Source organism: Anas acuta, chromosome 3 (assembly GCF_963932015.1).
Source record: "Anas acuta chromosome 3, bAnaAcu1.1, whole genome shotgun sequence".
NCBI lineage: Eukaryota > Metazoa > Chordata > Aves > Anseriformes > Anatidae > Anas > Anas acuta.
Genome location: NC_088981.1, coordinates 51,093,446 through 51,236,963, shown reverse-complemented (window position 1 = coordinate 51,236,963; position 143,518 = coordinate 51,093,446). Strand labels below are relative to the sequence as shown.

Here is a 143,518-nt window from a genome sequence, read left to right as displayed (position 1 = left end):
AAAATTAGATATGGATGTTTTGATTTTGTTCTTCCTGTTCAATAATTATGCACTTCCCTCTCTGTTTTCGCTTTCCTCCTATTCCTCTGTGATTCATGTTCGGCATCACAAAAACGATCCTTGCAATTACTGAAAAGGCGGTTCGGGGCTACAGTTTCCTGAGATCAAAAATAAAAAACCAGGAGTAACCCGCAGAGACATGGAAGTCCGATTTTCACATTCTGGCAGGCAAGGCAACATGCGGAGTCAAACATATAGTTAGGGGACGGCGAAGATGGTAAGCCACAGCCTTCAGAGGACTCAGACAGCCCAGCACAGCCCAGGCAGGGATGGCTCCCGAGGTGGCCGCAGGGATGCTGCTGAGCTGCTGAGGGGAGGAAACGCCACGCCACGTCCTTCCCCACCGGGGCTGTTTTACAGGGATGGGCCCTGCTCCCCAATTTTCTCCATTCCTGGTGTGGCTTCCTCCCTCTGCAGCTATTTGGGGACCCCTCTACTAGCCGCAGGATGTGCCCACCAACCCCTTGCTCAGGCACAGCCTGGCCTCTGATGCCTGGGCAGCCACGGATGTTAGAAAAGGCTTCTGCACTCCTCTGCCCGCCTGGGGTTAAACACGGATCCTGAGCTGCGGGCAGGCTGCCCAGAAAGGGAGGCAGGCTTGGAAAGGCAGGCTAAGGCTTTGTTTTTCACACTTCCCAAGGAAAAAAAAAAAAAAATCTTTTCTTTGGAGCAAATAATAGACGTGATAAATTTGCAGGAAAGATTGGGAAAGGCAGTTTTACTGCAAGAAAAACTCAGTGAGATAAAGCACTAAACTCTGCCTCTTCCTCTTCTCTCCAAACATCCTTTCAGGCTACACTCATTTATTTTATCCTAAAGCCCACACACTGTGTTTTTTCATTTGTTTGTTTGTTTACCTCAGGAGCCTTTATTGCTGGGAAGTAACTCAGGGTGTCAAAGACAGCAGTTTTAAGCCAAAAAAAAAAAAAAGACAAGTCCTGTGTTGGGCTGGATGTTGTTCGTTCTGAACTCTTTTATCACAGATTACTCATGTTTTCTATTAACCTAGAACCAAAAAGCACTCCTCTGGAGTAGGTGGTGTAGAGCTGCTGTGGATATAAGTCGGGATATGGGAAGAAGTAGCATGTAGCCAGGAACATCCCAGGACAAGAGCAGCAGGAAGATGCTGAAGGACAGCTGGGGACTCCCGTTGGTCACAGCTTCTCAGTGCCAGGGAAAAGCCTGGGAATGGGGAAAGAGATTAAACTTCTCCACTTGCGATAGCACAGGGGAGAGCACTGGTGGATCAAGGCAATTAAAGGAGAGGACAAAGATAAAGCCTTCCCAGGGAACGCTGCATGTGTTTTTACATGGCGTATGTTACGTGACACTTGCGCAGACTTTTGAGGGTTAACTCCACACCCTGAAATTCCCTAATAATAGCATTAAGTATCATAGGCAGATAAAATCTGTTATGCTACATCATTCTTTCCATCTGCCTGGGAGGAGAGCAGAGAAGCTGTCGGGGCTGGCATCCACGCCGTCCGAAGGCTCACTCCCCCTTCTGCATCCCCAGGCTCACCGCGCACACACCTTCCTAATGGACTACAATTGGCTTAATTTGATTTTTACAAAAGAAAATTAAGTAAGCGCAAAAAACACTGAAGGTATTGTAGAGAACGTCTCTCTGAATCACATTTAGCTTCGTGTCGTGCCAGGAGATAATGTGCAGTTAAATCCAGCCTCATCTGGAAGGAAAAATGGAGCTAATTCAGCTCAGTGTATTTTAGATATCAGTGGCACAATTGCTACTACTACCAGCCATACTTTTTAAACTCCTCCTTTTCTGGGCCATTTTAGGAAGCTAATCTGGATGATGACCCTCAAAACTTCACCTTCCATGTGCAGTTGACTCATTAAATTAAAAAATAAAATAAAATTCAGAGGTCTCTCACCTACCACAGGTTTAGACTGTCTAAACATGGCTATCTTGGGCTCAGTTTTATGGCTGTTGCAGAACAGCTGTATATAGGGACATTCAACTGAGAGCAGTTGTGATTACTTTGTGATTAAAATGAATTCACATAGTTGTGATTAAGCTGAGATTAAAATAAATTCATACTCAGCTGTCAGATCAAATCCTGTGTAAGTGTAAAATCATTTTGACCTTTTTGTTGAATTCATTGAATTCCTGCCCATTTCCACCAGCTGAGGCTCTGACTGGAGCCGGACTCTTCTGAATAATCTCTCTGTAACCAACAAGTGAGCTTGCCCAAGCACCTTGCAGTTTTTCTGTCCATGCATTTACGCAGAGGTCCTCTCCGATGCTTTTCATGGATTGAACATGAAGCAGGGATCCTGCACCAATTCTTGCTGAATCAGGGCTCAGTGCATATACTACCAATCACTTTTCTCACAAGGGTGCTTAAAATAGCAGCTTCAGCTCATCCTAGCGCACTGGGGAATCTGTCAGCGAATTTCGTGTTTCTATTATTACAAGAGCAATTTTAGAACCAGAAAAAAATATATATATAAAAAAAAATCCTAGTAGCAATAAAGCTCCAGAGCGTCTTAAAAGAATCCAGGTGGAGATGGGTCAGCACTGCAAATACTTGCACAACCAAGTGCCAGAATTTCAGGATGAAATTCGCTCTAACATGTTCATATCATCTTGAAATTGAATTCCACTAACATTTGTGCAATTAAAATGTTGATTGACAGCAGTGTTTACACTTCATTTCTTATGCAGCTGCATATGGAGGTAATTCATGGTAAATGAGTTTTGCATTAGCAATAGCTGTCACTCCTGCTAGGAACACTTGCACATGTCTGAGTTTAGGAGAGCACGAAGGTGTCCACCAAGACCCATCCTTACTCTGGACAGTATTGCAACATGTGCTTATCTCCCAAAGACTTCCTTCAGGCCTGTTTCTAAATTCATCTATTGACATGCAGGCGCCAGAACTGAAGCTGCAAGGAGATTGGGGAGGTGGGGACTGGGTACGGTATGACTTACCAACTAGTAACCTTAAATAGCTGACACCCTGCTGGTTACCCAGAGACTTCAAAATAAGCACGAGTGGTTGAAAAATTTCTAATAATACATCTTGATAGAACTCACAAACGCTTGAAGTTGTCCTATAATTAAGGAGCATCAATTAGTTCGTCATTTCTGAAGAACATCACTTTAAAATCAGACCAGCCTAGCACTTGTGGTTTTGTGTCGTTCTTTTTTCATGAGATCAAGCCCTTATAGACCAGACTGCAGGAACCCTGGTTAAGACCAGAAGATAAAGGAGTTCTGACCTGTTCTTAAAAGAGAAAAGTGGAGAAAATTCCTCAACATCCATAAGCCTTACGTAATAGTATAAAGCTGGGTAACTCCTAATGCCTCGGTTAGTTATTGAAGGGAAAATATGACTTAAATGCATATTCTTGTCTCCTGGGACACACTTCTGTGCTCTCTAGTCCTATTCCAACCATACATGTATTCTGGAGGGTGTCTGGGTCCCTCCCAGCGCAGCACAATGCTGAGCTGGGCACGGTGCTGTTGCTGAGCAGGAAAACAGCCAGCGTCTGTAGCAATGTAAAATAATGTGGAGAAGTGGCTGATTCCACTTGGGAACTGAAGCAAAAATAGAATTAAACTCCAATAACTTGTCATCTCTGTGAACTTTGAAGGCTGAGCCATGCCTCTCAGATATGCCATAGGAAATATGATTCATGGTTCTTCATGGATGTGTCCCTCGGGGTCCAAACGCAGCGCTACATGGGTTGTTTCACATTTGGTTGACTTTGAGCAAACCCATAAAATCTATTACTGATGCCATAGTCAGCGTAAGCAATATAGATCATGAAGGATGTATAAAATTCCTTATTATTGCCCTCTTTTTTTTAGGCTATCAAGGAGGAAGATGATAAAGAGCAGGGTGATTTACATTTACAGGCACGTGTTTGGTGCCATTTTGAGTTCCTATCCTAAAGACAGGCACCAGGACACAGATTTACACATCTTAATTTTGGAGTACTGATAATAAAGTATGCATAAATTATTTTTAAAACGCAACAGTGATTAAAAACCTGAACACTGCATGATTTTAGAAAACAAACAGCCTGTCCTCGGCCATAAAAAGTTCTCTTACCCATATGCTTGTTCAAAGAAAATGGAATTTATAGTCCCTGGGTATTGCTTTGAAAAAATTATGTCAGCAGAGGAGTAAGACCTGAAGATAGGAAGGATTCAGGAGAACAGAAAAAAAAAAAAAAAGCAGAACAACAAACAACCTAAGGATTTTGGCTGCAATCTGAATGTTCTGCAAGTAATCAAAGGCACTGCGAGCTGGTGCTGCTGACTTGTGCTGTTCCTGCTGCATCTGCCACCATATTACTACTATTTTGCCTCAAGCATCGCTGTGGAGCTCACTTTAGCTAATGATCATGCAACTAACAGTCTGTCAGCCTTAATATCTGTGGGAAACAAAATGGAATTTGTCCTTACACTATTAGCCATGCTTTCTAAACACACCTCCTTTGGCCATATGTATCGAACATTACATTTAATGGCTGCTGTGCTACACGTCTACTGGATGCGTGCAATAAAGAACAATATTATAGGGCAGTAAATAGAAGCCTGCACACTTTGCTTTGGCATAAACTTAAAACACAACCTCGCTTAGATCATTGTTCAGTTTGGGGAGTGTGTGCAAGAGATTGGAAGCAGCGAGTCAGCAGCCCAGCGGCCAGTAGCTGTGCCAATTTCGTGTAGGACCCCACTTGTGCCTGGGGCCATGTACTTACACGTGTGGCAACCACAAGGAGATATAACACAAGGACAATTAACACTTCCACCCTGAGGAGGTGAAAAGGTCTACTCACTCAAATGTGACTCAAAGGGGAGTACAGCCGGGTTGGGGATGGGGAAATCAGACACAGTTCCCGAACTGTGAGACATTTAAATGCAGGGAGGGATTAATCTCTTCAGCAACAGCCACCCTAACCATCTCTGTCCCCAAAGCCATGGGTGCCAAGCCATGCTGGGTGAAAAGCCAGATGCTTGTTGGTACCCAGAGTGTACTCAGATGCCTGGGTCCTCTCTGATCTGGTGTGTACGCTACCGTGCTGCGGGGCTGACCCATTTCTCATGGCAGTGAGCTGTGAACTGTCAGGAAAGTGTGAGTGATGGGAGCGGGGGAAAGCAAGCAGCGGATTCCTTTCAGTCAAACTATCGCTGCGGCAGAGTTGATCCCCGTAGACTGTGCTTCCCAGTCCCACAGATAGGTTTGCTTTAAAGAAATCAGGGAAAGCAAAATGACTACATCTTGCTTTTAACGCTATTCTTCCCTCTCTGAGTGCACTCATCACTTTCCTTCTCTAGTCATGTCTTTCATTCCTCAAATTTCACTCCCTTGGCTAGGAAGAGAAGTGCCTGTGATTTACTGGTTCCTTTCAAGTGTTCAGGGACAGAAACAGGAATCTGCCCTCCTGGCTTGGACTCGGGAAAGCTTGACTGTTGGACCTCTCAGCATGCATCCAAATGAAGTGCAAGGAAGCATTTCATCCTCTTTTTCTAAATCAAGGAGCCAAGGAGTACGTACTTGCTGCAAGGCAATGTAAGACTTGCCAAGTTCTCTGCACTTGAACTTGGCTATTTTCCAGAAACCAAGGTGGTGCTCCTGTGTCTTTAGGTATTCCTGCTTTGAGGAAGGGACTGAAAACACAACCAATGCACTAATATCTGGCTTAGTTTTGTTCAGAATTGGAGTAAAGGTTTGATTTCTTCACGCTGTAGAGTGTAATCACCAGAAGTGCTCTGAAAGGGTACAGCACTAAATAGGTAGGTATATTAATTCTCAAAGTCCTTTAATTATTTTCCTTTCAGCTTCCACATCAAATTCTAGTTCCTAAATGCTTTTTAACTCTTCCCACACACTGCCACCTTTTGCTCTCTACCAAAGCCTGTTTGTAGCTCTCACCTTTTCTGTACATCTCATCCATTCCCATACGTCTCATCAGTTCCTGACATTTTTGTTTAGCTGAGAGATCTCAGTTGTGTATCTACACTCCCTTAAGAAAATCACCTAAAAAAATAAAAGTTACTTTACCACCTGCATATTTTGTTTTATATTCTATATTATGCCATGTAGTTATGTATTTTAATGATGATTCAGCTTCAGATCTGAGCATCTCAGACATAAAGACAGTCTGATAGAGGCAGAGGTAGTGTATAAAAGCACTCCAGCTGAGTACTGTATGCAGCATTGGTTATCACACACTTCAGGAAAGATGCAGTAAGTCTAGGGGAAGAGGTGGAGTTATAAGAAAAATGAGAAAACGGAGTTGGTTAGACTAGAAAGAAGGATGTGAGAAGCCTTTCAATGTGTAAAAAAGTTATTGCAAAATTATCTGAATGAATTCATTTCCGTGTGACTGAGGATGGGGAGCAGGAGTGGGAATAATGGGTTTGTACCGCAGCAGGAGAGATTTAAGATGCCCTTTAGGAAAACCTTTCTAATGGTTAATGGTAGTTAAACACTGCAGCATCCACTGGGGAGGGAGTGGAGTACTTAACTGATGTAATAGGGGATAGATCCATTGCTTTTGCAGTGGTCTTGACATAAGATTATTGCAGGTTTAAATGTGTTTCTCCAAAACATCCATCTCTTGCCACTCAAAAAGGCAACTGGCTGCAGATAGCAACTTCCAAGGGAGAAGCAGAAGAATATCTTCAGCACGGCAAAGTGTTGCTGCTACAGCCTGCTTTGCTGCAACTCACGGGGCTTTCTTGTCATGTACTGGTTGCTGATAAATTCTGTGCAACAAGACCATGGACCCCTTGCACTTTCCCTTCAGTGGAAAAACAATCATTGCAGTACTGAGGTGGCAAGTAACTTGTTCAGCTGGTTAGCAAACACTGCTAATTATGGTGTGGTTTTGAAGTCTTGAAACCATAAAATTGCACTGCTATGCCTGAGACACCACAACAGAGACTTGAGGAAATTAAAACAAAAATGAAAAGCATGATTCTGCTTTATAAATCACACACAAAAATCATCAGAGCCTTCAGAAGTTCTTTAGGTTTTTCATAGAAGTTATCTCAAGCTAGATCTTCATCTTCAAGTGTTTCATAAAAATTGAAATGAGAAAAAAAGTCTAATGTGATGAGGGAGCTGGCAGAGCACCATGATGTACCTACCCAAGAGCTACACTACCTATACTCTCTCCTTGGTCCCAAACCACCTGTGTCAACTTGACAGGTGCATGAAGTCTGATACTCCATGGCCTGTTATTCTTTGAGAAGCTCCTTTAGTTTAAGCAAGGCCTTAGGTTACACATGTTACCTAGATGTAAAAACATCCAGCTTTTCCATGTGAGAAATCTCAGAATAGCAAATGGCACAGGCCCCAGCCCTGCCGCAGTGGGAATCAGTGGGAACGTTTTCAGTCAAGGTCCCTGAAAAAGCCTAATTGTGTACAAGCTTTATGAAGGATGGAAGATACTCATTTTAAACAGTAAATGGCAAACCAGAAGCAAAATTAAATATAAGACCTCATAAATAGCTACATTTGCAACATTTTATTTAAAACACAGTATAAAATTATCGCTAAATTATGTCCATTTCTGTTACTATGCGGATTTCAGTGAGGAATTTAATATCCTCCTGGGTGGTTAGGCTCCTACACACACACATCTTCTAGCAAGAATTGTTGTTTTTGTTTCCAGCAATTGATAGGATTATAAATGTCCGTGCTTGTTGCATTCTTTTCTCCACAAAATTAGCTGGAAGTGGCAGACATACCCATTCTGACACTGAATAAAATCTGCTTAAGCTTAGCAAGGCATCCCCATTGTACAGGAAACAATAATTATTTATGTAGGACTAATGTGGAAAATTCTATTTGCATTTTATAACAACAGTGTGTTTTGTTTAGGAAAAAGGGGAATTCTGAGTGTGCCCAATATTTTTGGTTTTATGGTAACTGCGCTGTATGGGTAGTTCTTCCAAACACAAAACAAATTGGGCTTGTATTGGAACTTAGATCATGGAAGAGCATTAGAATCTCGTCCTCTATTTCAGATTTAAAAAATAAGGTATAAAGCAAAGAGTTCCGAAATGAAGTTTCAAAGTTAAGGCAAAATGCGCTTAAGAGTTAACTGTGGGTTACCTCTTAACCCTTGTGTTTGTACAAGGGCATTGACTAATATTGCAAATGAAACAGTTAAATCTTTTCCTGCTCAGACATAAGTAGGTGCATTCTCTCTGACATCCTCCAGCCATCTCACTGGTCTCTGCTATGCTCTGACTTATAATCAGTGTAGTTTATGAAGCAATCAATATTGCCATTTTTATGACAAAATGACATTTTGTGTCCAAATGAGAGATCTTGAAGCATCTGCATTAGCATGGCAGTAATCAAATTGCTTGGTTGCTCTATATCACCCAGTAGAGGACACACTGCAGAATAAAAGAGGGACAGTAGCTCACACAGACATAGTCTACTAGCCAGGGAACAGCCATAGTAACAAGCCTGTACGAAATATGTACTGTTCAATTTTCATCTGCCAGGGACCCAGTTAGTTTAGTATACTTAGATACTCAGCATCTCCACTTGTCAGTCAAGCTACCATCTGCTCTCACTGCCTGTAACCCCTTCCAGGTTGCCTATGTACTACAACATATCTTCAAATCCCTTCTACTTCAAAGAATTTGAGACAACCTCTGATCCTCTCCCTCCTGCTTTCAGCGTGCCCCAGCTCCATGTCACGCAGGCTGAGAAGTGCTGGCCTATTACATGGCTAAGCCTACATCTTATTTCGAAGGCAGATGCAAGTTTGCTTCACGCTGGTAGGAAGCGAGCCAGTTGGGATGCAGGAGACACGTGACTGCATTATCAGCACAACGCTGAGCTTGATGCAATAAGCCTGACAGAGAAGCAGAATACATTAGCTGAGCTTCAGTCAGCGCAGAGCATGGGCAAAGCGAGCTTACATCTGTCTGCAATCTGTCAGGCAGCTCCATATTGTGCCTGAATAGCACAATTCCCCCTCGAGTCTTATTAGCCCACACACAGACTGAGGACGGCAGGGATGGAAAGCTATTCTGTTTGCTTTCTACAGACAAATTTGCTGTACTGGACTTCTATCAGGGGCAGCATACCTGTGTGGATGCAGTTTAGCTCTGCTCTGCCGTACTGCCATTTCTAGCAGAGGTACTGCATTTCCTAGAAACCCTTTATATTCCGCTTCCACATTTACATTTGTTCAGTTTACCAAGAAGAGATAATTTTCTGCACTGCTACCTTCTTCTACCCACTGAGAGCCAGCTTGCATATCCCTGACACTTTTATTTAATTAAAAAAAAAAAAAGTAATGCAATTCTCTTTTCATTTTTGGTCCATCCAAAAGAACAAGAGTGCTGATAATGCAAGACTTGCAAAAGACAGCCTTGCTTTCTCTGGGGTTCATGGTATAGCATCATTTAGGATGAAACCCACAGTTAGTCATTTTGAAGCATGTAAACATTATTGGGCAATAAACAGGCTGGATTAATTCTTGGGAATTAATCCATAGTAAACCATACACCCCTGGGAGTTTTTACATGCAAACTTTCTTCCCAAGGCCTATTTTCAGTGCTACATCTACTGAACGTAAGGGTAGCGTATCCCATATACACTATTTTTATGGGGCCAGTTGCCAGATGCCCTGGCCATTAAGGGCCTTTCTTTCATAAAACTTTGAGGACCCTTGGCTTGGAGTTCTCTGTCCACAGGAATTCTCCCCCCCAAGTGATCCCTGATACACAAACGTGTTTTTCTCAAGGAGACACAGACTAAAGCACTGATCAGCTCCCTGCAGCAGCTGCCTAATGCCTAATGCTCAGGTTGCAACACTGAGCACAACACAGCCTTGACCCCTTCTTGCATGCAGTTCTCCAACAAAATTCCTCTCTCAAATTGCACAGTTCACGCTAGAGAGATATTCACCACCCATGCTGCTTTCTTCTCCAGGAAGAGAAGGTGTTGCTCCAGGTGCCCTAGCAGCTGCTTCACAACACCCTGCCCGGCCCCATAGGGCTGCCTGTAGGTCCATCAGGGAAGGGCCCAGCAGCCCAATCTGTCCCACCGCCCCATTACAAGTACTGGGGGCACTGGGGCAGCCCCAGCACCCTGATCCCTGGGTTTGGGCTGAAGCCAGGCAGGGACGTGGGCCTGTGGTGGGGCCGGGCTGTGGGGAGCTGAAGCCCGGACCTGCTGTGGCCTCGCTGGGGCTGGGGCTGGTGGCCCTGGGGGCAAGCAGGGACAGGCAGGGCTGGCGGTGTCCCCGGGGCCCTGGTGACAATTTTCTCTTTGCATATTTTGTTACCTTATTTCAAAGCTGTCCTGTCCTGCCTCGGGAGGTGCCGTGTAGCAGTCAGAGGGTGCGCTGAGTCACGCCCACCTTCAGTTACTCACAGGGATTCGCTGCCCCTCCCCACCTGGGTTTCCAGGCTTCCTCTGACTAAATCCCCCGTCACCACAGCTTCCCTGAACCAAAAATCCCCTTTCCCTGGGCTCAGCAGGAGTCATGTCCCTGTCTCCTAAAGCTGAACCCATGGGGCTATTTCCATGTTCACCCCCACAGTCTCAGCTCTGGTTGCTCCCGTGCTGGCCCCAGCACTGTCAGTGTCCCCGCTCGAGGCTGCACCCTCCAGCAGCCCAGCTTTATGCACAGCTTCCTACCAGAGGTGAACAGGGCTCTTTGCCAGCCACCCACCACTGGCGAGCAATGGGTTAGACTCCCCTGACATACTCGCTGATTCATACCCCAGGTCAGAGAGTTCAGTCCTGTTGTGCTCCGGTGACATTTCATTTTAATTGTGTCGATAATTTGAGCAAACCTGGACCTAGCGGCCAACTTTAAGATAAGTGAAAGAGGGCTGGAACTAAGGTTTTTGGCTGCAAAAAGGCAAGCTTTGGTGAACCAAGGTAGCGGGGAGGTGAAGTCAGTGGAACCGAGCACCTCAGAGAACTGAATGCTCACAACGCTCCATGGCTTTTCAAGTAGAAGATGAAAACTTGTCTAGAACTGTTTTGGTTTCTGATGTTTTTGTTTTTTTTTTTTTCAAGAAAAGGAAAAAAGCAGCAGGAAAGGGATACAGACTTGACCAAATGAACAGCTGTATCAAAAAGGATATAGTGAACAGGCAGGGAGACGCCGGGGTCAGGAAGGAGCGATCACTAGAGAAAGTCATTTCTCCCCGTCAGTAGCAGAGCTGTAACGACAGACCTGTCACCGGGCAAGCTCATTTAGTCACACTGCCTCTGAGCTCTGATGAAGCCGTCGTCCCAGCAATCACTTATAGCAATGAGTCCTGGGTGACAGTTACATGCTTACCCTTTGGTTTCACAATCCAGTGTTTTAAAATATCTTCTGTTGATATTAGTTTGACCGCCCCAACATTAAATCACTGCTTCTCTGACGTTCAGCACAGAGCTGCCTTGTGCTTTGTCTCACTCGGTAATTGCCTCCACTGCCCTTCCTTCCCAGGGCAGCTGTTAGTGTTTTTCTCTCAGGTTCGCCAGTGGCACGCACAGTTGTCTCCCAGCCTCACATTGAGGTGACCTCCCCTCTACAGGCCACAGTCTTTCTCACTCAACATCAACTCAGATCAATAAATCCAGTCCCCAAAGCACAGCTAATTACACTCCTCCGCTCTCAGGTAGCTCCAGCATGTCCCAGTGACTCCCAAATTAAATGTGGAGTACACCTAGCTCTCTGCACACAGTTCCACTCTTCACTGCTGTAGGTGTCTGTGTGCATCTTCAGCATGAGAATGGACATCCCTGGGGCATGCTTGCACAACTGCAGTTAGTCTCAGGCATCCTGTCTTGTTCACTGGGAGAGAAAGCATTTTTTGAATTATAACAAAAAGGATTTAGTTTCTTCACAAAGTCATGCCCAGGACTACATCTCACTCACAACAGATGGACTACCAGTGCTTTTTTTTTTTCAGCAACAATCTCTGTTGGGTCCTATCTCCATAGCATTCTGCTCAGTTGCTTGCATGTGCAGACACTGACAAAGTCCTCAAGCTGCGTTTTCAGTGGGCTGAAGCCAAACTGATGCTAAAGAAGCTAAGCTGCGATGGCATAAAAAGAAGACGCTCCCATGGAGAAATAAAAGGTTTAAAGATAGGACACAAAGGATAAAAGTCCATTTGCTCACCGGAGGAAGATCACCAGTGGAGCCCCACAGGAATACATACTGATTGATCTTGTCCTAAGTGACCTGGAAAACAGGACAAGATGAAGTAACAAAGTTTGCTGACAATATTGTTATTCAAAGAAGTACACTTGAAGCCAACTGCTAAGAGCTGCAGAAGGATGTCATAATACTGAATGACTTGCAAATAAAAAGGCAGCTGAATTCAATATTGATAAATGTAAAGTCATGCACAAAAAAAAAAGCCCAATGCACAGGGGAGAAAAAAGTCCAACTATGCCTATGCAGTGATAGTCTCCAAAATATCTGCAACCTCTGTGGAAAGCAATCTTGAGGTTATTACAGATAGGTCTATGAAAATGTCAGCACAGTGCTCAGTAGCATTTAAAAAAGCAAATCAAACGTTAGGAAAGAAATGGAGACCAAAACAGAAAATATCATGATGCCACTGTAAAGATTCATAGCGTGACTGCATCTGAATACTGTATGCTATTCTGTCCCCATGCTCCCAGCTCAAAAATGTGGGTAAGAAAAGAAGATGCTGAAAAGTCTGAAACTGTTTCAATGTGAGATATGATTAACCAGGGCAGGAGCCTTTGTGAGAACAGAATACCAGAGAGAGGACACAATAAAAGTCTGGACAGTCTTAGGTGGCTGGAAGGATGCAAACAGCTAATACCTACTCACCACCTTCCGATACAGGAATATAAGATGAAATCAATAGTGAGAGGTTCAAAGAAAGCAAAGTGAGGTAATTCATCAATCAACTACAGTTCAGCTTGCCACAAGAGGCTGAGGGCACAAAAAGTCTTTGTGAGCTTAGAAGGTTGATGGAAAATGGACCCATTTGAAAGTTACTGGATAGAAAGACTCAGTTTCCCAAAAATGCAGATCTCAGACCTGTGGGAGATGCCCTTGCTCCCTTCCTACATCCTATTCACCGTGTTTCCCACTGGGCATCCACTATTGCCCATTTCTGATGAGCTGCAGTGGACCCACTACAACAATTCCAGTGATGATCAGAGCCAACCCCAAAGCTTACCCTTTCCTCTCAGAAGCAAGGCAAACTTAGCTCTGATGTCTATTTTATGCTGGAATAAAATATAGTTTGGTCTAAGTCAGAAGGGAGGTGTAAGCTGTGTGACTTGGATTAATTTGGCATTCAGTGGGTGTGCGAAAGATGACATACCCATCAATGGAACAGATGGTCTGGGCAGCAGAAAAAATAACTAGATAGCTACAAAAGAAAGAAAGCTCTCCCCAGGCAAGTTCTGTTCTTCGCTTCACCGGGATAAACCTGAAGCAATTTCGTTGAAGGGACTGAGCTGTTTACCTGTTTCACCTGAGGTGTAACGTAGGTCTCTGCCTGATTTGGCTTCTTGCTGGAATGTACTTGCTGGAAATTCATCTCCTTCCTCCAGACTGAATTTGGCTCCTTATGATATTAACTCTGTCTTGCCAAATCCTTCATACAGCGTCTATGGAGCAACATTTAGACTGATCTACAGGAAGGTGAAGTCAATCCCACACACAGCTCTCCTCGGCCCTGCACATCCTTGGGAGGCAGCTGGGGTGCAGAGGTCCTGAGGCAGACAGGTAGCACGGCAGCACAGCAGGAGAGATACACCCATCCTTGCAGGCTGCTCGCCATTGCTCAGCACCATGGGCACACAAAAACCTCCCGAAATCTCTTTCACTTGGGCTAAAAGACAGCTTTGAAAGCTGTATCAACCCTTAAATAAAATCACAGCCCCAGACTGCAGTAGACATACATCCCTAACAGATGCATTAACCATCTCTCGCCCTTCCCACCCATCCCAGGTAGATTTTTGTGCTGTGGCCACCTTGATGTCAGGGACCTGACCCTCCTGCAGGACAGTAACATGGAGCCTGCAGGTATCTCCCACTGTTACACAAGGAAAGTACCAGGAAGCCCCCAAGCAAAAAGCCTTCTACATGCCCTAAAGTGACATCGGGATAACTGATGACAATGTGCGAAATGAAAGCACTCAGATTTTAAACATAACATTAAATGGAGAGCTCAGTGACTGAGCTTCATCCTAGCATAATGTTTTCTACATTGCAGAACGCAGTTTTCTCTATTTTTCTGTAATCTGTTAAACACAGTTTCTGTTATCCTAAGCATGAATGTTTGTCAATACCAACTTCAAATAATAAGAGGCTGATTTGGTTTAGGAAAAGAAAGAATGACTCATCTGGCTGCACATAAAACACTGAATTCTTGTAAATGTATCCTGTGTATTCTGTGTACTTAAACAAGTCTATGATATGAGGACGCAATATTGTTTCCACGTAGAAACAGTACCCAGATCTCCGTGTGGGTGGATAGGCAGTGGGTGGATATAATAAAAAACCTCTATGATGTATTGTACATATCCCTCTGTTGTTTTCAAATATAGTTCTGAATTATTAATACCTAAAAATGGAATTGTCCGGTTCTGCTCCTATGAATCATTGTTTACTTCAATAAACCTAAATTTAGCAGGAAATACTGAATATTTAATTGTGCAGCATAAGTAAAGAAGACTCCCAACCATTTTGTAAAAAAACCCTGTTTGAGAGATGGCTTAAAGTGCTTAATTTTTATTTTTTGTTGCTGTATAATCTGCTGCTGAAGTCTGATGATATATGACTCAGCCACTTGATATTCTGTGATAAACTCCTCACTTTCACAAACCAGGGGGAGAAAACTGAGGGGCCTCTGACTTCATCCTGCACATCCTGGGCATCACTTACCAAGCAGATGTGAGCTCATACCCATCTACTTCAGGCATCTTAATTTAACTTTGGCTTAACTCTTCCTTTGGGACCCACTAGTGGAAGATGCTGACTCTTCTGCTGTTTCCTCTGGTGGTTTTTGCAAACTCCCATCCCACGTATCCCTCGCCTTTACCCCATGTGCAGGCTCTGCTCCCAGCTGGGGGGCAGGTGGGGCCTCTCCCCACAGCACTTGGTGCCTCTTGTCCCCCTGAGAGCCAGCCACGAAGTGCCTGAGGTGGTTTGCACAGCAGAATCTGCCCATCTCCTGGTGGTAGATGCAACACAAGGCACACTGACAGATGTGGGGTTGATCTACTTCAGGTTTTGTCTATAATTCCTTTGCAGGTTTTATTCCAGTTTAGTTTTGGTGCTGGCACATGCAGCAGCACTGCCACCCCCTAATGGCAAGCTCTCTGCTTCTCTTCTGAGCGTGTTGGAGGCTCAAAGCCCATAAACTCCTTGTGCTCCCCCCATGGCCACAGCACACCCCAAGGCAGCCCCTCTTGCAGCAGGTGCAGAGATGGCTGCACAGCCCCTGCCTGTCCCCACAAACATCCCCAAAAACATCGGGATCCCTTGCCACCTGCACACAGCCAGACACCCCTCTGCACACCACGGACCGCTCCCCCTTCACAGACCCATGGCCAGAGTGACAGTGACACCCAGTCCCACACAACCACAGCCACACATTTAAATCCAACACAGGAGGTTCCCTCTGAGCATCAGGAAGCACTCCTTTGCTGTGTGGGTGGTGGAGCACAGGTTGCCCAGAAAGGCTGTGGGGTCTCACACCTTGGAGATCTTCAGAAGCTGTCTGGACATGGTGTGGGCAGCCTCTGGGTGTCCCTGCTTGAGCAGGGGGTAGGACCCTCCAGAGGTCCCTGCCAACTTCACCCAGCCTGTTGTTCTGTGATACAAGAGGAAGCTGAAATCATCCCAAGACCCCAGCCTAGAATACTAAACAAAGTCTGAATGTTGGGGGCCTAAAGAGACTCATCCGTCTGCGTTGAAAGGCTTCAGAGCTCATCTGCTCCCTAATCTGTACAAAACTTCACCTGGCTCCTTGGCTTTATCCCTTCTTTATTCACTACCACACAGCAATGTATAGATAGAGCCAAAGAAAGCTGCACACTGAATAGATTTTTACAAAATGACTGCTGTGGCATTTTAAGAGTTAGCTGGCAGGCTCTGGCTGCAGCCTCCCCTGCCTCGAGCTCACCAGAAAGGGATGAGCACACGTTTTGGCAAAACATTCGTGCGGAGCTTGTGAGTACAGCTGGGGGGTTCAGGGAGGTAGTTTCGAGAAAAGGCTTCCACAGAAGGATAAATAATGAGGCAAAGGCACGCTGTGTGCTTCTTACACACCAGATTGTGTCTTAGTTCCTATCGAGGCTGAGTATCTAGGCAATGGTAAGACTTCACCAAGTTAGCAGAGCTTTCTGCGTATCATTTCTCTCCAGAACCTCAGAGATGTAGACACTGCCATTTAATATTCATTTACTTGTCCAAAACATGGTATACACAGTAGATTACCTAAAAGTATATTTCTAAAATACAATTCCTAAATATAAAGGAAAACCCCCTACTGGTGATTGCTGATTATTCTTATGCCCACTTTATATGTTCCTCCAGCATAACACAGATTAGGAATCCTGCAATTTCATGCTTCCATTTGCAGATAATGATAAGCAATTTCAACATTATGGTTTGTGCACACAGTCTGGGTCAGATCTTCATCCCCATCTCCAGTGAAGATGAAGTGCCACCTGTACATATCTGCATCACAGAACCATACGCACACAGTGTAACTCCCAGAGGGAAAGGATGGAAAGCTGTGCCCACGCCAGGAGTTGTGAAAAGGTCTGAGTGTGATTGTAAAGCTAGAGCCTGACAGAGAGAAATTGGGAATAAATAGGGCACATAAACAATGCTGCAGAAATGGGGCCTACTATACATTTTGGAAGGTGCTTTCTAGGACCTGTGCAGTCTTTTCACACAAGACAGGAGCAGGGAGCACTTGTTAACCTGGTAACAAGGCAGATTACTGCCCTGAAGAAGTGTGAAGCAACAGTAAAGGAAACTGGACCGAATTATGCTTTCTGAGCCCACTGAGGAATGAGCAGTCACAAAGGCAATAGAGGGCATGGCAAAGATAGTTTAAAGCAGCACATAACAGTTACTGACCTCGCAACCATTGTTTAAAAGGAAGGGCTTTAAAGTCTGCACTTGGAAATGCTGCACCAGGTGCTGTACGGCTGCTTGCTAAATAGATAGGTCCACAAATAGGTTGGATGCTTTCCACTCAGTTATGGACATCGCTCTGGCTTCATACAGGTTAATTACAATGTCTGTGGGCAGGCAGGAAACAATCCTAAAACACTGCAGCAACCTTTCCTTGCTATCAGGTAGCTTATACCTCATATAAAAACCTGCTCTATTTTTTTTTTTAATTATTTTTTAGGAACTCAACCAATGCTGAAATCAAAAGTCAGCCTAGCAATGGAGCTAGCTGATAACTTTTTGACCACTGCCAGCACCCAGATGATGATGGTTATCAAGGGCCCAGACTTTTTAACACAAACTTCAATTATTTTGTCATTCTTTAACATCAGTGGGGAGGGTTACCATAGTTTCTCATGCATTTGTACGTGACACAAAGACTGTGGTTAACAGTGCTATTCCTGAGACAAGGTGACAACTTCCACTGCAAGGATAAAGCCCACCGGCTTATGTACTTTTCAGGGCAGAGCCTGAGGCTAAAGGATGAACTCTCACAGCCACCACGAATCACCTTTAACAGTACCATCCTCCAAGACATTCATTTTGAGCCTTGCCTTCTCTGAAAAAAAATGTAAGTGTATGTTTATTTTATATAAATATAAAACAAAACCAAGAGAGACTATTAAAGGAAAAACAAAACCCTATTAAAACAAAGCATTACTCCAAATACATAATATCTCCCAAGAGAGTGATGAGGATGAGCTGCTAATGGCAAACAGCAGATCCATCGCTTCCTATACTTGGCTTGGGCTTGGATATGACTGCAAAGCAAGTAAAATGAAAAGCCACATTGAGCATAATGGAGCATGCTCCATGTGCCAGAACTACCGGCTGTGGGAGAGGACACCCTTGTACGAAGGACAAGGCTGGCAAAGCTGGCGATGAGACTTGCAGGCTGCCTGCAGGCAAGAGGCAACCATGCTCTGGAGTAACAATTATGAGGTGCTTGACCCTCTCCCAAAACACCTTTCCCCCATCCACCCTCTTCCATCTGAGCAGCACAGAGGAACAGGGAATGGGGGCTGCGGTCAGTCCCTGATGATCTGCTCCATGTGGGACCCCTGGGCTGCAGGGGGACAGCCTGCTCCACCAGGGGCCTCTCCACAGCCCGCAGGGGAACTGCTGCTGCCTGCCTGGAGCACCTCCTGCCCTCCTGCTGCACTCACCTGGGGGGCTGCTTCTCACTCCTCATTCTCCCAGCTGCTGTTGAGCAGTAGGTTTTCTTTCCCTTTCTTAAATCTGCTCTCACAGAGGTACAAACAACATCACTTACTGGCTCAGCTCTGGGCAACAGCGGGTCCCTTTGGAGCTGGCAGAAACTGGACCTTATCTGACACGGGGCAGCTGCTGGACTCTTCTCACAGAGGCCACCCCTGCAGTCCCCCTCTACCAAAACCTTGCCACACAAACCCAATACAAGGTGAACATAAGGCACTTTTATAGGGGACTGGTTTGTGTAAGCCAAGGGGCAGAGCTGGAGTTGCCTGTGTGGTGTAAATGGGCTGGTGAAAAAAAAAAAAAAAAGTAAATGTAGAGCACAAGGGGGAGATTCAAGACCTGTATGGCTGCTTCAGCTTCTTATCGCAGTTTTTTAATGTAATTAAAGTTCAGAAAGACATAGGAACTTGCCTTAGCTAACAAGAAATAGTGCAAATCTCCTGGGACCTTGGAGGGAAATGAAGCTAAGAACAGCCTTTTCATGACTTTGGTGAGTATGAAGAGGCACTCCCCTACCTAGCACTGCACTGTGTATAATAAAGGCTTTACATTCAGAAAGTCTCTCTCCTCTCTTTGCATAACCAGAAGAAATTGGTGAAGTTTTTGTTTTTCTTTTAAATTGGAGTTAAACCCAGACGACGTGTCTGGGAGAAAGGTACGGGCTTGAAAGTGTGTGCAGAGGCATACAAGCACGATGGTCTGCTTGGGAGACGTGGTGCAAATGTACAGGGGAAGGTAGAGGAAAAGGAGTGCAGGGGCTCTGTCCTATCTGGGAGAGCTGGGTCATGCTGTGGGGGAGAGCAGAAAGAAGGGCAGGATGAAAAGGGAATAAAATGGTTGTATCCTGCTTGGGAGAGGTGAGGTGTGATGTTGCGTGGGGCAGGGAAGGAGAGAAGATGCAGAAGGGCTGTGTTCTGTTTAAGAGGGACAGGGTGTGCAGCTAGGGAGGGGTAGGAGAGCACAAGGATTGTGCAACGTGTGGATTTGGGGCAGGAGGATTGCGAATTTATTTCTAGCACAAATTAAAAGCCACATTTCAAAGTGCAGGGCCAGATTCTTACAACTGACCAGGCTCCTGATCTGGAACCGGGATGTCCTAGGAGAATATTGCAGCAACTGTGCTGAGGATGTGCCTCAAGATTTGTGAGGCAGCCAGGAATTCACTTAGAGAAAAAGTCATGCCAATGCACTGCTGAACGTGGAACTCAGTTAAGCAGATGTTTCCTTTATGTTTGCTGCCTAATACATGCAAAACCCTGTAGCTGCAGAGAAAAATAAATCGGATAGATAAACAACAACAAAAAAATCGCTATTTCTCAAATTCTGAAGTGAAAGGGTTGGTCAGTTCATGGTGTCTTGTGGTTTGGAAAGGCAACCTGGATTAGTGTGGCTGCATGGATGTTGAAAGGCCATAAGTGAGCTGGGGCCCTACAGGGTGATAGTTGGGCAACCTATTGCAAGGATTTGGTGGCTTTGTTACAGGAGAGAATTATACTGGATCTATCATGCAGGCTCTTGCTGAGCTGTTCAGAGCAACACAGAGATTAATAAATAACTGAAATTAGCTTAAAGGAAAATGAAACTAAATTCGCTGAAACCAAGAAATGAATGATGCATGGTATGGCAGGATCCCAAACTCCACTAAGAATAGGGGTGTAACTAAGTGGTAACCTGACCAAATGCAATGCCAGCCTGTGAATGGGTGTGTTATTTTCACTGAGCAGCTTACAGATGTTTAAGCAATACTTAAACTTATGATACATCTGCCATTCCTTACGTGACAGACCACAGGAGAGACAAAGGGCAACTACCTAAAAGTTCACAGAAGACTGTGGAAGACCCAAATATCACGGAAACAAATACAGGATTTTAAAGTCTTTACCTTGAGACAATATTCCACCTCAGGTGATACTGAATAGCAAATACTACCAGCCAAATGATCCCCAGACTTGAAATTTCAGCAACAGCTCATGAAGAGTGAAGAAGCAAAGCTGAAATGCCCTATTAATACCACAGCTAACAAAACAACAGCAACGTCTTTCCCTCTTTGTCATTTCTAAGGTGTAGTCGGGGCATATGCATGCTCTAACTAACATATGAAATCCTTAATAGAACGGTTCTTGAAAAAACATTAATATCGATTTTTTTCAGGATGATATCCACTCATTAAGATGGAATTTCCACTAAGGGGAGAACGCTTTGGCTACAGGAACTGAGAGGATTTTTTGCCAAATACGGAAACTACCTCAAAGCATTGTGCAGATTTTCTTCCTGATAATAGGAACTGAGTAACAGTTGTATAAATAAAATGTTTTTATAATATATATAAAATATGTATTCATATCAGCTTTATATTACGTGATTCTCATGCCCCTTTTCCTGGAAAACAAACAAACAAACAGAGGAAAGACACATTCTTTCCTCCTCTGGATTAAAAAAGTTACTGGCAGAAACAAAACATCTGAGGACTGAGAGAACAGACTTTCTTAATTTTAAACAAGGCACATTGGCTTTACTGAGAGCTACTCAAAGACACCAGAAAACCCAACAGTACATAGCATTATCACTTTAATCTACCTCTCAACTGCCAATCCCACACACTATCCAAACTTTCCATACCATCTGGCAGGAAGTTCACACAGAAACTGAGAAAATTCCTCTGATTCCAGCCTGGATGCGCATAACAGTATCGACTCATGAGGTCGATCTAATTAAGCAATACATTTAGACTTTTGTCCCAAGCATAGCTAAATCTCTTGACCCTCAAAGAAGACATTCAGTTTTTATTGAGAGAATGAAGGTGGAAAGAAAATAAAATTAAAAAGAAAAGAAAAGCATGCATCCAAGTACTTACTTAAGTATAGAGAACCTGAACTTGTACACTGCACATCGACAGAGAGCAAGAGGTTGAAGTCTGGCCCTGCTCAAAGAGATCCAGCAAGACCTCTTCTACATGATCTGATTAGATTAGAAGAACAAATTCAGTAGTTTCATCAAAATGAGCTATGAAGTGATCAGCCATACACATTTTACTCAGATTATTGCACCGGTGATATGGTTTTGGGATTAGTCCTTTGGTTTTTCTGTAGCTGCTGGAGATAACTTTTAGCTCCAGAGTGGCCAAGCGTGCGGTACTACACTCTATCTTGATCAGGCAGGGAAAGTCTTTTAAAAGACTTTTAAAAGCACTACTTCGAGTCACAGTTTCCAAATTTCGCAGATAAATTACTTCCATGCAATAGTAACAACAAGAAAACCTCCTGAATTAGAAGTAGATTGCATAATGCATATAAACTGCATTCATTCACAATCTATGTACTGACTGAAGCACAGCCTGGTTAAGTGGGAATATAGTATCCTGATCAAACATATACAAAAGGTCAATGTCACTCAGATCCAAGTATTTCCTTTTTCTCTCTCTCAAGTAATGCAAGAAGGGACAAGCTGTTCTATGAAAATATGATCTTGCTGTAATCTTCACCTCTTTTGAGGACCGAGCTTCAGTTTATTCTGAGGATCTGAAATAATGTATTTTTCACTGCTGGCTTCCAGATAAGCCCAGGGAAGAAGTGCAGAAACACCAGGAAAATGGTCATTATCACAGTATTTCTTGGACACAGTTGAAGAAAAAAAAAAGAAAAAGAAAAAAAAAAAAAAAGAAAAAGGAAAAAAAAAAAAAGCAGTAATTCTCTTCTAAAAAGAATTCTTCAAAAATATTACCAGCCAATTCTGAAAATTCAGAATAGGCACATAGCACAGATGTGTGTTCAAGCTCTGGGTGCTTACTAAATGGTAACACAACCCAGAGTGTTGGGAAAAGTTGGAAAATTACACTCTGTGTCTGTATCATATTTAGGACCTCTTTTTGGTCAATGCGACCAGTGCATCTTCATTGCACAGTTGCCCTGGGTAATCTGTATCGGAGTCTAACCAAAATTCAGGTATCTCCCACAGTGTACACTCTGTGCCAGTATTTAAAATTGTAGGTGACTGAGACACAATGGCTGTTTTTATTTTTTTCATGCTGACACCCTCTATGGTGTTTTTTTTTTTTAGCCAAGTTAGTCACCTGTAATGAAACATATGCATTCCCCCAGGACACATGGGAGAACATTGGGAAGAACACTGGAGGATTATCTGCATTCAAGTCATTTTGCCTCTTGCTTCACTACAAAATGTGTGATTTGCAGCCCAATTTAAAGAAAATCCCACTCTCTCATCCATCGAAGTTAATTTAACAGCCCTCCTGCTTTGAAGTCCAGGAAGACTCTTTTAATGAGGACAGAAGTGAAATGCTTGGGATAAAACTCATATAAAAGCTCCAATTAGCAAGCCAGTTACAACACAACTAAAATCCATTTCTCCACCATTACCAAAGCAGGAACATTACTCAGTGATGCCACTGACTTCACCTGGAGAGATTTGTGTGTGTGACCTACAATGCAAAGTGAATAGTGACAGCAGTTCTAACATGACAGCGGTCAGAAATACAAGGGAACTGCTAGAATCATAGTCAGAAAGCTTGGGGGAAAAAAAAAAATAAAGCCAAACACAAATATAGTAATAGAGGGTAAACACAGTCAGCTCAATATTCAGAAGAACTGGATTCTACTGAGTAAAAAAAACCAGAAATGAATATTTTTTAATTGTATCCTTTAGTTATTCAATTGCAATGGCCTCAAAGCATGTTATTAACAGGAATTAGTTTTTCGACTGCAGCTCTTCTTTCGTAGATACTTATTAATATTTCTAATTTGTAAATAAGAGATGCAGATTATGAATCTGGCCTGGAGCCTACTGAAGTCAGCAGAAGTCTGCTCAGAGCTGGGAGGGCAAGCTGTGTGATCTGCCTTGCAACAGAGAGAGAAGATCTCCTGACTTCAGACTAAGAAAAACATGTTGTCCTTCCAGCTTTCATGAGCTCACATTTTATGCCCGTAACAGAAAAATACAGGCCTATTTCTTTAACAAAATAATGGCCAGGCAAATAGATGTGGCAAGGCCACAAGCTATCACTTTTATTATTAAAAATCAGAAGACCTAAGAAGGGTCTTTGGCTATTTGTGAATATTAAGGTTCAAAATTAAAACAATCCTTTACCTGAATTTGATTGTCTTACCATCTAATCATGGCTGCACTCCCTTAAGACAGTAGGATAACATGAAAGCAGCAACTCAGGCTGTGGAACCGAACTGTTTACATTTTTGCCATGCTAGATAACTTATTAAATCCTAGCTGATGCATTCTCAGCACTAAGAGAATAAGCTTTTCCAAGAAATTGCTTGAGAAAAATTACTGGGAAAGCTATCAGCTGCAACACAGTGGGTTAAAATTATAAATAATGGTTGCTACACTCGTTTCTATTGTTTAACATCCACAGGGGGAAAAAAAAAAAAAAAAAAAAAAAGTGTCTGGGAAGAAAAGTGAAGCAGATTGGGATTTAAAAATGGGGATTGTATTTTGTGATGGAGGTTAAAAGGAAGCCTTAATGGAGCAAAAAACACTGCCCTGTTCCACAAATAGATCAAGCTGTCCAGTCAGCTTAGTACTTCTACTGCTGCTAGTAAGTTAAATACTATTGTAACTATATTTCTGGCTTTCTGTAGTATCAATAAAGATGTGAAGGGTCTACTGATCTTACAAACAGCCCTGAAGCCCTTTATTTTCTGAAGAGCTTGGAAACGGCCAAAAATAAACAAGAAGGGCTAAGTTTAAAACTGTTCGCTGTTCTACGCGACTTTGCTGAGGCTGCAGAGTACTGTGACCAGTTCTGGGCTTCCCAGTACAAGAGAGAGATGGACATACCGGGGAGAGTCCAATGGAGGGCTACTAAGATGATTAGGGGACTGGGGCACCTCTCTGAGCACTGGCACAGGTTGCCCAGAGTGAAGATCTCCCTCCTTGGAGATCTTCAAAAGCCACCTGGACATGAAGGTGGGCAACCTGCTCGGGGTGTCCCTGCTTAAACCAGGTGACCTCCAGAGGTCCCTTCCAACCTCAACCACTCTGTGGTTCTATGATTCTCTGAAGACAGCATGCTAAATTCAGAGTATAAATGAAAAACTCTTTATAAATCTGTCAACATAGACCAACTAATTGGCTTCTTTTTTCCCATTGTGTGAAAAATTACAGGCGGTAACAAGCAGAAAGAGGGGTGTTGGTGGTCATGTCCAGTTTATTTGCTATTTCAGCAACATCTGCAGAGCCTGCTATTGTTTTGTAAATGGTTAGAAAATCTTGTCATTATTGATCAACGTCAGAGCTGCCACCAGCTTCCATTGACTCACTATTCATGAGCTTATTACCCAATTGATTTTTATCAACATACCATCCTGCACAGGAACGCATGGCTGAAATAGCAATGAGTCAATTTTTCAGCTAGGCATTTTCCTTCTGGGAAGTGATCCTTTGTAGTTTTGTGCACAATATCAAAGCTTCATATATTTCAAAAAAATCCGTGCATAAAGGATGTAGGCTGTCAGTTCTGTATGTTCAGCCAGTATATTAAAAAGTTTCCATGTTTTCAGTGAGCACTGGGAAATTTTGCATTGACTGTTGGACACATACAAATCTGTGCTTAGCTAACAGCTAGGAGCACAAGTTGTTTTGCTTCAGCACAAATATAGGCAGTCTGTGTCTTCAGAGGTTAAAATACGCTGACTGTAAAAATGCATAGTATTTGACCCATCTTCATTCGTTCAGCCATTCCCATATTGATGGTGCTGTTTACAAGCAAAATGACTTTTTCTACTCACAGCTTACCTGGGCTCGGGATGTTAAATTAGGTTTTTACTGTTTGTAAATCAGTGGTAACTTATCTCTGCAGAAGTAGCTGAAATTCCAGCTACAGACCTACTGCTCACATCTCACCTTTACCACAGAAATATTTCAAACATTTTTTTTTTAATAGAATCACAACTGTCTTTCACCTCTCAGACTACAATTTTAAAGCCTTCTTGCCCAAAGAAGCAGTTGTCAGTACCATTGCACTGACCATAAGGTTTCTAAATGAATATTTGGCATATTCCAAGTTGGAAAGAAATATTGCATTTTTTCCAAGATCCAACCAAAAAATGTGGTAAAAGCAGTTCCCAGTTGACTAGAAGCTTGCAAATGTTGTCCCAGTTTCTGAGAAGGGCATGAAAGTAGACCCTGGTAATTACAGACCTGTCAGTCTCACTTCAGTGCCTGGTGATATTATGGAGAAGATTATTCTGGGAGTTACTGAAAAATACCTGAAAGACAATGCAGTCCTAGGTCGCAGCCAACACAGGTTCACAAGGGGAAAGTCCTGTTTAATGAACTTAATTCCCTTTTACGATAAGGTCACCCCCCTAGTTGACCAAGGAAAGCCAGCTAATGTAATCTTTTTGGATTTCAGCAAAGCTTTTGATACCGTTTCTCACAATATCCTTCTGGACAAAATGTCCAGCATACAGCTAGATAAATACTTAACACTGTAAGTGAACAATTGGCTGAAGGGTTGGGCACAAAGGATTATAGTAAATGGGTTATATCAGGCTGGTGGGCAGACACTAGTGGGGTCTCCAAGGGCTCCACTTCAGGGCTAGTTCTCTTTAATGTTTTCATGAATGACTTGGATGCAGGACTAGAAGATACACTAAGAAAGTTTGCAGGTGATACTAAATTAGGAGATGTCGACTCCCTCAAGGGTAGAGAAGCCTTGCCAATAGATCTTGACAAGTTAAAGGGTTGGGCAATGACCAGCAATATGAATCTTAACAAGAGCAAGTGCTGGATTCTGCATGTGGGACAAGGCAACCCTGGATGTATGTACAGAGTGGGGAACAAGAGGTCCCCTATGGAAAGGGATCTGATGGTTTTTGTTAATGGTAAGTTGAACATGAGCCAGTAGTGTGTCCTAGCAGCCAAAAGGGCCAACCATGTCCTGGGGTGCATCAGACAGGGCATTCCTAGCTGGTTGAGGGAAGTGACTGCCCTGCCCTGCTCTGCGCTGGCGTGGCCTCACCTCCAAGTACTGTGTGCAGTTTTGGGCACCACAATACAAGAAGGACATTAAACTATTAGAGAGAGTCCAAAGGAGGGCTACAAAGACGGTGAAGGGTCTGGAAAGAAGACATATGAGGAGCAGCCAAGGTCACCTTGTTCAGCCCAGAGCAGAGCAGGCTGAGGGGAGGCCTCATGGCGGCCTGCAGCTCCCTCAGGAGGGGAGCGGAGGGGCAGGCGCTGAGCTCTGCTCTCTGGGGACAGCGACAGGACCCGAGGGAACGGCATGGAGCTGGGACAGGGGAGGGTCAGGCTGGGGGTTAGGGAAAGGCTCTGCACCCAGAGGGTGGTCGGGTACTGGGACAGGTTCCCCAGGGCAGTGGTCACAGCACCGAGCCTGACAGAGTTCAAGAAGCATTAGGACAATGCCCTCAGATATACAGCCTGATTTTTGGGTGATCCTGTGTGGAGCCAGGAGTTGGATTCAATGATCCTGGTGGGTCCCTTCCAGCTCAGGATATCCTATGATTCTATGGTGCTATTCTATCAGCAATATCAGGATTTTCTTTCTGGGCTTTACTCTGCCCCTTTTTTTACTCCTCACCTCCATGCTTGATTTTGTTGAAACAGTCCTTTAACCCCAGTAGTGCCCATACCTCAACAGTGATGAGAATGATCTTTACGTGACCTCTCCTCCCACAGTGAATTTCACCTTAAAACAGGTAATAAATACAGTTAATAAATTCACTTTACAGAATGGTTCTCCTTTCTCCCCCTCCCCCCCCCCTTCCCCCCCCCCTTTCTTTACAAGGAAGTGTTTTTTTTATATTAAAAAAAAAAAAAAAAAAAAAAAAAAGATCAATTTCAGTACCAGAGCCCTGGTGCTTTTTCGTCAGAGTATGTGTTCTTATACCACGTGGTGCCTGGCTAATGCCGTGCAGTCAATTATGCAGTATCTGGGCAGAGAAGCAAGCACAGCACACAAGAATGTAATGTTAAACAAATCACCTGATGTCTCTTTCTTAGCCTAATCCTTACCACTGCTGCTACTGGGAAAGGTTCTCTAAAATAAGTCTCGAGCCTTTTTTCTTTCTCTGTCTCCTTCCTTGTTTTAGCAAAATACTTGCTTTATGTTAGGTACAATTACAGTCAGGCATACAGAAAAGAGAGGTTTTTGCTAGTGCTACTCCACTTTATCAACTAGTACAGCTCTCACTTTTTGTGCACTGATATTTAACATAGCAGTAAAAGGACAATCAAAATTATAGACACTCACACACACGGCCAGGATTGGGGTGGGTACTTTTCGGTTCTTAAAGAAGGTAAAGAAGATTATTTACCATACCCAGACTAAAATCAGCTTAGCTGTAACTGGACTTGTCTTTTTAACTTGCATCATCATGGGATATACATATAATCAATACAGTATGAAAGATTTTCATGATTACATTAATTTTTCAATTTAGGAGTTTGAAAAATGATTCCTCCTACTGTTTTCATAACACCAGTACTCAGCGTTACATGATTTTGCTTGTGAGGAATGGGAAAGATTAAAAATGACAAAACACAGAAGATGAGTTATATACCTGTAATTCCACTGCTCCCACTGCTAACATTTACCACCCTACCCTCTGTAATTTCTGCTGAACGCCTCAGCTCTCACTCACACAGTCAGAAACCTGAACCTCCACACTGCAAAGAAAAGGTTATCACTTCAATTCATTCGTGGGCAAATTGTTCAAATTCAGCTGTCAGTCAGCAGTCCACTCCAGCATCCAAGCAGATTTGTATCTATCATGGATGTTTACCTGACAGATTCTCACAAGCAAGCTGAAATAGAGAAAATGTGTTTAATGGCAGCATCATGCTGATGACACATTTTCTGCAGATAATATTTGCATTAAGTGTTTATTGTTTATGGTGCATCTGGAAGACATCACATAGAAATGAAGACATATTTTTCTTTTTTTTTGGGGCACATATTCCAACAAAAAGGAAACCGCCAGTCCATACAAAAGCAATTCAGATGGGGAAGCCTAGATGAAATTTTGCCTTTTCTTTTTGCACCCTCTCTACTTTCCCCATTTCTTTCTATCCTACTCCATTACCTTTCTGTCCCCTGACTTTTCTTCCTCCCTGTTCTTCTCTTACTTTGGAAAAAATACATCTAAAGGAAGAAAAAGAGAGATGCACTCATATCTTACTCACATATTCCCAGTGATTTATGAATTCTGAATATGAATAGAGATTAAAACTAATCAACAGATGGTTTGGAAACATGAATATTAATGAATTCTGAAATCCTGTATTACTCTATCAGGTATTGTTCAGATGTAAATAATATACGTGCGGTCTAATCACCACTTTTGGAAAACAAAGCTAGCATTCGCTTTAATTATCCCGTGTTCTTATTATGTGCATGGACAATAAACTGTGGTTCAGATATGTATCCTTTGAAAAGGGAAAAAGAAATAAAACCCAACAAACATCCCCATAAACGTCTAATGCCCTCTGCTTGAAAACCAAACCACCCCAAAATTTCACTTCTGTGGTAGGCAGGAATAAAATACCTTAAGTACTACTAAATACACTAAAAAATTTAGATTTGCAACCCCACAGCCTAGTGAAAATCTAAGGCACTCACAACAATGAACCAGTATAGAAATATGAAATTAAATGTATTTATTTATTTACACTTAGGCAGACATTAAGGTCTAGAAGCAAACTGGTTTATATAAGTAATAAGCTGCTGCCACCTTCTGAAAAAAGCACGGAATAACTATGAATGTCATCTTTCTCACAAGGCAAAAAAAAAGTAGTAGATACAAAAAGTAGATACAAAAGTAGTATCAGCCACACATTCTGATCCAAGAAAATCAGGCAACAAAACAAGTTCTGTTGTAACATACCTACGGAAAACCTGCTGCATTTGCACGTGCTTGTTCAAGGTTCTACTCGGAGGTTGGCCTCAACACTTCTAAGTACAAATTTGAGCATGTCATCCTTAACCCAGCTACTAGAAGAGTCCACTTGCTCCTTACAGACACCTTCCAACCACAGCTTCCTCGTTATGAAGTGATAAAAGCCAACATTTCCCTCAGTGCCTTCTGCAAGAAGGGAGCTCTGACCCCTCTGCAGAAGACAACCAGCCACTCCAGAAGTGACAGCTGGAAACTATCTTTTTGGCACAACTGGATGTGCTAAAGGTGGTGGCATGAGCCGCCCTCTATGCCCTGTAAACAGGTCCCTGCTAATCAGCACCAGCTGTGTGCCAGCTGAGAGCCAGAAGCTTCTGCTCCAACAGAGGAGCCCTTGGGTGACTATGAGGATGGGACAAGCAATTACAACCTTGCGCATTTGGTTATTTCTGCCAACTACAGGCACCATATTAGTTGTGGGAGCTTTAATTAAGCTTTACGCTCTGGCAGCACAAGTAGTATCGGAGAGTATAAGGACAGAGCAGTCGGCAAACAGTGCCACAGATGGCAAACCGGTGTGTCACAGTCAGTATCTCTGCTGTGAACAGATTAATCACCTCTCCAGAATTTTCCCATGAAAAAATAAATAAATAAATAAATAAATAAATAAATAAATAAATAAATCATAATATTTTAGCTTGATTTTCAGATGAAATGATTATGTTATCGTTATGTTGTCAGATGTTATGGATTATGTTATCTTGTTGTCTAGCTGCTCCATCCTCCTTCCCTTATAACTTTTGGATGCATTGACCAAGTAAATTAAGTAAATTAGATAGGAAATCAAGGAAAAAAATTTGGTTGGATGTTAGGAAGAACTTCTTTACTGAGAGGGTTGTGAGGCACTGGAACAGGCTGCCCAGGGAGGTGGTGGAGTCACCAACCCTGGAGGTCTGTGAAAGACGTTTAGATGTAGAGCTTGGCGATATGGTTTAGTGGGGACTGTTAGCGTTAGGTCAGGGGTTGGACTGGGTGATGGTGGAGCTCTCCTCCAACCTAGGCGGCTCTGAATTTCCCGGGCACCCCCTGAGGGCCCTCAGCAGGGTGTTCGGGCGGGCTGGCTGGGGCGGCAGCAGTGGCTGTGCTGTGGGCGGGCCGTGCTCGGAGCCGAGCGGCGCAGCGCGGCCCCTCCCGGCGGAGCTGTTCGTGCCGCCGGGTGCTGAGCGCGGCGGCTCCGCGCCTGGTGGCAGCCGGGCGGGGCCGGCGGGGGGAGCCGGGCCCTGGTGGGCCGCCGGCGGGGCCATGTCGGCGCTGGTGCTGCTGCTGCTGGCGGCGCTGGGCGGCCGGGCCGTGCTGCCGGGCGGGCGCTGCGCGGCGCCGCTGGCCGAGCTGCGCTCGCAGCTGTCGGGCGTGGAGTCGCTGCTGGAGGAGTTCCGCCGGCAGCTGCAGCAGGACGAGCCGGGCCCGCCGCCGGCCGCCGGCTCGGCGGTATCCGGGGGCGAGCGCTGCGGCGGCGGCGGCGGCTTCGGCTTCTCCGCCAGGCCCGACTCCATCATCCGCACCAAGGACTCCATCGCGGCCGGCGCCACCTTCCTGCGGGCGCCCGGCGGGGCGGGGGGCTGGCGGCAGTGCCTGGACGCCTGCTGCGCCGAGCCGCGCTGCACGCTGGCCGTGGTGCAGGCGCCGGGGCGGCCAAGGGCAGCGGCAGCAGCAGCAGCGGCAGGAGGAGCGGATCTGGGCTGCTACCTCTTCAACTGCACCCACCGCGGCCGGCCCGTCTGCCGCTTCGCCCCGCACCGCGGATACAGCACCTACAGCCGGCGGCGCGCCGGTAAGATGGCTCCCCGGGGGGGGGGTTGCGGCCGCCATTTGCTGCCCCGCCGCAGCCGGGGGGGGGGTCCTGGTTCAGGGCTCGGCTGCATGGCTGCTGCCGGCCGTATATCCTCACCGCCTGTCTGCAGCGCCTCGAGGCTCTTCATTCGTGAACCACCTGGCAGCACAAGGTGGGGGGGGACTGGGAACAGGGTGTCCGGGCGGCCTCTGCTTTGTGCCCTCGGCAGGGGGGGCATCAGCACTGAGCCCCCCCCCAGCGCTGCCGAGGTTATGGCAGTGCCTGTGGGGAGCTCCTGGGTGTACAAGGGGGTCACTTTGTAGAAGAGTTTAGGTGTGTAACTATTGCAAAGTGTCTGGGTAGATGAACTAGAAAGTTAGAAGAAGGAATTTATAGAACTGAAGATGAGGGAAGCCTAAAATGCCTCAGAGACCCAAGGTATGACCTCAACATTTACAGCCAGGCGACTGTTAGGTCTGTGGTATTGTTAATGTAGCAACTTCTGGGTAATTCAGTTTTATGACCCTTAATGTGTGCACTTGCAAGATACAAGGCATAAGACTAGCTTTTAAATCAAAGTCACAGAGAATTAGGCATCTTTGAAAACCTTTGAAAACATCTTTGGATGGCCTTCATCGTTTTGAACCGCCTCGGTTCCATTAAGATCTTAAAATCTGACCCTAGTGTAGAGTGCAGTCAGACACGATAAAGGTCACACTCGTTGAAGTGGTAATCCACCTATTGGAAATCTTGAATTCCAAAGCTTTGCCTTTTTGGCAGCTTTCATGACTATCAGCACGGGGTTAGCAAGGCAATTTACGTGTCTAATCTGCAAATTGCTCTGTGTCCTGATGGGTTTATTTAAAAGTCTGCCTCATGGGTGAGGGTGGTATCAGGAACAGGAGATTATGACTTCTTAATGCAATTAAGCTGGAGATGAAGCACAGCCACAAAGGAGAATGAACTTTTATTCAAACATCTGTCAGCTGTGACATAAACCAGGAAAGATAAATCAGATTAGATTATTTTGCCATCTGATGTCATGTTACCTCTGCATTCTTGAATTTTATTGAAAAATTAATCTGGACAACAATGGGTAATAGGGCAGTGAGAATAGACCCTTTGTCCCTTATGTCACCACATGATCAAATTTGGGAAGTTTAGGAAATAGCTTTGCATTTCAAGATTTTATGATAGGAGGGCATCACATTTTACCTGTTCTTTTCTTTCAGAGTACTGTGGTGTTGTGTCTTCTGTTGTTTACTCTTTGATAATCCTACACCAACATCAACCCATAAAGGCGGTGTCCTTGTAATTCCAAAATACTTCTGAGCATTAGTAAACAGTGATCTCTAGGGCATTCTGTTTGTGTTTATGTTAAGCATCTTCAGTAAGGCAAAAACAATTGCACATCTAGCTCTAGAAGCAGGTAATGAGGGAGATGTATCCTTCAGATCATGTACATCTCTGTGTACTGGAAAACTCGGTGGAGTGGTGAATTTTTGAAGCTGGCCTTTCCATGGTAAATCAGAGCCCTGATTTTATTTTCTTTTTACACCCAATTTTTGTTGGCTCAACTGTTGATTCACGTAGCACATTCAGGCAGTTCGTGTAGCTTTAACAGTGGAAACCCATGTGCCTGTACTGAAAGAAGAGGTAAATCCTTTTTGCCTTCATGCAGCAAATCTAAAATTCCTGACACAGAAAGAGAAAGGCTTTGAATGCCTCACGAGAGATGTGTAACATCCCGTCTGTGATGCACGCTGCTGGTGAGCAGTGACCATTCAGTGCTAAGGTAAACTGATACCGAAGAAAATGAGGCATCAGTAGTGAAATAACCTTTTATAACAAAGCCCTCATTCAGACAACTAGCTGGCAGCTTCATTGCTGGCGGGCCAAGCCTGTATGGAGGAGGAATTAGAACAAATGCAGCCTGTCATGTTGCCCCCACTTCAGAAAAGGGGGTTGCTTATAAAGTTATAGCCCATTTTGTAGCGAGCAGCCAGCTCCAGCATCTCAGTGTTGTCCTGATGTATCAGTTTCATATTACATACATTCAATCTGAATAAAAGCTAGGAACAGAAGTTAAAAGATGCTTTACGAGCTTGATTTTTCTACTAACCTGAGGCTGACAGACCTTTATTCCTGTGGCTGTAGATTGCCCCCAAGGATGCTTCCTTTCTTTTTTACACTGACTTCTTAGAAGCATGCACTGACCATGTGTGGGGCTATTTCACCCTGTGAAGATAATACATCCCCTTGTTCAAAACTTTGCTGTGGAAAAAGTCTTCAGCTTGTGAGGCTGACTCTTCCCATGCCAGATGTCTCTCTCGGGTCATGTTTTTCTTTACAAGAGTAAGAGATGAGTTGATTTGCCATCAATTTACCTTTCTGAAAATGTTCTGGTAGCTTACAAAGACATCGTGCCTTCATCCTGCCTTTTGGCAGGAAGGAACCTGTGTGTTGCCCCAGCACAGCTCCTGCCAGGACAGCTCGGGCTGCTGCAGCATAACGTTAGTCCAGGAGGAGAAAGCATCTTTATTGCTTATGGTCCAGGGGAGCCGGGGCTCGCCTCTGCCTTGGAGTTTCTGCAGGGAATTGGTCAGGTCGTTTAAAGCAGATGGGTGATGTGCAACCACTTTCCAAGCTGGGAGGGGGAGAACAGGCTGTGCTGATTCAGACCCAGGTCAGTCGAGCTCGTTATCCCCTTTTTGACAGTGATGGGTGAAGTAAATAACCACATAAAGACTGCACATAGTTCCTACCTACCCCGTAAGAGTTGTCCTGGCACCACAATGATGGTGTTTATTAACAGTATTTTTTTGCACCTAAATGGTGCTTTTTAAACACCCTGGGCTTTGAGAACTCTGTGTACACACACTCGGCAAAGCTTCCTGTGCCAGCTGGATCAGTGGGAACAGTTTCATACTTTCTATTATTAGATGCTTTTTTCAGTTATTTGTACGTTTCCCTACGTGAAGGCGTTTGCGTTGGAATGTGCTGTGTCTGGTTTCATCTGTCTTTCCCTGACGCTTTCATAGGAGTGTCTTAGAGCAAAGCAGCAAAGAGCTGGTCTGTCCTGCAGTCACTGGTGGAAACTGTGCCACTGCTCTGTTGGCTTCTGTGCCCTCCGGCAGGCTCTGGAAACGGGATGGGAGTGTATGAAAGGAAGGCTCCCGACACTGGCAGGAAGCACCTCGTACAGCTCTACCCAAACAAAGGGAAGTTGCAGGCTCAGGAGATGCTTTTCAGAGCTGCATATCAGTGCTCTGTGCACCTACCTTCTTCATTCAGCCTGCTGCATGCCCTGACAGCTGTGTGAAGAAGGAAGGAAGATGTCTCCTGCAAATACTGAGGCACCAAACCTGTATTGTCAGTACATCTCAGTACAGTTTGGAGAAGAAGTGAGCTGTGTGGCATGTTTGCAGGGGGGCAGAAGGAAAGCAGAGATCAAGGAGCAGAAAGCACCCTGCCACTTCAGAGTGCCAGGGATGTGCCATGCCCAGAGAATGAATGATACCTGGGCAGGGAACTACAAAAAGATACGTTCGTGTGGGTAAAGCTGTCAAATGCTCACTTGCAGAACTGGATTTTATCTGTCTCTGTCCACTGCATTTCCTGAATGATGCCGGGCAGATCACTTCTCACAGGTCATTTCACTGGAGGTACCATGCATTTTGTTAGCCTCACCTGAAAAGCTTGTGCTCTGATTGGCAACAGTACTTAATACTCACAACATTATTCAATAACAGCTGTGTTTGGAATAAAAGAAAATGCCACAAATCTTAAACAGTCTGAAAACTAAGCTTTGGGTGTCTTCAATTAGGTAGTTAAAATGGTACTTAAAAACTTGGTGCTCATTTCTGATCATTTATATCATGATGTTCTTAAGCACAACTTCACCAGGATTTCAGCTTACATTAAATAAGGTTTTCACTCCCGTAAGGACAAGAGACTAAGAGTGTGAAGTTAGGCAGAGTGCTGCAAAAGGTGTGCAGGGACTGCCATATGAATGTATATGTAATTTATATTTACATCAAATTTCCTTAACTCATATTAAAACCAACACAACACTGATGCTAGCAGTCATGTTGTATTAGAGAAACATCCATGTACACAGAGAAGTTTCCTGTGCAGTAGACTTGCAATGTAGCAGTTATTTCCTGGAGACAGCTCTGAATACTGAACAGTTAACTGAGTTAAAACATAGGTAGATATTACTTCATTTAAAACATGCAATATTGAACATGGTGCTTCTGGCATTTTTAAGCCTTCAAACAAACAGAAACAATGTATTCTTATCTCCATTTGTCTTGTAGTTAGTAACACAAGTTCTTTTGCCTAGTGGAAGCTTAACTTTTGAGGAGCTTTTGTTTTTCATCACATGGTGTGAGTTTGGGCAGCAGCAGCATCCCAGCATCGTCTGACAGCACATTCAGTTAACAGCTACAGACATGCTAAAGTGGTTAACTGAATGGTCCCTACCTGAGACTTAAGAATATAGCTACTGAGTGCTGAGTAGTGTTTGTGCTCTTTTCAGGAAGTTGCACGGCTGTGAATCAGTAACTTAACCAAGAAAAATGTGCTTGATATAAATAACCACCCAATTCCCCCTGATAAATAACTGAGCCTCTCTTTTTTTTTTTATTGAAGAAGAAGAATATGATGAGCCTCCCCTGTGCAAGGCAGGACAGGATGTTGTGCTGCAGTCACCTGTCGACTGGGTGCTTTTGGATGGTAGAGAAAGTTCGGATGACCATGGAATTGTGCAGTATGAATGGACGTTGCTCCAAGGTGACTCAGCTGTTGAAATGAAGGTACTTCGAACTGGAGATATTTAAGACCTGTCTGGATGCCTCCTGGGCAGCCTGCTCTGAGGAACCTGCTTTGGCAGGGGGGTTGGACCCGATGATCTTTCGAGTTCCCTTCCAAACCCCTACAATTCTGTGATTCTGTGACTTAAAATTGACCATCAAAAGAGGGATTCTCCATCATACCCTTCTTTATGACTGCTATAAAAGCAGCAGAAATGGAAGAGGAAAAATGTCTCAAACCCATAGAGTCTACTGACAGTCTGTTCATAAGGGAACACTGGGGACTCAAACTACAGTCAGCCAACTCTGAATTACTTGAGGTTGCATTGCAATTTGACACTGTTATATCAAAGACCACTGTGAGTCTGTTCATTTAGTATTTTATCAGCTTAAAAATTAAAAGGTCAAAGGAGTACAGGAGTACACAAGGAGTACAGACAGTGTAATACATAGAAATGTCCTGAGTGGTACTTTAAGAGTGGTTGCTAGAAACTGTTAAAGTTCAAATGTTTATTTTTACTCAGATTCACTCAATAAGTTTGAGACCAGTTCTTTATTTAAACCTGCAAAATTCACATTTGTGTTGGTGATTTCTTTATATTTGATAAATGAAAACAATTCTGACACAGGCTCATGCTTAAATAGATACTTTTCTATTGTGTTCAGATGAGCAGGGATTTCTCCCACAGATATGTACACTGATGGTTTTCCATGGTAGTTTAATTTTTAGTAGAGTTAATAATTGTGGTTATTTGTACAGTCTGCATTTGCTATCCTTAGTGCTTTTGTTGCTATCCTGAAGTTAGTGGATTTCTTGTAATCTATTCTTAATAAACTGTACATGAATCCTTAGCTGCAAGGGAAAATGAGATGGTGTTTATTTAAGATAAAAGGCAGCTGTTGCATTGCACGTACGTATCAAAAATAAACAGAAGGCACAGGAGGGCAGAGACTGCTATAAAGATGTCTCATCATATCATAGAGGGAAGCCAGTGGAAATTTTTTTTTTCTATTGTGACTGATTAGCTTAAGGATAATTTGCTTCTCAGATTTCTATCCACATGCTGTAGCTGCAAAGCTCTGGCAGTTGTAGGCAATTGTTGGTCTGTTTTGTTTGTTTTTTTAATGCTGATTATCTGGAAAGTTACTGTCTAGTCTGAGCCAAAGTTTGGAACAAAGGAGGCACACTAAGAGATCCTTAAGGGCAGAAGAGAGAGAAAGAGAAAAACACAGAGGTTGTCAGGAAGAGCAGTGTATTCTGAAGTCAGCGGTGCTTCTCTGGATGTGCACTGAGAAGAGAGTTGGACTCTGTGGTTCATGAGTTCTAAATTACATATTTGCTCTCCCAGTAGCCATGGTGAAGAACAGCTGATGTTTCTGAGATCGTATTTAGTTCTGCAGTACAATAAAGAGTAAAGTTCTGAAGTGTCACATTCATCATCAGGAGGTAATCAACAGAATGATTAGGTAACACTGCATTTGGATAAATGCAAGGGAAGAAGAATACAAAAGGAAAGAAATTTCAGGTTAAGAAAAAATGAATTTATCAGTACATTTAGTAATAAAGCTAGGTCTAGGACACTACTGACATATTTATTGAAAATTCCAGTTCTCTTCAGAGAAGCATTTAATCTGGATGAAAGGCATCGTGCAGAAATGATCTACCTAGTCCTAGAAATTACGGACAGATCCTTTATACCAGTCTGACTTTTTTCTCTGTTTGTCTTCTATCAGGTACCACAGCCAGGAACACTGAAGCTGTCTCACTTCCAGGAAGGCACGTATATTTTCCAGCTAACCGTGACAGACACTGCTGGTCAGCGGAGCTCGGATAACGTCTCTGTGACCGTTCTCCCTATGGCTCATTCTGCAGTAGGTGAGAAGCTGAGTGCAGTCGGTGGCCATGTCATGCCCAGGGTACACTGCTCAGAGCAAGGGGCTTGATGGAGAGAGAAGTCTTACTCCCATTTCCATCATATTATCTCTCCCATCTTCATTGTATAACAAAATCTCGTTCAGTTTTGAGTTGCTGTTCCAATTTGAGGAAGCAAATACCACATTTGTTAGAGCAATAATACCTAAAGTTTTTAAATGTTCATCCCTATGTGGCGAATAAGCAGGCAAGGTTGGAGAAATGAAATACTGCCATATGTATCAGACACCATTATTGTTCATTGTATAGCCATGTGGCTCATGGAACAGGACAGAGATTGTGGTACAGGGAAGACCCAAGTAAAAGCAGTAAATAGTATGTATGACTCACAGACTAATAAAATTATTGCCTGCATCTGTAGTCTGCAAGGTTTCTGGTTTTCATGCATTTAAGCCTTTCTGTGTAATGTTTGTTAACCAGTGAAACCTTATGTTACTGTGGCAACCAAAACTGGAATTGACCCATCATTTTTTAACTCCGAGCTTAAGAAACGCGGAAAAAGCATAAAAGGTAGGAAGGAAGATAGAAGTCTGTGGCTGTCGGTTTCGGGCTCTTTAATGTAATAACTTTTAATTATGCTGTAATTAGCAAGCTGCTAATATAGGTCTGCTGTTTTGGCACAAAGTTAAGGGTAAACTGGCATCATTACTGTGCTCAGCAGACCCAGTGAAAACTTGCTCTGCAGCAGTCCAATATCACTACGTGAAAGGTTTGTCCCAGTGGCAATAAATGGACATTATATAAATCCACTTACGAGTCTGTTAATAATAGCTGTGTTCTAGTAATAGATGGTAGAATTGTATTCATTAGTGTTTAATTCAGCTAAAGCAGCCAGAGGGGTTTGTTTATTTGTTGCTGTGGGCATCTGTGGTATCTCTTGGGTGGAGCATGCAGAGGATTTGCTGCCTTTTTTCTTCTTCTCATTCCCCAAATATGTTTGCAATTCAAGTGCTACTGCCATGGTTAAACGAGAGCACAGAGCCTTAATGCTTGCAGCACCTGTGCTATTAGTAGGACTGAAGTTAATGAGATATATTTTCAAACTACAGTTTTGGGGGGCTTAAGCATACGCTTGTATTCCTGCCATACTTTCATTAGAGTTGTTCAGCTTTAAAAATTGTTGTTCTGGTGCTTCGCAGGGTGACAACCAAAGGCTGTGATTTGCTTATGCAAATTGATTTGCTTTTACAACTGTGCCCAAACAGCAAATTTGATAGCACTTTACAAGCAGTGAAATACACTGCTGGTGGGAGGAGGAAAGCACGTGTGTAAACACTTGGTAATTACAAGGTCAGAATGGGTTTCAGGAAAGCTTTTAGAATATAATTGCGGTTGTGAAACATCCAGGGATATCCTCCATTTCCAGAGGAATCTCAATACTAAAGCAGGCAGCTCTCTCTGGTGAAGGTCACTTGTAAGACCTTGTGCTCAGCCCTGCTCTGGCAGGATGGATGGGTTGTTCATGCGGATAAATGGCAAGTACTCTTTCAGTATTTTAATTTGGCTACAGAAAACATGACATAAGAGATTCCATGTAGTCCATAGGTGTGTCTGTAAGATAACTTACCGCTAGAAACACGGAATGAGTATGTAGTAGGAATTACATGCTGGAGAAAGGCAGCTCTAACTACAGAGATCTCATGTAAATATTCTTCAGGATTGTCCTAGGTCTTCTAACCCTGCAAAGATCTCTTTTCAGTATAGGCTGGTGGAGATTAAAGCACTACAGGGGTGCTGCATGGCCTGTAGGGCTTCCAGGTTGAGTGGTTTTGAAGTAAAGAGGTTTCCAGAAGAGTGAAAAGGGTGTAAGGAACAACGATTAGCTGTATTAGCTTCTCTGTCAACGTAATGACATGTATCTGGGCTTGGCCTTTCTTCAGCTTTGTCCATGTCCTTCTTGTCATAGTGTGGTTTGGCATTTTCCTGGCTGCTGCAGATTTTAGTCATTGACTCAGTATTTACTGTTCCTATTTCTTTTTTGGTAATTCGGGAATTGTTTCTCAATAGCCTGTGTCGGGGTTTGCTCTCGCTACCAGTTCATCTGTGACGACGGCTGCTGCATCGACATCACATTTGCTTGCGATGGCGTGAAGCAGTGCCCTGACGGCTCCGACGAGACTTTCTGCCAGAACCGTAAGTGCCCCGTGGGACACCATAGATTGTGGCAGTAACTGCAGACTGTGCAGCCAGAGGGAAATGATGCCCCCTCTGTGGCTTCTCCTGCCAACAAGCAGCTTGCTCCCATCGTAGAACCATTCATTGGTATGTGGGAATGTTTCATGTCAGCGTTGAGGAGATGCTCAGAAATCTACTCAGTTTTTTTCAAAGCATATCAAAACTATCAAAAGTCCCTGAATAGCAGAGTTTGAGTTACAGATCTCAACATTCACAAGATCAGTTCTTTACCTGCATAGTGATTCTGGAGACAAGAACTCCTGTCTTGATCTGAAAGGGCAGCTCAGAGGTGCACTTCAAAGTGCAGCTGTGCACCTCACCTGAATCTGAGACACTGGAAATCTGGGCGTGTAGGGCAACCAGCTGATTCACCATTGCTCTGTTAGTTTTCATTATTCACCCTCAACATGTGCTCACGCTAAGCAAAGTGGACGAACACGATCAGAGGGTGAATTGGCATAGTGGCTAACCACTCTCCCATTAACATTTCAGTTGCTGGGTTTCACTTTAGGTATGCTCTAGCTTGGCAGCTGAGCAGTGGGCGATCGGTACCTTGCAATGTATGTGGAACTCACATTTCATCGTATGTATGAGCTGGGCAAACTTGGTTAGTCTGCCTGAAGGCTCATGTTGCAGGGTTTTCTATCAGAATATTCCTGTTCCTTTCAATCCTATATAAAAATTGATTTTTGTTTCCATTAACATAGTCAGCCAAGGCCGGAAGACAGTGACTCACGCAGCCTTTGGCACTACCCAGCAAAGGACCGTAGGACTGACTGAAAATACAGATGAAAACTCTGCAGAAAACACCCTGAAAGCCACTGCCAGAAATCAGCCACTCCTTCCACTGGATGCAGACATGTCTAACCAATCGCTTTCTCAGGGACCAAAGAAACAAAACAGTGGATCTGTGCCAGGTAAGAGCTGAAAAGCATCAGTTTCAATAAATCATCCTGTCTTGAGGAAGACAAGTCTTTCACCTTAAACTGTCTTTTGGTGCCTGGCTAAAAGTAAACTTTTGCAAATGTAAGAAAAATGCAAAAGAAGCCTGCAATAGGTAAGTTACAATTAGTAATTGTCAAGTCTGGTTCGTAGCAGCTGCAAAGAGAAAGTTAACATGTAGAAGCACTAGGAAAAAAATGCAGTCTAAGGAACAAAGCATGCAGTGAGCTAAATAGAAACAGGTTCATCTGTGTAAGTTGATAGATGGGAATCTTTAGATTTGCAGGGTTTTACCTTCAGTAGAACATAATGTGCTGTTCAAATTGACTGAAACCAATTGCATCTCTTCTGGTGCTAATTGCTGGCTTTTTTCTTCCCTGAAGTAGTATCTTGGTTATTATGGGCACTTTTTTCTGAATTGTATATTCAGAGCAGGAGAAGTCTTTCATTGCTATAGAGTAGGCTCAGTCTTTGGTAACAAACAATCCCAAGTCCCTGTCGTATTCTCTGTACTGGCTGTAAGCCTGTTGTGAGTCAGTGTGTAGGGATGTTACAGGCAGCAGTCACCAAACATTGCCTTGGTAGAACTCCAGAAGCTGCAGTGAAATTGGTGTGCCTTTTAAGGCAGCCAAAGGTGGTTCCTGCTGCTGAATTAAAATGACCTGAAATGGCAAATGGCAACTGAATGAAAGCAAAACTGTATTCACAGAGCCTAAAATGAGTGTAAGACCTCCCACTTCTGTTTCTTCAGAGTTCAGACTGATTCTTGCTCCCCAGGATGCAGCTAATTATAAACACAGTTTTGTTTTCTTCTTACAACAAAGCTGTGCTCAGTGCCCTCTGCTATTGACTCTCATAAAGAATACTTCCCTAGTTCACACTTCAGATTCTTGTATTTCAATTGTGGAGACCGCAAAGGGAGAGAAACAATGATCTTCAAGAATTTCACTCCCTTGGTGAATAAATAGAAACTTGCAGCAAAATCTTGTCTCACATGTTTCCCCCTTTTCTGTCAGTGTAAAAGAACTCGGTGCTCCTTATTGGAATGAGTTAAAACTCTGCAGTCTGCCCCAAACCCATTTGGCATCATAGTTCTGAGCAACACCTGATACAGGGCTACCCAAACTAAAGATCAGGTTGCCAAAGGCCATTGCAAACTCCGGTGGAAAGTCAGCCGCTGTGTCTTAAAAGCCATTGGGCTTGTGAATCCAGAAGTAAAACCAGAATTGAGGTCGCCAAGCTTGGCCACCTATAATCAATTATAATTGGAAGTGTGTGGAAGAGTGGCTCCTCTGTGTAGTCACTTTCAGTGTTTACCCTCCTGCACAGTGACTTGCTTGCACAGTTTTTGCTCTTAAGGTAGGCTTTTACCCAGCAGGTAAACAGCAAAAGAAAAAAAATATTATGAAACTTTAAAAATATGATGGGGCTTCGGTGATAAGTATAGTACCAGAACCAAAATACCAAAATCTGTTGTTTTAAACAAGCAAGATTTCCAGCTGACCATGTCTGTCTGTAATGTGTTTGACAAGGCTCAGCCAGAATTTAATTTGAGTTGAATGATACGTAAGGATTTACTTGTAGAATAGAAGGAGCCAGTAACACAATAGTTTTAACCAGAAAAGCAACAAACAGTTCAGCAAGTTTTTAAATAGCCTACGGATCAGTTCCAAAGAGGGTGCATGTGGTGGGACATAAGAGGCATAGGTACCTGGGCCTGAAGGGCAGCTGCCAAAATCTCCATGAGTTTCTGTTCCCTTATGGAGAGATTTAAAATCCATAGAGGTACATTAATGATACACAGAGATCCAAAGAAGTTCAAGTCCTGCCCCACTGGCAGGCATCACAGCCACTAGGGACCTGAGCTGGCAGACATCTAACCCATTCCTAAAAACGTACCCTGATGCAGTGAATTAAGTTTCTGTCCATCACTGTCATCTCAAGGAGATCACAGACCAAATTTAATAATTAGGTGCTACAAAAATGCGATGACTTCTACTCTGTGTGCACGTGCTTTATCTTGGATAACTGGTCCAGACAGAGGGAGAAGTAGATGGGACTTGCCAGCTCCCTGCTAGGATGATTGACTTGGTTTAGAGCAATGCGAGGAGAAAGAAGAGGACAAAATCCTTTCTTAGAGGTGAGAGCACTCCCCTGGGCATCCTGACTGCTGGTCCTTCCTCCAGTTCCAGTAAGACAATCTAGTAAGGCAGCCACTGTGCTCACACACAGGCTTAGGTTCTCCTGCCTCACTTGGTAGCCTTGCCAGACCCACTGCTGGAAGGAGAATGACTTTGTTAGGGGAGACAGAAACGAGCAGCTCTGAGCAGCGCACCTGGAAGAGTGTTCAGGAGAGCAGGGACTGCTGCGCAAATGCTGAGGGGAGGTAAGCAGCACTGAACAGAAATGACAGCAGCAGCCTCAGAGGTTTAGCCGTTGCAGTGGCTGAAATCCTGTCCCGGGATCTCTGCTTTCCTGAGACAGATGCCAGGCCCTGCGCTGGTACCGAGGCAGATCCTGAGCCTCCAAGTCACGTTGTAAAGGTCTTGGTGGACAGGACAGTCATATTGCTTGTTAGCTTAGAGCTGACTTTACAAGTATCTAGGCTCCTAATAGACTGTTGTAAATCAGAGTCATAAATGAGTTTTAATGCTTGTAATGTCAAAGGTGAGAAGCTATCTAGTTAAGATGCATGTTAAGGGATGTGGCTTTGCAGGGCCAGCACAGGTTCCAGCACTCCCTCCACTGGGGGGAGCTCATTTCAGGCCTACATCTCTTTGCATTTGCTTCTTTTCCTACATCTGTTTGAATTACAGTGCTGGGTACAACACCAGTAAAGACCCTTCCACCTTTTGTCTGTAAGAATGAGGATACCCAGTAAACGGATCTCTGTGTCGAGGAATACCATGTTTGTCTTTTCTCATTTGTAAAACGAGCTGGGATAGGCTGTGGCATTTGGGCTGTTGGATAGCTCTTCGCAGCAGGCTTTTTAAGGATTGATGCTTAAATATAAAAATGTGAAAATGTGCACATTGAAGGCGCAGGCTGCTGGAAACTTCTACCTGGCCTAACAGGGAATCTGTTATCAGTAAAATAAAATAAAAAAGTAATTGTAGACAGTGGGTGAGCTTTGTTCTGCCTTTGCAGTGGGGTTTCTCTACAGCAGCGTGACCCCAGGGGAGCACCAGGTCTGGCTTACAGACCACCCTGGGGGCTTTGTGCACGGAGTCTTTTGTAACAGCCTCAGGATTTGCTTCTGTCCAAGCTAGAAGACAAAATGTTTTCTTCTGTAGCTGGGAGTGGGTGCAGGAGGAGGAACTCAGTGTCAGTAAAGGAGTCCTTTCCCCTTGCAGACATAACAGCAGAGCGAGGTAACCCAGACTGCATCTCCTGCAAAGGCCAGCGCAGCAGTTCTGCCTGCCTGCCTCTGTATGCCCTGGCATCATTTCCAGGGCTGTTTGCCAGCCAAAATGCATACTCTGGCACTGCTGCACTTGTAGATGAATACAACAAAAACACAGTGGCAGCAGAGCACACCGGGGTGAGCGATGGGCTAGTTCCTAAGCACCAGTAGCCATCTGAGTAGCCACAGTGCTCTAGCCAGGTGGCATTCATAAGCAGTCGGAGGGCTTTCACTTCCCAGCACAGCAAACTGGAATGTACAAATCACCGTAACAGCTTTGCATTGCCCTGGCACAGGGTCTGTGCCGCACCAGCTGTTCGGCAGCACTGCTCGGGGATGGGATTACAACGTTTGACTGAGTGCCCAAGCCTTAGTCATGTTCTCACTGTGGAGGCATCCCCAGCAGTAGCTACTACTCAGAACTGAGATGTAGGGTAACCAGAAAGGGCTATAAATTGCAATTCCTAGGCACAGAATAGAAAATGAAGAGAGAGTCAAAATAAAACCAAGCCCACATAACACACTTTAGTCTAATATTGTTAAAATTATTACTAGGCAGGCAAGAAGCCCGAATTTATCAAAGTTACATCACCTCAGGGAAAAAATTCTCTTTTCTCCACCTCTCTCGAGTTACCTGACAAAATCTCGCAGGCGAGCTTAGTACTCCGAGTCAAAGCAGCACCAGTGGGGTGAACTGATTATCGTGAAGGCATTGGATTTAGCTGTCAGTCTTGCATTAAGTGGTCCCATAGCTATCAGTGCAGGACTCCAGTGTGAGGGCAGGAGGAAGGAGTCCCAGCTGCATTGCTCTTTGCTCTTGTGAAGTAAAACTGCAGTAATCTGCATTCCCAGGGTGAACACTTCTGGGCAGCAAAGCGTGTGTGCTCTCCTCTTGTGTCGTTACAAAGAGTGCTCTGTTGCATCTTCTCTACCACTCACAGCTGAAGTGTTTAAGTTACCCTTTTTTCAAACGTTTTCCCCACATATTTTCATGTCTTCCAAGTACTTAGTTCTGCTTTTGTATGTGTCAGATATTAGGCGAAATTAAGATAGCTTGGGCAGCCAAACTATGCACCTCCTGCTTTACAAACCATAAGGATGGAGATAACATGACTTGAAATGGCCTCATTTTCAGCTCTATGTAACTGCTTCAGTAATGCTTTAGCTCATATTGGTCTATACCCTGTTATGAAAGCTTTAAGAGAGAAATTACATCTTTTTTTTTCAGTGGAAAGTGACCCCATATGGGTTTGGTTGAGATGCACTGTGGTTTGGGATGGAAAAAATGAATTTACATTTTAGTATTAGTTTCACATTATTTAAATAAATAAATAAATAAATTACATGATAAGAATCAGCAGTTCTTAAACTGTTTTTTTTTTTTGTTTGTTTGTTTGTTTGTTTGTTTGTTTTTTCTGAATTCAAATGCTTTCGTGTTATTTGATTTTAGTATCCTGTGGATAAAACTTCCTGAGTTGCTCAACTGCAATATTCATTTGTCTTGCTTCGTTTTCTGCAGATAACAGTTCCTCAGGGAAAAAAACAGATGATAAAAATGAAAATGGCATAACTGTGCCAAAGAGAGATCAGCTTGGAGGTGGTCACCCAGTCCCAGAAACAGGTGAGACTGACTGCATGAATTCATTTTGAGTTATGTTGGAGTTTTTCAGTCAGGTGACACAGACCCAGACGCTGCTGTCAGGGACTGAGCAGTGTGCTTTCATGTTCTGACCCACTCTCAGCACGTGATCACACAGTTTAATTTATCAGTGTGAGTTTCTCCAAATATTAGCACCCAGCTGATAGAGCAGCTGTGTTTTTAAAGAGAATTTTGAGGTTTTCTCTACTGTTTTCCCACTGCATTAAATAAAGCATAATCTGTCCTAATCTCTCTGCAGGTGCTGTACTGCCTTTGGCCTTAGGCTTGGCCATCACGGCTTTACTGCTGCTTATGGTTGCTTGCAGACTGCGTTTAGTGAGACAGAAGCTTAAAAAAGCTCGACCCATTACATCTGAAGAGTCTGATTACCTCATCAACGGGATGTATCTCTGAAAATCAGATCTAGGTCTGTCCTTTTCTCCCCTTTCTCCTGTGTCCATGTACCTCTGCCTCTAAAAAAGGACCAAAGTCTTTAGTTAAGTTTCAAATGTAGAAGCCTCCAAGGTGAGGAACGCGTTCTCCCCCTTTGAAGAAGAAGTAAAGATGTGGGTGGACACCCACCGTCAGAAGCTCAGAAGCCTTCAGGCTCCGGCAGACTCTGTAGAAGATGCCACAAGGTGGAGACCCCCCCGGGGCCGTGGGGGTGCCCTCGCCCTCCCCGCAGCAGCCAGGCCCCAGGGCCCTGTGCTGGGGCAGCCAAGGCAGCAGGTCCCTGTGGCGCTGCCTGGGGCGTGGAGGGCAGCTTGTCCCTGCCCTGCTGCTCCACGCTGGGTACGGGGACGTGCTTACCCGACGCACAGGGAGTGGTTTCATGAAAGAATTTTGTTTTGCTTTGTTAATTAAAAGCAATCGCCATCTAAGCACCAGCTTTTGTAACGAAATTTGGGATTTAAGGAACAGATCGTATTTTTCATTCGTAGTTTAAACCTCTCTGCAGCTAACAGAGCCACGCTCACTAAAGTGAAAACACGAGTAGAGGAGCAGTTTGGACTTGGCAGTGTCCAACAGCTGTTGGGTGCGATCCCAGAGCTGCATCTCCCCGGAGCTCGTGGCTTGTTGAGCCTTCTCCACCCCACCTCCACACACTCCAGTTTGCAAAAGAGCAGCGGGCTGCAGCTCTGCTCTGACACCAGCCCCAGCTTTGCTAGCAGTGGCCGGGTTTGTGGTGTTGGGAGTTCCTTCGGGGTGAAAACCAAAGTTAGTGGTAGCCAACCACGCACGGTCAGCGCGACTGCCGCCTCCAGCAGAGCGGCTGAACCCTGTCCCTGCTTCCCCAGAGCCTGGGGGCCGTGCTGGTGAACTCCTAGCTCCCTGCTAAGCTTGAAAGCTTCAGCGACGTGTCCCCACCCCAGCAAAATTCTCCTAGAATTAGAGCAAGTAATTGATATGTGTGAGTGAACTTCAGGTGTGTTAACAGTAAATCGTGTACAGTACATGTTATATATACATACGTACAGACACCGTGCCGTCTATCTCGTTTGACCGTCCGAGGATGTCGCATTCATCATGGGTCCCAATAAAAGCAGAGGCAGGTGAGGCATGCATCTTTTTGTATGTCGTCTTTTGTACTTCCGTAACTCCAAGTCTACAAGAACCTTGCCATGGTATACAGATAGCTCTTTGAGTTGCTTGGTCTCGTTTAATTTATGTAAAATAGCTCTAATAAACCTATTTTATTCTTACATCTCCTGCATTGCATTTATCTTTAGCTACCAGATAAATTCTGTGTAACATTCCTTCCAACAACTAGGAGCATATAAAATAGGCACCACAAAAGGGCCTTAGAAGAAGGTGGGATGTGCACGGTGGGGGGGAGGTGTAGAGACATTTTGTTGCAGGAGGACCGAGAAGAAGAAGGCCAGAGCTCCTCTCTTCACCCATCACCTGTCTCAAGAGCAGGACTCAAGCTGTGCACCAAGCAGGAGTGAATTGGGTTGGCAGTACTGCTTGCCAGGGCCCTCCTGCCATGCCAGGCGGCTGCAGTGCAGCATTGCCTGAGGCCCAGGAGCCTTTCTGCTGGTGCTTTCCATTTCCAACCTGGGGGCACAGCCTACAGCAGGCATGGCGCATAACATAAGGCCCGAAAGGCTACTTGATAAATCCAGCCTTCTAGGAAAGATGCACTGCCCATCTGCTAGGGGTATAGCTCCCATTATATTGAAAAATCATTGCTTTTGCTTTATTTTGGGTTTAAACAGCTAATCCTTCATCATCTCCCCATAGCAGCTTTTTTTCTCACCATGCACGTACCGCTCCTATTACCAAAATCCCTGACAGCAAGCATAGCACAGGACAAAGCTACCGGTATGCTGCAGGTGCCAGTCTTCCCAGAGACTTTTCTTTCTATGTGGTGATATTTGCTGCCATGCAGACCACCACGCTAAAGCAACTGGAAACTCCACAGCTAGACTGAAGTTTACAAACAGGTCGCACCTCACCAGGAAGCGTGGGCATCCACAGCTCAATTCAGAGCAAGACAAAGTTGGCAGAGTATGAGATTGCCTCAGCAGCTGCTAGCATCTCAATAACATTTCACTTTCTACAAGCTGCGAGACTTCAAATGAGTAATGCTGAACTCCTGGGCTGGAGCACCAGCAGAAAAAGCCACGACACCACTGCTAAGGTGCTGGGGGTGCTGCCCCTCTCCTGGGGCTGCTCCCAGCCCTTGCCTGCTGCCAGCACCACTCCATAGCCCTTCCCCAGCAGCTCCCAGGGCTGAGTCTGTCTGTAACATGCTCCATCCACCTGTTTTTAATTACCAGTGTCCTTAGCCAGAGGAGAATACCGGTTGCTTTGATAGCACGCACCTGTGGGGATCACTCTGTGTATTAGGAGAGCCCATTACAGGCTGTTTAGTCAGTGTGTTTTCATGTTGATCAAGGTAGGTACTTCAGTTCAAATGCTTTTTTTCCATAAGGCACCTGCCTGATTTTGCAGGGGTCTTAGCCTGAACACCCCCATTGCCTTTCCATAGCCCTGCAGGATCACGGCAGTTCCAGAAGCACCTTTGGAAAACAAAAAGGCTGAGATAAGTCAATGTGATGCTCCATTTACTTTTTAAAATCCTAAATAAAGCATAAAGGCTCCCGTCCCAAACTGCAGAGCGAGTCAGAGGCAGCAACCAGCAGCAGCACAAACACGCTGCCCGAACAAAGCGGAGCCTTTCCAGCAGGCTCAGTGGGCTGACAGCCGTGCAGCACAAAGGTCTGAGCTTGCTGCTGCTGTCACGAGCATCAGGAACATGATTTTTCGATCTCTGCTGGCAAAAGCTAAAAGAGTAAAAGCACAGGGAAAGGAAAAAAAAAAAGATTCAAAGAGCTGATGGACATATGGACCAAAAAAAAAAAAAGTCACAAAGCAATTAGCTTAACCGGGGTAGGGGAATGTATAATGTGTAGAAGTACCTTTGCTAAATATTTTTCTAGTAGTTACTTAAATTGGGAAGCAAGAACGCAAGGCTACAAGTACACGTGCAATACAACAGAACCACTTGCAGAGCACTGAATGCTACACTGGATCTCTGAAACACAAACACTGGGAGCACCGAACTGAATCTACAGAAGAAGTGCAGAAATGAGCTATTACATGCTTTAAAACATACAATCCTATCTTAAAGATGACAGAACAAGAACTTTCACCATAGTTCTTCACAGCTACCATCCCCTAACACACAAAAGAGATACATTTACATTTAAATTCAAAACAAATGACTGAACAATGCAGATATAGGGAGACCAGGTGACCTGACTGTGTAGGACTGGAAAGAACGGGGAAGTAGGCGGTACAGTGGGAAGTAGGCACCATGGGGAAAACATCCCTGAAAGCTAATTTCATGCCCAAGAAACTGCTGCCTTTGGGGTGGTGCCATGGCTGGGGTGATAAGCTTCTCCTGAGCTCTATCAGGGCATTACAGTCATGAAGCAGATGCTCTGAACCACACATTTCCCTAAACAGAGACCTTTGAGACCACCCTTGTGGTCCATAAGGCACCTGAAACAAAAGTTAGCGATTCACCTCAGATGCCCTTTCTTCACTACAGAGGAAAAAAAAAAAAGTGGATTTGGCAGAACACAATACATGAGACACTTAATCTGTTCATAATAAAGAAGTAAGATGCAAACATATGCCTAAACACGGCTGAAAATGGGACTTCAGCTTCTCAGAAAGTTAAGGGAATGCTTCAAGAACAGGCAGCAGGTCAGTTCCTCGGAAGCGCAGGGTGAAAATGGCGGGACTACAAAGACACATTAAAAGATGAAAGTGAGATCTCAGAGAAACAGCCAACAATCTTCATGGAACTATTCTGTTCCCACCACAGAGCTGTTTAAAAGGCAGGGGATTAAGGCATTCACATTTCCACATTTGGTGTGACAAGACAAGGGAGCTCCCTCCATTGCCTCCCACAGAAGCTTTCAGGCTCTTTTCAATGGGCAGCTGGAGGTCCTACGCCCACATTTTGGCAGTAGCCATGTCCTTTAATTTCATTAACTTAAACAAGTGGGGTTTGTAACTCCTGAGCATGGTCTGAGCGGTGTCTCAGCAGCCTCAGTAACACCCTGCCAAGAGTGCAGGAGCACAGGAGCTGCAGCGTTAGGCCGGGGTGCTGCACACACAGCTTCCACCTGGCAGTGATGAAGTGTTGGAGGCAAACAGGGCAGGGAGGAAAGTTCATAGCTTTTCTGCATGTGTAGGGCCAAGTTTTACCCCAAGCTGATTTCCTCACAGCTGGCTGAGGCACAGAAGCCCAGAACTTTCCGGAAGCACTCAGAGCACTCAAGCACGTGTCAGTGACAGAAAAGGCAAAGGGAGTGAGAGGGCTTTACAGGTGTCTGTGCACTTCCCACAGCTGTAAGGAAATGGGTGAAGACTCAGAGGTCACAAGGCAAACCATGGATGTTTCATTCCGCACTCGAGACCCCTGGAGCTTGTCACCCTGTCACAGGAACTGCCGCCAGCTTGCTCCAGGGCCTGCCACAGGGAGCCCGCAGCTGTCAGCCATCGCGTTATTGTCTGCTTGGAGCTTGCTGACCACAAAACGCCTCAGGAAGCACCCAGGGAGCCTCCGCCAGCAGGGCTGGCCTGCACCCTGCATGCATAAGCTTCCCTCCAAAAAAAAAAAAAAAAAAAAAAAAAAAAAAAAAAAAAAAAAAAAAAAAAGTCATGCAGTGGTTTCTGTTCCCTAGTTAGCCAGCTGGTTTGACTGGAAACCATCCCTTGGTTCCCCTGCTCGGCCTCTGGAGGCTTTCCACTGGTAATACCTGGATCCGGGACTGCCACCCCCCCAGCCAAACTGTTCTCCCCAGTCCTTACAACCACCTGTAACCAAAACCAATCTAGTGAGGCATCCCTGCACCTCTGGAAGGGGAAAAAGGAAAAGGAAAAAGGAAAAAAAAAAAAAGGCCTTTACCCCTACAACGGGCAGGCCCAGCTAGCTGTCCTCAGCCCCCAAGGGCAGGCAGAATTAACACCACACACACAGGACTCACTCAGGCCACTCCCCAAAACACACCAACATCCACCAGAGGAAACTCCAAAGAGCACGGTGAAACTCCACTCACATCCCAAACGGCATTACCAGGCTTGGTAACTGCTGTAGTATCCTGCAGTACGTTAATTAACAGAAAATGGACACACATTTCTGGTCATTCAGATTATTATTTTTTTTTATACATGCTTGCTTGCTTTTCGGACATGTTAAGATCTGTAAAGGCAAAAAAAAATAGTAATAAGTATTCAGACACCTAAATACAGCTTCCTCTCAATTTGTTTTATTTGGCAAAGTAGCAATTCAGACAGTTCACACAGCATTTATTCAAGCTCTTCGAATCTTCCGCATGTCAACTTGTCCTCCGAGAAGCCTTCCCTTCAGAACCATTGCTCCGTCACGGAGGGGTCTTCGTTCCCCGATGCCTTAACGCTGCTCCTGGGTGCTCCTCTGCCCGAGCACCTCGACCACCGCAACCCCTCCCGTGGAACGGGCACCCCGCTCCCGGCCACCTTGGTCCCTGCAGCCTTGCACCTCCTGAAGTGGTTCTCCCCAGAAAGCTGTTGCCAGGTCTCAGCTTTGTCACCTCTTCCAAGCTAGGCTAGCTTGTCACGCTGTGCCCAGAGACGAGAATTTGGATACAGTTGAGCTCTTAATCTCTCGTTTGACTGATCAACTTAGTGAGAAGATGTAAGTAAAGCTGAACTCAAATTGAATGAAACAGTGACCAAAGGCTGAACATTAGCATGCATCGTTTAAGATATTTCACTTCAACACCAAGAACTAGATTCACAGTTGATTGTGGGTTAGTACAAATTTGTCAGACGCAAGTGGGTTTTTCTGAATTGTACTTCCTAGAATACAGGCTCTATTAATTCCTTTGTCAGATTAATCCTTGTGTGTGCGCTCCCAGGCTGCACGCAGGTCAGGAGGTGGTACGGTAACTTCCACACATCTACGTGACTCGATAACTAGCGTTCCCAGAGGAATGGGATTGAGCTGACCTTCGAAGGAAGGTTATTTGAAATGTTTTATTTATTACCTCTTCCGTATTCAGAGGCCTTTGAATTTTAACCTTTCAGTGATTCAACCTGTCACAAAGATATTGCTGTTCCACCATAAACAGCCAAATGCATTTTGCAGTGATCACTACAGGTTGCTTTTATATAGTTATTTTATAATCCTTTTTATCATTAAAAAAAAAGAACAAGAACATGCTGTTTACCTTATTTTCTGGTTGTGCAGATCCGAGCAAGAAGGCTCAGACAGGCTTCCCCACTTTCCCAAAGCAGCTCAATTTACTGTACTGCTTTGCATTTGCCTGCTGTCATATTACCATACCCAAACAGAAAACGTGGGGCAAAAAAAAAAAAAGTTTATAGCCTTCCAACTGTTCTTCTACATGAAAATGGAACAATTGCATCTCTATCAGGAGATGTTACTCCTCCTGAATGTGTCACATTTTCATTGTATAACAATAAAGAGTTCGCTCCCTAAAAACCCAGATTTCTTCCTGGGTGCCCACAGAAAAAGGAGAACGTTACTACAGCAGGTGGCTTTGTCAAAAGCAACTTTCACTTAGGACTAACTAAACATTCATCTTTTTTTTTTTTTTTCCATTTCCTATTTTTAAAGAACCTAAGGATCTGTATGCCTACCACATGCTGACCCTAATCCTCCACACAAGCACAACCTCCTTGCTGCTTTTACATTAATTATCCCAGTGACTGGGATGAAGTTCGCATCATATTTTTGGACTTGAATTTAGGTGCATTGTACCAGCAGCCAGCTACAAACCAAACCAGAGTTTCAAGACTCCATTAGTTAATGGAGAAGGGAAGGGAAAACAATGTCTCACACCCAACAGCAATATTTAGTAAGAGTGGCCACCTCTGATGTCTTGAAGTTTAATATTTACAAATGCCTGGTTTTAAGGTAGTAAAGCAGTTGATTGTATCTACTACATGCTAGTCTATGACACCATGTCAAAAGCTTAAAAAGGAAGTTCATCTCCTTTTAGTAGCATCTAGCAGACATTGGAACACAGAAAACCTGATATTACCTATGTAGTGTCGTAAGGTGCACAGAAGCAGTTTTACCAAGGGACACAGGAGCCAAGAGAAGTGAGTGTTCAAGTACCCCCATCAAAATTAGAGTTCACAAGCTATAGGTCTTCATCTGCAGCTCTGCAGAAATCCGCTTTCAACAGATGAAAGTAAAATAAAGGCATGTTAAATAAAACAGTGCCCACATAAAACTTTCCACCATGTCTTTTATCAGATTTGCCTTGAGCATCTAAGAAAATAAAACAAACACCACGCTTTTCCATGCTGATAACAACAGTATAACGAAGTCCAAAACAAGCTGCAATGCTGTTGGTTTCAAAAAGCTTTTAGAACTGGAGATGAGCAGTCCACTGTAACACTATGTTTGGGTCAAGATGATGTAGCTTTTACAATTCATCCCTGCAGAAAGAAAACACACGCAGTTATGATTCTTCTCCCTCTGGAAAGCATACTTGATAAGTTTTGATACTGTATCAGAATACATTTATGCATTCAAACACATCAGCAAAACTTCAGAGATCTCATCAAGCATTCAATTAAAAAGGAAAAGCAACAGCAATCCCATATTGACTCATACGATCATTATGTGATGCGCTGTGAAATATGGGTCCCTCCTCTCTTTCACATTTAATGGCTCATTTACCTAAATGAACATCCCCCACGCCACCAAAACCAGTAACTTTGCAAGGTTACACAGCCATTTATCATCCAAACTGCTGGCTACCTGCTGGCAAGAAGCTGAGCCAGCTTACTAGACAGAGCATTGGCAAAAACACATGCTCAGTAGCTGCCAAAGTTTAACCTCAGCTGCAGTCTCTCCAGAAAGCTAGGAACACCTCACACCAACGCCATGAAGTCTGCACCATTTCATTTATTTTGCAGAGGAACTCTACCTGCTCCTGAAGGAGCTCCTGAAGGACCTGTATGCTAAATCAGGGCTACGTTCTGGAAAGGGGGAGTGAGGGGCTGTTACAGCAAAAGCAGGTTCAGGCAGGGGAAAGGATGCATCAAGAAGCCTCTCTAAATCACTGTGAGGACTCCAGAAAATATATTTTTTTCTTCCCTACACATCATTTAAAACACATTGGAACAGGAAATCTATAGAACCCATATTCCAGCAGTGACATTATCATGTATTAGCGATTTAAGTATTGCTAAAGCAATAACTTTAATACCAAATGTCCATCAAATCTGAAAGCTGTGAATATGAATGAAAATTCAAACAGAAGTGTTTGCTTTTTTTTTTTTTCTCTCCCCCTTCCCCTCCTCCCATGAGGCACAAGCAATCTGTAAACCAACAAAGAATTGCTCCAGTTTTTCTTTCGGTAGGTGCATCACCCTCATCAGCCAAAGCAAACACTGTCTGAATTAAGAAAAACTTCACTAATGTGATTGCTGGCTCAATGCCTGCTAGCGTTTCCAGCTGGTATATCATGCAAACTAACCACAAAGATGCAATGCCACATGCACACAAGCAAAAGCTTCAAGTTCCCAAAGGCGTTACCCTTCCGAGTTCACACAGCACGGAATGGCAGCATGCGCACAGCTTTAAAAGCAACCAAAAGTTTGTTGCAGGTAGTGTCTGAGAGACTAGCTCTAGCTGTGGCAGCTGGAACACAAACCTTCGGGTTTGTTAGTCATAAATATTTGCATTCTTTGCACTTTGCACTGCCTTTTAGTAGGGAGGTACTAATAATAGAGATTCAGTGTTGCAGAAGTTAGAGAAAAAAGCAAAAGGGAAAAAAATCTTGGTGAAGGGAAAGAAAAATCTGTTTGTAGCCAAATGTTTGAAAGTTCTCCCTATTTGCCTGCTTCAGGGAAGAGTTGCTTGTTGACAGATGAAACAGATGAAAACAAATGAACATCTGATACTCAGTTTAAAATGTAGTGCAGGTGAATTTGGCCACTTCCTTCATTCTTCCTTAATGCTTCCAGAAGCTGCATCACCCATTAGTGCATGTGAATAGCAACTACTGTTATTGCTGGCTCAGCCTCATATGCCTAATTGCTGATGTGGTTTGCATCCTGAATCCTACACCATATACTCTCACAGCTTTGTAAATGCCTGGTCTTTTACTGTGACAAACAATTCTTAATCCTTTACACCCAAGCTAGGCCCTTAAATTAGAAGCATAAGAAAAAAATAATCTGTATTTACTCTGGAACTGTTAAACATGGTAACTCCACCCATCAACAAATTTTGGCATGGTTTTTACATGCTGTTAGCTAACTCAATGCATTTGACATTTTTTTCTTTGACAAAATGGTATTTGTACTTAGAATCCAAGTGAGTGTACTAACACGCCAGTGTTTAACTGTTGGTATTTCACATTGCTTTCAGCTACTGCTGACGAAACAGTTAAGTACATGTATATCTCAGTTGTCACTTTCAAAATAGAGATTTTTTCACATTATTTATTCAAACATCACTGCATTAGAGGGATCAGCTTCCCTCAAGACTTTTCCCTCAGTCTTCACTGCTTCTGAGTCTAACAGCATGTCAGCCCGAAACAATCCATGATGTATGTGTTAAAATTATGCAGTGTTTATTTTCTACTGCTGTGAGAAACTGCTCATATGTGTACTACTGGATTATATACATGTATTTTAAAAATCTAAAGAAGTTTTAGATCTTCAGGCAGGTAACGCTTCTCAGCTTTCCACCTAATGCAGACAGCTAGCAGACTTGAATATGCATTGCAGAACAGCATCGACTGCTTTTAACATCAGCTGTATGGATCAGAAGCTACTGAGCTACGAAATTTATCAGGCTTCAGCAGCATCCTCACTGTTACATGACAAAATACTTACTAGCTGACCCTCCCAGTGGTAAAAGACCTATGCAGCTATAAAACTTAAAAAGAGACTCAAAAGACAACCACTATTTCCTTGGTGGAAATAACCCGTTGTCTTCCAGAACCATAGGAAAGATCTTCTGATTAGTTTGTGTTTTTTCCTCCCCTCCCAACAGGCCAGGACTGTTGCTACGATTCTTACACAGCTCATGTAATTTCCCTCCACCTTCATTTATGTGCTCCCTCCAATCTGCTTACCAGCTCCTGCTTAGTAAGCTACGTGTATATTTAGGCTTTGTGTCATCGCAGTAGTCCTTCTTAGCCCCTTGGAATTCTAGCAAGAGAGTCTCTCGCTTAGTGCTGTAAATTCAGGCAAAGTTGTTTTCTAAACTTGATGCAAAATTTCAGAAGTCATCAGCTCAAATAACGCTACTCTAAAAATAATTTTTAAAAAGCTTTAAAAAGTGACTTGCAAGTAGGGGGAGTATATACACAAGAGTACTTTGCATTTCCCATTGGGAGTATCCAGTAGGAAACCACGAGTCTCCGAAAAATCTGATATGTAGATATTCAGGTAAATGCCAGAGTTCATTATGGAAAAAAAAGATCAAAAATATCAACAATAAGTAGTAACAGAAGTTTGGGAAATGTAAATAATAACATTCTGTGATACATCTCCACTCTCTGTGTTAGAAGGCATTCAAATGTAGTATTTGAACAAATACATAAATTTACCTGAAGTCTGTAACTCATTGCCTTTGATCCACTTTTTTTTTCATTGAACACTATCTGATTTTTTCCCTTTGACATATTTTTCATCTATTAAATATACACTGACATTAATGATACTATATTTCTAGTATCTAGTTTCTAGTATCTATACTTGGCTACACTCAAAGTCAGTATAGCACCAATGTTTCAGCAGCCAATTATTTTTCCACATTTAAATAGACCAACATTTACACCTGTAGCATTTTCATCTGGAAATATGCTGTTACAAAGTATTTATTATATGCTATGATCAATCCCAAACAGAGAATAGGTTGAAATGACAAAGAAAAGTAATTTTCTCTGCAACCTTTTATACCAGTGTCAACATATGCCTTTTTTTTTTTGCATAATAAATCAATTTTAAGTTTATCTTATATTCACTTCAGGTTCCTTTTACAGATATAAAATACAAACTTTAGCCACAACCATTAGCCTACATAGTCTAAGGAACTAAGGGCAATCAACTGCTTCCAATTTCAATTGAATTTTGCCAACTAGCTCATCAGTTTGAAACATTTAATAAGGGTTTCTAAGAGATAAACACAGTATTATGGATATAGCAGGACTGAATGATTTGTTTATAGCTTCCTCAGAGTTAGAATTCTGTATTTTATTCCACTTTCTAGACCAAATTCTGTTTTCATATCATCTATGTATAATTAACTTGAGTATAGTCCATTTGACCCAATGAATTGTTTTCAAAGGCTTTCAGAGAAAAAAAACTTAGAGTCTGAGAAATCATATTTAAGTTACTCTAAGCAGGAGAAAAAACACAGGAGTAATGATTTCTTATATCCCTGGTAGTGGCTGGCAACAGTCTCAGCTGCTGTGGTGCTGCTCTGTAAACAGCACCTGCAGGCCTAATAAGAGCTCTCCCCCCAAATTACTCCAATATGAGCATGGCCAAAGTTGCTTTTTTTCTTCAAGTGGTTTCTTTCTTGCCAAATGGAAGGTCTTCTAGCCTAGGAAAATATCGGCCATTTTAGTGGCCAATTTTAGACTATTTTGTGAAGGAACACCAAATATGATGTTCGGAACATGATGAAACAGCTCCCTGTGTTAGGAGTGAACTTGCTTAATGTGATGTTAACTAAGAGAATGAAGGTAAGCACAATGACCATTCAAATCCAATTAATTTTGTATTTACAGCCACTGAGCCTCTTGTATACTAACAGCTCTTTATTACAAAGAAACCTAAATAGGCTCTTTCAGAAGAGTCTCTTACTGATCTCCACTCACAGGTCTCCAGCAGTTTAGGAAAGATAAATTTGAATCTAAGAAGTCCAGAAAAGAATACATCTATTACCTCTGATGGCAGCACAGATAGCAAATACTGAATGATAAATAGGAGTTCCCTTAGCAGCACTTGGCTGGCCATACATTTTGGACACACCAATAGAGAAAAATAACTATGACAACAACGAGACAGAGGTAACCACCTTCTGTAAAGTCCACAATACAGTGGCAGTTATCCTTAGGAAAGGAATGAGAGTTTTCTTCAGACAAAGGGACAATTTAACAACAAAAAGGCATTACAAGAATTTGACTTCGGAGACGGCCTTTAACAGAGACCTCCAGTTCTGAAGCAAATTAAATGTACATAGGAAGAAATGGTCTCTATGCCACTGTAGTGATCAAGGTCATACTTCAGGTTAAGCTTATCTTTTCTGATAACACCAATATATATTCTACTTAAATTAATAAAACAAAGTTAAAGTATTTCAGAATAGATCAGAAACTTATAAGAAAATCTGGGGGGAAGGAAAATGAAGGATAAGAACACCAAAACCTTACTCATGACTAAAGAAAGTCCAAAGAATGTATTACCTCTTCCTTCACTGGTAGAAGAAAACAATACAAAACTGCACAGGTGAAACGCAAAGACTTCTGCTCCTAAATACACTACACTGCCATCACTAGCAGCTTGGGATAACCACTCCTTCCACTTCAATAAACACTATTTGTAAAAACACATATTGCTGCTATGAATAACTGTTACTGTAATTAGGTCAGATGGAAAGGCAGAAAAATGTTTTCAAACTTTGGAAAAAAAAGAAGGCTCAAGAAGAATATTATTTTTTAAAGCACAGATTCCAGATCTGAATAAAGTCTGCCACATTTGCCAGAGGATGAAAATGACCACAAACCAAGACTTCCAGAGCCTTACGCTGTGGCAGGAAGTCCCTGAGTACCACACAGAGAATATTGGCAGTATTGAAGGACAAAGTATTAATTTACATAACCTACAAAACATCTGAATAGCAAGCAAGCTTCACAAGCTCTGAACTAAGCAGTAACTCATTAAAGGTTTTCTAGAAGTAAATTGTACGTGGTCACTATGCAGGAAGCCAACACTGAAGTGAGGTTTCAATAAGCAGCAGTAATATCAACTGCTTTATTTGTTCTTTTCTATGGACATTTTGATAACTTTAAATGTTCACAGAACCAAAACAAGCTACCCTCCAGGGAATCCAGAAAAAAAAATAAAAAGATATAAAGCTCAAAAGCTGTTTTCAGAGCTCAACACAGATCTATCTATGCACACCATTAAAACAGCCAGTACATTCACAAGCATTTTCTGGCAGGAATCAAAACAGGACTGCGGCTTTGTTCATTTCCATACCAATGCCTAGTATGGTTTAAGCTGACAGCTGTGCTACGTCTGTGTTAGTGGCCATTCAAATCAGCAGATTGGAAGGTTTACTACCTCTAGAAAGGCCTTCAGAGTTTGCTGTGTTGTAGAACACAAATGTGTCCCCAAAGGCAGGCGACAGACTTATTAACACTTTCAAGGAAATTTTCTAAACACTACTCGACTGCATTTATACTTTATGAAAGAAGGGATTAGCTTCTCCACATTCTGCTACTTGAAGGCTGAAGGAAAAGCGCTGGGAAGATTATCTATATTGCCCCTTAAGGATTTTACACACATTTTTCTTCATTTGTGACATGTCAGAAAAATAAGAAATGAACAAAAAATTACCACTAACTTACAGGACGTGACAATACTTATTCTGAAGTAGTATTTTACACTTCAACCTAATTATTTAGCAAGCTGCATATAAGAAGTTCACTAAAAGGGAAGTTCAAATTTAGAAAATACTGCGTTTAAAAAGAAAAAAACACTTCAACACGCCAAGACTAAAGAAAACACGAGTCCAAAAGAGACAAAGTGCAACCCATGCAATATTTTTCTTCCGCTTTTAATTTAACTCAAACTTAGCATAACCTCCTCTTGGTGATGTAGTAATGCAGACTGAGTCACTTGTCATGGTATGGAGGAGCAGAAAGCAATGACAGCAGCAAAGGCAGGCCTTGCAGTCTATCTGCTTAAAATTCACACCCTTTCACCTTGCGTGTGTGTGGAAGAAGTAAGTGGAACAGAAAATCACTTCCACCTGGACCACTGCTTCTCTTTATCTGTTAAAGGCACATATATCACTCCCATCAGAGGCTTCATTTTGACACTGCCATCTTCTAGTTTGTCATACTGTTCAAGCATCTGGTTTCCCCCTGCAGGACCAACTGGTAATATCAATCTTCCGCCAGGTTTTAACTGATCTATAAGCTGCAAGACAACACAGAAGTTAGAGTGTAACCATCCGCTTCAGAGAAACTGCATCCAAAGTTTGTTACGTTACATGAACAGCTTTGCCGTGTTTTATCTATGTATTATGCAGTAGATAATTACTTCAATTAAGAAAAATAAAATACACACAAAGTGAGAGTACCACAACAAGAGAGTATAACAATTAGTATTACAGAAAAATTCACAATAATTTCATGTACTTCCAAAAGAAGGTAAAATAGCAGTTAGATTAACTGGGTTGGTTGCACTTTTAATTTCTACACAAGAAGAGAAAAATACCAAAGTCATGAATTACTTTTATAGTAAATTCTTTTTAAGTTGCCACTTCGAATGGTGTAACACTTACTGTTGATCTGTACATGCCCACTGTTTAACATTTTGGTGGGTACCTGATCTCCCCTGGAAGACTCAGGATACCATTTGAGATTTGCGACATTTTAATTATTTATCTTTCTTGAATAATTTCAAGTTGTCTACAAAACATCTTGACAACAACAACAGCTCTTCTTTCACTCTGTGAACACAGTATTTCATGAAACTAGTCTGAAATATAACGTGAGTAAGGTAAGTGACAAGAAGCCACGCTTCTTTTTTTTGGCTTCTATAATTAAAGAAGGTGGTTAGTTATAGCTTCTCAGTAGCTCCCTGAAGCTGTGAAAAAATCCTAACCCTCCATGTTTAAAAGTTAGAAAAAAAAAATAAGAAAGTAAGCTTTACATTATTGCTATCTGACAACACTTTGCTGGGAACAACTCCCCACACAAGTAAACAAAAAAAAAAAAACAGCCAATGCCTGGAGATATCTAACCTGTCTATAATACCTCAAACCTCTAGTCCTTCACTACCCTTATTAAAATTCAGATTTAAAAAATTTAACTGGTATTTAGCATGCCAAGATCATGCCATATAAGATAATGTTTAAATATGTCTTTTCCCATTCACCTGGTGAAAAGAGAAAAAACCTTATCTGCAAGAAAGGTAATTTACTTCATGCATACATACTCTAGAGTCCCTAGTTTCTCTTCAGTCTTTCTAGCAACAACTGCACTGCGTTCACTCTGAGAGCTATGAAAATATAGCATTCTCTGTTATTCCAGCTGAGCACTTTTTTTTTTTTTTGCAATTCAATGTTCAATAGAAGCAAATTGATTTACTCAGGAGAATACTCCAGCTCACAGTGGTAATACAAGCTGTACCCAAGTCATTTTAAAGTATGTTTTCAGAAAAGTCATTAGAACACGCAACTTTTGCAGATGAACAGGAAGTCCAATACAGCAGAAACAAAAAGCCACACCCTACACTAATGCCACCCTGCCCACTGACACTCCCAGCAGTGCAAGTGGGCAAAGTACCTGACATGTGCGTGTATAAAAATGTTCTTTACAGCTAAGAGATTACTGAATCACACACACAAAACATAAATGGCTTACTGCTTGGGGCACAACTGGTGCTGCAGCTCCTACGTGAATTGCATCATAGGGAGCTTCTTCTGCATATCCCATTCTTCCATCTCCCACTGAAAAAAAAAAAAAAAAACTTTTTAAAAAGATAACCTATCATAAATGACAGGCTACACTCAGATATCAACTAAAATGTTGTTGAGCCTTAGTAACATGTTAGAGTTAGTTTAAAAATATGAATTCAATCATAAAATAGATGCAAAAAAATATACACACGCACACACTTATAAAATACATAAAATATATCAGAAATATTACCTGAAATCAGAAAACCTAGATTTATAATGAAAGTTGTCTGAGACACATGGTCCACCCAGAAGAGGTAACTAAGCATTTATGTGCCCTAGCAGGTGAATTCCACCCATTCACCCTCCTAAAAAAACTATTATTTGCCTTGCCTTCACTCACACCCTTCCTAAATATAATGCAAATCATAGCTCTATGGCATTAAATCTCAGAAGTACATATCAGAACACTCCAAAGGGGTGAGGAGGAGAGGACACAGCAAGCATTTACAGACTGTACACTTAAAGCTGCACTGCAAGTTGGAATGAAGCCCACACTTCATTACCCTGATTTAGTATCAGCTGGTATTTGAAGATGACAGAAGCTTGCAGCAACAAGAAGCAGAGAAAGGTGCATAGCTGCATTCTGCCTTAATATTAAAACCCTGTTCTCTACCCGTAAGTCTCACGTAAATGGAAGAAGTAAAGTTAATGTGAGAGCTACTCATAATCTATGTTTTGAAATGGAAAAAGGTAATAAATACTGGGTTGAGTCTGAAAGATGGCAGAGACCTTGGACTTCTCACTGGATAGTCTTAAAGGTAAAACCATTGAGATTACGCTATCAAGGATTTATGCGGGTCAAGACACCAGGGTCAGTAGAAAGGCAATCACACTGGCCTTTCTGACAAATGGAACTAAAAACAGAACAAAACAACTACAAAAACATAACTTTTTGATTGATGGCAAAAAGTGGGCAAGACAAAAATAATTTATTTCATTCAGCAGGTACTGAGCGCCACAAAACCACTTCCCGAAAAGCGACCCAGGTTTTCTAGTCACAATCTGGGAAGGGCAAGACAACAACGTAGCCATCAACACAGAGGGTGAACGGGACACGCATCACAGATGAAGCTGTTTTCAGTGCTAAAACCTTAAACACGTAGGACTACTTTCAACAAGGGCTAAAGGAGTCATTCTCAACCTCTTCATTAGTCTATAAACCAAATACACAAATGGGGAAGCTTTTTCACCTTATTTCAACTGCTTCAGCTGCCAACCCAATCAATCGAATGCAAAGATATTCTGGATGTGGAAACAGCAATTCTGAAGGTTGAGACATACAGACTTTTAAGATTGTCTAGGTTAGATTTGCACCTGAACTCAAACTGAAAAACTAAAAGCACTGTTCAAAGTCCAGCGACCTCTCTTTCGGTCACATAAGTACCTGCCACAAAAATATAAAGCAAAAAACTAATAATCTGCTCATGTGCTGCACGTCCTAATTCTCACAGTGCGCCTATTGCTTTTATTAGCATGTCCTCAGAAAAGGCCGACAGGAGGAAAGAGACTGAGAGGCCTATTATGGGGTAGGCGAAATATTAAACTCAATGGAGCAAAACTAATCGTGCCATTCAAGACTCAAATAACTGAAGTATCAGTACTGACGGTTACTCATGCGTGAGATACATATTAGGGCCTACAGAAAGTAGCCAGTCTCACATTCAGCACTCCCAGAAAAGCAGAATGGAGATTACACAAGTGAAAAAAAAAAAATCCAGAACCCTGAGGTGTCCAAAGCAATTGCAACCTCTGGCTGCTCTTACGGAAATCTGCTTGTCAAATACAAGACAGATAGAATCAGGAAAAAAAAAGTCACCTTGATTCTGCATCTGCAAACTTCTAACTGCAGAAACTGTAGGTTCCTTTGAAATATAGACAAAAAAAATTCCAAAGATCTTAGTTTTGGTAACTTGGAATAAAACTGTGTATGGGGTTTATGTGGCAAGGTTATGTAGCAGATGTTGGGAGGGGAAAGGTGTTATAGTTTTTGTTTCTCGTTGCCCTACCTTATTTTCAATTAGCAATAAATTAATTTTCCCCAAATAGTTTGCCTTGCCTATGACAGTAACTGATAAGTGATCTTTGTCTTTATCTTACCCCATGAGATTTTCATCTTTGTTTCCCCGTTCCATTGAGAATGGGGAATGAAAGAGAGGCTGTGTGGGCATCTGCCAGACAGCAACGGTGAACCCACCACAATCTGACACCCCAAACTATCAAACTATCACAGAATGCAGAGGAAAATAAAGTTTAATATTAACGCCCTCAACCACTGAAGAATGTTACAAGAGAGACTAGACCCTGAGTTAAGTTTTGAAAGATGGTGATTGCGAATATATCCACAGGATTTATACCAAACCAACAGGAAGCTCAGGACAAGTTAGGCTTTACACAAAGCTCTACCTAGAGTTCTCTAGGAGCAAAAGATGTGCATGACATTAAGCCATCTATAAATTCATGTTCAGTGAGTGCAGAAGTCCCAGTTCCCAGTCAGGAAGAAAAAGCAAAGAGGGTAATGAAGATACACTTCTGCTCCACACACAGTTGTTTGGGGTTTGCTGTTTTTGGACTGAGCTTTGACTTCTAAAGGGCAGTTGTCATTACAGATTAACTAAAAGTCTGAACAAGTCAAGAGAAATTCTGCACTGCTGCCAGAAGCCGAAACTTTATCAAACTTTTTGCTTTCTATCAACTCACAAAGCAGAGAAAATACATGGTGTCCATGGCAGATTTAATTTTGACCTCAATGACAGGGAGGGCCACGCTGACAGTAACAAGATACTTAAGTATCCAAGAGTGTAAAAGAAGATCTGGGCAGATTTTTGAAACAGTTTAAATCACGGAGTTTGTTATCTTTCACAACAGACCTTGAAACAAGACCCTGCAAGGCCCTTCTTACAGTCCTTAAGCTGGATGTGGAAGAGAACATGTTTCCCCAGCAGGTGAGGAACCCCCTAAAGCACCTTCTTTCCTCACATCACAAAATTCTGCCCAGCACAAGCTCCTCCTCCACAGCTTGGAGGCTGCCAAGCAAGAACCATCAATGATTCAAAAGAACCCATGGCTACAGGGCACCAGCTCCACCAAGTCAATTTTTATTACTGTTGCCAGGAATGACGATGGAGCTTCCAGTAATTCCAGCCCCAAATCTCTCTGCCCCTGCCAAAGTGGGTTCCACTGGAACATCCACCTTAGTGCAGTCAAGTGTATCATTTATAGTCACTTATATATTAGTCACGCAGTATGCCTCCTCTAAAGAGTGAGCAGTGAGCAATGTGTTACCCTATTCCTTCTGGCTATGTCAGCATCAGAGAACAGTGCAGCACAATAGGAGCAGAGCTGTACAACGGATGCACTGTTGTACAGATAAGTACAACATACGCCTGTGCAACATATGCATTTCAGGATGATTGCTGGTCTAGCTCTAGTCTTACTGGCTTAATACCCATCAACATTTCAAACTTACTTGGTGGCTTCTCAGAGCCCATAACACAGCCTAGTTTCATCCAAATGGAATCAAAGTTTGTACTCTCTAGGAACACGCTCATGGGAACCCAAGAGTGGCAAGTGCAAACATTTGAGAGATTCACCTCACAACCCTCTCAATCCAAAACAAAAACAAATCCACACTCCACAAACTAACATGGCCTAAGGATACCTATTGCCCAGTTCTGGGTGCAGTTGTGTTGCTTAGAAATTGGGGGGGAAAAAAAACCTGATGCTCCTGAAATGAAATTGTGGCGTATCCAAAGTCTAACAAAGGAAATCAAGCCTCCCTGTCAAAAGCCAGCAACTAACTGGCTTAGTCTTAATCTATACAGTTCCCACCACCAAACAGTCCTGGGTTTTCAAGGGTTTTGTTTGTTTGAAACAGCTCTGTCTGAATTCTAACTCCACTTCAAAGAGCTCCCAGGAATCCAGCACAGTTGAAACATTATTCTACTCCATCTGGTTCACAGAGCTGCTACTCCTCCCCCTGTATTTTTTTTTTTACATGTACCTCACAACAAAACTATTCAGAAGTCTTAGTCATCCTGCTACAGTCAAACACAATATAGATGATGACATTTGCTTAGAATACTAGACTACCAAGAGCAACAGAGTTTGTTTCAGGTATAACCAGAAGTGGAAAATGCTCCTGTACAGTATCAACAGAATTCATCCTCCCTCAACCCCCAGCAGTCTCAGTTACGACTTCTTTTTCAAGAAATTTAAGGCACAAGTGTTCTTGGTGACAGTCACTGTATCTTATACATTTCTATAAGTACACGTGTTGATCTGCTTATTTCTAAAGATGTATAAAGTCTCTCCTTTAGGAAAAAAAGACCAAGAACCAGAAAGGGAGTAACTAAGGTAAGAGCTGTTTATTACAAACCATAATAGTATTTTCAAGTGCATTTGTAAGAACAGCCCCAAAATAACCCAGACCTTCAACTTCTTTTTAAACTTAACCAAAAGAATGATAATGAAAGGAATGCTTTCCTCCTGCCAGCTCTGCATCTTCTGAAAAAAAAAAAAAGCCATCTTTTTTTTTTCCTTTTGTCATAGAAGTAATATTTACAATTCACTGTATAATTTTAGCATTATTTCCTCCCAGTAATGCTGATTTAAACTAGTTTGGTATCAATTAATCAATTGCCTAAAATAGAAATAGTATCAATTTTAAAAACAATTGAAAAACTGCAGAGATGCATACTGCCAATTACTATTTTTTTTTCCCACTTGACTCTTTGAGCGATGCTTTCTCAGTTACTATATCAGAAGTATGAAGGCATTGTTAAAGCATTCAAATTTAGATGACAATACATTTACTCAAGAAACATTGTGCATTGAAGCCTAATTTTAAAAAGCAAACTTAACACGACAGAGCTTCAGCATGAGAAGTATTTTCACCAGGAAACACTTCCATGTTAAGCTTCCATAATAGGAATGAGCACATATTCTTTAAGATTATCAGAAGCCATATTCTCAAAAGTGTGCAAAGATTTAAAAAAAATAATTTCAAATGCTGAAGGAAGATTTGAATTTTTAGATTTTCAATTGGCTCTTCCTTCCTTTGTTAATTGACTCTTTCTTTAACTTCTTATATCAGATTTTTTACTCACATCCAAATTCCAGTCATTTTCAAACAGCTGCTAGAAAGAATATCAGTTTAATGAATAAGTATATCAGAGTCTGATGCTCACCAATCAGTTTCACTCTTCCTGAAGACAGCAATGTGGGATCGTCTTTTTTGACATTATTTATTGAGTCATCTACTAGTTCTTTGATATGATCAATTCCTACAACTTGTCCTTTGGGACCAACCTGGAATAAAAATATACAGTTGAATAATTTCTGCTAGCTTTGCTTTATTTATAGAATCAGTATTTCCATCTCCTGAGCCCATTTCTCTAAAATAAAACAAAAGCAGAGAACTGGTAGTGTGTCTTCCCAATGTAAATACAACTAGTGCTTAGAATTACACATTCTGACTGCTAGAAGCAACCAGCAATTAAAGTTTGGCAGTACAGATTTATAGATGTTTGTTATAGTCATCTTTTTTAAGAAGTGATTCAGTTAAGTGGAGACTTCTTGCTCTGAATTTTTTAAAATTAAGTCCTATCATGAGTATTTGTATTACCTCCAATAGGAAGCAAAAACTTCAAGGACAAACACTAGAAGCAATCACCTTTCATTCTGAATAAACTTAAAGATTAAACTTTTGTTATTCTTTTTAAGATAAGACCTTACTTCAAAGAAAATAGTTAAGTCATGCATTTTGTTCTAAGATATGTCAAGATATTCTTTCAGAAGTATATACTATAGTTAATAGTCAGCAACAAAATACCTTCCACCTCTCTCTCATATCAATGAATCTTTCAGATTCACAGCTCTCTTCTGCAGGAAGAACAGAACTTTTGAGAACTCATAACTCGAAAAAGGTCACAAAAGATTTGTGTATCTTGATGGGAAAAGACCTACAAAACTGAATGTACTTTTACAGGCTATCACACTAACAGGAACTTCTCAATAATAGATATTTCTTCTGGACTTGTCTCTTTATTCCAGAGGGAAAAAAAAAAAAAAAAATAAAATCCAGTTTTGGAGAGAGAAGAAAAAAGAACCTAGATGTTAAAATCTGACCATCTTTAGCAGGATTCACTTCAAAGAACAAAATAGTAAATGTCCTGGCAGTCCATGCTATCATATAACTCTGTCCTTTAATGGCTACATCTGAATGCGTCAGTTATATTTCCGTATCTTACATTTTAATCTTGCTAAGACACGAAAAGTTAGTAACTGGTTATTGGTGTGATGGGGACTTTCTTCTGTTTCATTATAGACGAGCCCTATGTTAAAAACATAGAAAAAGCAGTACTACACTCTCCCCTCCCCAATGGAACAAGACTGGCCTATCTTTTGAAACAGAGCAAGACACAGGGCAAATTTTCACAACCACAGATTTGCAGGAATATCTGCCAGTCTGGCAAAAGATCCAGTGCACTCCCTTCAGTAAAGTGCATTATCACAGAAATCAAAATTCAGCAAAATGACCAACAGCTTGAAGTAGCCTGATTTAAAATAACAGCATGTCCAGCAGCACATCACAGTTTATGCTCTTTCTGAATCCTCACTGATCTAGAATTACCCCTGTACATTGCCCTAGAACTTAAAAGTGTACGTCATCAAGGCAATAGCAAAGTAGCATAACTGTCGGGGTCTCCATGGTGTGTTTGGAATAGAAATATACCCCACTCTCTTTATAGCTCCAGTACTTACAATTCGTTTAGTTTGCCATCAACCTTTAAAAGCGAATAATGTTACCTACGAAGCATATAAACTTTCGTGACAGCAGTTTATCACAAAGAACAACCATGCTAGTGTAAGCAAACAAGGCCTTCCCAGAAGTACCACAAATGAGATTATCATCAGAGGAGTAAAGCTGCCACGACATCAATGTGCAGTCAAATACTTGTGCTACAAATGCCTGATGATCATTCTAGATCTCAAATAGACTGAGAACATGTTCAGTAAGCACAGCCCCAGTTGAATTTTGATAGCAAAGGACTAACAAAAGTTTGAGAAAGGACATTTTCTGGAATGATGGTACTGTTGGAAAGATCTTTACAGAGGAAGAAAGCTGAGTCAGTGCAGCATATACACTGTCTTATCCTCATTCGAGTGGATGCCGCAAGATCTGCATTACACAGTAATCATACTACCAAAGAGAACAAAAGCATTTATCTACCACGTTCCAGCAAATGTGTCTGTAAAGCATTTGGTAGCATACCACCAAGGAGGAAAATTAGACAGGATTCAGAAGAGAAACTGGACGTTCATACGGTGATAAAAAGATAATGCCGTTAACCCTAGCAAAAATAGGAAGAGGTTTCCCTTTTGTGATAATTCTGACTTCTCTGCAGATTTTCAACTTCTCTTATATAATCTTAACAGAAAAAAAGCATACAACCACATGTCACACACCTTATCTAACATAGAAATTCTTCTATACATTCCTAACTTTAATGACATAACATGCAACTTTGACAAACATTTTGTCACTTGTTTATCACTCCATAGACTGGAGCTCCTGTGCACGCCACTAGCAATTGATCACTGACTACAAAGTTAGACCAAAAATAATAGGTAGAAAGTTCAAAAAGTAACTTTTAAGATTTACTCTGGACTGCAGTTTGGTGTACTTATTTCAACCTTTTTTTCTTTTAAATGGCAGTTGGTATTTTAAAATCCTGAAGATTTTGCTGGTGCATTGTCCAGTCAAAAACATTCTTAAATAAGTCTTAATGCACGAAATGCAGTCTCAACAAACCAATGCTTGAAAACAGTAAAATTTAAATAGTAAAGAAAACATAAAAGAATTTATCATATGCATCACCATATTCCAAATTAACTTTTCAGAAAAAAAAAAAAGGCATCAAGCTGGCAGTTTAATGAAGATCTCTGCTAGTTATAAAGCAATGGAAAAGACCTGGAACAGAGAAGGAAGAACTGATTATATTCTACTACATAAATAAGTAGGAGAACGCTAGTTACAGCTATCACAGAACAATTTTGACCATCTTTATTTCCTTGATGTAAGATGGGGTGGAACCACAGCAAATTCCTTATGCACAAGCTGAACAACCCAAGATGAAGTTACTTGGAAAAGATGTAAAAGGAATATAAATTAATACTACCTTAGAAAAGATTAAATGGGTACTTGCAGTGATACTGCCACAATATAGTTACAGGAAAAAATGCAACTTCAAAGACTATTTATACACATACAACTAACTAACTTATGGAAATGGGATTCTTTTACGTCTCATTAAGCTCTCATCATAGCAGAAAAACAAGACAATTATCACAATGAGAACATTCACAGCCACACAATATAAGGTAAAAATTGCACTGGGCAAGACAAACATATCCTTCCTTCAAGTTATACAGCATCCATTAAAATGTAATCAAGAAAAGACTTCCACTGAGGCAGTTTTGTCACCACCAGATGATTTACTGGACCCAAGCACCTAGTATCAGCTATAATTAGAAATAGGTACTGGTCACACCCAGGAGAGTAGTTTATTTTCTGTGTAATCTACTTCATCCCACTGTAAGAAGCCTGCATTTCTCTCCCCCCTCCTTAAAGCAGTTATGTTGTAATTCAAGCAGTTGTGATGGTTAAGCGATTAAACTAAATTTCTCACCATTCGTGAAAAGCATGCTGTAAGGATTCCACTTCCAGAACCTACGTCAAGTGCTTTGGCTCCTTCATGTAGCTGATCAGACAGAAGTTCAAGAGCATATGCGTGCTAAGGAAAGGAAAGAAGATGTCAAAATATTTTAAATGTAACTTCACCCTACACATGTTCATTTCTTCAGTGGTTCTGGACAATGCACAGAAAAATGTACAGAGCTTAAGAATCCTCAGAATTACTTTTTATTACCAAAAAAAGGCAGGAGAGAGTTAGCTACATAATTGCTGTTATTTCATTTACTTCAAGAAAGCATCTTTTTGTTTGTTATATATAGACACATGGTTATCCGACCATTCAGGCTTCTAGCTCGCACTCAATTTAGATACAGTTATTGGGAGAGACACCATAGATCAATTCAATTCTCTTCAAGTCTGAGGGTTCTCACTGTTCTGGTGGATATGGGCTATAGAAAATTCAGCTTATCATTGTGCCATATACATTGGAATATGCTGGGACAGATGCTAGTTAGGAAGAAGGCAGCTTTGGAGGACCAAGGAGAAAGGCTATTGTAGTTAAACTACCTCTTGTATTACCTGCACACTTGTTGGATCAAAGAGTAAGAAAAAAGTTGTGTATTAGAAAGGCAGAAAGACAAGATTCATATATGAGAATGTAGTAATCTACAGAGACATCCTGAGCTGTTTTGCTTTCTTACATAGCAGACCAGTACACAAACTAAGCTTACTTCACATGTTAAAAAAGCAATTTGTTATTGAGACTTGCTAGTTTAACCTCAGTCCCTGGAAAAGTTATGAAGAAGATTACCCTGGGAGACATTCAAAGCAGGTATCAGGCATAGTCAACATGGGTTTGGGAAGGGAAGATCCTGCCTCAGTAATTTAATTTCCTCCTATGAGAAGAAGGAAATCCACCCTATATCCACACGACATGGTGGATGAAGGACATAATCTTCCTGGGTTTCAGTAAGGCTTTTGATATTATCCCTCACAGCATCCTTTGGGACAAATTATCCAACTGTGAGATAAACAGGATCACACTGTGCTGGGTGCTGAACTGGCTCTATGGTAGAGCTCAAAGGGTCGTAGTAAATGGGGCTACAAGTGGCAGGCAGCCGGTTTCCAGCAGTGTTCCCCAGTGTTGTTCTAGGGCCAGTCCTGTTCAACATTTCTGTCAGTGATCTGGATGCAGGAGTGGAGTGCATCCTCAGCAACTCTGCTGAATGGGGAGGTGCTGTTGATCCCCTGGAGGGATGAGAGGTCTTGCAACTTATTTTCCTCACTTTGACACAGTATTTCTCTCTTTATATCCTTGAATACAATTGTTAACATTTCTACAAGAAACACTGAGTTTTTAATATTGATGAGTAGGAACATTCTAGCCCAGCTTGGTAGTTTTCAGTCAAGGGGAGCAAGCTTTTATTAACACTTTTAAACCATTCTTTACTCCATACGTTTTGATACTGGCCAAACATTTCAACAAAATATATCCTTCTATTAATTCTTCTCAAACTGAAGAATTACATCTGTGCTGCATTTATGTACTGAAGTCCCCTCTTAATGCTCAGCCATGACTGCCCTGGTCTCCAATTACTTGGGAAAAAAAAAAAAAAAAAAAAGACATCTCAGTCAACGGTATATTTTCTCCTGCCCAAAGAATTAAAGGCCTTACTGCAACACCACACCACAGAAGTCACTGTTATCCACTTCTGAATTTTTGTTGTTCTTTAAGTTACACAGTCAGAGTAATTTAGGTTGGAAAAGATCTCTGGCAATCCTGCAGTCCAACACTCAATTAATGTAGAGTTAAATTAGGCTGCCCAGGGCCCTGTCCACTCAGGTCCTTTGTATATCTAAGAACAGAATTTCCACAATCTGGGAAACCTGTTCCAGCGCTTGATTACCCTAAACATGAGTTTTCCCCTGGAATCTAATCAGAACTTCTCATGTTGCATTTTTCATCCACTACCCCTCATGTCTCTGTGTACCTCCGAGGAAAGTCTGGCTCTATCTTCTCTGCGCCCTCCCATCGGGTAGTTCACAAGCACATCACTGCGATCAACTGCTGGTTAAATTTGTTAGGAGAAGTATTTTACTTCAGGAGCATTTGGATCTTTATGAAATCATCTACACTAGTCACGTAAGTTTAAAGCTTACCATATGTGGAGCACTGATTGTTGCTTGGAAACCTGCAAGACAAGAAAGTGGAAGAATTGATAATTGTTCAGACAGCAATCTCACTATCTTTACAGATCTCAACTGTGAAATGGCTGCATAAGTACTTAACTCACTTCTGAAGTAGAGAACATCATCTGTAAGCTATGCCTTGTTGATTCTGGACAGGAAAATAAAAAGGGTTCTACACTTATCTCAGTTACAATCTCCACTTTGCCACTATAACTCCTTGATTTCATCTAGTAAGTTGGATTCGACAGACTTATGCTTCCCAGAATGAATTTTTTCTCCCCCCCTTGCTCTTGGACCCTATATAAACCCTATATAAAAACCAGGATTTGTTAGTGCGAGTTTGATGTGGCGGGGACCATAAAACCCCTGGAGACAATATTTCATCTGTTTTTCAGACAGCATACATACACCTCAGAAAAAACATGGAGGAACACTCACCTGTATTTATTTCTGTGCAGATATATAATTTTTGAGTGTGTATCTTAAAAGATTTTTTTTTAAGTTTCCTACAAAAATAATAAAATCCCATTACAATTCATAATGCTCACTACCCACTACTAAAGGGGAATGGGGGAAAAAAAAGGAAATTGGTATATTCATTTAATTCATCCTTCTGCCTTGCAACAGTAAAACCAGGAACTGAATGGAAAATAAGTGTCCTAAACAACTGTCCTATCAGATCTTCCCATTTAAAGCTATTTACCTGAGATATTTTTCTATGAAAAAAGTCTGAGAAACACTGCAACAATCTCAGCCGAGCCATTTCTATAAAGAAAGACTGTTTCTGAAGTATGTTGGGTATGTGATCTGGTTTTCCTTTTCAATATTTAAACATCAGCTGCACCTCCACAAATTGCTGTGGTTTAAAAAATGCATTCATACCTACACATTAATAACGAAGAGCAATATACTTGATGTATCCAAGTATGCCAATTGCATTCCAGAACAAACTGAAAATGTTGTAGTTAAAAGCTATTGAATGAACTGATAAAGAACTAAATTGCTTCCAAATATTAACAAAAATCCACATATATATCTGCCAAAGGCAGTCACTATTACACAAATTAGAACAATCATTTTTACAAAATGCTCTTACCTATAGACTGAGGAGAATCCATATATGGGTTGTATTTTGCATAATGGCAACGGTCTGTAGCCAGCATTACTTCAAATACCTTGTCTGATTTAATTATCCCATTTTCTATAAATAAAACAAATAAAATTGAAGGCATTGTTTCTCTTCTGCAGTCAAGACAACGTGAAATACGTGAACATATTCCTAACACTGTGAGAGATCACGCTACCTCATAGGTCCCATCAATTAAGCTATGATCAAATGCTGCTTAAGACAGTGAACGTGAAGCAAGACTCTCCCAGCAGTTACAGATGCTTTTCTGAAGCAACAGAGATCCTTTGCAAAGGATCAACTTCATGCATACTTTTGATATTCCTGAAAGTGTACTTAGTAAGAAAATTATAGCACACTCTATAAAACTAACACGATATACTTCGCATTTTTAGTGTAAGTAATTAATTATGGAAAAATCTACAAAAGCAGGTTAGAAACTCGAAGCCACGGCTTCCTTGCTTGATATTTTATTTTCAAGTTCCATTTCTCTTTTGTGATAGCAAAAGGAAAAAAGTCCCTTTGTGAAGGAACGCCTACAGAATCAGAATTCTTATGCAGGGGCAGACCATATCCAAGGAGTTTTCACACCAAAACACTCTGAACCTTTGTTCATTCTTCAAAAGGAAAGGGAAACAAAATGTCAGAAGCACTATGCAGTACAGTATTTTTTCTGTTAGTTTTATAGATTTTCTTTTTTAACATTTCTAGTTTTTGAAGCTCTGAAGAGACATTTGCAAGTAAAAGAAATGGTTAGAAAACAAATGGAAGAAACTAATCACTTGCATTGAAAAATTCAGGATAAACTCAAAATAATAGAAAATGCAAAAATGTAATGCTTTACTAACTAGCTAGTAACTTTAACCAAGGGGATTTATTTGGAAAGTTAAAAGAAAAAGATAACTTTAACACTTTCAAAATCTAAACCCAAATGGAGTAAATCAGATGAGGGAGTTCTGACATCGTCTTAATTGAAGTTGCATCCTTTTTTTAAAGCCCCACCAGCAGGAAATCCCCTGTGACCAGGCCTCAGCTAACTTCGACAGTGGTGTCCTGACTGCTTACAGTGTGCTCCCACAAACTACTCTCAGCAATCACAGTTGTGTTGGATTTTTGTCAATGTTCTCCCCCCTCAGCCCAATCCACTGCCTGTATCCAGGGTTTCATGACCCTGTATAAGAGGTTTTGATTCAGAGAGCAAGTCACCACTACCACCACCCCCCAAAAAATAAATAAATTTTGCTTTTTGTTCTGAATGCAAAGTACCAACTAAAACTGCAACAGCAATATACAACCAAATTATTAAGGAAAACAGCAATGCTTTATAAATGTTTTTTTTTTTTTTTTTTTTTTTAAAAAAAAAAAAAAGAATGATTTCTATATCTGGTAAGCCTCAGAAAAAGCACATGCTCCCCTCACAGATTACACACATTACACATTTCTCGTGCTGTGACTTCATTTATAACTGTCTAGTACAGTCTCAGTTAGAAGGAACTCCTCATTTCAGTTCATGTTTTTTCATCTGAGACACAGCAAGCATTTGCAGCAGTTCCTAAGTTGACATACTGAGCAAAACAGTACCCTGAAACCAAATAAAAACCAAAAAAATCAACCAATTAACACAGTGGCATTGACAACGTAAAATAGTATAAGAAAAAGCCCTAGCCACTCTGAATTAGTTACAGATCAGTTCAGGAAATTAAGCATAAGAAAAAAAAATCCCAATTTTACTATTAGCTTCTCATTAGGTATCATCAAAAACTGATTTATCTAAAATAGTTGTACCTAAAAAAGAAAAGAGGGACGGGAGAATAAACTAAGCTGATTATGGCAGAAGTGAAAAGAAAATTTCTGGGAACTAAGAGGGACAAAAGCAAGCAGCTGAGAAGCAGTCAAGAAAAATCCAAAGTTGCAGTTTGTTCCTTTATGCCGTATTGTTACCTATGCATCTATCTACACCATCTGCTCCTTCCTTTTGTGCCTTGGGGAAACAAACACAAGGAGAACAAACAGATCAAGCTTGAAAGAGCAACCACTGAATGGCCCAAGCAAGGCTCTATGGTCAGGCAGACAGCCTCCCCTAGTTTTCAGGGGACTGTCTCTATACTACCATGACTGCAGGTTTTTTCCACACCTCTCCTTTCACTCTACCCAATGATCTGTTCCTTTTTTTTTTTTTTAAAAAAAAAAGAAAAAAAAAATGGTCTCCATGTCTGCCACTTCTCTGATCTATTCCTGTCATCTTTCTACTTAGTGATACTCTAAGTAGAATTCCTGGCATTTACCAGTTTTCTTCTGCCTCCATTACATTACTTTGTTTATACATTTTACCCATGTTTCCTCTCTAACTTAATTTCCTTACAAGAGCTCTACGGATGTCTGCGCAAGACAAAACCTGAAATTTTATTTCAGCCGAAGCAAGCTTAATTTCACCAAGTGTGATGCTCCCACCAACATGCAAACAACCCAAAAACTTGGGAGTGGTAATCACTAATATTCTACAAATCCCCAGTATTCAGGATGCAAATATTTCAAATATATGCAAATATTTCAGCAACTATTCCTGAGATTTGCTGACTGTAGGACTGTCTTTGATTAGTGCCATCTTTTTCATCGGTGAAGCAAGTTAACCAAACTTGGAGTCCCCAGCAGAACTGGGGAAGAGCTGGATCTCATGGCTCAACCACTTACTTCAACTGTTAAATAATGCCCCTCTTCATAAAAAATAAACCCTCTTAGCCACAAACGTGGAATTACACAGCATCATATTATCCCTCAAAGATAAATTCTGCTTTTTCCATTTTGTTTGGAGAACACCAGAATGCAAACAAACAAAACATGACCACGCTCTCAGAACACAACTGCTATTTGGTCCTAGGCAGAAAAAAAAAACAGAACAGTAAAATTTAGAAGGGAATTAAGAAAAGCAATCAAGACCTAAACAGTTTTTGTCCATGTTGATGACAAATACTTTTTCTTTGTCTCATGATTAAATATAGAGCAACACAGCAACTGGAAGGTACTGAACTCCAGCGAATGTCTTCTTGCTGCAGAAGTCAGTCCCTAGACAACCAACTGTGAGTATCTTACTTCCATCTGGAATCAACCTTTTCCAGATTCTGAATTGCCAAGAAAACACAAATACCCCCTAGAAAAGCCAATAAGAGAAGTTTATATTGCAAAGGCAACGTTCTAATTTTGTGCTCTCTAAATGCCAAGAAAGGCAATCAGCAGTAAATTATTTATTAATAAAACACCAATGCAAGATGTTTTGTATATCTTAAAAGGAAGTTATATCTTAGAGGAAAATCATTCCCAATTGAGCACATATAAGTTGACTTTGTTTCCAGCGATGACACGCACAGGAGACCTCTTCCTGCAGTTCCAGCAGACTGCTGGGTTCAGAGGCTTTTGTAACCACCACTGCAAACAAATCAGCTATTAAATTATACAGTGTTTGTAAGCAAAAGCTAATACACAAACAAACTAGGATAGAGCCTGAAATCAAATGTAAGCCCTGTTAGCTACACCAGCACAACCCCTAAGAGGGAAAGAGCTGGTGCCAAAAGGTAACCACTTAATAGTAAAGCACGGCCTGCAGAGTTCAAGAGTTATTCTGCGCGGAGGCTGCAGCACTGACAGCTTGACATAATTGGAGCATGTTTTGAAAACTCTGGTCTGCTTCTTTTCCATGAATAACGCTGGGAAAACAGGAACAGAGCTCACAGAAGAGCTCCCTGTGCTTGAAGGTGGAAATATACCGCTGCTGAATGTAAGCTGGGAAACCGGACGGCTGGCTGTCAGGGAGCAAGGGAAGAGCGAAGCCTGACAAGACCGGATGGACTTGCACCAAGAAAACCACTTCTCTCTTTATTGAGCAACAGATAAGTTGCAGAAGCGTCTGTCTTTCAAGGAAACGCCTACTTCACTGATGAGTCCTGACTGTTGATCAAGCAAGCTTCCAACCTACCCAGAAAATACCAACAGTCAACACTTATGCTGATACTAGCCCCCGGATGACAAAAAGGATGTCTGCTGCTGCACGAGCTCACTACAAAAAGCAGAGCTTGTGCTGCTGCAATGGCCTGTCGCGGCAGAGGAACACCTCAAACACCTCCTGGTGCTGGCTGTACAAGAACAATATGCTCATGAAGATCCCCTAACCATTTACCGTGGGGCTATTTCAGCATGAACATCGCTCAGTTTCTCCCTAGACGACTTCCTCCATGACCACTGCAAAGAACTGCACTTATGGAGACAACCTGTCAGTGAAGCAGTGACATTTCACAAGCATAGAGGTCTTAACGCATGATGCAAAGCATATACAGCGCAGCGTGGCAAAAGGTGAAATGCAGTAGATTACTTCAGTGACAACTAACAGTTTTCAGAGGGCTCCACCTGAACCATCCAAACCAGCCAGGAGCTTTCCAACAGAGAGCAGGCTGGGCTAGAACCACAGCTTGATTTTCAATGCTGTTCAATTGAGAGCTGCTTTTTAGGTTGGGGTCTTTTTGCTAGGGAAAAGAAACAAAAAGATGAGAAAGCAACCACTTCAATTAACAGAGTTTTATTTAAGTATCAAGCACAGTAAGCTTTCACTGTAAACCATGAACACAAAGAAAGCACTTTGAACAAGAAGTGATGGATCAGCACCCAGAGATGCAATAAAGGACGCTGGTCCCAAAACATACAAACTTCTTTGTGCTAAAGAAACCAAGTAGGTGTTTGCAAAAGAGCGTTTTTAAACCACTCATACATACAAGTCTCTTGTGCTTTGCTTACACCTTAGAGAGTAACTGCCTCAAATGTTCAGCTGCAGGTCTGCTGTCACCAGGACAAGGCTCAGAAATAACAAAGGCTGCACAGGGCTAACTGGATGGGATCAGTTGAGACTGTAACTCAGAGACAGAACAGTGACAAAGACTGAGGGAAGAAAGGAAGGGACCACCACAGCTAACCTTGGAGCCCAGAAATTAAACTCAAAAGATGGAATCTCAAGAAAATCCCTAAGAGGAAGCAATTAAATAAATAAAGCTAAGCAAAACACAGGTGAAACCACATGAGAATCAACAGCTAAACATACTAGTATAGATCCTCAAGATCTAGTTAAATACAAGCTTACCCTCAAAAATTTCCCTTCTATTTCATTTGAATACTCCTTGTCTATTTAATAGTGACCATCTTTGAAACCAAAATGGGAAGGTTGGTATCACAGGTAACAGTTCTCTATCCACGGATCTGAAAGTCTGCAAATGACTAATTTAGGCACATTTAACTGCAGCTGTATCTTTCCCTCATACTTGAGAAAAATGTTGCAAAGTAGGTATTAACAAGTTTCTCCTGTGTGGATAGGGTGGAGGAAGGCATGCTAGTTCTTGCCTTACACCTCTACAGCATGTATCTCTACCCCAAACACCACCCATAATGCCATCATGTTTCTTGAAACACGACATCAGTCAATCTACATCAGCATCTGTCTGAGCGAAGCAGCTTTTGAGAGCACGTGAAAGAATTAAGTGCCTTTAAGTTAGGGTTCAGCCTGCAAGAACACAACTGCATTTTCCAATAAACTGTAACAGACTGGGTGCAGATGAGGGAGACCACTTCCAGGCACATCTTGATCCCTCTGCATTTAGGTGGACTGATCTCCACTTACAAGTCACAGGGGGTGTCAAAACCAAGTTCAACACAAAGTGGCAACAGCCACCAGTAGTTTAAAAAAAAAAACAACAAAAAACCTCTTGCAGCAGTTCAGATAAACAGCTGGGTAGGACAAGCAGATAAGGAGCTCTCCTCACAGTAAGGCTGGAGGCAAGGCTACTTCAGGAGCTTTAGCAGGTCTTTAAGGAGCAGAGATGCTGCACACCTCAACCTCTGCAGCAGATTTGCCGGCCTGATTTCAGGAGAGGCAATGCTGTCAAAACCAGCAGCCAGACCACATCGGCTGTTGGTTACTTTGAAGGGTGTTTCATTAAAACAGGTGCTAGCGCTATGCGATAGCTGAGGGAAGATCAAAAAAAGTAAAAACCATCAGCAAAATGTGACCCAAACTCTCAGAGCATCCAAGCATGGTACCCTATGCTGAACCAACTCGCTTCCCAGGGATGAAAACTGTCATCAATTTCTTGTGAAGGAACAGCAAAATGCACTTCTGACTGCAGCCTCTTGCTCCACGGCAACTGCATTACAAAGGAAGACCACCAAGCTGAAGCACCTAAAAACCATGAGAAAGACATGTCCCAAAAATGTCCCAAGCTAGAGACAAAACTATATATTGATATAACATTTACAGACTTATAAAGCACTAAGGTACAAAATGACACGGAGCTGTCATACTAGCAGAACTGAGGGAGAACTTCTGAAGTCCTATTTGTACACTTCTCTCTTCTAGTTTTTGACAGTTCAAGCATTAAAATCTATGTTGTGTTCAAGTCCAACCTTGCAGTATTCAGGCTCTGAAGCCTCGAAACGTACGTCAACCAGAGCAGGAAAGATGTCACTGAAAAAACAACACTGGTCTCAGCCTCTGAAAAAGTTTACTCTGCTTTTGCCAAACTTTGGTAATTCAAATCAAAGGCATAAGATGAACCTCAAGAAAAAAAATCACCTGAAGTGTTATTGTAACAAACATGACTTTGAGGTATTATATTCACAGAAACAATCAGTCAGAAGAACAGCAGCACTACACAGTTTCTTCCCAAGCTTACTAATAGCCCTCAGTGAGTTCTCTGTACTACATTAACAGTAGCATTGAAAGAAAAGCTTGGAGTTATATTGAAATCAAAACATACCAGATTCCCCCTTTTAACATGCCCACAAGCAACAGTAATCACCTGCAGAGGACAGACTTGCAAGACTTATTTCCATTCTACTATGGGTTATTAGGCAGCTTCAGACTACCAGAAAAATAGTATTATGCCATTAAACCCAAACCAGAGGCAAAAACATACCTTCAGTCAAGCAAAAGAACTAAATATTTTTAATTTAAAGTGACTAATTCTAAAACGTTATGATATAAAAAAGTAGCCAGAAACATAGCTTTCTTTTTTCCTTGTATGACTGAGCATTCAGACTTTGAATTTTGGGGTTGTTGTGGGAAAGAATGAGGCATGTTTATAACTTTATATCAACACTTTGTCTAACATTTAGGGGATGCCAACAGAGAACCAGTTAGGGACACAGTCCTAGTTCACACAAATAGAACACAATGAATGTTCTGTCAGTTATTTTTCCTTTCTGTTACCATTTCTTACTTTTTTTTTTTTTTTTTTTTTTAACTTGAAGGCCTCCTTCTTAGAGCCACAGATTTCCCACCAGAACCATTAACAAATCTGAATTGACTTTTTTCATCTTTAAAGTAACATACCAATGGATGCACTGATTTTTAATACAAAATATTTTCTGACTGTTTCACTATCATGCCCGGAGTTACAATGCTTAGTCACTCAAGCCTCAACACTGCACGCATGTTGCGAGGAAGCCTGTTCACTGAACGCGTGCAATAGGCAGCATAATTGCCCGTACCGTGTAGGTGTTAAATGTGGGTTAAGTGTTTTTTATTGGTTTCATCAATTGCTATTTCCCTTCTCCGTGTTCATCCCAGTTACATTACTCTTCCACGACCTAAATTAGTCTGTTGTGGAAGAGCTTTGGCTGAACCAAGAGGAATGACACAGCAGGAAAGCACAACCTTCCGAAGAACCATGGTCAGCTCTTGCAGAACCAAGCTCAGGCTCAGCAAGGCCACACACAACACCTTCACATTCATGGCAGCTCACCCCCCTCCACAAAGGAGGCTTGTTCTGGGCAAGCAGAAAAATGTCTGCAGCAAAGGTGTGGATTCTCTGTTGATAAGCCTTCGCCAGGATGAAGCTTGCTTTGAAAGATACGACTTCTAATTATTTAACATATAAGAAAACTCTCAGAAATATCTTTCTCATGTCTAAGAATAGACTTTTCAAAGCCCAACAATATTTGAATAAACGCTGCTTTGAAACATCATTCATGCTGAAAAATTAGGAATCTGTGCCTGAAGTGAGCCATCACACACTACGGAATCTGCAGTACCTCATGAATTGCAATTGCTAACTTTTGTGATCCAAGGCTATTAGATGAGGAAGAGAACGGAGCGTAGCAGCAAACAGGCACAAAGGCAATTAACAACACCATGCAGCACCTCGGTCACATCCAAGTTAATTCACCTGCACGTTCAAACCTGAACATTCGGATTCAACAGTACATTTAGCTGGTTGTAACACCAGTGGCACAACACGATCAGAGAAGCAAGGAAACAGATTGTCATATTGCAGCACCCCGTGTTCACTGGAGGACAGAAAGAAAGGTGTGATGAAGGAACCTAATTAGCTCTGATGGACTGAGAGCTGGACGGGAACCAAGTTTTCAGTTCTGCAGGTGGAGAAGACAAGCTGATTTCTAAGACAGTGGTGTGTAGAGCAACAGGACTTGGCAAGAGCCCAGATATGAGGAACAGAAGGAGATTAAAAGGACCCAACAGGGAGAGAAGGGTGGCTATCTGAAGATAAATGGGGGGGGGAGAAGATAAAGATTTAGGATCCAAAAACCCCCAGCCAAGCAATGTAACAGCAAGTAAGTCACCTGTTACCGAGTCTTTTCCTATTTTCTCAGCATTCACATATGCTAGGCTCACAACAGAAAGGAACTCCAGCCACAGCCATGTATTTAAACACAGCCAACTATTTCTGCATTCAGTACGATCTGTAACTCTCCAGCAATCTTCATTTAGATGCTTCCTAGAAGTGCTGTTTCTTAAACGATTTTTGTTTCAATCTTTTTAGGGGTAAAGTCTGATCAATTTTGAAGACAGGTACTCAGCTATTTCCAGCTGGGAAAAAGCAAAGGCTTAAATAATTATCCCATAAAGGTGAAAAACATTTTTTAACAATAACGCTCATGTTTGAAGCATCAAAACATTAGGATTTTTTTTCCACGAGGAGTAGTTTGCAAACCACTTGAAAACAAAGCAGCTGAACACCTTGAGAAAACAGCATACACAGGGACAGCGCTCTGGTTGTGCAGAGCACGATTTAAGCAAGCTCTTTCTGCATGTTGTACAAATTGTACATCTATGCCTCAAATTAATGGTGCAAGGACACATAATAAACAGCTAAAAATCAAAACAAATAAAACCAAAAGCCACACAAGATTCCTCAGTCACTTGTCTCCAAGTATGCACTGAAAAGCATGCAGAGTTCCAGGGCCTTCTTCATTAGCTTACCCCTTTTAAGACACGAAAACAAAGACGAGGCTTGTAAAAGCAGTCGTCTAAATCTGCATGCAATATACACAGGCACTTAGCACTGCTCTCACACACCCCTTGTCACCATCAGAGAACAAGCCAGCGCTATAGTTAAGGCAACAGTGAAAGGAGGGTATGTTAATGTAACTTCATCAAACTAGAGCTCTATTGCCACAAAACAGAGACGTGAGGAGCTGTCAATAGCACCCTGTAATAAAGCACAGTCTATATGGCCGTTCTAAAGGAGAAGAATGCATAGCCTCCGGGAGCCTTCCATTGATGCCTTTGTACAGAGGCAGAACCAGTTTAAGAAGCTCCCATTCTCCCCAGCCCACTTACACCCACAGCCAGGGTCACTGCCTCTCCAGACCTACCAGCACAGCAGCTTACGAATGCCGAGGGGCTTAAACCTCTGCTTTCCGCCAAGGGGAGTGATAAGAAAGGGACCTGGTCTCACAACGCAGCCTCCCCCCTCACAAGCGTTTCTATGAGCACACTAAAGAGAAAACGGGGCATAAAAGCAGGAGCGAGCACAACTCAGCCAGACTCTGCTGCAGAGGAAAACATGCTATGCCACTACAATGGGAGACACTGCCTTTATTTTAATTTATGCAAATTACATACTCAGTTACTAAGCTACACACACACACACGAGATACCTCACGCTCGGAGAACATCAAACTAGCCCCATCAGACTTGCATTATTTCTAGTATAAAGATGCTAGAGATGCTATGCTGCTTAGCTGTTTTTAGAAGAGAAAGTTAAACACGCTGAGGGCTCTGCTATTGAAATGGAATCCTCCAGAACATCTCAGTCCTTCTGTAGCCCATGATTTTTTTAAGTTTGTTGAAAGCACGTCTAACAGAATTACATGCCACATGAAACAGCACTTTTTCCTAAACTCTTTCCAGCTTCAGCAACAAGTTATCCCCTTACCTGGAGAACTCCTATCTGACATTTCTGGTCTTCACCCCGCAACTGCTGAGCCCTGGCAAAGCCCTGCCCCGTCACTGCAGTCCCACTCACGCCAACAAAACAGCGGGCAGCAACACAACCTTGCTGCAAGATCAACAGCACTCGTGCCTCTGCAACGCTTTATTCCCAGCCCAATTTGATATCGCTCAAAATATGTGGGGGATGCAGAACAAGAGAGGGAAAAGTTACAGAGTACGGTTTTCTGAAATGCTGACTGAATTACCATCAGTTAGCATTTTTGAGATTATAATGTTAGAATTTCAGCTTATTTCTCTGTTCCTTTAGGAATTGTTGTTGTGTTCTGACTATAGCGGGTCTTAACTTTTTTTATTTTTATTATTATTATTATTATTTGCAAAGCCCTCAACAGCCTCCACGCGTTGAAAGACACCGTCACAGCTTCCTGCAGCCACCAAATGCGTTTCGCCTTCAGGTCCCCTGTAACCACCCTGCCACCACCGCCTGCTGGGATGGGCGGGGGAGCCGGCCCCGCTGCCCCCCTGCCGGGGAACCCGCTCTTGAGGGGCGTGAGGAGCGGGGCAGGGACGGGACAAGGGGGGAGCAGCGGCCCCTCACGCCCCCCGGGGCCGTTCTGCTCCCCGGCGGCCTCCCCGGGGCTGGGCACAGCGAGCCGCCTCCTCCTCCTCCTCCTCCTCCCGCCTCCCCCCCCCCCCGACCGTTAGGGGCCGTTAGGGGCCGTTGGGGGCCGCCCGCCGACTCACTGCGGAGGTTGTGGATGAGCTCGGCGTGGCTGGCGCCGCCCGACTTCCAGGCCATGGCGAGGCACACCCTGCGCAGCAGGTAGAGGGCCGCCTTCAGCGCCGCGACTGCGCACAGCAGCTTGCCCAGGAAGGACACAACCTCCAGCGCCGACACAGGCGCCGCCTCCTCGCCTCCGCCTCCTCGCCTCCCCCTCCTCCTCCTCCGCCTCCTCCCGCCACAGCCGCCGCGCGCCCGCCGGGGGGAGGGGCCACGCGCCCGCCGCCCCGCGCGGCCGCCATGGGGAAGCGCGCATGCGCCGCCGGGGCCGCTGCGGGGGTGTGCGGGGAGCGGAGGGAGGGAGGGGGGGGGGGACGCGCTCCGGGACGCGGCCGCCGGTCGCTCCCGGCGGTAACCCGCGCGCCCGTGCGCCGCAGCCAATCCGGGGCGCGGAGCCGCGCCGCGCTCTGCACGGGGAGCGCCGATTGGTGGCGGGGAGAGCGGGAGGGGCAGCCCTACGTGTCGGCGGCTGCCATTGGTCGGGTGGGGAGGGCGGGCGGCGCGGGGGCTGAGGGGGGGGCTGCTGACGGGGCAGAGCCGCGCGCGTTAAACCGCCGGAACGGCTCGGGGGGGGCGGCACCCCCAGCCGCGAGGTTAATAAACTAACGGCGTCACCCACAGCCATAATTCAGTTCAGCCAGTTAATTCAGGCAAAGGAGATGAGGAGAACGTGGGGATTTGCTTTTCTGGCTAGCACGCCGTGTATGGCAAAGCTGGCAGTCGCCCATTGTGCACACCGGGTCTCCAGACCCTTCCCATCTGGTTCCTTCAAACACAGAGACGGCTCTGCTGCTTCGTTCTGTATTCAGCATCTGTCTTCTCTCCAGGCAGCTCTCGGGAGCTGCCCTACAGGCTGTCCCCGAATATAAAGGGTCTCCTTGTTATACCCAGTGGGCCAAGAGAGGAGGAGAGAAGCCCTGGAGTTAGAAGAATTCCCAAAGGGCAGCGAGTACAGAGAACAAACAGACATTGTAAAAAAATACACACACAAAAATACTTCATTGTTTTAAATGCAAAAGACATTTTCTGTTGTGAGACATATGCAAACTGCATTGCTCTCACACAGAGGCTGTTGGCAAGAAATTAGCTGGCCCATGCTTAAAAGCATTCCAGGGATATTTACCCCCTCGGGAGACCAGAAATACAAGAGAAACCATTTACACACAGTCTGCCTGTTCCTACCGATTTAGGCTTAAGCTTGTCACAGAGCGCAGAGAAAGAGACCACCTTTATCTCCTAGGAGCACGCAGGCCTGCCTGGAACCTCAAGGTACCAACTGGCCACTTGCTGGAGGTGTTCTTGGCGTGACTCTTCAGGGAGCAGCAGAACAAAGCAATATCTGGGGTGCCTTGGGTGGTTACCAGGCATCTGCGAAGGAAACCGAGTTAGGCTCTGCAGGTTTCCAGGAATTTTAAGACAGGCCAATTTGCCTCAAATGTCCCTGAGAAACAAGAATGCACCAGTGGCAGCAGGATGCACCCCTTTGGGCAGTAAACATGAGGGTCATTAGCTCTTTCTGCTCTCTAACTCCAGGCCATGAGCCTGGTTTTTAAACTTCCTAAGTGCATGCCCATGAAGATAAGCCTGTAAAAAAAAATAAAAACCTATGCTAGAATAAAAGCAAGCCTTTTTAAAAATAAATAAATAAATGTGTGTTTTCTGGCCATCAGCACTCCTGTGAAACATCTCCATCTGCTCTGCTGCTCAGTGTTCCTTCATCCTCTTCCCCCTCGCTTGTCCAAGCCAACCCAAGCACCTCAGGCCCCAGATGCCCACAGTCAGTCACAGGCTCCTTGGTCTTCCAGAGGGGCAGCCACCTCCCCAGCTCCTCCAGGGAGCTGCTGCAGGGACGGCCCTGCCAGGGAAGAGGCAGGGGAGTGCCAGCAGCCAGAGGAGTCCATCATGTGAGTGCTCTGAAATGGAGATCCCACTAATTTTAAGCACACAGCCCATCTTGGATCTCTCTCCTTTTCCACACATTCACCCACATCTCCGTCCCTTATACATTTATATATAAACCCCTCTGTGCTACTATTTCTGTTTCGTCCCTTCCCTCCCACCTCATGAACCTGTTAGAATTTTGAAATCCTTTGAATTTAAAAAGCATATAAAAAGTTGGTCATCACTGTCTGATCCCATCTGCTTCTGCATATACATACCAGAAGCAGAAGCTTCCTTATGAAATGTTCCTGCTGAACATTTCCGCAGCTCTGTCCCACACCACACACTAATTGGCTCCTACACCTACACTTGCTCCTCTCCCTGCCTCCGTTCTGTTTTTAACTTAATCACTCGCCTTCATCTCACGTCTCTTCCTGTAGTCTCAAGCCAGCCTTGGCGTGTGCCTTCATTTTGTATTTCCATTTCCGAAGTTTACATCTAGGGCTATTTTGTGCTTTGCAGCCCCTGGTCAGGGCAAGCAAAGGCTGGGGATGTGCTCAGGGCCCTGGTGCTCTGCTCGCACATCTGCTCTGCAGTGCCCTGCATCATCAGCTGCGCTTGTTCAGGAGACTGAGCTGGGCACAGCTCCAGGAGCCATGACCAGCAGTAAAGACAGCGTCTCCAAATAACTCTCCTAAAATATTGCTGCATGATAATTGGAGGAAAGCAGATTGTCGGCAAGTAGAAGTCAGCATTGGCTTCCCCCTGCCCTTGCACACCCGCTGGCCGGGGGGTGCCTGCCTTCCCAGGCTCTGGCACCTCTGGCAGAGGGAGGCACACCTTTGGTTCTCATCGCCCTCGCTCGCACCCCTGACGTTAGCCACAGCTGAGGACAACCCATACAACCCCCTTTTTGTCTCCACTAGTGTGTTTGGACCTGATGCCCAGAGCCAGCTTTGTCCAGTCTTAAAGTCCTAATTGGCAACCTCAGAAATACTCGATGAGGCATTTTTTTCTCATGGTCTTGTGCTCAGCTTTGTACTGTGTTCAACTTTGGGCCCCTCACCACAGGAAGGACATTGAGGCCCTGGAGTGTGTCCAGAGCAGGGCTACAAAGCTGGTGAGGGGTTTGGAGCACAAGTCCTGTGAGGAGCGGCTGAGGGAGCTGGGGGTGTTTGGTCTGGGGAAGAGGAGGCTCAGGGCAGACCTCATTGCTCTCTGCAACTGCCTGAAGGGAAGGTGTGGGGAGCTGGGGGTCGGCCTCTGCGCACAGGTAACCAGTGACAGGACCAGAGGGAATGGCCTCATTCTGCACCAGGGGAGGTTCAGGTTGGCAATGAGGAGCCATTTCTGCTCAGAAAGAGCAGTCAGGCACTGGGACGGGTTGCCCAGGGAGCTGGTGGCGTCACCGTCCCTGGGGGTGCTCAGGGAGAGGCTGGACGTGGTGCTTGGGGACATGGTCAGTGGTGACACTGGTGGTAGGGGGTGGTTGGGCCAGGTGAGCTTGGAGGGCTTGTCCAGCCTTAGCGATTCCGTGATCCATTTTATTTAAATGCGCCATCACAGTGAAAACGTGCAATAACACACATAACGATCAGACGCAGAGGACATAAGAGACGTAACGGTTTAATCCTCAACCCCTCACAGCCCCGCGGCCGCCATCTTGGGCTCGGCGCGGCGGGCACCCCCTCAGCGCCCTCCCCGCCATGCCCGCCCCGTCCCCGCCCTCCCGCCCTTCACCGGCCCGGCAGCCAATGGGGGGCGGCGCGGCGGGAGCGCGCGGCGGGGCGGCCATGGAGGAGGTGAGCGCCCGCTTCGTGGCGCAGAAGATCAGCAAGGCCCGATGGCGGCCCCTGCCCGCCGCCGCGCTGCAGCCGCCCGACATCTTCGCCACCGGCTCCTGGGACAACGAGGTGAGCGGCCGCGGGGGTCCCGGGGGGGGTCCCGAGGGGGTCGCTCCTCGGGGCGGGCCTGCGGGAGCGTTGATGCGGTGCGTTCCCCGTGCAGGACAACCGGCTGGCGCTGTGGGCCGTGGGGGAGCTCGGCAGCGGCGAGTACCTGGGAGAGCCTCAGCTGCTCTGCGACATCGGGCACGATGGGGACGTGATGGACATGCAGGTAACGCGGCTCCCCTTTCTCTCCTGACACTTTATCAGTAATTATTGTAACACTAATATTCCCCCCCAAAACCCCAACTAATCCTTATGAAAAAGGGCAAAGCTGGCCAGTACCAGTCTTTGCTTTTTACCAATAAGTTAAGATGCAAGGATAATCGCTTTGATTTTAGAGTATTGACATCAACTCATCAGGTGTTCATTATCTCTCTTTATAAAGTTTTTGGACCAGGAGAGAATTGTTGTTGGCTCTTCAACAGGAAGCGTAACCGTGTTCCGTCACCATCAGAATAACCAGGTGGGTACCTCGCACCAGCTCAAAGCTGCCGCTCTGCATAACACAGGGCCACTTTGATCTTGCTCTAAGATTTCTCAAATCTGCCACAGCAAGAAACATCTGGCAACAAAAATTATTTTTTTTTAAGTCTGTCAGAAAAAAAAAGCTTTAGTCTTATACATACAAGGAAAGAAGAATGTTTCACACTCATACCACATTAATTAGGTTCCAGTGCCAGACAGACCGGGTTATATGCTAACATATCTGTAGCTACATAGTCAGTTCACTGAAAGCATACTTGAAAAGATTAGACTGTTAACTACAGATATATTTGAGTAGTTCCAGGCAATGGGAATGAATGAATTTGTGTTTTTGCATTATTTTAAAACTATTTGACTCTATAATGTCTAAAACTTAGTCACAGAATCACAGTCTTTTGTTTTGATTATAAGTCACTGAGAATAAATTATTTATTCACAGTGACACAACAAAGACTAATATTTGTTAGTAGTTTGGCACACTACCTAAAAGAAACTAAATTCCTTGCAATCAGAATGTAAATCTGACCTAAAGGCCTCAGCTCTTTTCCTTGGCCTAGGGAGAGATTGGAGGGATAAGTCTGGTGAGGGACATTTTGCATTCATAAATAGATCCTGTTAATTCTGAATTCCAGCTCTTGTTAAAAATGTGGTTCAGAGAAGACAATCATTGTCTTATTGAAGAGTTATGCACTCAAGAGTTGAGGGAAATTCAGATTTCTGATTCTTACTTACGTTGAAGACTGTCATTCCTGTGAGGTGGTATGGCTTTCCTGGAGCTTCTTTCTGGTTTTGTGAGTATTCTGAAAGCTTTGCCCTATCAGGATCATCACTTAACAGCAGAATTTTGTGTCTGGTTGCTATTTAGACTTTATCGGTCAACCAGCGGTGGGAAAAAGCCCATTACCATGTGGATCAAGACACATCTTGTGGTGGAGCAGCGTGTACTGGAGTCATCTGCAACAACCCAGAAATTGTCACTGTTGGGGAAGATGGTAGAATAAATCTCTTCAGAGCTGACCAAAAGGATGCAGTAAGGACTATAGGTATGCCAAGTAAATACTCAGGTTGTTTTGGTTTGGAACAGCTTGGCTGATTCTATATAGAATCTGTAGTTTATAGAATATAAACTATTCTATATATAATAGAATAGTTTAGTTGGAAGGGATCTTCAAAGATCATCTAGTCCAACTGCAAAATATTTATTTTAGCCAAAGCACTGGTGTGTTTTCAATGCTCTTCTAGTCACAAATCCAAAACATGTGTAGCTCATCAAATGATAACAATAAAAAGGAAGGCAGTTGAGAATTTAAATATCCCAAGGTGAATATACTTCCTCCAGTTCATTCCTGTATTCCCGTAAACTTCATATATTTGAAGTGTATTTCAGATAAATGTCTATATTCATTCAGTTTTCAGATATTTGTGAGTCAATTATTAAACTGATGGAGATATTTTAAGCTTAACATTCACTCCCTGTAGGCTTCTGTTCCATCAGAATTGCTAAATACTCTAATAGAATGCATGAAATATGGTTAAATTTCAAGAACCAAATCATTCATAACTGAGTATATAAAATGCATACATAACTGTTAAGTTACATAACTGAGTAAACATCTATGGTCATTTCAAATCATTACTTGTAGTAAGATTAACCTCCCTGTACAAGAACATCTACTTCTGTGTGTCTAAAGGAACCCCAAGAGCCAGAAATCACAATTTGTGCCCTGTTCTTGTATCAGATAACATGGCTTGGAGTGATCATCTCCCACTTAGTGAAAAGGGTTCGTATTTCCTGGAGTAAGAAATGATGCGATAGAGTGACAGATGTTTTTTGGAAGGTGTCAGAACTGAATCCCAATTCTTCTGTCATGCTAGTCTCATGGAATAGTACATAGTGACTGTTAGAAATCAGACAAAGCAAAAATGATTTAAAGCATGCTAGCGCAGTGCTTGATAATGTAACTTTCTCCCTGAAACCTCAGTTTGACACATCATCTGTGTTTCCTCTAAAGCGAGATCTTGCCTCAGATTGAGCAGATGAAGGAATTTACACAGTGGTAAGCCAATTAAGGAATGAAGTGTCTGGGATTTCTAGAGAGGGATACTTGGGTGTGTATGGCTGTGTGCACGCACACACAAGGTAAATCCTATTAATTGCATACAGTCCTTTACTGAAGCTCCCTGAGTATTCCTGTAAGAAATCTTTTTCTTTTTTTTTTTAAAGTATAGGAAGAAATGTAGTGGGGAACAAGGCAGAATTTTAGCACTAACCCACAAAACACAGTAACTCCTTCCCCTTTGAAGGGGAAAAATAATTAGTTTAAAAGGGTTATTTTATTTTTACATTATAATTTATAAGTAAACTTATTTATATTTATAAACGCTTTTATTTATGGCAGAGAGTGTTCTGATACAAGTTTAATAGAGTAGAATGTTTTGCTGACTCACAGGAAAGAGACGTTCACAAAAAAAATACTGATTTTTCTCCTGGCAATTGTTCAGATAGATATAAGTCGTTAGTTTTCTTGGTGCTCACTTGATAGCACTACGTAAAAATGTTCACTTTTGTAGCGCTAGCTCTGGAGCCAACTAAACATAGCTTCTTACAAATTTGTCTCAGTAATGTTTGTTAGAGGAAGCAAGGGCTCCTTTTTCAGGGGGTATCCTTGCAACACTTAAAATTTTATGTGACACTGGATCATCTCTGCCCCTGAAGAGGTGGTCTGCTTTTAGAAGTTATTTTGTTGCAGTTAAATGGAGATGAGCATTCAGTAGGTTTACCTGAATTTCTAGTTCAATGCTTTCTCGATCTCTCTTGCAGACAATGCAGACAGCAGTACGCTCCATGCAGTGACTTTCCTTGGCACAACTGAGATCTTGACAGTAAATTCAATCGGACAGTTGAAAATATGGGACTTCAGACAGCAAAGAAATGAGCCATCTCAGATATTTTCTTTGTAAGATCCTAATTTTTGACATAGTTACTAAGAAGCATATGCTACTTTATATCTGATTTAAGTCTTTCCTGGTCCCACGCTGTTCCTGACAATGGGATGATAAATGACTTTTTTTTTTTTTTCCAAAGGTTTTTAACCACTTTGGTATCTTAAATACCAAAAGCAGACTCTGCCTAATGACTGAATTACTCTTGAGACTGAGCCTTCGTCTTTCCCTGATTAAAAATACCTTTTTTCCCCACAGGCCTAGTATAAAGTTCTTGGCATTTGAAATGTTTTTTTGTGTGATAACGTTGTGCCTTATAAGGCATTGTGTGAAAACAAACTTAGAGCTAGATTCAAATCCTGTTCTTTGTCTGTGGAATAATTCCCACTGCTGTTAATAGAGACTGCAGGTTAGGTACCTGCTTTTGTTAGTAGTCAGTCTTCCTTTTTAACTATTACTATGTGTTGTAACTGTAATTATAACATGAATTTCAGAGTAATCCTCTTTTTGTAGGTATCCCTAAAGTACACAAGGCTTTGTGTTGTAAAGCTGCCAGATACACTGCAGGTGCCTGTACACTGCAGGGCACAGAACCTGCTGCTGGTCCAGCTGTAGCTGCGTGTTACTGCTGTGCCGATAAATTCCAGTAGGTGTCATGTGGCTTCAGCCTCTTGTGACTAGCTGCTGCAGGAACTGAAGCTGCAGCCGATACAATTAATGTGTTGGTCAACACTGCTAGGGATTAAGGAGGAGAAAATGTAAATTGAATGAAGAATTAACGTGTGTGTGTGTGTGTGTGTATATATATTTTCTTCTTCTCCCTTGCAGGACAGGTGAAAGAGTTCCGCTGCACTGCGTGGACAGGCACCCCAATCAGCAGCACATTGTGGCCACAGGGGGCCAGGATGGGATGCTGAGCATATGGGACATCCGGCAGGGTACTATGCCAGTGTCCCTGCTAAATGCTCATGAAGCAGAGAGTGAGTATCTGGATTGGAGCAGGGAGAAGAAAGCATTTTTAGAAAAGCTGCTTGAAATCCTGGATAAAAACTTGGATGCATTGTAGCTACAATAGACAATCACATGTGCTATTTAACGTGTCTTTATCTAGCTCAGGTTGGTCCTTTTCTGTACGTGAGACTGTTCTCACCTAAAAGCCAACTCTATTTATATTAAAAGTAGAACTCATTATGAGTTCTATATTAGTCATTAGAGACACATAATCAGAAAGTCTATTTCCATAAAGTATATATTAATAGTTTCTGCTCGTAGAAACTGATGCTGTGGTGTGCAGTTGTAGCAAAGTGGGAATGCAGTTTCTAGCAGTCTTGAAAATGTGAAGGAGGAGGACACAATAGTACAGAGCTAACTTCTGTTAATTTATGTGACTAAGATACCAATTCATTTTGAGCCGAACATTTCTTGACTCAATGCCACAATTATATTTAAGGAGTTAAAAAAAAAATGAGGTAAGCTTTACCCACAAATATTTTTCACAGTTGTGGTATTTAGACACAAAATAATAACACGTGTGCTGGGAAGGAATGCATGTTGTGTGCGAATTTTAACTTAATAGTAGGGAAGATGGCATGAGAAAGTGTTTGGAATGCCTCAATTCAGATAAGATTGTAACCTCTAAGAACATTCTCAGTATTGAAAATGCAACAAAATAGGCTGTTCTCCCCCCTGTCCTCTCAGGGGAGGGAATACTGCAGTAGATAACTAAGGCTGGGGCTTGGGGCCTTTCTCCCCACCTGCCCCACTTAAGAATGGAAAGTTTTGGTGGGGACCTGAGCTCTTGTAAGTGCATGTCCATATACTAACCAGATTGCACTGAGCTATGTGCTTGGTATTTCTTGTAGTTTTGTTTCTCTTCAGGCCCTGAGGACCTACTGAAGGGCAATCTAGCCTTCACTAGTCCAAATAGTAAAGAGAAAGATGTTAACTTCTCAGAAATCAGTAGTACTCTTCCGTTTCATCAAAGCTCTTTTTCGTTCTCTGAAACTGATTGGTCTTTCTCCCCACCCGTCTCCCAAGCAAAACTGTAGGAGGTGCTGACTGGGTGATTCCATTCTGCACATGGCCAGGCTATACACATAAGTGGTAGCAGCGTTATTTTACTGCTATGTGCACTCCTTTTGATTTGTGCATGAATTGTAGTTATAGATTATGTACCCTCCACCTCTTTGGCAACACCAAGACCACACTGCCAACACTGACTGCGCTGCCATTGAGACGCATAGTGTTTTTGCAGTCTGGATAGATATGTGAAATATTTACATGTGTATCTCAAATACCTGGAGATGGCAGTGGCTTTGTTATCCATACCACTATCCACACGGAAAGAAGCCATCCTAGTTTATGGTTGCAAAATTATCTTTCTATTGTCATAAATCACACTTAAGTTATTTTAAGACAGAAGTGAGCTCTTCGAGTTTTATACACGTTATCTGGATTTATGAAATGGAAGAACCAAACTGCTTTTAATATCATTGCAATGTCAAAATCTTCAGGAGCATGTTTCACACTGTTTAAGTATATTTTCTTCTTTGTTTGTTTATTTCGATACTTACAGTGTGGGAAGTTCACTTCCATCCCTCCAACCCAGATCACTTATTTACATGTTCTGAAGATGGATCTCTTTGGCATTGGGATACTTCCACAGACATATCTGAAAAACCATCGTTTCTTCATCAAGGTAAGGATAATTAAAATTCATTTGCATTGAATTTGTCAGTTGGCAACATAATTAAAGCCCATGTGCTCACGTGATCAAATTACGAGTACAGTCATAACACAGAACGTTTAAAGCTGATTTATTTTCTTAGAAAGAAAGCACTGATAGGCCCTTCAGGAAACCTACTTACAAGGCAAACAGTTGTGTGTGGGTTTTTGTGTTTTAATCTGTCCTTCCTGTACTTTGGTGTGTGAAATCTGGTACTTCAGAGATAGAGTTCAATTAAAAATCATTTGCATATAGAAGAGACACGAAGGCAGCCTAAATGACCGTACTACCTGAGTCTCTGAGGGAGATGGACAAAATTTTGTAATAAAATAAGTAATAATTATAAATGTATTCCTTATGCATTTTTTATGGTTATAATTGGAAGACTGTCAATGAAACTGGATCCCTTTGTAACATGCAGGATTTTAATTAAAAATATGATAATGGTTTAATATAAACATTTCACATGATAGTCATAAAGACTACTTAATTGCTTGCAATTTCAGGTTGTAAACGGGAAACTTTCAGATGTCATCTGCTGCCTTTGATTTCAAAGTTGCCATTCAAAATCCAGTTCTGTGTAGGGAAATAATAGGATAACTGATGATCAAGTTGTACTCTACATGTTTTGGGGTATATTAAATATAAATTCTTAATACATCTTTAACCATGTGTTAATTTTATGCCGAATGCCAAAACTGCAAGACTTCAGTTTGAATTAAAAATTTCATGTGGAAAAAATTCCAAGTCAAATCCAGCTATATTGTTTGGGGCAGAATAAGTAGGCAGAAGATACAGTAAGGGTAAAAGTGTTGTTAAAGCCAAGCTGATGCCCCAAATGTAGAAAGACACTGTGTACGCAGACTTTTTTTTTTAATTTTAGATCTTTCCTTGCTTTAGTCTCTGGCTAGAAAAGCGTGTAGGTAATTAGTTTCTTCAGCAAGATGAGGTCTTAGCTGTACTGACCTTTTAGTGTTGACTGAGGACAGAACTGGTAGCAGGCTACTGTAATAGCTTCAAGAACTTTTTTTAAGCTATTTTTCCTCAGTTTTCCACAGAGACAACTTCTGTTAACTAATCAGAAAACTGACTTGTCAGTTTAAAGTGGCATTCTGATTAAGTCTGTCCCACAATTACTATGTTTCTCTAAATTCTGATGATACTAAATGGAAACTTATTTCCCCATTTTCCTTCTTCTCTTCCCTTTCTTTTAGGAGGAAGAAGTACTACCTACCTTTCCCACAATACCATTAACCAGTCTGTTGTGTGTGCCTGGCTAAACAATGATCCTACCAAAGACCGCATGGAAATCACCAACTTGGTTCCAAATCAGACTTTGTCTGTGAATAGTTTAGATGTTCTGGGACCGTGTCTGGTGTATGGTACCGATGCAGAGGCTATTTACGTGAACAGACAACTTTTTTCATGAGACTCCTCCAGGAGTCCTTTGAAGTGCTGATGACCTTGAGCTACTGGGCAACGTTGGTTTCATTTAAGTTAACTGTGCTCAGTCTGTTATCAGCACGTGGGGTAGAGGCCTGTAGCTTGGCCCTGGTATTGGAGCAGGAATGTGACTTATCCCAGATTCTGAAAGCTCTCGCTTGGTACCGGTGCTCCAGCATGGGTAACTAGGCAAGTTTACATGTATGCTAGCTCTCATTTCTTCCCTAATGCCTGTCTGATTTTGGTAAGCAGACAGGTAGTCAGTAGGGCAAGATCTACGCTGTAAAGTTATTTCTGGAATACGCACAAGGCGAAGAAAAGATAACCTTTTTTTTTAATGTAAATACTTTTTTCCAAGTGTTAATTCAAGGCCAAACTATGGAGTTCTTTGGCATTCTTTTTATGTCACATGAAAGAGATTGGGGGTTTTTACTATGCGGTTTTGCTATATATTTTGGGAAGATAACTTTTTATCCAAGCGCATGAGAACTGGAGGGGTAAACCATTAAAGATGTGAAATATGAAAGGCCCTAGAGGAATTTTAACATTTTAGTAGCATTGTTTTGGGTTATTTACAGCTTTGTCACAGATGTCGCATGTTAAATGTTGACCACGATAAGATACCAGGTACGTAACAGGCAGAAGACTGTTTTTGTAGTTAAGTGGTCATAAATGAGAGACGTGCTGGCTGTTTTCAGGTATGAGATCGACAAAGACTGTGTCTCAGATTTCAGAAGCCTCAATCAAAACTTCACATCTAGCCTCGATGCAATCTTTGAAAGGTTGATTTTACGATTAAAGCTGTGCCTTTTTGTTGCAGGGGACCCTTTCTCTTTTTAATAAACATTTTGCACAAGAGCAGTGGTCTGGCTTATTAGTTTCCATGGGTGTAACTGCAGTTAGCTGTGCAGGAAGGCAACAACTGCAAGTTCGGGCTGCCTGGGGGCGAGAGCAGAAGGCCGTAGGGAGATGCCAGGACTCGGGGCAGCAGCTCAGAGACCAACTTCTCCTCAGCAGCCCCCGGTGAGGGCTGAGCCCCCCGGTGCCGGCTGCGCCCGGTCCCCGCGGCAGGAGCCGCCCCCGCGCGGTCCCTGAGGCGCTGTGAGGGGAGCGGCCGCGGCGCGGTGGCGGCCGGGAGGAGCCCACATCCGGGCCGCGCCGCGCCGCAGCCCCCGACAAAATGGCGGCGCCGAACTGAGCGGGGCCCGGCGGTGGCGGCGGCGGCGGGCGGGCAGGAGGGCGGCGGAGCGGAGCCGCTGCCGGCAGCGCCGACGGCTCGGGGCCGAGCTGCGGGCCCCGGGGCGCTGCCGCCGCCGCCTTCTGGCCGCAGGTAGGCGCGGGGGCGGCGGGAGGCCGCCGAGGCCCGGCTCCGGCCCCGGCCCCGGCCGGCGGCGGGGAGAGGGCCCGGGGGCGCGGGCGGGGCGCGGGCAGCGCCGTGAGGCGGCCGGGGCCGGGGGCGGGCGCGGCCCTGCCCGGGGGGCGCTGGGCGCTGGGGGCAGCCCCTGGGCGGCGGGGGCGCGGGCTGAGCCCCCTCAGACGGAGCCTGTCCGCAGCCCCCGCGCTCCTGCCCTCAGCGGCAAAGGCTCCGGGAAGGTTATGGTAAAGTAAGTTACTGGAACAGGGACAGGAGAGGGGGAATCAAACGGTTACAGCGTGATGCTCGTAACTCGGCTGGGCATAGCAATGCTTAAATGGATTAAAAATAGATGTGAAATGTCCCAAACCTGCCAGAAAGCTGTCTGGTTCTTATGTTTTTTCCCCAGAAGAGGTTAAAAGGCGCTGACAGTTGTGTGCACCCGGCCTGTGCTTTCATTTAAGTTGAGACTGATATAATTATACTGTAAAAAAGCATCTTTTTTTTTTTTTTTTTTCCCCTAATAGTTTGAGCTATAGAGGAAAATACCCTCAATTCTTAAAAGGAATACCAATTCTTTAGTTAGTTTAGGGAAGCGGAGAACTTGCTGAGTGGAAATACCAGCATTACCAAGCATGTATCGTTTACATTTACCGACACAGCTACAGGGAGAATACCTGGGCTGGAGTTCGTGCTCGCTGGCTGGAGGTACGCTACCGAGGGAGGTCTCCTACTGATCACTTGAGATTTTCTCGTTTTAAAATGAATGCAAACATCTGTAAGGGCAGATGACCTTTGAATTTTTAGGTTCATATGTAAAGCAAGGCGAACTGCCGTCGGTGGTAATAAATACCGGCTTTCTCTTTCTTCATTAAACTGGAGGCCGGATTAATTGGCTTCCTGAGCCATTACGGCTGTAGCTTCACGTACACGTCTAACTGTTGTTACCCAATGCTGCCATCAAAGAAACAACCCATGGAAAAAAAAGTTAGTGTTTATCTGGGTGAGTTCCCCAGCCTGACTGACACTGTGTGGCCTTACAGACAATTGTGCTGGCTCAGGTAAGTGCTGGCAGATAAGCAGCCTGGCCGCTTTGCACTGGCAAACCTTTGCTTCTGCTACGTGAAAGTGCAGCTTTATTTTCCAGGGCTGCTTAGCGCATATCCTGTTGTGCTGCTGCTGCCAGCAAAATAATAGTTGTCAAACACAGAACCTCTTGTCTTAAACTTCTCAGAGCACTGTAAAAAGAAATACAGCTAACTCGTTTTTGCACAGAAAGGCATCGAAGTACAAGATGATTTACGCACTCTACCTCAGTGGTAGAGCTGTGGTCTTTGGATTTATGGGTTAAGCGTGCCCTCTTAATTTAACCTTGAGATATTTTATGTGTGCTGCGTTCGTTTATCTCAGCTACCGTTAGGGTAACCATAAAGTTCATGATGAAACACCAAATGAAATTTGGTAAAATACATGGGTGCTAAACAAGTGTTGCCTTCAGAATTCCAGGCCATTGGATCTTGTTAAAAAGAGTAACTTGTGTGTGGGCATTTCTTTCTTCTCTCATTTGGAATTTGTCCGACACAAGGTGGATACCAACTGTTTTAGCTAGATAACCCTGCCATTGATGAACTAATGGTTGTTCTTAATTTTGACTGAATTCGAGCAAGCAAAAAAATATTTTTAGCCAACTATTTTTCAATGTGGTCTTAAATATTGCATGTTTTGAAAATGATCTTGAAAGTGGCCAAAATTAAGTTATGTTTCAATTGCTCACATGACATGCTTTCATCTGAATCTAGATTTCTTAAAGCTTTGACCAAAACTTCACTGTTTATTATTAAAAGTCCCTTAGATGTTTGGTAATTTCTTCCGTATTCAGTGAGCGCTGAAGAATTGCCTGTTAGCAGACTGCAGGAAAAAAAAACTTCAGTATCAGTACCAAATTCCATTTAGGTAATGTTTCACACCTACCATGGGACAAAGAAAGTTTGTGGGTGCAGCTGGCTCCACGAAAAGAATCATCAGAAAACTGGGAAAACAAAATTTTAACGCATTAAGAAATGGAAACAAGAAAATGCGAATGCTTTTGTATTGCTTCTTTTGGACATGACATTGTAGTAACAGAGCAGCGTGAGTTAAGCTTTTCTTCTAGTTGCCCGTGGAAAAAAGACAGTGCTAGAGAATGTAGTTTTTGTATCTTGTGCTGTCTTTCGTACACGATCCACCTCAGTGGAGCAGTAGAGCCTGTAAAAGGCTTATTCCACGATACTCTAAAGAAGCAAAGTCTCTGTAACTTCTTCAGGGTGTCACCTTGGTTGCCGTACCTTTACCATCCCAGTTACAGGTCAGGCGAAAGCACGGCACAACTGCAGAGACCGTAGTTCGCTGCAGAGCACAGGGTTCTTTCCCTGATGAGTCAGTCCCTTCAAAATGCTAAAGTTATTTGGTTTTGGCAGAATTTTCTGTTTCCCTTACCAAATGTCACAGTTATGCTCTCAGTGAATTTAATGCCTGAGTTGTTAAACAATTACAGTGAGAAAGTCTGAATGTTTTTTAGTTTGCTTTTATCCGCCTGCTGCCATCTCCCTTCGCACAAAAAACATTACATAACTGCAAACAAAGTGAGTGAGACCGGATCGAGAAGGCTCAAGCTGAGAGCCTGTGACAGCCGGAGAAAACAGGGGCCTGAGGCAGAGTTAAATGGAAGATGGTACAACACCAGGCTCCTGCAGCTCCCGAGAGTGCTGATGGAGGGAACGTGGCTGATGATGGCCCTGCTGCGTGTGGACCTTTCCCTGCCACCGGCGCTATGCCGTGAACTTTCCCCAGTGGGTGTGTAACAGGAATTTGTTGTGTTTCCTTGACAGGACGGCTCTGCTGGGTTGGGGCAGGCTGCAGCACCGCGAGGAGCCCGGTTTCAGCGGTGAACGGTCGCGGCCTTCACGAGCTCTGAGACTGCCATCCAGCCCTTCTGGAGACGGTGTGCGTGCGAGTCCTCGGGGAAGGTTGCCTATATACATGTTTTCATGAAGAGAAGTGAGAAACCAGAAGGTTATAGACAAATGAGGCCTAAGACTTTTCCTGCCAGTAACTATACTGGCAGCAGCCAGCAGATGCTACAGGAAATACGAGAGAGCCTCAGGAACTTACCTAAACCCTCAGATGCTGCTAAGGCTGATCACAGCATGGGGAAAATGTCATCTGAAGATCCCAGACAAGGCCGAAATCCCCCCAAATTTGTAACATATCATAAAGTTTTGCAGGAGATCAGAAACTCTCTTCTGCCTTTTGCGAACGAAACAACCTCAGCTGTCAAAGGAACATCAGAAGTTAATCGTCAAATGCTGCAAGACTTACAAGCTGCTGGCTTTGATGAGGTGAAACTTCTTATTTTCAAGATGTAGTGTTCTGCAACTATAAACTACCAGAGCATGTTGGGGGGTTGTTGATCACAGAATGTTTAAACAACACAGGAGAAGCAAAATAGGTTTTAGAAAATCGGGTAGGTTTCTAATCAGGATTTAGTAAAACTGTTAATATGAAGTGAATTAGGACTAGGTGAAATAGTAATTAGGACTTAATGAAACAGGGATGAAGAAGAGGAACAGAAGGTTACAGAAGATAAAGTTTGTCTTTTTTTTTTTTTTTTTTTTAGCACCTTGTGCAATGTGTTTTTACATGGTAGGGATAGATTGTTTTAGTTATTTGTATCATTTTAGGCAGAGAGAACGGGACACATTAGAACATTTTTGCCTCTTATTGTACAGAGTTTGAAATTGCGTGCGGTAAAAATAGGTTGATAAAATGTGAACAAATATTTCAGAAATTAATTTTAATGAGCTTTTCACATCTATAGTTAACTGAAGGTCCAATTTTGTAAAGGAAAAAAATGGCTATTGTCCCTATATGCTTTGTCAGATACAGCTAAAATAAGAAATACAGTTATTAAATACAGCTAAAATAACAAACACAGTTGCAGGGTGTCTTCTCTGCAGTATATTCATGAAAAATTGTAGAGATCATAGCTCTTGAGAGTGTTAGACATAAGTAATCTGCAATTACTGTTATAAAAAAACAGGAAGTAGGTAATTATTTAGTTTTTATTAGTAATATTTGTAGTGTTAGTAATTATTAACTAAACTTCCGTTCATTCTAATAAGTAAAAGGAGTCTGAAATGTGGTTTCCAGTAATATAAAATGAATGTACTTATTGCTCCTGTGTTTTTATTGAGATTTTAACGTCGGTGTAAAGTATGCCCGTTTTCATTCCTTCTCTCTAGACCTAAGTGCAAAAGCAGGTGGTTTGCCTTTTTTTTTTAACCTGTCTTCCAAGGGCTAAAAGCCCAGTGCCACAATAGGGGTTGCCTCTTCAGGAGCGCAGTGACTGCAGTAGTTCAGTTCTCAAACCCACTTTTTCAGAATGGTCCTGCAGTCACTGGCAAACTGCAGAATGGCATGTGGCTGGATGGAAAGCACATCAAGTTGGTATTTCTGTTGGATCCTTTGCATTTGGAATTTTTGGGGGTGTGGTAGGGGGTGAGACAGAAAGTAGGAACAGAATGAGGGTGTATTGTGAGCTGGGATGGTTTGCTGGAATGGATTGTAGCGGGGTTGTGTTAGCTGCTTGCAGTTGGCTGATCTGGGCTGTTTCCGACTTAAGTTGGGTATGTTTGGGATTTATCTGGTTACATGTACACCTCTTACTTTAAGGATTGAATCTCTGGTGGGTTACCAGGGGCTTTCTGTAGAGACTAATCCATCTACTATGAGAGGAAGGTCGTTGCCATATTGTAGGCTCAGTCACCAACTGAAGTTTGGAAACACAATGATTTTGTTCCCTCCCCCCTTTTTTTCTTCATACATTGAATATCATAGAAGTTTTGGTCATTCCTCCCCAGCCCTTCTATCTAATAGTAAGTAGCATTTGGGGTTAAAGCTGAAATGACACAGAGTAATAAAATGATGGGAAAATGCGGTTCATTGTGTGTGTTTTTTAACAAAACAAGACAAATCTTAAATTGCTTACAGGGAATCCTTCTGACTTGGTAAGATTCAAGTTCAGTCCTCATATGTTTTAGGCACTCTTCAAGACATGAAATACTCCATGGCACATAGGTGCCAGGGTTGTTTTTGTTCTTTGGGCAGAGCAGGGGAAGATCCCTTGGCTGGCTCTTCCTCTGGTTCTCTGGTTAGTGGAGGAGGGAACTTAATTTTCGTCTTTTAAAGTATTGCTGGTTGTGTACTTTTATTCAACAATATCAGCTGGTCTGTAAACATTGAGGCAACCTTACTCTCTCGATGTATTTGTTTAAAAATCCTTTTACGGATTCTGATTTGTTTCTGAAGGCCGTGTGTATGTCTGCATTGTCAAAAATGTGCACAGATGTGAAAATACCAACGTGGGTTTGAATTTGAAATCGATACTGACCACTTCCCTTCTGAGCCCTCCTGGGTTTCCCATTGATTTTTGGTAGTAAGCACATCCCCTTGGATGCTGGTGACCTATTCAGATGTAACATGAACTGGTGGCTTTCAGCTGACAAAGTAAGACCAGAGCAAGTCACTAAAGGCAGCGTGGTTAAGTCTAGGGCATTGGCTGGCTGTCCAAAACTTCTGTTTGGATCTCTAAGAACACAGAGCCTAAATCCACCACAAAGCTAACTTTTTCTTCCTGAAGATCCAGACTGTTGATTTTTTTGGAGGATCTTGTTGTGAAGAAAGCATTTTTAGTTTATTTATAAATTAAGAGAAATCACTAATGTACCTTATTGAAATTACTGGAGGATATCTGGTTAAATCCTCGTGATTTTTGGTCTTCTTGCCATTTTTTAGCAACTTATTTTTTATATTTAATTTTTCTTTTAGGATATGGTTATACAAGCTCTTAGACAAACTAACAACCGTAGTATAGAAGCGGCCATCGAGTTTATTAGTAAAATGAGCTACCAGGATCCTCGTCGGGAACAGATGGTTGCAGCAGCAGCAAGACCTGTAAACGCAGGTATGAAACCACCAGGTAGGTATATCCATCCAGTAATTCACTACATGTGTTGTTACAGGTGAAAAAAACATAAAATAGCAAATTCCTCCTTCACGTGCCTCCAGTGGAAGAGAAGAGGTGCTAAGATACAGGTTTTCCCTTTTAAAAATAGGCTGTAAATTCTATAATATTTCTGGAAGGTAGGTGACTTTAGTGTGAATGTGTCAGCCTTTCTTTTTATAACTGCATGCTTTTAGTGTTGTATCCAAGTATTCTATCCAAGGAATGACATTCAGGTATCATTTTAGTCCTTTTTGCCCCTAGTTGGTGTGATGCTCATGTTTTTTCTCAGTCACATGCCTTCTAGAAATCAGTGGTGAGCACTGAATTCTGACCTTAGTGCACTTTCTCACACAGCAGCACTATGTATATGTATATATAACCATGTGTTTATATATCACATGGTCGAATATTTGTATTTTAGTATGCCCCAGTTCAAGATCCCCCCCCCTCTGCTTCATTTTCTGCTTGTTTCCAGATTTTGCGTTTATGTTTTTTGTTTTTTTTTTAAGACAGACTTTATATTAGATGCTGGGGAACAGACTGTAGCAAGAGTCAGAATTTTGCCACTTGCCATTACTGCTTTCTTAACGTGCAAACACATTTTAATAAATCTTATTGCCTTTCTTTTATACCAGATTTTAGAATTGTAGACCTAAACAAGCTGTACTTTCCAGATGCAGCAGGAACACTGACCTTGTATTTGACTTAAAAGTTGAACGATGAACAGCTTGCTCTGTAAAGTGACATTTTCAATTGACAGCGTAGGTGCGAGGAAAAATTGGTGGTCAGGAGTAGCAAAGTACAGCATTTATTTTCATTTACCCTGTGAAGTGGACTTAGTTGGTGCTTGTATGAAGCAGCTAGCTAAATGCTAGCATTTAGCTTTAATTTTCATTATTATTCACAAAGTTAGGATAATTAACATGTTCTTTTACTGACAATCCAGAAACTTTCCATGATTATAGTGTTTACAAATGTCTTGCTAATCACATGCTAAAAAGCACCATAAGACTGCATGAGCTATCAGTTTCATATGTAGTATTTTGCATGACAAGCGAAATAAGATCTGCAAAGTATTTTTTTAAAGCTTTGTTCTGTAAGTTTTGCTCTCAGTTTAAACTCTTGCCTCCACGCAAAACTTTTACCAATATAGACATTAACTTTAAAATTCAATTACCTGAATATATTCCTCGAGTGCAAAATTTGGTTAAGTTGGGATGAGCTGTATTGCAGACAAGGGTTTAAATGGGCTGTTTGCTTTTCCAGAATTCAGTTAATTTTTAGTTGAGGAACACTTAATCTGTTATAGGCGTCACTCTGGAACGAATAGCAGCATGACTAGAAGTGTTTTTCCATGCTATTATTGTTCCGTGTTTGTCCTGAAGAGCTCTTCTGGGTGTTGTTTGTGTTCATGATTAAAAAAAATCCATCATATGCCTAATAGTATTACATATTACCATATTTTCTTTCCTCAACGAGAAATCATGAATGCATCAGCATTTGCAGCAAGATGTGTCTTCAGAAAAGTGATTCCTAATGTCTATAAAAATTCCTGCAATACATTTTCATTGAATTTCTTTGCTCTTGTACTCTGTACGGAGCATATTACCATAGCATGCTATGTATTATTAGATAGAAGTACATTTTCCATGAAATACATCGGGTTGTGCAACGTCTGAGAATTCCCATCACGTTTCTGTAGCGATTAATGCTGAAGAACAAAATATCCAAACAGTAGGCAGAAATAATTTCTAATAACACAAATGCTGTGTTCTCTTTTTGTGCGAGCAGGGGCTGTGCAGCAGTCGGTTAACCGCAAGCAGAGCTGGAAGGGTTCTAAGGAGTCGCTGGTCCCTCAGAGGCACGGCCCGGCGCTGGGAGACGCTGTGGTGTACCGCTCGGAAAGCCCCAGCTCTCAGCCTGATGTAGGAAGGCCTCTGTCTGGATCTGGCATCGCAGCGTTTGCTCAGGCTCATCCTGGCAATGGGCAGAGAGTGAACCCCCCGCCTCTGCCCCAGATAAGGAGCGTCACTCCTCCGCCCCCGCCTCCTCGAGGACAGACGCCCCCTCCGAGGGGGACAACTCCTCCGCCTCCCTCCTGGGAGCCCAGCTCCCAGACCAAGCGCTACTCTGGAAACATGGAGTACGTGATCACCCGCATCTCCCCGGTGCCACCCGCAGCGTGGCAGGATGGTTACCCGCCTCCACCGATGAATCCTCCACCCCTGAATTCTGCCGGGCAGGGTCAGAGAGGCATGAGCGCTGTCCCCATTGGCAGGCAACCCATAATCATGCAGAGTTCAGCCAACAGCAAGTTTAGCTTTCCCTCAGGAAGGGCTGGGATGCAGAACGGTAATTGTCAGGCCGAGTTCATGGTTCACCAGAACGTCGTGTCTGGGAACTCAGTGAGTCGCCAGCCACCCCCCTACCCTATGAACCCAACCAACAGGCAGAGTCCTACAGCACTACAGATGCAGGCAGGAGGATCTGCTCCTCCTTCAGCATACACTAATGGAAATATTCCTCAGGCGATGATGGTGCCAAACAGAAACAGTCACAACATGGAACTTTATAACACAAACGTAGCCGGAATACCCGCCTCCTGGCCGCAGCCTCCTCCGGTGCAACCCCAGTCGTCACCTGGCAGTGGGCACGAAATCCCCGCCTGGCAGCCCAACGTTCCCGTGCGCTCCAATTCTTTCAACAACCATCACGGAAGCAGGCAGAGCCACTCCAGCAGCTCTCAGCCTTCAGCGACGACGGTAACAGCTATAACACCAGCTCCCATTCAGCAGCCAGTGAAGAGCATGCGGGTGTTAAAGCCGGAGCTGCAGACGGCCTTGGCACCGACTCACCCCTCCTGGATGCCGCAACCCGTGCAGGCCGTGCAGAGCATCCCGTTCTCTGAGAGCCCCTCTGCAAACCTGGCAGTTATGGCACCTGTCGCAGAGGCTCCAAATTACCAGGGTCCCCCCCCACCTTACCCAAAACACTTGTTACACCAGAGTCCGGCTGTCCATCCGTACGAGGCAGGGCCCAAGCTTGGCAAAGAGGAGCCACCGATTTTACCGAAGGAGGAAGAGAATGAGAAGAGTTACGAATGTGTCGATTCAGCAGACAAAGAGAAGAAACAAATCACAACATCACCTGTCCCTGTTAGGAAAAACAAGAAAGATGAAGAGCGACGAGAGTCTCGCATTCAAAGTTATTCCCCTCAGGCCTTTAAATTCTTCATGGAGCAGCACGTGGAGAATATACTCAAGTCACACCAGCAGCGTTTACATCGGAAAAAACAACTGGAGAATGAAATGATGCGGGTAAACTCTTTCTACTAAGTCTCTGACTAGAATTGCTCCTGTATGAATTTTAAGAAATGTCTTAGTGGTAGGATGTTTAAATAGTACAGATAAATAGAACCTTGTGGCATAAGCATGCTGTTGAAGTCTCTTTTTAGTTTCTGTGTTTCAGATGTGGCAAATTCTTCATTGCTTTATTTACATGCTTCATTGTCTTCTTATAAATTAATTTTTAAAGTAAGATTTTTGTCTAAACATAGCTCATATGGCTCATGTACAGTAAGGCAGAAGAAGCAAAATAATTTTTATATGAACTGAGATAACTATATGACTCATAGCTTTTTGTTATGGATTCTGTACGATCCTAATTTTTGAGCGAGCAGTGTTTTAATGATACGTATTTAAATAAACACTGCAAGTACAAGTAGCACAGCAGGGAAGAGTGGTGGGGGAGGCTAATGCCTTTTTGCAGTCACCCAAACAATCATTCCTCCTGCAGTTCTGCAGTTTGTTCCCTCTGGTGAGAAGGTTTTCTAACTTCACATCCAAAAAAACGGTAATCAGAAGTTACATTTCTAGAATGAGAGAGAGGTGGTACATCTTGCTGAAGTGTTTTGTAATCCAGGCTGGGAGGGTGTCTGTTTAAACAAGGTGTAATTGAATGGGCAATAAAAAACAGACCTCAACATGTAAAATCAATTTCTTTGTGCCCACATGAAGTCAGAGGTCCATTTCCTGAGATTTTGTGTAAAAACTGGAGCTGATACATACCTGTGAAATTTCAAAAGTAAAAAACAAGTAGTGCTATTAAGACTTGCAGAAATGCAGATTTGAGCTGTATTACTTCATATATTCGTAACAATTGTAGCTGAAAATTAGACATAACTATGATGTACCTTTAAATTTATGAGAGAATGTATTTGCCTTATGCCACTTTCTTGAAATGCTGCTTTTTGTCTGTGTTTTCTTACTCTGAAAATTCTTACTGTAAGCTGTAGTGTTTTATAAGCGTTTGGTTAATCATGAGATATGTAAATGTTAGCAAGATTTCTTCCTGGAACTCTTTTTCTAGATCTTTACTCTTAGTTTTTTCTCTCTCCTTTTCACTTCCACTAACAGCTGGTTTAAACTGGTAAGGTGTGGGAAGCTTTCCTGAACTCTGTAGCCTCCATCCCTGTGTAGGCAAGTAAGATTTTGGAGCAACAGTATTTATTGTTAAGAATAGCATGATCCCTTTTTAGAGGTCTCTGCATGCAATCCTGCATCAAAATTAAGCATGAATTTTATTTTGATTATTTTTGAGTACTTAAAAGTAAGATTATAATTAATGTTGACTTGCAGACTTCACTTTCCCTTCTTAACTGTGTTATTCCATAGTATCAGAAGCATAAGTCTTACTTAAATGAAGGCACTGATTATAAATTTTCTTGTACATTTAAAGCACCCTAGTGAATGTTCTTCATATAAGAAAAGGCATTTTACAATATTTACACTAGATTTAAAGCTGGGATGTTTCACTGAAGGCTGAAGGAGGGGAGATGAGGTATTATGCTGCAGCAGGCCTCTCCTATTTCATCAGGTTATAGGAGAAAATTCCTAAAATAGTGAAGTATATTTCAGGTCTTCAAGAGAAGGAGAAAGGGAAACTTGTCCCTTACATATGCTCAAGAAGTTTAAGAGGATTAATCAAGTATCAAATTATTTCTTCCTACCAACAGGGGAGAAAATGTTGAAAGGGAAAAACAAAACAAACCTGAACAGAATGTATCCCAGCAGAAGTACCTACCTTCCCAGGATGCCGTATTTGTAGGATAAGTGATACATTTCTATGTGTCAGGGTTCCTGGGGAACAGAGTGGATGTCTTTCAAAAATACTTGATTTAAATGTGTGAATCGACTTCCCTTATGTTCCTGCCCAAGTATCATACTAGATATCTGTGTTGCAAAGCAAAACTAAGTCAGTCATGATCCAAGGCACAGCAAGATGAGAAGGAAGTAAAATAAGAGCAAATTGTGTGGTGTTATATAGCAGTGCAGGAAGCTCTGGCATCGTTTAGAAGTAAGTGGAGGTGTATGTGCGTAAGCACTTACTCAGCTGACAAAACCAGTTAGTTTTTGGTAAATGCTGTAGATGCGAGTAGTTCTAGGAAGATACTGCAGTGCAGGGAGTGATCAGCTTGAGATGAGCATTTGTTTTAATGAATGGCGTAGGAAAATGTGAAAATTGGAGTTAGGGGAACAGATGACAAATTGGAGTATTTAGGCTGGTTTTCACAGCAAAATTGGTTGGGTGGGACAGCTAGAGAGCAGATACTAGACTGTAAATCTGCAAGGTTTTTAGGAACTGTATTTGTCTTGCAGTGACTAATTCCTGTGTTGGATTTCCCTCTTTCTAGTGTTGTGTTGCCTCCTAGGCCATGGTCTTTCCTAGTTTTATAGCTGCTCAGTGGCATTCAGTCCGTGTGCGAGTGGGGCTGCCCTGAAGCAGACTTCATGGTTTACGTGGGACTTGAGCAGCTGACACACCATTGTCTGAACTTTAACAAGTCTCCGAATGTCATCTTGACATTTTGAACTCCTCAGGATTCCATTCTTCTGCATTGAAGTGTGCTTTAAGCGTGTTTATCTGCAGAAGACTTGAGATGCCTTTGACTGCATCTCTGCCCTGGGTATTCCTGCAGCAGGGGGTTGCGGAAGGCAGTTTCACAGACCTGCTGGATGTGACTGGGAGTAGGGAGCTGAACCTATTTCCCATGTCTGGTCTGAAACTACTACTACCCTGTCCTAACTACTGCTTGTCTGATTTTGATGACAAGTTTTTTGTCTGAGATTTGAGACAAACTTCCCTATTTAAATCTTTTTTAGTAGATGAGCATTTCATCTGTATTTTCCTAATTGCATCTCTTTTGGATCTGTTTTTTTTGTTTGTTTGTTTTGGTTTTTTGATACCTCTTAGAAATGTTTTGTGATCTAACAGTTATGTTTGTGTTCTGAATGAACATTATATGGTATCCTGGAAGGATTTGTAAGATAAAAGACCAGATATCATTCATTCTCATTCCCTTTTTTTTTCCTTCAGTCATATATAGAATCAGTAAGGTTGGAAAAGACCTGCAAGATCATCTGGTCCAACCGTCCCCCTACTGCCAATGTCACCCACTAAACCATGTCCCTAAGCTCTGAGTCCAACCTTTCCTTAAACACCCTATATAAAATATTTATATTTATAATATAAAATATATTTTGTCTCAAGTTAGGCTTTAAGTTAAGCAAAGTAGGAGTCACCTGTTAACGTACAGTCTCTACAGGCCTAGACTAGTGGATACCTAACTTACTGCTTAGTGGTTACCTACTTATTGCTCCTCTGCACATCCTGGCTTCCTTTTTGCTCTGTGTAAAGGATCAGGGGAGGCAGTTATTTCACACTGCGGTTCAGATTTAAAAACAAAACAAAACAAAAAAGAAACACTGCAAGTAATACTACTTGCAGTAGTTTGTAAGACAGTTCATAAAGGAAATAATTATTCCAGTTTTATAGGAAGAGGAAGCGAGGCCCAAAGAGATGAGAAAGGTTTTAAAAAAAAAAAAAAAAAAAAAAGGGATCTTAGTCACAGGTGGTATCTTGTCCTGTCAGCTACCTGTACGTAGTGAGTATGGAATTAATAAAGTTTGTAAAAAGATAAAATATTTAGCCAAGTATGATCAAAAAGATTTATTGGAAGGGCTTTATTTTTGTTTTGCAAAGAAAGGCTTGAAAAGCCAGCTGTTAGTTTGTTGTGTTTTTTTTTTTTTTTCTAAGGGTACTATGAAAAGCCTAGTTTACTATTTGAATTTCTTGAGACTTCTGGATTGTTTGTGAAGTTTGATCATGTATCTAAGATCTAAGATCATGTATCTAAGTTCATCTTCTTAAATCAGAAATATTTGTGATTTTTCTGTTGAAGTTGAACAAGCAGTGAACAGTTGCAAGAATACAAATTGTTCAACTTATACTACCTAAGGGATTTTTAGTGTTCCTTTACTAGATATGCAGGTGCAGCGTTGTCTTCCAAGATGGCTAAGATCTGAATTTTGACATAAAAGTAGTCAGAAAACTCTAGGCTTTCTTTTATTCAAAAGGAAATAAAAGGCAGAATCCCTGGCAGGTCTTCAGTGAAGAGAACCAGTGGAAATAATTTCTTAAAAAAACAAACTCGCAGGGAGCAGTTCTCAAATACGGCTGTAAAATCTTCAGACTAATACGTTGAAAAAAGTATGTGAAGAATTAGCTCAGTAATGACACTGCTAATCCAGAGAATCCATGAAAAATTGAGCACGTAGAGCACTTTACGGACTGATTTAGTGATTCCCAAATGTAGACCGTTGGCTGTATGTGGCCACGATAACTAGTGCTCCATGGTGTTGAAATGAAGAATTCACAAACTTCTAAGCTGTGTAGTTGTGCTGGTGATCTGCTGGATGGTCTGATAGGTGGCTTTGTTCAGAAGTTTGAAAGCCATTTGGTTTATAAGTTTAGAGTTTAATACCAAAATGTATGGAGAAGGAAGGGGATACTAACAGTCCTCTTCCTATACTGTGGTCTTGCTGGCTAAAGTGAGGGCAGTTTTCTCTTTCCTTATCCCTTCTCTCCCCAAGAACATATTCCCTTCTCAAGAACCTGCTGGTGCATGGCACCTCATGCATTTTGCTGTCGAAAGTGTCCCATAGATCACATTTTGTTTTTATCACTTCTTTCTGTTTTGATAGAATTCTAATCTGTAAATTTAAACAAAAAAAAAAAGCTTTGTAGTGTTATTTCCCATGCTGTATATAAGTATTTCGTTTGCTTTGCTTAAGCCTTGTAATTATACGAAGATCACCAAGCACTAAGAGTACTGTTCATCGTCGGATTTAATTCTGTTTGCTGTACAGGTTGGATTGTCACCGGAAGCCCGAGATCAAATGAGGAAAATGTTGTGCCAGAAAGAGTCTAATTACATTCGGCTAAGAAGAGCTAAAATGGACAAGTCGATGTTTGTAAAAATCAAAACCCTGGGAGTTGGTGCCTTTGGAGAAGTTTGCCTAGCAAGAAAAGTGGATACTAAAGCTTTATACGCGACAAAAACTCTGAGAAAAAAAGATGTGCTGCTTCGAAATCAAGTTGCTCATGTTAAAGCTGAGCGGGATATCCTTGCAGAAGCTGATAATGAATGGGTGGTTCGCCTGTACTATTCATTCCAAGATAAGGACAATTTGTACTTTGTAATGGACTACATTCCTGGAGGTGATATGATGAGTCTCTTAATTAGAATGGGTGTCTTCCCAGAAAATCTGGCACGGTTCTACACAGCAGAACTGACCTGTGCAGTTGAGAGCGTTCATAAAATGGGCTTCATCCACAGAGATATTAAACCTGATAACATTTTGATAGACCGTGATGGTCATATTAAATTGACTGACTTCGGGCTCTGTACAGGCTTTCGATGGACCCATGATTCAAAATACTACCAGAGTGGTAAGAGAAGTACAAAAGTGTTGTTTGTTTGTTTTTTAGTGTTCTTGACATGTTGTTCTCTGTAAGGAACTAAATAACAAGTAGAAAAATTACTGAGACATTTCCTTTGTGGACAGTAAAGCATTAGCAATGCTTCTACATGCCATTCAGATTACAAAAAGCAACCTTTAGTTAGGGAGAGTTTGTGAGCGTAGGTAAGCACTGATTCCTTAAGGGAGAAGGAATGAGCTATGCTGCTCTACGTTTGTCCCATGAGTAGTTTCTGAAACTTAGAGGGAGAAGATCACAGGTGTAGCAAATAGTTAGGGTTGTTATCTAAATAGTTCTGTTCTGAAAGTGGGATTGATGTTTCAAATTCATTGTTCTTGAAAATCTCACCCCAAGTGTCTCATGTACTTCTTTTAATGTAAACTCTTGATTTCTGAGGAAGGTTTAAGACTTTTTTTAAAAAAAAAAAAAAAAAAAAAACCCTGCTTGACTTAAAACAATGGTTTACAAAGAAGAGCAAAAAAAAGTCTCAGTTCTGTGAGTGATATCAATTACATAATAACCTAAATTTAACTTTTCAATTTAACTTTTCAATTTCTGAAGGTATGTTTTTATTTTTGAAAACAATTCTTAAATTGCTTTTAACTTTTTTAAAATCAGTCATGCTTCTTAGGCCAGACTATTGGCACAGTCACTGAAGAGGAAGCAAAAGTTATATTCTTCAAGAGAAAGAGATTGAAACTGAATAGGAAAATGTTGAAGATTTAAAATATGATTGATCTAATCTTTTGGTAATTAGCGTCAGTTGATGCTTTGTACTGCATTTTCTCTTTGTATAAGAGAGAGAGAATAGACGCCTTGTACAGCCAGTGTAAGTTATAGTTATAATAAGTTATAAGTTGTTATACAGGTATAATAAGTTGGAATAATTTTAAGTTTCTAAGTAAGCAGCATAATTCAACATTATGCTACAATTAACTTTAAAAAGTGTCCTCAGAAACTGTAATGGTCTGTATCGTAAGCAAAAAATCAAAATCCTGATCTTCTAAGACCTTTTCAAATCTTTTTCTCCAATGTTGAAATTGAAGTAGATTCTGGTTTTATAATAATGTTAATACAAATATGAAATTTTCTTCATTTAAATACTACAATATTCTTCCTCGATTTTTGTCATTTTTCTCATGCAATTATAGGTGACCACGCGCGCCAGGACAGCATGGATTTCAGCAATGAGTGGGGTGACCCAGCAAACTGCAGGTGTGGAGATCGGCTGAAGCCACTCGAACGCAGGGCTGCGCGTCAGCATCAGCGCTGTCTGGCCCATTCCCTTGTTGGCACACCCAATTATATTGCACCAGAAGTATTGCTACGAACTGGTAATGCATTTATTGGTATTTTTGATTGTAATCTCGCTGCAGAGTAATTGGTATTCAAGTAGTAGCTTCATCTTTCTTACACGACCACTTTCCCCAAGTACATATTTTGACAATAAGTAGTTACTAATATGGAAATATAAGTATTGAATAGAATTTTCCTGCAAACCTTTCCTAAGTACAAGATTAAATGTAGGCTAAGGCTCTAACTACCATTTTTAAAATATTTCGCTATTTTTTAACTTCATTTCAGGTTATACACAGCTGTGTGACTGGTGGAGTGTTGGAGTAATTCTCTTTGAAATGTTAGTGGGGCAGCCTCCTTTTCTGGCACAAACACCTCTGGAAACACAAATGAAGGTAACTTTTACAATCTCATGTTAACAGGCTGAAAAACAGGGTTGAAATTTAAATTATTTTTCTGATTTATAATGGAATCAAAAGTGATTTTTTTGAGTGCTGCTTTATCCGAGCATGTTGTAAACTAACAGGATTGTAAATGTTACATTACTGTGGTGGTGCACTTACTTTGTCAGGGACTTCAGGAATCACGTCTGTATCTTTTATCTGGCCATGTAGCAAGTGTGCCAACTAAAAATCCCATTTCAGATCTCAGGTGTCCCCTTTCGCTTTCTTCACCAACTGCTTCCAGTTATTAATTTCACTTCTCATTTTCCAGCTACCACGTGGCTTCCATGCCTTCTTACCTACAGCAGATTTCTTTTGGTGAAGCATCTGTAGGTGCTCAGCCTGCAAACATGGAGGAACAGCAGGTGACCGTGGCTGCTTAGGGTTCTGGCAGCTCAGAGCTATTGGTCCCTCCCTTCCTGAGCCTCAGCTGTTCCAGACAAACCACTGCAGTCTTCTGCAGTGCCATTTATACAGAACGGTGTTCAGCTTGCAAGATATTAGCTGGTCCAAACATAGTTTTGCCAACTGACTTTTTTTCTTCAGATTTTTGAAGTAATTTAAAAATTTTTAACTTTAAATGTGTTAATCTTTCCAACACAGCAAGTAATTAAAAATTAATTTCCTGCACTCTCTTTTAAGACTGTAAGCTGTGTGCCTAATTATAGGTTCCAGGCACTGCTCTTTGTGATGTCCTTGTTGGCTTATGGCAGGCATATTTCATGCCAGACTCTATTTAGACCCGGAACATGAATAAGTTTTGCCTGGATTTTGCCAAATTTCCACACAAAATATTGCTTGTGTTTCTGAAAAAGCAGCTTTACATTTGCCCTCTTTCATTTGAAAATATGCTGAATGATTCTATTCTTTTCATTTTCCCTGTGGTTTTTCCATTTAATGAAATTGTAAATAGAAAATGACATCTCTTTGCTTTAAAGGTTATCAACTGGCAAACTTCGCTTCATATTCCACCTCAAGCTAAGTTGACTCCAGAGGCCTCTGACCTCATTATTAAACTCTGCCGAGGGCCAGAAGATCGTTTAGGCAAAAATGGTGCAGATGAAATAAAAGCTCATCCATTTTTTAAGACTATTGATTTTTCAAGTGATCTACGGCGACAGTCTGCCTTCTACATTCCCAAAATTGCCCATCCTACGGACACATCAAACTTTGATCCAGTTGATCCAGATAAATTGTGGAGCGATGATGATAAGGAAGGCAATGTAAATGATACCCTGAACGGATGGTACAAAAACGGAAAACATCCTGAGCATGCATTTTATGAGTTCACTTTCCGAAGGTTTTTTGATGACAATGGCTACCCGTACAACAACCCAAAGCCCATTGAGTATGAGTATGGTAGTTCCCAAAACTCAGAACAGCAGTCTGACGATGATGATGATGAAGAACAAGCAGGTAGAGGGGTTCAGAATCGTGACCTGGTTTATGTTTAGTAGAGGAATAAACACTAAATAAATGGTTTATTTTGCAGCTGGAGTTTTTGAAAAGTCTCTTCTCCTAACAGAATTGAGAGAAGATTGCTAGGGTGAATATATGCACGCTCTTTATTTTGTTTTGAAACACTAAGAAAGTTATGTCTTCTCTTTCCCTCTCTGTACATTTTGTTTCCCCAAAATACAGGGAAATCTTTCTCAAATATTAATTTATTCCATCATTGTTAATTGTTTAATTTAGAAGAGATTCGATGTTAGGTGAAAAATTTATCACTTGAATTTTATTATCAGTTCTCTGTACTCTAAGTACTTAAAATAGGAAATAGTGATTTATTTTTTTCCACCCGAAGATGATGCCTGGTATCTATTTGTACATATACTAAATAATTTTAAAAAACAAATCTTTGTTGCAGATTTTTTTTAATGACAGCTCTTCCTTTGCATTGACCAAATATAGAATTTACTTTACACTAATAAAGCTTTCTGATACATTTGGGGGGGGGGGCCGGAACAAGGGTGGGGAAGAGGCTGCTGTACCCTCACTTCTCACTGAATTTAGCCTAATTATTCACAGTGTTGGGAAAAACTGAGCCATCTATCTGCTGAAACGTTTCCAGCTGCTGCGGTAATGGCATAGTTCTCGGCTTTGGAATGAGAAAGTTTCTTGGCTGTAGTATCATCATAAAGTGATTAACGTGTTAGAACTGGTCTTCCATTAAATACATAAATTTGACACTAGTAATGGTGTAGTGTGTGAGGGGAACTCTCAAAGCAGGAGGATTGCTCACTCAGAAAGAACATGATTGTCTCCTCTTATCAGTTCTCTTACTGTTACAAGAGAAAACAAGCTTTAGGAAAAATACTTTCTGCAAATTAGTTTAATTTTCTGAATACAAACAAACTATAAAATCTAAAAAAAAAATAATACTGCTTTAGATAGAATTTTTAGTTTGAAATCTAAACTTTAGAATAGTTTATCGTATGATTGAAAAAGTAATGAGAAAAAAGTATAAATTACAGCTTTTGAGACTGTTGTTGTGGAGACCGCTTTCCCTTGGTTTTAACAGGTTTCCTCCTAGTGATGCAGGTGGCGAGGAGAAATGTCCTGCACCCGTCTACCTGAGCTGCCTGTTTTCCTCAGCACAGTTTTCAGTGGTCCGTCTGTCACAGCCTAGTTCAGAACAGAAGTAGGAGCTTAGGGCTGTCTGTTATGTTCTGTGTTACTCTTTTGTAACTTTCCACGGCAGGTGAGCAGCCTTCCCCTTGGTCTCATGGTGGGAGGGTGATGAGCCTGCTGAGGTTACTGGGAGCAGGTAACCCTGTCAACAAATTCCAAGACAAGATGGGGAGTTGCAGGTGAGGCAGAAAGAATTACACTTCTATTTCTCTTTGTCTCTCTCTCCCTCCCCTGAAGCTAACACATTAATAAATAAAATGCACTACCTTTTTAAACACTTCATCCTTGGAATTGAATTCCAATGGATAGATGTAATAATGCACACGTAAAGCGTTAGTGCTTTCTTAAATTATTACTTTGTGCTATTGCATTGTCACGATGACTCTCATAGCTATTCTGGCAGCAGACACTAGCTTGCTAATTCAGTTTTCTCACCAAGCTGGTCTACAGCATTCTTGTGTGCTTCCAGCCATTTGTTCGCTTTCTGTGCTGCGATTCAGCGTCTCTCTGTGCCAGCGCAGCCACCTCTGGGACTGCACTGTTACTGGATCAGTGGAAACACTGCTTGGTGTGCAGCATCTGGAGGTTGCTTGTTGTTGTGGGGCGTGCTCATTGAAACAATCCAGTTTCCAGTGTTGTCCAAAAAATGGTTTATGTTGACATAACCGAGGGAGGAGTGAATTGCAGTTAAGACATCTCCATGCTGACAGCCCTCTTTATCAGATTTAATCGCAGGACAAAACGTATATATATATTTTTAAAGGTCAGCCCTCTACTGTGAAGTGCTTAGGATTATGAGATGGTTACAAAACCAAACAAAATTTTAGCAGGTAGATGCTTGCTACAGTGAAAATGGGCTTAATAAAGCAACGTATGTTCTGTCTAGCTGTTCTACAGCTGTTGAAACAGAATAGCTTTTCAGATTAAATTCATTTAGCTTAAATATTATAAAATGGCTGCAGTGTATAGCTACTCCATTTTATGTTATGTAAAAAAGATTGTTTTCAATGTAAATAAACGTTTAAAGATTATCTTCCTTCATAGTAAGTATCCCAGTAAAACTGGTCTACTTTGCTTGGAGTAAAGTATAATATATTACTGGTTAAAGGTAATTTAATGAAACCTACCTTGCCATTTATGAAGTTTGCAGAGAAAATAATGTCAGTTCTTCATTAAATTGACTGTTAAAATTGCATTTTTACCTGAGTACATTTCTCCTTTGCCTGCTTTATATTATGTTATATTCCAATTGAACATTATGACTGGTCTCTAGCTAGCTTTAAAAAAACAAAACACAAAAAAACCCAACCACTACCACCAAAAACAAACAGAAGGGTCCTGCAGAGGCACGACGCTTCTGTTTAAGCAAAGCCAATTGTTTTTTTATTAAAAAGGAATTATCGAGTGTTTCATGGACATGTGCAAGTACTGAAATACTAAATACTATTTTACCATTTTGAAACAAAGGAAAAGCTCCCTCCCATTTTTAGACTTTGGCTGATGCTTCTAGCATTTTCTGATACCTTGTGCTAGAAGTTGTAATATTGTGTTTGAATTTTGCCACCTAAATGCTAAAACATTATATATCTCTTTGCAAAAATGCAGCGTGTTACAGTCCAAGGTCTCTGAGAAGAGAAAGTTACTTATATAAACGTTGGCACAACTCGCCAACACACTAGGCCTTACCCATGTTTTGAAACGTCACGTTTCACACTCTCGAGTCTGTTGAGATTCTTCAGAGCTGCTGCTTAAAACATGGGTATTTCTCTGGTGATTCATCATGGGGATTGCTTTGTACTGGCAGTTGAGAAGAGAGGCTCCTAACCAGTAGCTGTGGAATTCTGCAGTAAGTTTTAGTTCGGATTACTTTCGCTTTGTAAAGCATGAAAATGATTTTCTCCTATGTGCCCTTGTATACATGTAATTTGTATTTATAAAATGTTCTATAATCATGTTACTGTACTGTAAATACTATTTGATATTCAGTGGCATTCTATCCTAGGGCAGGCCCTCTTGCTGTATCTTTTCTATCCTCGATTTGTAATAGAATCTATAGAATATATGGCTAGAAAGTCACTTTGAGACTGACATCTTCTGCTGTTGCAAAGCTCCAAGCTGTGAGTGGGAGTGATTTATTTAGACTCCTTTTAATATGATTTAGCTAATAGTGCGGTGGGTGGGTTCTTAGATGATGCTGCTGTCACCCAAGATACCTTTAGGCATTAGTCTTTGGTGTTTCAGATCAGACCTTTTAATCTGTTTGCTTTAACTCAGCCAAAGCAAAAAGATACTGAGTTGGATCAATGTCACAGTAAAATGTTTGAATGCCTTAGGATGCTCTTGATAAAGACACTACTCAAGTTTACTGATTTATCTATATAAGCATATAGATATATTCTCTGTGTGTATATGTATATATAATGTCTTTTTTGTATTATAAACTTTCTTTCTGAATCCTCCAATTAAATACATAGACCACTGCACAATTCTGCTTAAGCAAATTGTTCATTTATTACGTGCCTATTTAGTAAACTTTAAAATCTTGCATTATGTCCTGGCCATAGCAAGTTACTCACCAGCCTTTGAGTGTTCTCTTCTTGTCTCTGTCATAAAGTCGGCATCCCCTTTTGCCAGGTCTGTGGTTTGTGATGTCCAAGTGCTTTCTGGTGTGTTTGGGTTTCACAGGAGTGTGTGATGGTGGCTTGGACCGTAATCCCTGAGTCCTTTGATGTTCACATGGAAAGAAAGTGCATCTTACATGCTTTCTTTTCCAGTTGGTCCTCCCAAGACTGTCCTTCCCCTTTGTGTTAGATGCTAGCTTTACCGTTCCCTTGTCTATACCAGCTAGCTGAGAAACTGAGACTTGCTTGCCCCCGCTGACTCCACTGTTAGTGCAGCGAGCGTGTTTCACCTGGGGGCTGTGAGTGGTTGGTTGCACTGACTTACAAAAAAGTTACATCAGAATGAGAGAGAGAATTCTAGAACTTGTCAACAGCATAACCGAATCATCTCTGCACATTTTTGAGTTAGCTGCTGGTAATCAATGATGTTCCTTCAGAGGTTTAGAAATGATTTCTGTTCTCAGCAGTTTCCATAGTGTAACACCTGCTAGGGTAATGAAAAATACAAGGATTTTTACAGTAAGTGAAAATCAATTCTTGTTTTGGCTAATCAAATATGAAATTTAAACAGTAGTTGCTCAAATGTATTTTTTTTTTTTTTGTTCTCCTTCACACCCCTCTCTCCAGAGTTCCCTTTATACTGCAGCTGCTCTACTGGTTAACAAAATAATTGTGTGTGCTTAAAAGCAGAAATGTTATTGTAGTTAGCTATTGCCTCATGTTTGTAATGTGTTCTCAAAAGTATACATTTTGATATTCAAGATTTGAATCTATTGGTGCTCTTTCCCTGTCCTCTGCTGCCTTTTTCATCGAAATAATTAAAATGTTGCTTATTTATTAACATACGTTATGTATCATAAAGCTGTTCCTTCTCTTAAAAGAGATGCAACATATCCCAGCTTTCATGTTTATTAGGAGGAGGGAAAATTGTCTTTAAGAAAGTCCACTTCTTTAAATGCACATCTGTAACTACCCATACAGAAAACATAGTGTCTTAATGCAGAGTCTGTATATTACTATTTTTCTTCCTTGGGTTTGGGGGGATAATATATATATATATAAATATATGTATATAAGCTATTTTTCATTCATCATCAGCTTATGGGCTGGAGTTTGCCCTTCTTCAGTTTATATCAATCAAGTGGTATAATACAGTAACATTTTAAAAACTCATCAACAGCTTTATCTTGCAAGTAAACTAATATAGAAAGGGCTATTTTAAGATCAGACATTTGTTAAACACAAACTAAATCAGTGACGGCTTAACAGTATCAAACAGGTAAATATCCCAAGAGTAAAAGGGAGAGAATGGATGAGATAAACATAATTAGGACTACGTAGTACTGCAGGTCTTTCGAGTTCACCCTCATGGGCTATCATAAAGCTGCTCTGTTGTGCCCAACCTTTAGATCCTATTTGTTGCTGAGCAACTGAGTCTATTTAGACAGGTGATAAGTCACTGCTCCATCTGGGACACAGTACCCAAGGACATTGTTCTGTGGCCCCTGCCACGCTGAGCTTGGTATCTGGATTTCCTTGCCCTGTTGTACACGATGCATTTTTTTTTCCCCAGAACTTCACCCTTTATAGCAGTTTCAAGATCTGGAGATTGCCGCAAAGCAGGAAATGCGCATGCTCTGTGGAAGGAATGCATGCATGCTCTCCACTAGGCAAAACCCGTCTTAAATTACAGGAAGTAAATATGTAAATAAAGCACCTCTTTGCAGGTTGCTCTTGCCTCTGAACCTGTATTGCAGCAGGCCCTGCTCGTGCTGGTGGCACTGGGTTCCCCACCAGGTGAAATCCTTCCTCCTCAGGAGCACAAATGTGCTTTATGGCTGTGGGGCCTTTCTCCTTCCTTCTCCTCACCTCTGGCTTTAACACCTGGTCTGAGGAAGAGAGGAAAGACTGAAAAATCACCTGGGAGGCTGGTGGTGAGGTCCCCTGTGCTCAGAGCCCTGCTAACCGCAGCTCCTAAGCTGGCTGAGGTATCTTTGTGTTACCCCAATTTGTTTAACGCCACCGTATCTCTGGGGAGGAATTCACTCAGCTTTAAGAGTAAATAAACGAGTAGGAATGGCACGGGCTGAAACGAGGAAGCTGTGCGGCGTTACGTGAGCTCAGCCCCTACCACCTGCTGGGCTCTGCTCGATTTCTGAGTGAATTTATAACCGGAAAACCAAACAAATGAGAAAAAGGGGGATTTGCGCGCCCTTAGCTAAAACACTGTGTGTGTGCGTGTGCATGCGGCAGCTCCGTGTGCCGTTAAACGAAGCGTACCACAAAAAAAAGTCGATAAAATGCCGCCCACAGCCGTTGCCCTCAACGGCCGCCGCCAGCTTTCAAACGGCCGCGGCGGGGCGGGGGCAGGGCCGGGGGCGGGGTTTGGGGTCTGGCGGCAGCGCGGGCAGGGCCCGGCCCCGCGCCCTTTAACGGAGCAGCCCCGGAGCCCCCTCCCGGAGCCGCATTGGTGGTTCAGTGGTAGAATTCTCGCCTGCCACGCGGGAGGCCCGGGTTCGATTCCCGGCCAATGCAGTTACGCTTTTATCATTTTCTATATGTTTATTTTTTATTTTTATTTTTAAAGTAATAATTATTGTTAAAGAAAACAGCCGAAACCTCACTGCCAGCGCCGAAACGAGCATTAACCGTGCTGCGCGGTGCCGCCAGCCCGCACGGCGGCGGGGCTGGAAGTGACGCAGCCGGATTTGCCTTCAAACCGGCGGCGGCGGCAGGAGGCGGCCGAGGCGGGGCCACCCCCTCCCGTCCCGTCCCCTCCTCCCGTCCCGTCTGAGGCAGGAGCGGCGGCCCCGGGGCTCCCGGCAGCCGCCAGCGCGGTACCGAGCGCTCCCCGGTGCCCCCCGGTCGCGGCAGGGCAGCGGCGCGGCCGCCCTGAGGTGAGGGGAGGGGAGGGGAGGCGGCGGTGGGGACCCCGGGGGGCACGGGGTGTGGGGCTGCTGGGGGCGGGGAGCGGGGTCTGTGCTGGCTGGGCTGGGCGCTCCCCGCCCCCTCATTTTCCCTCTTTCTCGGTTTTTCTGGGTTCTTCCTCCCAAAATCCGCCTTGGGGTTTTGCTGCAGGCCCCGCTGAAGCCGCTGAGGGGGTGCGCGGTGGGTGTCTGGGGGGGCAGCCCCTGTGGGGTGGTGTTTGCCTTTCACCGCCCTCACTGGTAAACGCAGCGAGCAGGTGGTTTGGTACCCCATAACACAGCACCTGTAAGGTCTTTGGGGTACTTGGCACAACCACGCTCCAAACTCCAGCATTTGTTATCAACAGGTCTGTTTGAGAGCAGGATGCTAAAGCTGGGAGGGAGCTCTGAGGCGATGTGGTCCCGTCACACAGCGCTGGGGCAAAAATTGGTTCTCGAAAGCTCTCACTTTGGGTTTCTCTGTGTTTTGCTGAGAGAGCTTTCTGCATTTCACGTGGTTGCTTTGATGTCGAAGCCTGCATAGCAGACGGGGGTAATGGGAACAGGAACACCTCGCCAGGGCTCAGCGCTGGCGTAGCCCAGGCATTAAGGGCTGACTGAGGGACTGCAGAAATATTTTCCTCGTAGGGCTTGTACTGTCCTCTGAGTCACCAGAGGAGCCCATGGGTCCTACACAGAAACTGATAGACCCTGACTTTATTCTTCCCTCCCAACATCTCAATATCATTATTTTTTTCTTTATGTGTATGGGGGACTTTGTAGGGTTCAGCTTCCCGTATTGTAACATGATCAACTTCAGGTATTTCTTGATAATTCCTTAAAGTTGTTACTGAAAACATGACGCATCCTCAGTGTTTCCATGATGATGGTCAGGCTGTTACCTTTAAACTGAAAAACAAAAATAAGTTCCCAAACCTCATTCTCCAAAGCTGCAGATACCTTGAACCTCGCTTAGTTTCAACCCATGCTGCTCCTGGCTCTTTCAAACTCTGGAAGTATTTTGGGTGCTTGGGGCAAATGGTGAAGTGTATTCTGCTGCTGGAGATGGGTTAATTTGATGGGTTTCTTTTGTGTTGCTCTGTGGGAGCCCAAAATGCTCACAGCTAGCGTAAAGAGAGAGTGTTGTGAAGTGTGTGTGTGTACACGTAGAATTAAACCACAAGACAAAGCATTGAGGTTATTTGTCTTCTGTCCTGCTCGTTGTCAACTTTACAAGCTTGTTGCTGTTGGGACGTAGATAATTTCACTGGGTATGATTCACGGGAAGGTCATAGCTGATAAGTGCAGCCTTGCTGCTTGGACATCCTGTTACGTGACAGCACGAGGTATTTGAAAATACTTTAAAAATTAAGCAGTTTGGAATTAGGTCCTTTTTGAAGGATCCTTTCTAATTTTGTTCATTGTTAGATGTTAGCTCATCTTTCTTCTGTGTCCAGTCCTTTTTTCTGTCCATCCTTTCTTCTCTCACCTAAAAATCACATTTGCCTGTCTGTTATGTGCAATACCGTCATCAGGGTCCTGAGCTCTTGTCTCTGCCTAACCTAGCCTCAGTACTTTTTTTTTTTTGATTCCTGCTATTAGTTCTTTTCCACTTGTAAAAGTTGAAAACTTCACAAAAGTAAAGTGTTTTGTTTTTTTTAAAAAAAGTCCCCAATACTTACGCAGAATTGCTGTTCTGCTTGATTACTCTAATAATACCAAGTGTTTCTACACTGTTTCATTTTACTTTTCTTCTTTTTTCCTTTTTTTTTTTTTTTTTTCTAGTTGACTTCTCACGGTGTTTGAAAGTCTGGCTTGGCTTTAGTAACTTGCTATTACTTGATTTTTTAAAACCTTTATTAGCATCTTGCTCAACGCATGATTTCAGAAGCGTTAGTCATCAGTTTGGATTCACAGGACAGGCAAACAGGTGTATCTGGTAGGATGAGCACGGGTGGAAAAGCCTGCTCCTAAATATAGCAGTAAAAACTTCAGTAATATCTGCGTGATGATCCATCTGGCAGCTGGCAAACACCTTCAGGCTCTTTCTCCTGAGGTAAAAACCAAAACTCCCAAGTCGAGCTCTGTCTCCACAGCTTAATTGGAGTGGGATGTGGCGGTGTGCAGAGCTGCTGGCCACGCTCACGCTATCAGCTTGTACACATCCCTGTGGCTAGCTCGGCGAGCCTCTGGCCAGGGTGAGATTAGGGAGGGTACAGCCACTGCCGGGCCCACCTTCAGCTGTCCTGTTGGCAAAGTTTTGCTGTTTGGGCTGAAACTTTTCTCTGCAGCTTCGAGGGAAGCTGAGGAAGGAAGAGAAAGGAAGGAAAAGGCAATGCTGGCTCAAGAGCGGATCAGCTGTGTGTTCAGGCGTAAAGCTGCTGGGGAAGGGAACAGAAAACGGAGGAGTGGAAGCTTTAAACTGTTTGATATGTACATAGCAGCTCATCTTCATGGTGGGGACTTTACATTTTAGCAGTGTGACTTCTGAAACCTCTGCTAATGTGTCCAAATTTGACCATGACCTGGTCTTCAAATTGTTCAGTCTTAAGTCTGTTTATTGCGTGCGTGAATTCAGTGCCTCTTACATTCTTTAAATAGTTGATCTGTATCAAGTATGCTTCATCCCAGGGCTTAGCAGTAATTGCTTGCTTGCAATTGCTTCCTACTGGTGCTGGGTAAAGGTGCTGAAACGAGAGCAAGAAGACTCTCCTGCAGGCTTGTTTATTTGCTTATTTTGATGTTGTCTGTGCTTGGGTCTGGGAAACTTGAAGGAGAGGAGGACAATTCTTGGTGTGAAGGAAACAGGGAAAGTAGAGGTGGTGCAGGTATCTTGGAGAGCAAGGGCATAGGATGTGTAAATAATGGCTAAAACCTGAGGAGGACTGCTCTGTGGATGAAGGCAGGACTGTAAAGAATAAATCTACTTGCTAGCTAGTCTAGCTATTGCAGTACTCGTGCAAATAATAATTCTGTGCTATTCTAATCTAAGAGTACAGGTTCTGCTAATGCTGCAAAGCAGAAGAGGTCACATTCCGTAGTGTTTGCTCCCAAAAAGCACTTGTGGGAAAGTTAGCATGGTTTGAACAATATGTTAAATAAAGTGAGCAGCCACAGAGCGAGCATTCAATTCTGGCTTTTCCTTACATTTCAGTGATATCTTACCTGCCTCAAAACGGAGGCTCTGTTGTTTAAAAATGAGGGTGATGGGAAGGGGCAAGGTGGGCATGGAAGGTGGATATTTGTTTCAAGGAAATATTAAACAAAACTGAAGATCTGTTTAAAAAAAAAAAGAAAAGAAAAGAAAAAGGGAAAACATTATCCACAATACAGAATCAGGCTGTTAAGTTTATATATGGGGAATGCTAAGGCAGAAAAATAAATAATAATAATAAAAAAAAAAAACAGAACCTAATGCATCTAGAGGAAAAACTTAGTTTTTAACAGCAGATCATTGTAGTATGGGGACTGTTGTAGCACTAAGAATAAAATACCAAATGAAGAGGAAAGGGAGGTTATGCAGTTGCGGTTTGTAAAGGCGTGTTAAATCTGCATGTCTTGTATATAATTTTAAACAGAATCCTCATTACATGAAGTGAAAAGTTCCACTTCTACCAATAGAGAAGCAATTTTCCTTTTACATGGCTGACATTCATTCTGGAACCTTTTTCTAACCAATGTATTTTGCTGTTTCTGTGTTTTGATATGCCCAGTGGGGTAACAATCATGTGAAAATAGTTGCAAAAATTTGCTCTGTTCCTGGCTTGTGGGATTTTTTTCCTTAATGTGTTTACTATCTTTTTCAGCTTCATGTTGAACATGAGCCTTGTTATGATCAGTGAGAATGTAAAGCTGGCTCGTGAGTATGCCTTACTGGGAAACTATGACTCTGCACTGGTTTACTACCAGGGAGTTCTTGACCAGATGAATAAGTACCTCTACTCTGTCAGAGATACCTATCTGCAGCAGAAATGGCAACAGGTAAATAATCCTTTTCTGGGACATTTTGAGGGTAAAGCATTAAACTAGCAAAGAGCACCTTGTTTATTGAACAGAAGTTCAAAAATTGTTGCACTGCTCTCTGATAAACTTTAGTGTTACTTTACAGACATGTGTAAGGCTTCATTAAGAATTCTGGCTCTGATGCTGACAAATAGGGAGTGAAACTCAGCTGTGGGAGCCAGTGCAATGTCTGGCTTGTCAGCTTCTGTTTATGCTGGAGCTTTTTTTTCTAGCTAGTATTACTTTGAATAGTCATATTTCTCTCTGCTCCAGTAGTGTGACTTAACAGACATTTAATAGAAACTGAATTGTGGCTGCCACGTTAACTTACGCTTAACATAAGCCGTCATTTCCACATTGACATTCAGTTGATAAGGTTGCACTCTTTTCTGTCATACTCTTCTCATGTGTATTGTTTAATACAGAAAACCTGTCAGAAGTCTTTTCAGTGTTAAATTCAAAATCTTTTTTTTTTTTTTATTCTTGAAGTGTGCTGGGAAAGGCAGAAGAACAATTTTAATATCTGATGTGCATTATTCTTGTCTCTTTAAGTAGGATGAGGTAACTTATGAAACCTTGTGGAATCCATCCAGGCATTACATAGGCTTAAACAGAAGATTACAACAAACTTACTTGCACTGTGTGTAATCTACCTTTTTTTCTATTTATCAGGTTTGGCAGGAGATAAGCGTGGAAGCTAAGCATGTGAAAGATATAATGAAAACACTAGAGAGCTTTAAACTAGACAGTACTCCTTTGAAAGCTTCACAACAAGAATTACCAGCTCATGATGCAGAAGTCTGGTCTTTGCCAGTACCTGCTGAACGGAGGTAAGAGGAAACCTGGAGACATTAAATTAACATTTATCAGTGTCAAATGTGCTTTGACTTCAGCCTGCTCCTGTGCAATTTCTGTTCAGAGCTTGTTATTACTTATAATACAACATGGTGGTGGAGATGCCATTTTGAGGCATCCTCCTTCAGAACATTTTGAGGCTTTTGTCCTTTAGAGGCTGACCAATGTCAAGGTTCTTTGTGCATACATTTGTTTGTTTTTTCTGAGTTGTGTTAAACTTGTCATTCTGTGGAGCTCAAGTCTATTCCTGAATTGCTCTTTTCATCAACTTTAAAATGATTCTGCGTGTATCTGACACGACAAGGATGAAATGTTACCAGAGTAATGGGAAAATCTTGAAGTGCCAAGTTCAGTTCTTTTCATGTAGCAAGTTGGTACCCTGATCTCCACGAACTGGTCAGTTATGCTACAATATGCTGCTGTTGCGTGTGTTTGTTTGAAACTTGGAGCAGTCTCGTTTCAAACAACTCTAAGCCTTGCACCTACCAGGGCCTGATATCTGCTAGAAAGACAACACAGCAGAGCTCAAACGATCTAGGAGATTTCTTGAGTGCACTGATGGCAACTTCCTAGCACAGGTAATTAAGGAGCCAACAAGGAAGGATGCTTTGTACACGATACTGAAAGGAGATACTGTAAAGAAGAGCTGAGGACAAGGGCAACGTTGGCTGCACTGACTAATATTACAGAGTGCGAGATCTAAAGGAGAGAAACATGACCACAGCCTTGGATTTCAAGAGAGCTGACTTCAACCTCTTCGGAGAGATGCTTGGAAAAATCCCATGTTATACAGCCCTGGAGAGGAGAAGGGTCTAGGAGATCTGTCTGATACTCAAGGATCAACTCCTTCAAGCTGAAGAAGGGTCCAGTTTGACAAGCAAGAAGTGAAGTAAAGGTGACAGGAGGCCTGCATGGGTGAGCTGAAGTGAACTTGGACCAAAAGTGTGCAGAGGAGACCCAGGAGGAGTCAGATATATTGGATCTGAAAAGGATTAGAAAAGTGGAGACCAGTCTGGAACTGAGTCTGATGAAGGGTTACAAGAAATGGTTCTGTAAGTACATAAACGAACGTGGGCCTGCTGATGAATGGGGCAGGGGAACTGGTGATGGATGGTGTGGAGAAGATCAAGGTACTTAATGTCTTCTCTGTCTCAACCTTTACCAATAAAGCTGGTGTTTGGAAATACCAGGCCCCTGAGACCAAAGGGAAAGTCTGGAGCAGACACCTCTCCCTTATTGGAGGAGAACTAGGTTAGAGAGCATTTGAACAAACTGAAGGTACTGAAGTCCACGTGTCAGATGGCTTGCTGAGGGAGCTAGTTGACATCACTGCGATGCCACTCTTTGAATGGCCATGGTGACCAGGAGAGGTGTCTGAAGTCTGGGAAAGATCAAGTATCACTTCTGCCTCCAAGAGGGGCACGAAGAAACACAGAGAACTATACATAAGTCATCCTTGGGAAGACGGTAGAAAAAATCTTCCTGGAAAACATTTCCAACCGCGTGAAGGACAAGCAGGTGATCAGGAGTTGTCCACATGAATTTACAAAGGGGAAATAATGCTCAACCAACTTCATTGCCCTCTACAATGAGGTGACTGACTTGGTGGATGATCAGTGGATGTTATTTACCTCAACTTTAGTAGATACTGTCTCCCACAACATTGTTGTAGGCAGGCTGTCAAAGTACAGGTTAGGTAAGTGGACAAGCTAGGTGGATTTAAGAACTTGCTGAATGACTGGGCTCAGAGGATTGTTATCTGTGGCATGACGTCTATTTGGAGGCAAGTCTATCTGGAGTGCTCTGTCTATTTTGGGTTTCCCAGTATGAGAGAGATCGACTTACTGGAGTGAGTCCAGCACAGGGCACCAAAGGTGATTACTTGAGGAAGAGAAAGCTCAGGAGAATCTTACCCATGTGCATAAATACCTGATGAGAGGGAATGAAGTTGTGGGAGCCAAACTCTTCTCATTAGTAGCCAGTAACAAGACAGAAGGCAACGGGGTCAAATTAAAATGCACAAAATTCCACCAGAACATAAGAAAATACTCTTTCACTGTGGGAATGGTCAGACTCTGATGCAGATCTTCTAGAGAGGTTGTGGAGTCTCCATCGTTAGAGATGCTCAAAATCTGACAGGGCACAGCCCTAGGCAGCTCACTCTAACCCTGATTGAGCAGGGTGGCTAAACTAGATGATGTCAAGAGGTCCCTTCCAACCTAACCTAAATAATTACGTTTATGTAAGTGGTAACAGGTGTGTCCAAAACAGTAGTTTTTGCAAGCTGGAGTTTCTGAGAGGAGAGCTTTGAGGGACAGGGTAAAAAATAGCATGTGTTTTTTCCTTTGAAAATCTTGATAAAACATATTGATTGGTGTTCAGAAATGCTTTTTATAAGTTATTTTGTGTGTGTGTGTGTTTCTCTGTATTTCCCTTTAAAACAAAAACGATACCTCTCTGAAGTTAAAATCTGGTAGCTTCATGTTACATTTTGAGTTCGTTTCTATTTTAGTTAGTCCTAGGTTAAGCCAGCAATAGAATCGTAGGCAATGATGGGAGAGATCAGACTTTGTTTTCTTTTTCCCATTGAGATGTAAAAATAATACGTTCCCAAGAAACACTTGTGCTTATTTGAGTTGGAAGTGAGTAACAATTGTGATAAGAATGAAATGTGTATATATATATATATATATATATATATTTCTTTTTCTAAGCTTCAAAATATTAGAATTACGTTTATTTGTGAAATAGGCAAAGCAAGAAGCTTGCTTTAAGCAAATAATGAGCCCTGAACTGGTGGCAAAGGGAAAGTGAATGTTTAGTGGCTATTTAAAAACATCTGTCTTTCTGACCTACATGTCCTGTATGGTGACTCGTCATGTTGTTGGTGCCTTTAATTTCACTGAGTGCAACATCAATATATGCAGATAGATTTTTATCTTGAGCAAAATGTTTTTTATAGCTTGTAACCACTTGATGTGGTTATTTAGTGCTCACCAGCGACTTTGCACTGAGGCTTTTTGCATATATTACAACTAATTAGACCTTCGCCAGGACCCAGAAAACGTCAGTCTGCTCAGTGCAGCGATTGCAGAGGTCACAATAATCGCATAAGTGCAGCTGTCAGAGGCCCTCACCGCCCATCCTCTCGAAATCCCAATGATAAAGGGAAGGCAGTCCGTGGCCGGGAAAAAAAGGAGCAGCAAAATAAAGGAAAAGAGGAAAAGGTAAGTTTGCACATAGCTTCATGATGTGGAGAAACTCAGTCTTGTTTTCTTTAGTATTTTATAAAATTAGATGCCTATAAGATGTTTCTTCTTTTCAAGTCAGTGTGCCAGTTTTAATCTCACTTCATAAGGTATCATTGCTTTATGGACAGTCTTGCTTACTGAAGGGTACAAAATGGATTAATTTAAGCAAACAGAAACCCAGTAATAAAGCCATCCAGAGGAAGTGATCTGCCAAATGTGGAATTGTTCACTGCAATTTGGAGATGATAGTTTAAGATTATACCATTTAATTACTGACAACAGGCTTGGTGGAGCTCATTCAAATATGATGTCCCTGTGGGTTTTTTATTGCTTTTGTATAGTTTAGACTGAGATTGACTTGTCTGTTCCAAAGCATTTCCAGATTGATTTATTCTTAAAGGTATGCTTTTGCCTACTTTTTGTTTTCATTGTTGAGATGTGCTGTTAGCTCCAGATTCCAGAGCAAACAAAAACCTGATGTATTCCATGAAAGAGAGTGATGTGGGATCTATTCTTTTCCACCGGAGTGCTTGAAATTTTGTTCTGGTCTCCATAAATGTAGCTAATGATCATAGTAAGGGATTATACTGAGGACCCTGTATTCATGTCCATGTACTAAAGTTTCTCTTAGTTCCAGCAACCTTATGGTGTGGGCAAGGTGTTACGGCCTGTGCAAATAATATAAACTATACGGGTGGAAATGTTTACCCATGAAGTTTGATACTTTTAGTTAGTAGGAATTAAATCACATTCTCTTTGAGTAATGATCCTCACTCAAAGGACGTACATATGCAGAGGCAGGGTAGTGTGGATTTCTTCTTGTTTTTCTTTTTTTTTTTTTTCCTTTTCTGTCATAACTAGTGCTTACTAAGTGTATAAAAGAAAGGATATGATTAGTCCTTTTTATTTGCTCTCAGTTGCGTGATCTCTTCTGTTTAAGTCTACTCAGCTGTGTAGCTTCTGCTTAGTGCAAAGGTGCTTCTAAGTTCTTGTCATAAGATACTTAGCTTTTCTATTGTTCTTATGGTCTTCATGTGGATCAGCTTTGCTCAAGCTATGTGTGAAAGTCCTGCTTCACTTTTTTTTGTCTACTTGACATATTTATGATACCTATGAGATGTGAGTTAGAAGGTGTCACACTAGGCTAGGCTAATGCAGTTTCACAGAGAATTCCCCCTGCCCAGCTAAATACTGTGGATAGTTTTCAACACCTCTGTGAGAAGAGGCAGATGTTGTTATACTGGGATAGGGGTGTGCAGTTTTGATTACCTACTGAAACAAAGAAACTGCAACGTTGCTTGCTGGCTTTGGGGAGAAGGAAATGGGACCAGAGCAGTACGGAAATGCGAGTGAACCAAATAAATACTGCAGTGCAGCAGTAATATAGATGCCTCATAACTTTTGTGCTCTTTTATATTGCCTTCTAGAAACTTGTGGTCTTGTTATGAAAACCCATTAGTAGCATAACCATTATAGCGTATTTACACTGCTATATCCCTTCTATGTAGAACAAATCTGCATCTGAGATTTCAGAGTCTGAACCAAAGAAGTTTGATAGTACTGGATATGATAAAGACTTAGTAGAAGCTTTGGAAAGAGATATCATTTCTCAAAATCCCAATATTCGATGGTAAGTTTGAATACTGTTGCCAGATCTGAATTGTTGTTTGCTTTTTTCTCTTGTACATTATGATAAGAATTAAATAGTTTAGCTTATGCTCACATATAAGAAGTACATAAAAGCTTTCCTTAAATAGTCAGCTAAGCCTCTTGTGTAGTTGAATATTTTTAGAACTTTTTTCCTCACCCATACAAAACTCAGTCTCTTCTAAGAGTCCTGATACCAATTTGTGAGACGCTATTTTGTAATGTCTAAGATTCTGTTGTCTGACAGCGTCTCTTCATTTAAAACCTGTTTTGTTACCCAGGGGTGTATCAAGATAGAAGACAAATTAACAAGGAAGTTATATCAATTTAGGAACCCTTTGAGTTCTTGCTAGACGCGATATGACTGCCAGTATAAAATATAACCACGTGTCAGACCCTTTACATAAATGTGTTAAATATTAAACCGTATACAAAGGAGGTTTTGTGTTCTGAATGTTTCCAAGCTTATGTGATTTTTGTGGGGATTAAATGAGCAAAAATCTGGCAAATGAAGTAGGCTTAAAAAAAATGAACAAACCCTGACAACTTTGTATGCATAGGACATCTATCATGTATCTCAGTTTAATATGTGAATATACGAATCAATTTTTATACTGAATCTTAAATTACAACTTCAGATTTAAAACTGATTTTCCACCTCATATGTTTTGTAACCACTTTGAGTGCACATTGTAAGGAGAATGCCCTGAGAGTCACCCTCAAGAAAATAAGACAAGCCTGTAAGATTTTTAAGAATTAATACACTTGTAGCTTTGAAAAATAATTCTAAAAATTTATTTCATTTGATTTCCGTTTACTGGTCTTCAGTAAATTGTTTTCTTAATGATGGAAGATGGTATTCAAATTTAAGAGGCAGCCAGCTTCTTAGCAAAAGAGGAAACCATCATCTGTGACTAGCCTAAATTTACCCAGGTTGTCTTATTCTGCTTATTCTTGCTGTGAATAAGAACAACAGTGCTTTAGTGAAATAGGTAATGCCTCTTTGCTTTAGCATCCAGCAGGAGTCCACAGGCTGGTTGACAACTGTGGCTGCAGGCCTTTGCCATTAGAACTTAATTAAATCCAACTCGTTTGTCTGAATTACTGAAGAGCCAGTATATAACAATGAGTTCAGCTGAATACTGATTTCAGCTGTGGACTGATGCTTTTGCAGTCTGTCTGAGTTCTGTCAAACAACTTTTTCTTTCTTGTCAGGGATGATATTGCTGATTTAGTAGAAGCTAAAAAGCTGCTCAAGGAAGCTGTAGTTTTACCGATGTGGATGCCGGAGTTTTTTAAGGGAATTAGAAGACCATGGAAGGTATGAAAAAATCTGATCCTGTGATCATAAGTAGGATTCTGAGATTGGATCTTGGAGCAACAAGAAATTACAGGTGTCTTACAGTTTATATAAATTTTCTTCACTTTTTAATAACAATATTTATGGGAAATAGTACTAACAAAATAAAGGTATCAGACAGATAAATGCTGTCTTCAACTATATTTAAATGTGGTTGTTTTTTATCTTAATAGGGTGTGCTCATGGTTGGTCCTCCTGGTACTGGAAAGACCCTACTGGCAAAAGCTGTAGCAACTGAATGCAAGACTACTTTTTTCAATGTTTCTTCTTCCACGCTTACCTCAAAATACAGAGGAGAGTCTGAGAAGCTTGTTCGTCTACTGTTTGAAATGGTGATTGGAGTTTCTTGACATAAATAATGAAATAACGAAGTAGAATTACTTCTGGAATAGTGAAACCTTGCCAAGTTTTAGAATTAATAGCACATGTAAGAGAGAGCTTTCCAAACTTCAAACACTTCAGGGCATTCTGATTTGGCTATGTACATTGAAGATACGGTTATGGGGACTGTTAGTGTTAGGTCAGAGGTTGGACTCGATGATCTTGAGGTCTCTTCCAACCTAGAAATTCTGTGATTCTGTGATTATTAGTGAACAGCTTCTAAACTGATAAATGAGGTCATCTTTATTTTCAGGGTTAACTTGTTAGAGATAGCTAGCTATAAGCTGATGAGTGCTGTAGGACAAGCTTGTAGGTAAATTTGGAAGGAGAATAATTGCTTTTGGGATGGAAACCCTACGTAGGCTATGTTTTGTTGTTGTGGATGGGTGTTTTTTTTTGTTGTGGTTGACTTGTATTTAAGATAAGTGGACTTCCAAACTGTACCAATTATATAGTTGGCTTCAGAGCACATAATGCTTGAAAAAGTCTCAGAACATTGTAGTATTTTTTGTCGCCAGGCTTGCATGCAGTGTTTGCCAGTGTGCCAAGTGCTGAAGGGGGCAGTAGAGTTGCAATTACAGTAGTCAGGAAATAGAAAATTTTTGCAGTATAGTTTAATGTATTTAATAAGTTAATATCATTACCATCAATTAAACAAATGCATATACACAAAGGAGCACATCATAAATGCTCTAGGGCAATGACTTTTATTATCGTAGACCCTTTTGTTTGACCTCTTCCATTCTCACAAGGGTTAGGGTTATCTTGCAGTTGACCTGTCTCTTGGACAGGTTCCGTATCACGGTGTCCTAGCCCGCTGTTAGTCCTAACTTCACCTGAGTTCTTCTTCAAGTGTTCTGTGATGACTTTGTCAAAATTAAAATAATTCCTAATGGTTTTTTTTTTTTTTTAATGTTTAATAAGATAATAGCCCTAGCTGTTATGACTGCCATAAAATGTTCTGCTCAAATGTCACTAATGGATGCACAGCTGCTCTATAGCTCTGTGTGGTGGTCTAAGAGGCAGGAGGTTAGGTATTGTTTGATACTTCTGGGCTGATTCATTGGGATAAGTATGTCATTACTCAACTCCACTATGCTGCTATTTCTTAAATGTAAGTAGACTGCCATTTCAGCTTCTGCTTTATCTTTTGCTTTCTTCAGGCTCGATTTTATGCCCCAACAACTATATTTATTGATGAGATAGACTCTATCTGTAGTCGCCGGGGAACCTCAGAGGAGCATGAAGCTAGCCGACGTGTGAAAGCAGAACTGCTAGTTCAAATGGATGGTAAATATCCTGATCACTCGGAGCTTTTGGACTGGAGGAAACTTGAGGGAGGGGGAAAAATTCCAAATTTCATTCTTCAGATGTAATTTCTTTCAAAGACTTTTATATAAAATTGGGGCAAAACCCACACAAATACACTATTCCAACTGCCCGTGTGAAAGAAAAAAGGAAACCAATTATTTAACTGTCTTTAAGTATCTGAGCAATGACCTTATATTACTAACCCACAACAATGAAGATTCAGTGGAGAATGCAAGACTTCAGAACTACAGAAGGAGAGAAGTATAAATGGGTCATGTATAAATGTAGCAGCCAGCATGGCATTTAAGTTGTTACCTAGAGTACCCATCTGCTTTTTACTTGTAGAGAAGTGGTTCTAAATAACTGTCACCTGTTCCAATTTAAACTTCAAAGGCAATCCATATACTTAATGTCTTTGGGATTTTTTTTTCCTCCTAAGTTTATAAATACAAAACTATTTTCTTTGTTTTTAAGAAGTGGTTGGGAGACGTTTCTTATTAAACCACTGAGTTCATTACAGCTATTTGCTTAATATTCAGCAAATGGATGAAGCTTAAAAGTAGGTAACTAAAATATTGTTAGAAGCATCCTTTTTGCCACCTTTTTGGCAAGAAGGGAGCAGAAAGGAGCAACCAAAAAGTGCTAATCTCTGCAGTAATTTGTGATAGAATTCCATGAGTCAGGAGAGTTGTATGTTCTGGTTCTCTGATGTTGATACCCTTTTATGTTTGAGTTTAAATAGCAGCAGAGCTGTAATACTATTCTCATAACTCAAGTATGTATAGAAGCTAATTTTGTTAGTAACAACTAATTGAAGTCCTTTTACTTGAGAGTTCATAAATGGTGCTTTATATGCAAATTTTCTGGCAGACTAGGTACAGTGGCTATTCCCCAGCCCAGTCCTATGATTATATGCCAAAACAGTAAGTGCAGATTGTAGCAAGTTTAATGAAATACAACTTCTTTGTTCAGCAGCCATTTCACAGTGCTTTGGAGGCTGAGGTGGTTTCACTGTCTAAAAATTATGATTTAGTCCACTGAATTTGAACATTCACTTCAGCAGTTTATAAGAATCTACTTAAGTATGTGAAACATTTGGCCTGAATTCAGAAGTGAACAAACTCTTGTTAGGGAATAATGCTGCTTTGGCGCGGCTGTTAGTGCGCACTGCCCAGCCCCTGCGTGCTGTTACACGACATTGGTGTGAAAATTCAAAATGCTGTAGTGGCAGAAATGGAAGTAGCTTTGCTGTAGAAGTGTTCCAGCCATGATGGAAGGAACTTCCTGATCTTGTACAGCCTGTGCCATTGCTCCCAACTGAACTGAGTCTGCATTTCTGCTTGCAGTCTGCCAGACAGCTGAAAATGTGAACTTTATTGCACTTTATTTGTTCTATTGCACTTTGACAGCTGCTTTAATATTATAGAGTTGTGAATATTGTTCTTTCTGTGCGTCAAACTGAATAAAACATATGTACGTTTTATTCTTTTCTCCAATGCAGGTGTTGGAGGGGCCACTGAAAATGATGATCCATCTAAGATGGTCATGGTACTTGCTGCTACTAATTTTCCTTGGGATATTGATGAAGCCCTAAGACGAAGACTAGAAAAGAGAATTTACATTCCTTTACCATCAGGTATAAAGACCTGGGGAGAGAAGGGGCTGAAAAGACTGACATCAAAACTATATCAAAACTCATTTAGTTTTGATTGTCTAATTAAAAAGAAAAAAGTCTTGATACATATATGCAGGTTTATTTACAAACTCAGAATCAGGTTAAATTGAAACACTGAACACTTCTGTAGCAAGTGCAGTGTCCTTTCCTTATCCTTCCTCCTTATCCCTCTTCAATTCATTATTTATTTTCAGAAAACAGATTATAAATGTCAATTTTCTGTTCTTTAATTAGCAAAAGGTAGAGAGGAACTCCTAAGAATAAATCTTCGAGAGCTGGAACTGGCAGATGATGTTGACCTTGCAAACATAGCTGAAAAAATGGAGGGTTATTCAGGTGCAGACATTACCAATGTATGCAGGTATGTGAACTTTGCATCGGTTGTGTTATTACTGCTACAAACTCTGAGAAAGTTGTTTTTAAATCTAATTTATGTGATTAAAATTGTTGGATGAGAATACACCATAACTTGTCTTTTATGTATGGCTAAAAGGTAAAATACGGCATTCATGTTTACCTGTATTTCTATTTGATATTGTCATATGACAATGATGAAGAGCAGTTGCAACGTATTAATGAGCTGTGATTTAGGTAAAATTCCACATTCCTTCATGTACACCATGTACACCAAAATGCTTGTGTGAGGAATATCCATAGGATGGTAGACTTCAAGTGGTAGAGCTGCAGTTATTCCACTGAGCTCATACAAATGGAGTAACAGGTGATAGTGACAGAATTACTGAAGTAAAAACATGGAGTGTTCTTTGTGATAAAGAAAAGGCGGACCGTGTTGTGACAGCACAACAGCCGTGTACCTAGCACGTTGGCTTTATCAAGCTGACTTAAGAAACTCCTTCTACCTCTTCCATCTCCACCTCTGCTCAGTATAGAACCACAGACTGGCTGCTCGAGCAGGGACACCCAGAGCAGGCTGCCCAGCACTGCGTCCAGGTGGTTTTTGAAGATCTCCAAGGAGGAGACCCCACAGCCTCTCTGGGCAACCTGTGCCAGTGCTCAGTTACCCACCCAGCACAGAAGTGCTTCCTCATGTTCAGAGGGAACCTCCTGTGCTTCAGTTTGTGCCCATTGCCTCTTGTCCTGGCTCTGAGTACCACTGAAAAGAGCCTGGCTCTTTTCATCTTCCCTTCAGGTATCCTTGAGATCCCCCTCCTGAGCCTCCTCTCCAGGCTGAGCAGTCCCAGGTCTCTCTCCGCCTCTCTTCACAGAAGAGGTGCTGCAGTTCATTCTTCATCTTTGTGGCCCTCCATTGGACTCTCCCCAGTAAATCCCTGTCTCTCTTGAACTGGGGGGCCCAGAGCTGGACACAGAGCTCCAGGTGTGGCCTTACCGACACTGAGTGGAGGATAAAGATCACCTCTCTCAGTCTGCTGGCAGTACTTTGCCTAATGCAGCCAAGAATACTGTTAGTGTTCTTCATACTGTTTGCATGCGATCACTTAAATACCTTCTAAGCCTTCCCCCAGTTGTTTTTTTTTTCCTTTCCTTCCCTTTCCAATTGTTAATTGCTCTTTTAAGAGTCTAATATTAGATTTTACATCTAAACATTTGCATTGGCACAGTTGCAGAGGTGATAAACTGTAATGAGCAGCAAGTGACAACTGAAACTTTTCAAGATGCTGCTGTCCTCTAATAAGCACCCATGTAACTGCTTTCAGGCTCTGGAGGTAGCATTAAAGAGTGGCAGTGCTAGGCTGGACCTCCGAGTTGTGCCAACACAACTGTTGTGGGGCTGTGCTTTGAGCAGGGTGAGAACTGCTCCAGTTTTAAAACACTTGATGGCTTTCCTCAAAAGCAGATCCATTTCTCGCCTCGATTTCTAGTAGAGCTCTGCAAACATTTGTCAGCACAACTGAGAGGACATCCCAGGCTGCAGGGGTGACTGATGGCCTGTAGGCAGAACTGTCACCGAAGCACAAAGGGTCACCTGAGGCTGAAGAGAGACTTCGGAGCCTTGGTATCATTTAGGAGTGACCTTTACACATTGGCTGGGAAAAGCATGTTAGATGCTCACAGTCAGTGCTGTACGGATTTGTTCTGTTTGTGAAACAAATTTGTGGTGGTGTTCAGCTCAGTTTTGGTGTGGGTCATGCTTTGAAAGGAGTTTGTGCTGATAAGTTCATGTTATGAAAAAAGTGCATTAGGCCTGCGAGTTTGTGCATTTTAGCTGCAGTTTGCCTTTTTCAGTCCGCTTGCTTTTCCAGATACAGTGTTTGGTATTTGTAATGAATACTGCACTGGATACTAGCACACTTGTTTAAAAGTCAGAATAATTGTAATGTTTTTGAGTGAATTTCACTTGTATACTGTTGCTTTTTATTTTTTAATCCAAGTTCATTTGGACAAATAGTATAGGAAAGCAAACAAACACCTGAGTCTTTCAGTTGGGGGCAGTTGTCTTAGCATGAAGTGGCAGCAACTAGAAACGTGGACAAGCTGGGATCTGGATGTGCATGATTTGAAATGACTTGAAATTAAGAAGAAAGTACTTAGGTTAGCCTGTGTGTTTACAGTTTGTGAGTGATGCGAGGGAAGACAGATTTTAGATGTTTGTTTTATATACACTGAGACAAAAAGACATATGGCTGATCTTAAAGTGCTTTTGTGTTTCAGCCTTGGTATACAAACATAGGCCAAGTTCAGATTTGTTGAATTTAACAGTCCTTGCTAGCGATAAGTAAAACTTAAGTGGGCCAAGAACTCTGCTTTGCTCAAATTATTCTGCTACCTTAAAGAACTTGAGGTAAAATCCAAAGTTTGCTGAGCCAAAGTGGAAAAACAGTCAGAGATATCAGTGCAGCTCCGAACAGTAAGCACGAGGCTATGAAAAATGAAGGCGAAACTTAATTTTTAAAAAAGCATATTCTGAAAATGTAAAATTACATCTAAATTGCGTATTAGATATCAGTAGGAACTGACTTTGAATTGCTGTTTGAGCGGAGTTTGAAGCTTGAAAGGCCTTTGGAATGGAAGAGACTCCAGTGGGTGGCTTCTTATTATTTGAACATAGCTCGCCAGGCTCTTGGAGTGCATTTGAGAAAGCAGTCAGAGGTGGTGGTCAGTGCTGGAATGTCAGCAAAGTGACCTCACGTAGGAAAGTGGTGGCAGCTGCGCCTGATGATTTATTTATTTATTTATCTATTCCATGTAAACTGCTGACTGGAGGCAAATCAGATGCATGGCTTGTTTCTCTTTCTTTCCCCCTTTGCAGGCTGAGTAAAACTGGCTTTTAGGTCACAAATGGCGATGTAACAGCAAGCATGGTGACATTTGACTAAGATGGAATTTAACAAGGCAACTCTTTCTTCATTGTTGCTGTTCTGAAGTTCTAGTTATTATTCATGAGCTTGCTAAATAACTGTTAGCAACTAGAACGCAGAACTCTGTCAGTTATGGTTTCCTTTGGGGGAAAAACTGAAACAGAATATGCCAAAACTGTCTTTCTAAATCCTCCTAGAAGACTGTACAAGTCTTTTCCCCTCTGGATTCTCACCTACTAATGCGATATGATACGCTATTGTGATATTGCCTGAATTGCCATTCCATCCTTTTTACTGCTAGACAAAATGGCGCTTTTATTATTTTTTAACACAAGCTTTGTAACAGTGAAATAGCAGGAACTGCAGTCTCTGTGTTTTCCATTTATGAAAGTATTCAGCTCATCAGCTGCTACTTGTATTAACGTTGGAAATCCAAATGCAGTCAAACAATGCAGCAAGAAAATGTCTTCGTAAGTGCAACAGTTGATACTTAATGAGATCAGAAGTTTGAGGAGGCAAAGGTTGAACAGGTTTTGTAGCTTACTGTTTAGCTTTGAATGTACAGACTGGAGGTAGATAACATAGACCGCTCTTTCTTTGAAGCAGATGTATTTGGACCAGGAAACATTCAAAACATTCCAGCTCTTTCTTCTATACATGGGAGTAGTGAACCATTACTTCACCTTGTTCCTGCTTAAAAATGCTAAATCCAGCAGCTGCATCAAAGGCATGCATTAGCCTTAGATAAACTGGTTAATCTTTACCTCGTTTGTTCAGCTGGTGTAGTTAGTATAAGAGCCACTCAGAGATCCAGTGAGGAGAAGTCAATGTTTGAAAAATATGACTGGCGTGGTATTGCCGGCTCTCCAGGCACTTAGAAATCTTCCTATGAAATTTTAGAATTACTTGTTACATTCAAAAAAGACCGAAAAGCTTAACTGGGATGTTCAAACAACGGAACTTGCGATCCTCTATTGGGTAACATCTTTTTTCCTTCCTTCCCCACCCTCTCCACCCTGTACCTCACAGAGATGCGTCGTTGATGGCTATGAGAAGGCGTATCGAAGGCTTGACACCCGAAGAAATAAGAAATCTTTCGCGAGATGAAATGCACATGCCAACAACTATGGAAGACTTTGAAATAGCTTTAAAGAAAGTTTCTAAATCTGTATCTGCTGCGGACATTGAGAAATACGAGAAATGGATAGTTGAATTTGGATCATGCTGAGTTGTCTTATCTTGAAGTCACCTTACGTCTTAAAACAGCTTCAGAAGTAGTTAGTGTGTCAGTGCACTGCGTGCTCTTTTTAACTTTTGTAATTTAAGAGCAACAGATATCTAAATAAATATTTTTTAAAATGCAAATTCTCTCTAGCTGTCTTTGAAGTAGCTCAATAGTTACCTGTTTTTCTCAAATGTGAAAGCTGTTGGTGGCATCTGCTTTAATCTTCAAGGTTTTAAAATATGAGTTAAAATTAATACTGGAACATATGCATCAGAGGGTCTGCTCTTGAAAAAATGGCTGTTATAAACAAACAAACAAACAAAAAAAACACAAAAAAACCCTGCTAAATATGTAAGGGATGCTGAAAGCTAGAAGACAGGATGAGCACACAGTTAAATGGATAAATGGATGATTTTGCTCACTGACCTTAGAGAATTTACCCTTAACCTTTGTACAGGTCCTGTTATTAATGGCCTAGAAATGGTTTGTGATTCAGGACAGAATGCGTGTGGTTCTACAGTGACCATTTAGGTTATAACGTTAGATTTTAACAGTTGTCATAGTAACCGAAACATCCATGATTTCTGTCCATCTCCTTTAGAATACCCATTATTTTGGAAGCACTCCTTCCAGCCAGCTCCTCTCAGCGCTGCTGCCTGCGGTTCTTGCAGCTAAGCACCGTGCTGTCCCGTGAGTCAAATACGCAGAGACTTGTTTCAGCTGGCAGGCGTGTGCTGAATGAAAGAGCTTATGTGCCTCTCCAGGTGCTGCAAGGCAGGTGAAAAGGGCAAATGGTAATGAAAACTAGGGGTCAGAGGGGAAGGCAAAGGAGCCCCAAGCACACAGTTCTATAAATGCCATGATCACGAACATCTTGTTAATGTACTTAAAATTCACCACTAGGTCATGAGTGACAGCTCAACACAATGACAAGGGGCTTCAAGCTGGCCCGGTAACAAGGCACGGTAGGAAAACACGGAGATGCAGGTAGTGCTGAGAGCTCCTGAGTCCTGTGGTGGACCTGGTGTGATGAACCCAGAAATGCCTCTCAGACAAACCAGCCAAACAACCAGAAAAAAAAAAAAAAAAAACAACCAAAAAACTACTACTTTCCTACAGTGACTTCTTGTTTTTAAATCCCTTCCAACTCCTGTGTCTGGAAACTGGTGCGCAGGCCACTTGCCCTTTCCCAACTTGTTGGCTACGGTAAGGAGTTTTTAAATTTCTTTACAAAATGGTTCAGGCTTGTCCCAGCTCGAACTAGCACTCCTACAGGAGGCAGGAAATTTTTTGACTCGGAAAAAACAGGGACCTGCTAAAGCAGAACAGTGGCACTAACACTTTTTAAGACTTAATAGCTCTGGCTCTGTAGCACAGCAGTGTTATCTGGTAAATATTGAGCTTCTGTTCAAGATCTACACTATTTTTTCACTTAATTTCCTGCAACTGATGGTAGTATTTCTTTCCTTGTGCCTTGTAACCGTGTAGAACACAATACATAAAAAAAGAGGATTATTTAGTCTGGAAATCAGCTAATTTGTGAAGCAGTACCAACACTTCTTCAGGCTTAACCACTCCTTTATATCGCAGCTGTTTAGACCAGCGTTAAATCATGTT

The 143,518-nt window shown here is 42.1% G+C and overlaps 5 protein-coding genes and 1 non-coding gene across 8 annotated transcripts; 5 read left to right on the top strand and 1 right to left on the bottom strand.

The window, feature by feature from the left end:
* The first annotated feature begins 30,551 nt into the window (after positions 1-30,551).
* On the top strand, positions 30,552-47,803 carry LRP11 (LDL receptor related protein 11). Its single transcript, XM_068677068.1, has 7 exons — positions 30,552-31,194; positions 35,848-36,011; positions 37,743-37,884; positions 39,949-40,074; positions 40,824-41,033; positions 45,981-46,082; positions 46,360-47,803. Exons 1-7 carry the CDS (start codon positions 30,666-30,668, stop codon positions 46,512-46,514), a joined length of 1,428 nt encoding a protein of 475 aa, XP_068533169.1. The 5' UTR covers positions 30,552-30,665; the 3' UTR covers positions 46,515-47,803.
* A 4,064-nt stretch (positions 47,804-51,867) lies between these two features.
* Positions 51,868-85,705, bottom strand: PCMT1 (protein-L-isoaspartate (D-aspartate) O-methyltransferase). The gene is given in 9 exon segments (XM_068677067.1): positions 51,868-54,071; positions 60,637-60,806; positions 62,258-62,343; positions 67,542-67,662; positions 71,046-71,150; positions 73,211-73,242; positions 74,337-74,441; positions 85,342-85,546; positions 85,549-85,705. Coding segments are annotated over 9 exon segments (909 nt in total). The 5' UTR covers positions 85,621-85,705; the 3' UTR covers positions 51,868-54,058.
* A 3,303-nt stretch (positions 85,706-89,008) lies between these two features.
* Positions 89,009-97,660, top strand: NUP43 (nucleoporin 43). Its single transcript, XM_068677065.1, has 8 exons — positions 89,009-89,172; positions 89,267-89,377; positions 89,594-89,671; positions 90,557-90,734; positions 92,513-92,648; positions 93,463-93,614; positions 95,210-95,332; positions 96,574-97,660. The coding sequence occupies exons 1-8, from the start codon at positions 89,014-89,016 to the stop codon at positions 96,786-96,788; spliced, it is 1,152 nt and encodes a 383-aa protein (XP_068533166.1). The 5' UTR covers positions 89,009-89,013; the 3' UTR covers positions 96,789-97,660.
* Positions 97,661-97,943: 283 nt separating this feature from the next.
* Positions 97,944-119,875, top strand: LATS1 (large tumor suppressor kinase 1). Of its 3 annotated transcripts, none has more exons than XM_068677061.1 (8): positions 97,946-98,132; positions 101,024-101,533; positions 104,022-104,157; positions 105,991-107,516; positions 112,407-112,989; positions 114,171-114,353; positions 114,604-114,710; positions 115,697-119,875. In XM_068677061.1, exons 2-8 carry the CDS (start codon positions 101,183-101,185, stop codon positions 116,210-116,212), a joined length of 3,402 nt encoding a protein of 1,133 aa, XP_068533162.1. In that variant the 5' UTR covers positions 97,946-98,132; positions 101,024-101,182; the 3' UTR covers positions 116,213-119,875. The 3 variants fall into 3 exon arrangements, 2 of the variants coding, with proteins under 2 accessions (XP_068533162.1, XP_068533161.1); XM_068677060.1 differs by having other exon boundaries at positions 97,947-98,132; positions 104,022-104,172; XR_011094947.1 differs by lacking the exons at positions 114,171-114,353; positions 114,604-114,710; positions 115,697-119,875 and adding an exon at positions 108,615-108,677 and having other exon boundaries at positions 97,944-98,132; positions 104,022-104,172; positions 112,407-112,540.
* Positions 119,876-122,474: 2,599 nt separating this feature from the next.
* TRNAG-GCC (transfer RNA glycine (anticodon GCC)) lies at positions 122,475-122,545 on the top strand. Its single transcript has one exon. It is a non-coding gene; the product is annotated as a tRNA-Gly (tRNA).
* Positions 122,494-142,041, top strand: KATNA1 (katanin catalytic subunit A1). The gene is made up of 11 exons (XM_068677064.1): positions 122,494-122,907; positions 126,723-126,897; positions 127,591-127,748; positions 130,817-131,000; positions 132,533-132,654; positions 133,887-133,992; positions 134,205-134,363; positions 135,576-135,702; positions 137,225-137,359; positions 137,633-137,759; positions 141,706-142,041. Exons 2-11 carry the CDS (start codon positions 126,727-126,729, stop codon positions 141,902-141,904), a joined length of 1,488 nt encoding a protein of 495 aa, XP_068533165.1. The 5' UTR covers positions 122,494-122,907; positions 126,723-126,726; the 3' UTR covers positions 141,905-142,041.
* Positions 142,042-143,518: the final 1,477 nt, after the last annotated feature.

Coding starts and splice junctions, on each gene's coding strand:
- LRP11 (XM_068677068.1), top strand. CDS start 30,666: ATGTCGGCGCTGGTGCTGCTGCTGCTGGCGGCGCTGGGCGGCCGGGCC. Junction 31,195..35,847: donor CTACAGCCGGCGGCGCGCCG/GTAAGATGGCTC, acceptor TTTTTATTGAAG/AAGAAGAATATGATGAGCCT. Junction 46,083..46,359: donor TCACCCAGTCCCAGAAACAG/GTGAGACTGACT, acceptor ATCTCTCTGCAG/GTGCTGTACTGCCTTTGGCC.
- NUP43 (XM_068677065.1), top strand. CDS start 89,014: ATGGGGGGCGGCGCGGCGGGAGCGCGCGGCGGGGCGGCCATGGAGGAG. Junction 89,672..90,556: donor GTCACCATCAGAATAACCAG/GTGGGTACCTCG, acceptor GTTGCTATTTAG/ACTTTATCGGTCAACCAGCG. Junction 92,649..93,462: donor CCATCTCAGATATTTTCTTT/GTAAGATCCTAA, acceptor TCTCCCTTGCAG/GACAGGTGAAAGAGTTCCGC.
- LATS1 (XM_068677060.1), top strand. CDS start 101,183: ATGAAGAGAAGTGAGAAACCAGAAGGTTATAGACAAATGAGGCCTAAG. Junction 104,173..105,990: donor CGCAGGTATGAAACCACCAG/GTAGGTATATCC, acceptor TTGTGCGAGCAG/GGGCTGTGCAGCAGTCGGTT. Junction 114,354..114,603: donor AGAAGTATTGCTACGAACTG/GTAATGCATTTA, acceptor ACTTCATTTCAG/GTTATACACAGCTGTGTGAC.
- KATNA1 (XM_068677064.1), top strand. CDS start 126,727: ATGTTGAACATGAGCCTTGTTATGATCAGTGAGAATGTAAAGCTGGCT. Junction 131,001..132,532: donor ATAAAGGAAAAGAGGAAAAG/GTAAGTTTGCAC, acceptor CCTTCTATGTAG/AACAAATCTGCATCTGAGAT. Junction 137,360..137,632: donor TTACATTCCTTTACCATCAG/GTATAAAGACCT, acceptor TTCTTTAATTAG/CAAAAGGTAGAGAGGAACTC.